The 129,892-nt window shown below is 46.1% G+C and overlaps 4 protein-coding genes and 2 pseudogenes across 6 annotated transcripts in view; 3 read left to right on the top strand and 3 right to left on the bottom strand.

The window, feature by feature from the left end:
• Positions 1-9,642: 9,642 nt before the first annotated feature.
• On the bottom strand, positions 9,643-31,161 carry LOC114681483 (annotated as a pseudogene).
• Positions 31,162-31,576: 415 nt separating this feature from the next.
• On the top strand, positions 31,577-61,571 carry Canx (calnexin). Of its 3 annotated transcripts, XM_028855030.2 has the most exons (16): positions 31,618-31,757; positions 39,428-39,452; positions 43,758-43,938; positions 44,529-44,602; positions 45,526-45,584; positions 47,358-47,499; positions 47,932-48,013; positions 49,069-49,261; positions 52,656-52,845; positions 53,966-54,079; positions 54,567-54,723; positions 55,875-56,090; positions 56,658-56,777; positions 57,944-58,067; positions 58,205-58,284; positions 59,222-61,424. In XM_028855030.2, the coding sequence occupies exons 3-16, from the start codon at positions 43,765-43,767 to the stop codon at positions 59,273-59,275; spliced, it is 1,779 nt and encodes a 592-aa protein (XP_028710863.1). In that variant the 5' UTR covers positions 31,618-31,757; positions 39,428-39,452; positions 43,758-43,764; the 3' UTR covers positions 59,276-61,424. The 3 variants fall into 3 exon arrangements, with proteins under 3 accessions (XP_028710862.1, XP_028710863.1, XP_037056999.1); XM_028855029.2 differs by lacking the exon at positions 39,428-39,452 and having other exon boundaries at positions 31,577-31,757; positions 59,222-61,571; XM_037201104.1 differs by lacking the exons at positions 31,618-31,757; positions 39,428-39,452 and adding an exon at positions 32,766-32,840.
• Positions 61,572-63,317: 1,746 nt separating this feature from the next.
• Positions 63,318-98,686, top strand: Maml1 (mastermind like transcriptional coactivator 1). The gene is given in 6 exon segments (XM_028855028.2): positions 63,318-63,769; positions 63,772-63,935; positions 85,115-86,533; positions 88,202-88,429; positions 92,143-92,239; positions 95,577-98,686. Coding segments are annotated over 6 exon segments (3,060 nt in total). The 5' UTR covers positions 63,318-63,600; the 3' UTR covers positions 96,560-98,686.
• A 16,115-nt stretch (positions 98,687-114,801) lies between these two features.
• On the bottom strand, positions 114,802-115,194 carry LOC114681507 (annotated as a pseudogene).
• Positions 115,195-124,878: 9,684 nt separating this feature from the next.
• Ltc4s (leukotriene C4 synthase) lies at positions 124,879-127,015 on the top strand. Its single transcript, XM_028855005.2, is given in 6 exon segments — positions 124,879-125,042; positions 126,066-126,124; positions 126,126-126,166; positions 126,245-126,315; positions 126,415-126,496; positions 126,768-127,015. Coding segments are annotated over 6 exon segments (453 nt in total). The 5' UTR covers positions 124,879-124,984; the 3' UTR covers positions 126,910-127,015.
• A 1,247-nt stretch (positions 127,016-128,262) lies between these two features.
• Mgat4b (alpha-1,3-mannosyl-glycoprotein 4-beta-N-acetylglucosaminyltransferase B) overlaps positions 128,263-129,892 on the bottom strand; it is a 9,714-nt gene continuing 8,084 nt past the window's right edge. The window contains exons 11-15 of the mRNA XM_028855004.2: positions 129,708-129,892; positions 129,232-129,310; positions 129,064-129,151; positions 128,871-128,983; positions 128,263-128,781 (exon numbers count right to left, since the gene is read on the bottom strand). The exon at positions 129,708-129,892 is cut by the window's right edge and continues 9 nt beyond it. Of these exons, the coding sequence (XP_028710837.1) occupies positions 128,758-128,781; positions 128,871-128,983; positions 129,064-129,151; positions 129,232-129,310; positions 129,708-129,892 (489 nt within the window). The 3' untranslated portion in view covers positions 128,263-128,757. The remainder of the gene's footprint in view (positions 128,782-128,870; positions 128,984-129,063; positions 129,152-129,231; positions 129,311-129,707) is intronic.

The following is a 129,892-nucleotide window of genomic DNA, read 5'->3' as shown; positions in this document are numbered from 1 at the left end:
GCTAGTCTGGTCTACAGAGTGAGTTCCCAGACAGTCAGGATTACACAGAGAAACCCTGTCTCGAAAAACCAAATAAATAAAATACATAATGAATGAATGAATGCTGGGGTGGTGGTAGCAATCGTCTTTAATCCTAGGACTCGGGAGGCAGAGGCAGGCCAGTCTCTTGAGTTCAAAACCAACCTGGTCTACAGCTCAAGTTGAGGACAGTCAGAGTCAGAGCTATACAGAAAAACCTGTCTCAACAAATAAATAAATGCAATGGAACCATGTACAGTGATACACACCTTTAGGTGGATTGTGAGTTCAAGGCCAGGCTAGTCTACAAAGCAAATTCCAAGCCAACCAGGGTTACCTAGATTCTGTCTCAGAAACCCGAAGTAAATAAATAAATGGAAAATGCTGGGGAAATCATTATATGGAGAAGAATTTCTGATTATGATACATGCAGTGAAGAAAATAAAACCAATCCAGAAAGTGGCTTTAAGACTGAGAGGTGAGAACTAATTTAGACATGGTATTCAGAGCGGGCACTTCATTACGCTTAAATCTGAACGATGACGGTGAGACAAAATTGGAGATCTGTGGTCTAGAGCTGGGAAGGAACTTGCCGTCCTTGGAAGCCATGTGTGCGACAAGGAAGGAAATGAGAAGGCCTCAAATGACTGTCTCTGCTTGGTCTCTAACCTCAGTGGCCTCTTCTAGGGCGTCCTGGTTCATTCACCCTGGGCATGGCCCTAGCCCTAGGAGGGGTTGGACCCAACCCCAAGGGGGTGCCCAAGGGCCAGCATAGCAGGTGGCAGCGCTGCCTTCTGGGAGTTTAACTCTTTCAGGACTGGGTGTCTCTATTGGCTGGCCTTGAACTCCTGGACTCGGCAGCCCTCGGGGACTGCAGAAGCACAGCACATCCACTCTCTCACAGTTTTATTGATGTGTAATTGACACAATAAGCTGCATTCATCACGGACAGTTTGATATGTTTGATAATTAATTTGACCTCATCTCCGAAAAGCAACATGGTAAAGGTTTACATTGCCTGCAGAAGTTACCTGTTCTCATTGCTGTGGTTAACAGCCTGTTGAATTTTATATACTAAAATTAGTATGTACCCCGATGCAAGGGGGAGGTAGCAGCTGGCTTCTTGTAGCGTATTTATTTTAAGGTATCTATGTTGTATTAACAATTCGTTTCATTTTATGGGTAAATAGTATTCCACTGTATGACTATACCACACAATTTGTTTTTTCTGTTGGTAGAAATTTGGGTGGTTTCTAGTTTGGAGACAAGTGCACATAAAACTTCATTGAACATGTCTAACATGTCTGTACACTGTAGACACACACACACACACACACACACACACACACACACACACCCGCCCCATTTCTCTCAAATTAATACAAGCGTTATGAATGGTAGGATCACATGGCAAATAAGTTAGTCTTTTCCCAACTTGCTTGTAGCACATCCTTAACACCAGTGATCTCAAGTTTCAGCTCCTCTAGGCCTGACCAAAGCTTGTTAAGATAAGACTTAATTTTAGCCATTGTCTTCCCATGTCTCTTACTGTCTAACCTGTGGTTTTAATTTGCATTTTCCTAATGCCTAGTTACACGTGTTTCTTAGCCATTTTGACAAGGTGATGGTTCAAGTCTTCTTCATTTTGTATCTTTCAATTTTGTTTTGTTTTTTTGAGACAGGGCCTCACAAGACAGTCCCTGCTGGCGTGGAATGTGCAGTATTCCAACTGTAGTGTGCAGTGTCCATCCAGCTCTTGCTCATTTTTGAATTTGGATTTGTTGTCTTTCTTTTAAACAGGGTCTCATACATACCAGGCTGTCCTCAAATTCACCGTGTAGCCAAGGATGTCTTACTGAATTGTAGGTTTTTTGTTTGTTTTTGTTTTTTCAAGATAGCATTTCTCTGTGTAGCCCTGGCCTGGAACTCACTTCTATTATAGACCCGGCTGGCCCTGAACTCTGCCTGCCTCTGCCTCCCCAGTGCTGGGATTAAAGGCACTAGCAACTACTGCCCGGCTTGAATTTCTTTGTTTTTTAATTCAAAACAAACAATTTTTGTCAAGCAAATTTTGCAAATATTTCCATGTAGTCTGTGATTTCTTGTTAGTATAAAAGTTTTAATTTTGGCAGGGCGGTCGTGGTGCACGCCTTTAATCCCAGCACTCTCGAGGCAGTGGCAGCCAGATCTCTGTGAGTTCGAGGCCAGCCTGGTCTACAGAGCGAGATCCAGTACAGGCTCCAAAGCTACACAGAGAAACCGTCTCGGGGGGAGGGGAGGAGTTGATCCAGGAGTCGTGTTATATGCCCTTGGTCCCAACACTTGGAAGGCTGGATCTCTGAGTTTGAGGCTAACCTGGTCTACAGAGAAAGTTCCAGGACAACCAGAAATACATAGAGAAATTGTCTGCAAAAAACAAACACCAAACAACCAAACAAAAAAGCAGTGTTTCCTCCACTAACTGTGGTAGTGTCTCTACTGGTCATCCTGAGGGTTCTGGGTCTGACCTCCCTCCCTCTCTCATGCTTTCCTTCCTTCCAGACTAGAGCTGTATTTATCTTCATTGTCAAACTGACTGGTTTAAAATCACCATGGAAACAGCTCTTAGGTGTGTCTATAAAGGTGTTTTCAGAAAGTTTTAATTTGGAGGGAAGACCCACATTGACCCAGGGTTAAGGTCCTAGACAGAATAAGAAAGCTGGCTGAGCATCGGAGAGATGATTTCACTGGTGAAGCTCCAGCCATGCAGACATGAAGACTGGAGTTTGATCCCAAACACCGTGTACAAAGCTGGGCTTTGTGCCCCTGCCTGTGGTCCCAGCACTGGGGAGGCCAAGACAGGAGGATGCTGGGGCCTTGCTGGCTGGCTGTCAGTGGGCTGAGCCAGTTTGCTCCAGGCCCCAGTGAGAGGCTCTGTCTCAAAAAGGTGGAGAGTAGTGGTTGAGGGAGACACCAGAAGTCAACCTCTGACCTCCATGCATACACACACACACACACACACACACACACACACACACACACACCTATACCTACACACAAACAGGTATACACCTCAGCCACTTTAATAAATAAAAGGAATGCTTTGACTTCTCCCATGTCCTTCCAATTTCCATACGAATTTAGGAGCAATTTCATTTTCACCAAACAGACCCTCATGCTGGATGCCCAGTGATCTTTCCTCACCTGGATACTTAGGGGCACTCAAAGGGTGTCTGGTGGGCATGAATCAGAGCTCAGGAAACCCACTGGTTTCACCATGCACATTGTCTCATGAAAGTTAATTTCCTCTATGAAGGACTGAAGTGTAACTCAGTGATGAGTATTGCCTAGCATGCACAGGAACCTGGGTTCCATCCTCAGCACTGAAGAAGCTGCACGAAATTAAAAACAGTGGAACAGGAGTTGGGGATTTAGCTCAGGGGTAGAGCGCTTGCCTAGCAAGCACAAGGCCCTGGGTTCAATCCGCAGCTCCAAAAAAACCCCAACCAACCAACCAAACAAACAAACAAACAAAAAAAAAACAACAGTAGAACAGGGCATAGTGCACATGCTTTAATCCCAATACTTGGAAGCCAGGGGTAGGCTGGTTTCTGAGTTGGAGGCTAGCCTGGTCTACATAGCAACCCAGCCATGCAGGGCTGCAGGGCAAGAGCCAAAAAATAAAACTAAACATGATATTTTGGGTATGTCGTGGATGACCACCAGAAGATATATGGTTTTAATTCCCATTATTTCATCTACTCCCATAAAGGAAAAGCGGCCAAACACAAGGACATTGTACTTGGTGACGGAAGCAGGAGGTAAAGAGGGATGTAGTTAACTCCCAGTTTGCCAGCTAATTCCTTTCACGAATACACTTTGGTTTTGAGGAAATTTCTCTTTAAGATTTTTTTTTTTAATTTATATGTATGGGGGCTGGAGAGATGGCTCAGCAGCTAAAGGTAATTGTTGCTCTTGCAGAGGACTGGGTTCAATTCCCAGCACCCACATGATGGCTCACAAATGCTTGTAACTTTAGTTCCAGGGACTCCCATGCCTTCCAGCCTCCCCTGGCACCAGGCACACATGTAGTGCACAAACATATATGCAGGTGAAACACTCATACACTAAGTTTAAAAAATATGTTTTAAAAAGTTAAGCTGGACAGTGGTTATGTACACCTTTAATCCCAGCACTTGGGAGGCAGAGACAGGCAGATATCTGTGAGTTTGAGGCCAGCCTGGTCTACAGAATGAGTTCCAGGAAGGACAGCCAGGGCTACCCAGAGAAATTATCTTGAAAAACAAAACAAAATTTATGTGTACCTATTTGTGCCAGTGTAAATTTGTGTGTGTGTGTGTGTGTGTGTGTGTGTGTGTGTGTGTGTGTTTGTGGTGTGTGTGTCAGTGGAAGCCAGAAGAGGGAGGAAGATCCCTTGGAGCTGGAATTAAGGTGGTTGTGAGCTGTCCATGTGAGTGTTAGGAAACAAACCCGGATCTTTTGGAAGAGAAGTAATAGCTCTTAATCCCTGACCCATCTCTCCAGCCCCAGGAGACTTGCATGTGATTATACCTGTGTGTGTGCCGTGTGGAGGACAGAAGAACATCTTAGGTGCCTCTCATCTCCACCTCTTCCTAAGTCAGACTCTCTCCCTGAACTTGGGGCTTGTGTTTCTTTGCTAGTCTGGAAACCTGCAAGCCACAGAAATCCTCATGTCTCTGCTCCTCTCAGAGCTAGGGTTACAAGTGTGTGCCAGATGCCCAGCTTGTTACATAATGCTATGATCTGAAATCTGGTCTTCATGCTTGGGCAACATGCTGAGCCGTCTCCTCAGCCCCTTGCAGAAATGTAATGTTAACTAAAGGATTTGTATTAATAATAATAATAATAATAATAATAATAATAAACCACAAAAAAAAAACCAGTCCACAGTAGGTTTTGACTATTTTAACAGCTTCCCCCTCAACACCATCTAACTCTGGTCTCTGTTAGGAGAGAGTACCAAGTCCCAGCAGATCTGAACATCAGAACATAAAGGTCATTGTCATGACATGAGGAAAGAAGAGAACAAGAAAGCCGGTGTGGGCCTGTAAGATGGCTGAGTGTGTACAGACGTTTGCTCTGCAGGCCTGACAACCTGAGTCTGATGTCTGGAATCCACACAAAGGTGGAAGGGAAGAACCGACCCCATAAAGGTGTCCTCTGCCCTGGACAGCATCCACATACAATGTACACACAATACATTTTGTCATTTTGAGACAATCTCGCTACGTGGCCTTGCCTGGCCTGGAGCTTGACATGTAGCTTGTACTGGCCTAAAATTCAGATCTGCCTGCCTCTGCCTCCCCAGTGCCAGCATCAAAGGTGTGTGCACCACCACACCTGGCGCTCGTGCTGAATTTAAAGCTTGATGTGGTGTCAAACACCTGTTAGCACTCTGAAGGCTGAGGCAGGAGAATTGGAGAAAGTTCCAGGCCAGCCTAGGATGAATAGTGTGTTTGAGTTTGAGGCCAGACCTTGTCTATCTGTTTCTGGAAGAAAAAAAAAAAAAAAGGAAGCAAAAATAAATTTTCAGATTTCCCTGTACTACAGGCATCTTGGTCAGTGGGCCCCTTCTGGCAGCTGAAGATAACACTCCTACAAGTGGAAAAGTGAATTCCTGTTTTACCCACGACAGCTTCATTCCGGCTTCTGAGATTGTTTGCTTCATTGTAGTTCTGGGGATCAAACCCACAGCCTTGAGTGTGCTGGGCAACTGCTCTACCACTGAGCTACACCGTTCACCAGGGCTTCTGAGGTGTTCTGCTAGTGACATCTGTCCTTCTCTGAGAAGATGAGCAGATCCTTTACAAAGAGTAAAATGGCTGGAGAGATGGTTCCAGGTTTAAAGTACTTGCTATGAAAGTCTCATGGCCTGAGTTCAATCCCCAGAAGCCAGGTCAAAATTGAGCTGTGGCGGTGCACATCTGTAATCCCAGCCCTCCTTCAGAGAAATGGGAGGCCTAGCTGTGGCAGTACACATCTGTAATCCCAGCCCTCCTCCAGTGAGATGGGAGGCCTAGCTGTGGCAGTGCACATCTGTAATCCCAGCCCTCCTCCAGTGAGATGGGAGACGGGACTGAATCACCAGGAAGCTATCGGGCCAGCTAGCCAAAGTACTATTGTATAGCAACAGAGACAAGGGACCCTGTCTCAACAAGATATAAGGGAGACTGATTCCTGAAAGTTATCCTCTGACGACCACCTGTGTGCCTTGGGATGCTTGAAACCACATGCATACAAAAATCAAGGTTTTTGTTTTCTTTTGTCTTAAGTAGGCATTGAAGTGACTGCTGTGGTTAAGAGCTATTGATGTTCCTCTTGAGTTTGATTCCCAGCACCCATGTCAAATGGCTCATACCCACCCATAACTCCAGTTTGGGGGAATTATATGCCCTCTTCTGGCCTCTACAGGCAACTATATACTTGTGTTGTACACACACACAGACACATACACACACAAATTTCCAAGTATGGTTGTGCGTGCCTTTAATCCCAGCACTCAGGGAGGCAGAAACAGTTGGATCTCTGTAAGTTTGAGACCAGTCTGGTCTGGGTCTGCCTAGTGAGTTCTAGGCCAGCCATAACTAAAAGTGAGACTATTTACATGCCAGTAATCCCAGCAGCAGGATGGTGGGCAGAAACAGAGCCCTGAGATCTTTCAGGGAAGATTTCAGTCATACAAGGAAAGACGTGAACTGAAAATAAGCAGCACACATGCAGCAGACTCCTAACATCTGCCTCAGACACCAGGTCATAAACCACAGCCCTTTTTTCCTTTTTTATTTGTTTTTTTTTGTTTGTTTGTTTGTTTTTTGTTTTTTTGTTTTTCGAGACAGGGTTTCTCTGTGTAGCTTTGCACCTTTCTGCTCACTCTGTATCCCGCAGCTGCCAAATCCAGCATTTTTTAATTTTTATTTATGTGTGTATGCATTTTTACCTGCATATATGTCTTTGCATATCACATACATGTATGTCTGCTGCCTACAGAGGTCAGAAGAGGGCATTGGACCCCTTGGAATTCTAGTTGCAGATGGTTGGTTGTGAGCCACCATATAGGTACTAGGAATCAGACCTAAGTCCTCCGGAAAAGCAGCCAGTTCTCTTAGCTACTGAGCCATCTCTCCAGCCCTGAACAGTGTTTCTTCTTGTTCTTCTTTAAGTGTTAATTAGGAAAAAATGTTAATTTGATTTTTATGTTTGCTTCATATCTAAGTTTAAGAATCCTTTGTGCTGGGCATGGTGGCACAAGCCTTTAATCCCAGCACTGGGGAAGAAGAGGCAGACAGATAGTTCCAGGCCAGTTTAATTATGTAGTGAGGCCCTATCTCAATTAAATGTAAAGAAGAATAATCTTTGATGAGAGCTGAGGATTTATACAATGTTAAAGTGTTGCCTTGTGATGCAAGAGGCCCCGAGTTCAGCACTGCAGAAATGGTTTATGGTTTATATTTATAGGACAGTTATAAATAAATAACATTTATTTATTTACTTATTTGTTTGTTTGCTGATTTATTTTTGCAGTGTTGAGCTGAGGTACACTGTCAGCCCAGATGAACGGTTCAGAGTGGGTTTCTGCTTGTACGCACTCAAATAAGACTGTGCGGGGTTAATCTTTAGCCCATGTGTGCTTGGCTTTTCTGGACTGATTGTCCTTTTTGCCTGGCTTCTTGTTATCACTTCAGTGAACACCTGAGGTATTCCGCACAAAACAGACTTCTGTTCTGAGCTTTGAGCTTCCAAAATAGACTGAGGGCAGTTGTCCTGAAAGATAAATCTTGCTCTCCCCCTGCCCCCGCTTTTTTTGAGAACTGGTTTTTTTGAAGTCCTGTTCTCTTACTTCAGCAGTACCTCTTACCTCACCCAATGCTGGTGTTACATAGTCTTGCACAATCTTGCCAGCTTACAAGTTATATGAAAAATACCTGTGTACCTATTACCCAAATTCGGTCAATATTTCAGTCTATTTGCCTTGTTTCTAAACATTTATATACATTATATACATTTTGTTTGTTTGTTTTTGTTTTTGTTTTTGAAGACAGGGTTTCTCTGTGTAGCCCTTGCTGTCCTGGAACTCAGAGATCCACCTGCCTCTCTCCTCTCAAGTTCTGGGACAAAAGGCATATACCCCATGCCAGGCTATATTCTATCACTTGAGAAAGGATCTCAAACAGCCAAGGCTGGCTTGGAAATCAGTACGTAGCTGAGGACGACCTTGGACTTCTGATTCTCCTATATTTACTCCCTGAGTGCAGAGATGCTGAGCATGTGCCCAGTGTATGAAATGCTGGGCCCAGGACCTCACATGCCAGCAGACTACTTTATCAACTGAACTTCATCCCCACCGCTCAGCCTGTATTCTCATAAATGATTCCAGTATAGCTACCAACTTTATATGGTGATTGATACTGACTATCTATGCTTCGATCCTGCAGGTTTATGAGTGGTGTCCACTCAAGATTGTTGATGTTAAAATATCCTGTTCATGCCTAGCAGTGGTGGCTACACAGAGAAACTCTGTCTTGAGATAAATAAATAAATATCCCATCCCTTATCAAGCTTCCCCAAAATTTAGCAACCATTGATAATTTTGCTTGACCTGAATTTTTAAAATAATTTTACTTTATGTGTATGGGTGTTTTGCCTGCATATATGTCTATGCACCTCTTGAGTGTCTGGTCCCCTCTGGGGCCAGAAAAGTTGAGTAGATCCCCTGAGACTGGAGTTACAGTTGTGAGCTATCATGTGGGTCCTAAGAACCGAACCCAGATCTTTTGGGGAGAATAGCTATCCTTCTAACCTTTGATCCAAATTTATTTAAAAATGACTTTTGTAGCCAGGCTTGGTGACAAATTTGGGACACAGAGGAAAGTTAATCTCTAGGTTTGAGACCAGCTTGGTCTACATAGCCAGTTCAAGGCCAGCTAGAACTATATAGAGAGGCTGTCTCAAAAAAAAAAAAATTCCTTTTGTTAGGCTGGGGATCAAACCTAAAGTCTTACACATGTGAGGCCCATGCTGTGCCACTGAGCTGTGTCCTCAGCTGCCTGATCTGAATGTTTCATGACGTGGAAGAATCACCTTTTCTAGAATCATCCTTTCTAAACTCATCTTTTCCTCAATTCATATCTGCCAGGGGACCCTCAGCAAGCTCCTGGAAGCAAGAGATCCACTCTCTTCACTCTTGATTGTATATTTTGTTTATTATTGATAGAACTCACTTTGGGTTTTGGTTGTGTGTGTGTGTTGTTTACAGTTATTTATGGTAGAGGCACATATGCCACAGAGCACATGTGGTGACCAGAAGATAGGTTGGAGGATCAGTTCTCTGCTTTCACCAAGTGGGTCTCAAAGACTGCCAGCAGGCTTGCTAGCAAGGATATTTACCTGCTGAGCCTGTCTGCTGATCCTGATTTGTTGTTGTTGTTGTTGTTTATTTTATTTTATTTTATTTTTGATTTTTCGAGACGGTTTCTCTGTGTAGCTTTGCGCCTTTCCTGGGACTCACTTGGTAGCCCAGGCTGGCCTCGAACTCACAGAGATCCGCCTGCCTCTGCCTCCCGAGTGCTGGGATTAAAGGCGTGCGCCACCACCGCCCAGCCATCTTTATTTCTTAAGTAGCTGGTGCCTTACTATAAAGAAGGTGCAACAAATCCAGATCCAAAGTACACAGTCTTCATAGTCAGTAACCACCTCATATTTTCCACTGAAAATGGCAAATTCTTCCTGGGTCCTCCTCCTAATGGCTGTGATGGACCATGGAGGTGAACCCTTGGATGCTCTGGCCCAATATGATGCTGCTAGAAGCTCTGCAGAGGGCACAGAGACAGAAAGCAGAAGAAATGGCCACACCACTCAAGTCTCCTTTCCTCACAGGCTTGCTAGCCAAACTTTTGTTTTATAGGACAGGGACTCCTTAGCTCGGGTTGGCTTCAAACTTGTTATATAGCCAGGAATGTCTGAGCTGCTGATCGTCTGGCCTCCACCTCCCCAGTGCTGGCATTACAGATATGTACCACCATGCCTGTTCTATGCATCTCTGGGAATGGAACCCAGGGCCTCTTGCATGCCAGGCAAGCACTGTGCCTATCACTGTACGATCTCAGCTGCATCCCTAGTCCATGGCCTCAAACTTTTCATTTTCCTACTTTGTCCTCCTGCATGCTGGGATTACTGTTGATTTGCAGTGGGATTTGAGAAGCTGTTCAGATGATGCTGACATTTAGGCAGGGAAAATGAGGTAGAACGGAGACCAAGAAGAGCAAGCAGAGAAGCAGTGTAGAGCAAACCGAGAATGTGGCTAGAGAGGGAAACTGTTCAGCGAAGGGTGAGAGAGGGCAGTGGTTTGGTAGAGTGAGGCTAACACATCCTATCTCTGGTTGGAGAGATGGCCAGCAATCAAGACCACTAGCTGCTCTTCCAGAGGACCCGGGTTCGATTCCCAGCACCCACATGACAGCTTACAATCTTCTGAAACTCCAGTTCTAGGGAACCCGACACCCTCACCCAGACATACATGCATGCAAAACACCAATGCACATAAGGGGGATGGGGTGGGCGGGACAAAAACCAACCAAACAAAACAAATCCTATCTCAGAAAACTACAAAACTAGAGAAAATGTAAAACCACTCAGGGTTCAGGAAGGCTATGTGTTTGTGAAGGGGCCCCAAAATAGCTTGACCACACAGCATCCATAACAGGCTTAGGGGCCTAGGCACAGCTTCTGTGACAGGCTTACTAGCTAGCCACACTCAGATCCAACCTTAAGCTGATACCACCCAGGGATCTACCCAGGGATGGGGGAAGTACCTGACATCCCAAACATTCCAACCTTTAGATAAAGTGGCCAGGTGTTCTTGAGTCTAGTACACACCTATTTTTTGTTTTACAGGTATCCCTAGATAATTGTCAGACAATCAGGGTCCTGGACCCTGGAAATCCCCTCACCCCAACCTCTGCTGTGATAAAAATCCCAGCCTGCCTGGGCTCTGGGCTCTCTGCTCTCATCGTTTCGTCAGACAGACAGAGGGACCAAGCCCTGGAGCTTGAATAAAGACTCTTTGCTTTTACATACAGGATTCGGTTTCCGTGGTGGTCTTTTGGGGGTATCCGTGATCTGGGCATAACATGTTGAAGACCCATTTCGACTACATAGTAAGTCCTAGACAGCTTTGACTGTGTGATGAGACCCTGTCTCAAAAAACAAAACAAGGACATGGAAATGGCTCACTGGGTAAAAGCACCTGCCACCCAAGTGTGTGGGACCTCAGAACCCACATAAAAGTGTGAGAATTCTCAGAACTCCCTAAAAACTGGATGTAACCCGGGCAGTGGTGGCACACACTTCTAATCCCAGAACTCAGGAGGCAGAGCCAGGTGGATCTCTGAGTTCAAGGCCAACCTGGGCTACAGAGTGAGTTCTAGGAAAGGTGCAAAGCCACACAGAGAAACCCTGTCTGGGGGCGGAGGGGGGAAACAATGTAAAGCACAAATGTCTGTGACCCCAAAACTCCTACAGGGAAGTGGGAGGCAGAGAGTCCCCAGAAGCTACAAAGAGACAATCTCAAAGTGGAAGATGGGATCCTACAGCCTAGGTTGTTATCTGATCTCCACACGTGAGCTGTGGCAAGTGTATGTATGCACTTATGTACACACACACACACACACACACACACACAGAGAGAGAGAGAGAGAGAGAGAGAGAGAGAGAGAGAGAGAGAGAGAGAGAGAGAGAGAAATGACGGACCTAGTTAGGGCTCTGGAAGCTGAATAACAGCTCTGGAACAATTGCGGAAGTGTTTATCCAGCAGAAGCCTTGGACCCGCAGGTAAGAACTGTAACATTCTTGCCTGGGGCTGTTAACTTTGCCCCACCCTGGTCAACAGGGTTAGTGTACCAAGAAAGATTAGGCAAAGTGTACAAAATAAAAGTTCTATTGCCAGAGGGGACTCCCCTGACCTAGAAGGACCCTCAGTGAGACAGCCCGTCACCCACTAGATGGCTTTCACAAGGACAGACGATGGTATATCTGCAATGACAGAGAAAGACTGGCACCTTCCACAGGGGAATATGAAATGGCACAACCACAGTGGAGGACAGTCTGGTCGTTTCTTTACAAAGTTAAACATAAACCCATAAGTCAGCAATTCTACTATGTGCTGCCCGAGAGAATTGGAAACATTCCCATACAAATACTTGTGTACAAATATTAATAGCAGCATTACTCATTATAGCTGGTAATTGGGAGCTATCCAGATGTCCTTCAAATGATCAGTGGATAAGATGTGGTATATCCATATACTGGAACATTATTAAGCCATAAAAAGGGATAAAGTACTCATATATGTTTCATCAGGAACAAGCTAAAAAAAAAAAAAATCCAAAGCAGAAGAAATCAGATACTGCAGGTCACCACATAGCGTATCCTTCCACTGCTAAAAGGGAAATTCCATAGTTAAATTAGTAGAGCCAACGCCAAACAAAACGTGATTTGAAAGTCAATCAGCTTCCGGAACAAAAGCAGCCAATACTTGATCAGACATCACAGAACACCAAGTGAGATAAAACAAAAGTTACTACATTGGCTAGAGTTTAATCAACCAGTCAACTGGTTACAGATTTTTGTTGTTGTTGTTTGTTTGTTTGGATTTGTTTTTTTTTTTTTTTTTTTTTTTTTCTAGACAGGGTTTCTCTGTGTAGCCCTGGCTGTCCTAGAATTCACTCTATAGACCAGGCTGGCCTTGAACTCACAGAGAGCTGCCTGCTTCTGCCTACCGAATGCTGAAATTAAAGGCCTGTGCCGCCACTGCATGTCAGTTGGTTTTTTTGTTTTTGTTTTTAATTTGTAGTGAGTGTTTATCTGTGTTATATTTATGTACATCATTTGTGTGTCTGGCACTCAAAGAGGCCAGACTAGGTGATGACCCTTAAAAGACTCAGGAACAGGTGTGAGCTGCCATGCGGGTGCTGGGAACGGAACCCAGGTTCTCTGCAAGAGAAGCCATTGAGTGCTCTTAACTACTGAGCCGTCTCTTCAACCCCTACTTACAGTTTTGACTAGCTAAACTATAGCTCAGTTCACTGGCCACAGGGCCCTTTGCAACCAGTCTGAACTCAGTTACTGTGATAACGTTGTCCGTTTGGTCTGCTGAGCCTCAAGCAGATGCCCACTCTAAATCCATGGCCTATTACAAAATATGATGTGAAGAGAGAGACACATTTCAGCTGTCTGGATGTTGACTGTCGGTGAGCACTAAGGAGTGTGTTGGTGGTGCATGTATTATATAAATTTAGTGAAAGTAATCACTCTTAAAATGGGTACCCTTTATAGCGTGTATTGTAGTCCTAGCTAGAGCTGATGGAGGCTGAGTTAAAGATCACTTGACATCAGGAGTTCAGAGGCAGCCTGGGCAACATAGTAAGACACCAAGCCTAAAATAAAACATCATCAAACCATGGAATGATGAGATGGGGGCATTCCATTCCACATGGGCATGTCTGGATTCTACACTGGGAAAAGGATTCTACAAGTGTGTTAATATCGCAACACAAGGTGGCTAATGGCCTCTTTGTTCCAGTTGATTCTGTTAGCCCAGATGATAGCTAGAGAAGCAGAGTGTTGATATTGGCAGATCATTGGAGCTGTCCGTCAGTCCAGAGACACAGTACTGAGAAGTACACGGAGTGATGAGAGGGACAGGGGGTCTCAGGAGGGCAGCCGACCACCCGATCAAGGTAACACCTAGCTCCTGAATGACTGACTAACTTCGACACCCCTCCTTTCACCCCACTATAAAACTGGCCGGCTATTGTAGTGTTGACATGGTCTATCCAGCGTGCTAAACTGGTAACCTTCTCAGATCATGACACGCTGAATAAAACACAACTTAATTCAGTCTCTGGGTTAGAGAGGTAGCTCCGTTGGTGGGGTGCTTGCCCAGCATGCATGAAGCGCTGGGTTCAATCCCCAGCACTGGTTAAAACTGGGAGAGGGGGGGCGTTGGTGGCGCACACCTTTAATCCCAGCACTTGGGAGGCAGAGGCAGGCGGATCTCTGTGAGTTCGAGGCCAGCCTGAGCTACCAAGTGAGCTCCAGGAAAGGCGCAAAACTACGCTGAGAAACCCTGTCTCGAAAAACCAAAAAAAAAAAACAAAAAAACTGGGAGAGGGGCACACACCTGCAATCCCAGCACTCAGATTTGAAGGCAGGAAGTCAGAAGTTTAAGATCATTCTTGGCTATATAGTGGGTTCAAGACCAGCCTGGGGTTACATGTAAACTAACCCTGTCTCAAATAAATACATACATACATACATACATACATACATACACAAATCAGTTCCTAGTTCTGCCCATTGGTCTTCTTGGTATTAATAATAACAGGAAACATGATGTCCAGTATTCTGGTTATAAATTTAGATTTTTTTTTAAAGTGTTTATTTTTGTGACAAGGTCTTGTCAGATTACTCAGGGCAGTCCTAAACTCCTAGGCTCAGGCAGTTTGCCTCAGCCTGCTGAGAAACTGAGGACACAGGTTCATGTTAGTCATAACTGGCTGAGAACATACATTTTGATTATTTTTTGGTGTCCTCTCCCAATTATTCATTATTTATTCAGTGTGTGTGTGTGTGTGTGTGTGTACCACTTCCCACGTGTCAAGGTCAGAGGTCAATGTGGTGAGACCCCAGAATGTGGGATCCCAGAGATTAAACTCAAGTCATCAGGATTGGCTACAGGTGCCCTTCCCTGCTGAGCCATTCCGTCAACCCCCCCCCCTCTTTTTTTTGTTGTTGTTTGGTATGTTTTGTTTTGTTTTGGTTTTTTTGGTTTTTCCAGACAGGGTTTCTCTATATAGTCCTGGCTGTCCTGGATCTTGCTCTGTAGACCAGGGTGGCCTCGAACTCATAGAGCTCCTCCTGCCTCTGCCTCCTAAGTGCTGGGATTAAAGGCGTGTGCCACTGCCCAGTATTGTTTGGTATTTTTGAGACAAGATCTTACTATGTAGCCCTGGTTGGTCTCTTTCTGTGGTAGTCTGACTCTGTCTCCCAAATCCTGGGATTCCAAGCCTGTGTCACAATAGCTGGCTTACATTTTCTCATTTATTTTAATATTGAGACAGGGTTTTCCTATACTGTGCAGGCTGGCTTCAAACTCTTGAACTGAAGTGACCCTTGAGTCTTCCAACCGCTGGGATTATAAGCATGTACCAGCTTACCCTGCAAGAACACACATTTTTTTTTTTTTTTTTTTTGAGCTGAGGATTGAACCCAGGGCCTTGTGCTTGCTAGGCAAGTGCTCTACCACTGAGCTAAATCCCCAACCCAGAGAACACACATTTTTAATGCTGGAGATAGTTCAGCAGTTAAGAGCACTGCTTGCCGGGCCATGGTGGTGCACGGAGGCAGGCAGATCTCTATGAGTTCAAGGCCAGCCTGGTCTACAGAGTGAGTTCCAGGGCAGCTGGGTCTACACAGAGAAACCCTGTCTTGAAAAAACAAAACAAGACAAAGAGCACTTGCTGCTCTTGCAGAGGTCATGGATTCAGTTCCCAACACTCACGTGGTGACTTACAATCATTCAACCCCAGTCCTAGGGTATCAGACACCCTCTTTTGACCTCCATGGGCCTTAGGCACTCATGTGGTGCCCATACATACATGCAGATAATAAATGAACAAACTAGTAAATAAATAAATAGAACACACATACACACATTTATTATTATTATTATTATTATTATTATTATTATTATTATTTATTATTATTATTATTGGTCAGCAGGTTGACTTGGTGGGTAAAGTGACTCCCGACCTGACAATGTGAGTTCAGTCCCTGGAACCCACATGGTGGGAGAAGAGAACTGACTCCTGTAAGTTGTCCTCTGGTCCCGCATGCCTCCATGGCAAGTGTATAATCTTCCACACACAAAATGTGAAAAGCGTTTTTTTAAAGAATGTATATTTTGGTGGTGGCGCACATCTTTAATCTCAGCACTTAGGAGGCAGAGCCAGGTGGATCTCTTTGAGTCTGAGGCCAGCCTGGGCTACAAAGCAAGCTCCAGGCTGGCTAGAGCTACATATTTCTTTGTTTTTCAAGATAGAGTTTCTTTGTAGCCCTGGCTCTTCTGGAACTCACTCTATAGACCAGGCATTCTCAAACTCATTGATCTGCCTGCCACTGCCTCCCAAGCGCCGGAATTAAAGTTCACCAGTATGCCCGGCTTGAGGCCCTGTCTTTAAAAAAAAAAAAAAAAAAAGAAAGAAAGAAAGAAAGAAAATGGAGAGCACCGGGTACTTCCCCTTTCTCCAGTCCTCACCCACTTTTACAGCACGTCTAATCAGGCCTGGGTCTGCATCCCTCCTGAGAAGGCAAGTGGCCAGTTCCTGACCAGGGTTGTCCCCTGGGACATTAACATTAAGTTGGTGCCTCTGGATCAGGGGCTGGCATTGAAACAGTGTGTGGCAGCTTGGCTATTGGCTATTTGAGGAACTGTGTCTCAAGCAGCAGCTCATTTCCTGTGCCATTCTGGGCTCTGCCTCTCTGAGGCCATGGGGTTCTTCTGTTTGATGGTAGTTTTCCTCATTCTGTTTTCCATGTGAGGCTCCATGGGGTCTCCTGATGGTGCCTGATGCATTAACTCCATGCCAGTCCTGGTGCTGCAGGTTAAACACAATGTCTTTCTTTCTTTTTGTTTTTTGGTTGTTGCTGTTTTTGTTTTTTTCCCCAAGGCAGGGTTTCTCTGTGTAGCTTTGGAGCCTAACGTGGAACTCCCTCTGTAGAGCAGGCTGGTCTCGATCTCACAGAGATCTGCCTGCCTCTACCTCCAGAGTGCTGGGATTAAAGGTGCGCACCACCATCACCTGGGTAGTGTTTCTTTTTCTTAGAAAGAAAGAAAGAGAGACAGAGAGGGGGGGAGGGGAGGGGAGGGGAGAGGAGGGGAGGAGAGGAGAGGAGAGGAGAAGAGAAAACCCTTCAAGGATTACAGTGTGAACCAAGAATCTGGAACAATATTTTGATTGAAAGCCTGCCCAGCACCACAAAATAAAATAAAAGAAGGGCTGGCAAGCTGGCTCACCAAGTAAGGAAGCTTGCTGCCAAGGCCGATGATCTAAGTTCAAGCTCCAGAACCCACATGGTACAAGGAGAGAACTGACTCCCACACAAGTGTCCTCTCATTTTCATACATGCTTTATGGCACACCAATGTATGCACACACACACACACACACACACACACACACAATGTGTTTTAAAAAAAACAAGTCTAAGAGCCAGACCCCAAATACTATAAAGTTTGTCTGCCATCTCTCTGGAGTATGTTCTAAGGTATTCCTCAGATGCCTGGAACCTAAGATACTGCTGAACCTTTTATATTCATTTTTGTTAAACTCATACACCCATACTCAATTTCATGGACATAATAAAAGCTTAACAGCAATAGCTAATAATAGGATAATTGTAACTATACTATAATAAAAGTTATTTAAAACTTGGTTATTTTTATTTCTGGAATTTTCCATTTACTAATTTTGGAGTGAGGTTAAGTGAGGTAGCTGAAATGGTAGCAGAACTTTGGGTAAGGGAAGGCTACTGAGGATTCCATGTTTATGAAGCTCTATGTAAGACAGACCTTACCTATAGGAGCAGGCCAGCTTTCCTGATCCTGGTGGGAGGGAGAGCCTTGGAATGGGTGAAGTATTGTAAAAACTGTTTGGTTCCTTCCTCAGAGTCCCAAAGCCTTTGACTTCCTGGGGCTGGGACTACCCACCGCCACCCACCCAAAGCCTTTGACTTCCCGGGGCTGAAACTACCCACTGCCACCCACCCAAAGCCACACTTACATGAAATTTTCTACAGGGCAGATGACTGATTGAAACTTCTGTGATTATGCAGAGCCAGTGTTTCCAGGTGGGAAACCAAGTTCTCCTGGGATAGCTTTAGCTCTTTATATAAGCCATGTATTGCCTGCCTCTCTGTGTAACCTAATGTCCTTATAACTATTGAGCAAATCCTTGTAGAATGTACCAGCAAGATCCCTATCTTTCCTAACAACGTCATCAGATAACATCTGAGGCCTAGAGCAGAGGCTTCCTCAAGCTGCTGTAATCTTCCTACCTGATGTTTCTACCCATCTATATTTTAATTAATGGGTTTTTGTTGTTGTTGTTTTTGTTCTAGTACTATAAAACCTTCAGTAAACAGTTAGGTTAGGGTAACCTAAATCTGTGTCCCTGGGCCATGGTCGCTCATATTTGTTCCCAGGATCACCTTATTTCCTTTAAGGTAAGAGATGAGCTGTTGAGTTTTGAGCCATCTTTTGTACTTCACAGAGCCCCTTTCAGCCATTCTAGAGTTTGCGTGCATGAGATGAGTCCTGGTAGACTGTAGACAGATTCGACATGAGGGCTGGTGGCCAAATGAACCGCCATGGAAGCACTGCCTTGGATGTTTCCACTCTTTAGCAGAGAAGAAAGGTCTTGGAGACTGAATTCCTATGGCTAGTCATTTAATCTGTGATTCCTATATAATGAAACCTCCCTACACCTCTCAAAAAAAAAAAAAAAACCCAAAACAACAACAACAACAACAAACCAAATAAATACAAAAACCTAGCAGATAGAATTAGGAGAATTTCCCACTCCATCAACAACTGAGGTACCAGGAGAGTGGCACATGTAGCTAGAGTTTTCCTGCCTTTACCCACAGTCAGAACAAATCTTTGTCACCCGCCGGTCCCACAGCCGCTCAGACCCAACCAAGTAAACACAGAGACTTATATTGCTTACAAACTGTATGGCCGTGGCAGGCTTCTTGCTAACTGTGCTTATAGCTTAAATTAGTCCATTTCCATAAATCTATACCTTGCCACGTGGCTGGTGGCTTACCGGCATCTTCACATGCTGCTGGTCATGGCGGCAGCTGCAGTGTCTCTCCGCCTCAGCCTTCTGCTTCCCAGAATTCTCCTCTCTCCTTGTCCCACCTACTTCCTGCCTGGCAACCTACTTCCTGCCTGGTCACTGGCCATCAGTGTTTTATTTATTGACCAATCAGAGCAACAGATTTGACATACAGGCCATCCCACAGCAGGCACACACAGAGAGAATGGAAGCTTCAAGCTCATGCCCTATCACCCACCTCCTGCTCTGTGCGTTTCTTCATTCTATGCTTTAGAATAAACCGGGAAATATAAGTAAAGTACTTCTCTGAGTTCTGGAGTTAGTCTATTTAGTCAGTTACGGAGCCTGAGCGGAGTGTGTCAGAATCTCCAAACTCGATGTCAGTCTAGAACTGCGGCTGGGCAATCTGGGCATCCTGTTTGCAGCTGGCATCTGAAGTGAGTGTGGTCTTTGAGACTAAGCATATGGAGTTGGGGTTGTAACGGGGTAGTGTCAGGACAGAATTGAACCGACAGAAGTGCTGTGCATAAGAAAGGTGTCACATTGGTCGTCAGGAGACAGTGCACAGAAGTCTGGCATCAGGAGAAGTGGAAACAGCATTGGGTAGTGAAATGGTCTGTCTTGACAATGGTAGTGGTCACATGGTACGTGTTGTTCATTTTTCAAAATCATGGAAATGTACAATAAAGGTGATGTTTTGAAAACACAGATCAAGGAGTTGGCAGAAAGGTCCATGGGTAAAAGGTGTTTGCACAAACCTGGCAAACTAGTTCAAACCCCTGGGACACACGGAAATGGTTGAAAGAGAGGACAGACTTCACAAAGTTGTCTTCTGACCTCCACACAACTCCATGTGCACCCCCCAACCCATGCATACAAAATAATTAACAAAACTACAGATCAAGAAGTTGGTGATTTACTCAGTTGATACTAGGCTTACTTAACATGCAGAAGGCCTAGGGTCTCATCCCCAGTACTGCGTAAACCATGTAGCATCTCATGCCAGCACTTAGGAGGTGAAGGTAGGAAGACCAGAAGTTTAAGGTCATCATCAAGTATAGATTGGTTCCAAGGCCAACCTGGTATAATTGAGAACCTATCTCTAAATAAGGAAATAGATAAATAAGTAAATAAATAAGGGCTAGAAAAGTGATTCAGCGAATAAAGGTGTCTCATGTCAAGCCTGAGGACCTAAGTTTGATCCTGTAAAAGAAGAGAACTGATCTCTGAGTTCCAGGTCAGCCTAGTCTACAGAGTGAGAGGACATCCAGAACAGCTGGTGGGGCAGAGAACAACACATTACAGAAACTGAAAATACAATGTTCATAGCAGCATTATTCATAATAGCCTGAACCTGGAAACAACCTAGATGCCCGTCAACTGAAGAATGGATTAAGAAAATGTGGTACATATACACAATGGAGTTCTACTCAGCAGAGAAAAACAATGACAGCATGAAATTTGCAGGCAAATGGATGGAACTAGAAAATATCATCCTGAGTGAGGTAACCCAGACTCAGAAGGACAAACATGGTATGTACTCACTCATAAGTGGATACTAGATATAAAGCAAAGAACAATCAGACTGTAACCCACAGATCCAGGGAGGCTACATGGCAGGAGGGACCCTAGGATGACTGTGGCTTATAATAAGTTTTGGTTTTACTCAATCACTGAGGCTTGCCCAAAACATTTCACTATTAGGACAAGAATTTGTACTGTATCAAGCTGATGATAAAAATAAAATAAAATTAAATAATAATTTTAAAAAAAGAAAATACAATGTTCAGAAAGTCCGAGGCATCAGAACTTTCCATTCTTTTTTTTTTTTTCAAGACAGGGTTTCTCTGTGTAGCTTTGCGCCTTTCCTGGGACTCACTTGGTAGTCCAGGCTGGCCTCGAACTCACAGAGATCTGCCTGCCTCTGCCTCCCGAGTGCTGGGATTAAAGGCATGTGCCACCACCGCCCAGCAGAACTTTCCATTCTAAATGAGATAAATGGGATGACTTCAACAAATCCTTCCCCTTAGGGCTTGGGGAACCTTGTGGAAGAGGAGGCAGAAAGACTGTAAGGGCCAGAGGTGACGGAAGATACCAAGGAAATAAGGCCTTCTAAAAACATTAGACACAACTTACGTAGGAACTTGTTATGCCTGTGTCATAAGCTCCCCCCTCCCCCGCCACCACCCAGACCACAAGGAGTCCAAGTTCATATGCAAAAGCAAAGAGCCTTTATTGCAAGCTCAAACTTGGGCTCTCTGTCCATTCCGACACAGACGTTGGGTCAGGGAGAGCTCTGAGCTCAGTTATGGCAAGGTTTTTAAGGAGTAAAGAATGGAGCATCTAGTATTTGTTTGTCTCAATTCTGATTGGTCTCCTGCAGGGTAAAGTTGTGCTGATATTTTCTTTGTGCACTCCAATAAAATTTATCTGAGGATCAGATGAAAAAGCCAGCCACTATAGTAAGCATAGAGGTCAGGCAATGGTAGCACACGCCTTTACTCCTATCACCCAGGAGGCAGGGATCCATCTGGATCTCTGTGAGTTCAAAGCCACACTGAGAACAAAGCCAGGTGTGGTGGCACATGCCTTAAATGCCAACACTAGTTAACCATAATGGTCTGGAGGTCTGTACAGATAGACAGGAAGTGATGTAGCTGGGAGAGAGAGGAAATGAGATAGCAGAACAGAAAGGCATATAGGCATGGGTATACAGGAAGTAGGTCTCTTTGGAGACTGAGGTGTCAGTGAGGTGAGGTTGTCTGTGGCTTGTCCTGTTTTTCTGGTCTCTCAGTTTTAAACTCCAATATCTGGCTTTGAGTTTTTATCTTTATTTATTTATTTTATTTTATTTTATTTTTTTGAAGATTTATTTATTTATTATGTATACAGCATGTATGACTGCAGGCCAGAAGAGGGCGCCAGATCTCATTACAGATGGCTGTGAGCCACCATGTGGTTGCTGGGAATTGAACTCAGGACCTCTGGAAGAGAAGTCACTGCTCTTAAGCCATCTCTCCAGCCCCCCGAGTTTTTTATTAATAAGATTGTTTAGCAATTCGTCTTACATACAGTTTGTGGCTTTTCCTGGTTATTGTAACGGCGAGGCCTAGTTCTAGTATTATTAGTTTGCAGCCTGTTATGGTTGCACTAATATTAAGTTAGGCCTCTTCAAACTCACTGAGACTATAGCAGGATGTACAGTGCCTGCACAGGTGTGCACTAGAACAATAGAAATGTACATGATTAATGCAAAGCATTTAACGCCTTTGTAATGAAATGTTTTTTCCCCACCAATTAATTTGACAGTGTCAGATTAGTATGCGTACCGAAAAATGACATTTTATTTTGTTTTTCCTTTGAGATAGGATCTCATGTAGCCCAGGATGGTCTTGAACTCACTTTGTAGCTGAGGACAACCTTGTATTTCTGAACTTGCCTCTACTTCCCAGTGGTAGGACTGCAGGTGTGTGTCAGCATGCCGGGGTTGTTTGTGGTGGGATCCAACCCACAGCGCTGTGTGTATCAAGCCACCGTTCTCCCAACTGAACTGCACCCCTCCCCTCATTACTTTGTTGTTTTGGGTTTTTTTGTGGTCCTGGGAATAAAACCGAGGGCCTCACATCTGTTAGGCAAGCACTCTGCTGAAATAGGATTTGTACGGCAGATGACGTGTATGCTTTAAAATGGACAGGATTTGTTTTGAAACCCATATCCTAGCCATCTTATATACCATGAAGTCCTATTTGATTCTGCATCTAAGAACTAAGACGAAACAACCAACCAAAAATTCCCCAGTCCCTCCCTCCCTTCTTCCTTCCTCCTCCTCTCCCTCCCTCTCTTCCTTCTAAAAGACTGGATCTCAATGTGCTGACCAAGTAATCCCCCCCTCAGTTTTCAGAGCGGCTGGCGCTCCAGGCTCATTCCATTGCACCTGGCTCTGCTTATTTATTTTACTAGTCTCTCACAGTTCTTTTTAGATTATCAAGAAAAGAATCTCATTATTAATATTCTGACCTGCCCCTTGGTATTGCCCTGCATCCTGACGTAAAAGCCTCATTTTAAGGAAAAACCCTCACCTTCCTCTCTCTCTTCTGCTTTTCCTCCCACGAGGTGTGCACCCTTGACCTTTCTCTCTCCCTCTCCCTCTTCCTCTCCCCCTCTCCCTCCCCCCTCTCCCTCCTCCCTCTCTCTCTCTCTCTCTCTCTCTCTCTCTCTCTCTCTCTCTCTCTCTCTCTCTCTCTCTCTCTCTCCTATCTTTCTCTTTGTGTCTCTATTATAATAAACCATTTCCACACAGATGCAGCACCTGGGTTGTGAATGACTGGCCACCGCCCCCCCCCATGCCCTCATGGGTCATCTGTCAGCCCACCCACTGCTGCATCTGCCCATCATGTCAGCATAGTTGCCTGCACATGTGGGATACCCTGGCCCAGCCAGCTGGGGATCACCCAGGTGTTCAGATTCATAACACTCATTCCTTGGGCTCCCTCTTTGAAGAGCAGTCTTTGGCTGAAGAATCCCGATCCATAGCTATGCCTTGGGCCCAGAGACAGGACTAGCCTCTCTTGACTTACGTTCTGCTCTGCATTCTCCAGTGCTCTGCCAGCCATCCAGGCTGAACCACCAGTGTTAGCTCTGGTGGTCATTCTCCAGCAACAACATCCACTGGTTTTGTTTTTATATCCCTGCTAATCCCACTCTTGTATTCAATATAAGAGAAGGCCTTCTCACCGCTGCCAGACTTGTCTGCAAAAGCATTAAAATAATTACTCCCTGAATATCTCAATCGCGACCACAATCTGTTATTTTTCTACAGACTCCCTGGCTACGGTAGGCTTTCAGAGCCTGGTCCCACCCCAGCTCTGGAGCTGACTTCTGTTCATTCCCTAATACCCTTCTCTAATCAAAATATTTCATTTATTTATTTTTGTTCCCCCCACATCCCATGACAGGGTTTCTCTGTGTAGCCTTAGCTGTTCTGGAACTCACTCTATAGGCCAGGCTGGCCTTGAACTCAGAGATCCACTTGCCTCAGCCTCCCTGGGATTAAAGGCATGTGCCACCACTGGCCTGCAAAATATTTTGTTTTTGTCAGGTCCCAAAGAAACCTGGGACAAATGGCTGAAGTGCCTATTAGCATACCAAAGCAGTTGCTGTCCTCTAGGTTCCTTGGTACCCGTGGCTCCCTCTGCTCTTCTCACCCCCACCCTCTACCCCAAACCTCTCCAGCCGGTGTTGGGGGGCTTCCCTTTCCTTCCCCAGCTTCTCTTGCCTATATAAACCTGCCATGTTGACGACGTTCCTGTTCGGTGCTCAGCTCTCTCTTGTCCCCTCTCTGTTTCCCCCTCTTCTCTTCCTCTCTCACCCCCCCCTCACCCCCCATGGCCTGGTTCAGTCTACTTCTTTCTTGTCCTGTTCTGGACTATTCAGATGCCTCTGGCTGAACTCTCATATCTACAATAAAATCCTTCTCAACCGTACCCTGGAGCAGTCATGTCCTTGTTGGTGTTCTGTTTTGCATGAGTCTGTGGAAGAAAAGGTCACTCCAAGATGAATTTAGGCTTAGCAAATGCTAAGGTGAATCAGCATCTGGCGAACTGACTGCCAGATGCTTCTCAAAAAGCTTCACAAAAAGCTTTTTTATTGTTACAGGATTTATACCTTTATCAAGTAACTTTTGAATATCAAAACCTCCTCTTATCTGGTGTTGTTTGAAGGAACCATCTACCTAAGCAATCCTCGGCCATAAGACCTCTTGGAGTGCCAGGTCCTCTCATTACTAAGTTTTGCAAAGGTTCTGGAGTCCTTCAGGAAGAACTCAGATAAGAATCAAACATTTCAAACAAAAGGTAACAATCACAAAAGGTAGCAATCACAAAAGGCAGTTCAAATCCTCGGTGCTGAGACTCCAGAATTCAAGCCAGATGTAATGTCTCTGTGGCATCTTTAGCTACATTTCTTTATTTGCATTTATCTGGTGTCTGAAACCTGGGAGGGGCATATATGTGCTCCCTTCCAAGGGACTCAGCTGCTACAACCCAGGCTGCTGATTTTGCTCTCCCAAGTAGATGGGGTTGTAGATGGGGTTTTCTGTCCAGCCAGTCAGCTCCCAAATAACCACACAGAGGCTTATTATTAATTATAAATGCTTGGTCAATCGCTTAGGCTTGTTACTAACTAGCTCTTACATCTTAAATTAACCTATATTTTATATCCACACTCTACCACATGGCGGCACCTTTTTTCAGCATGGCATGTTCATCTCCTGCTTCCTCTGCATCTATCTAGCGACTCTGACTTTTTTCATCCTGGGCTCTCCTTTTGTCCACAAGTCCTGCCTAAACTCTATCTGCCTAGCTATTGGCCATTTGACTCTTTATGAAACCAATGAGAGTAATATTCACAGTGTACAAAAGGATTATTCCACAGCAGTGGGTCATTTGTTTCTGCTGGCTTCTGCCACCCACCAAATTTCACTCCAAATTCTAGAGTCTGCATCCTCAGCCTTCTTCCCTCCACCTGCTCTAATATCCTCCTGGCCTACTCCATTAGTGTCCTCTCTGGCTCCTGAAGTCTGCCAGGCCCTCCTGGGGTGCCTGTCACCTGGGCATCTCTCCATCTTTCTGGCCTGCTATGCCCTCATGGGCATCTCTCTGCTTAGACACTTACCCCTCTTCCTCTATTGAAACCCTCCCTTTTCCCAAAAGCCTCTCCAGTCCACCTCTTCAACTGTTTTCTCAGCTACCTGCTCTAACCACTCATCTCTCCTCCTCTACTGGGTGTCACCGCAGAGCTGCCTGCTTTGTCTGCTGTTACTGGGCCTCTGTCTCATGGGAAGGGACATCTCCATTCTGTAGTTTGGGACATTTCTCTCTAACAAGTCTTTCAGTATGCTTGGGAACGCCCTGGATTGAAATTCTTATCACCAAGACACTTACCCCCTCTCTCTCCCACCCTTTCTCCCTCTCTGCCTGTTCGCCTGTTCGTAGCTCCCTCCTGGAGCTTCCTCAACTCCCCATAGGAGATGCCTGCTAAGCCCTGTAGCTTCCTTGTGCCCTCCTGAGCCTCATGATCTTGGAACCCTCCCTTGGGTGGTCTGCGACCCTGCCCCTTCTGTCTGTCAGCTCCTCCTGGAAGTTCCACGGCTCCTTTATGTCCTCCTGAGCCTCTAGCTTCCTTGCACCCTCCTGGGTCTTATACGACCCTTTCTGTCTTCCTCCTAGGACTCAGGGATTTCATTAAAGCTTCGCTGTCTTACTGCAAACAGCTTGGCTTCATTCCAGCTCAATGGCCAAAGACGGCGCACTAGATTTTCAAATTTTCTCCTAGGTAACAACTTCTGCCACTGCATAAACAAACGATCCCCCAATCTCCTGTATCTAAATTCTCTCTGCTCTACACTTCCAAATCTATTTCTAAGGTTTTTCTACTTTCCACTCTTAAAAATCTTTTTTTTTTTTTTTTTTTTCAGAGACAGGGTTTCTCTGTGTAACTTTGCGCCTTTCCTGGATCTGGCTCTGTAGACCAGGCTGGCCTCAAACTCACAGAGATCTGCCTGCCTTTGCCTCCCAAGTGCTGGGATTAAAGATGTGTGCCACCACTGCCCGGCTCTTAAAAATCTTTTATCGATACAATTCTTGGCTCACTGCTCTAAAAAAAAAAATCTCTTAGAACTATTGAGTAAACTCCTTTTCTCAGGATTTGTAAGTTTATTTGGTATGGTTAAAATATCTGTAAAATTTGTTATCAAAAATTTAACTTAAAACTTGTAACAAAAGGCATACAGTTAAAAAACTATACATAGGTACTCTTATATTGCTACAACAAATCATATATGTGATTCAACTCTTGTTTATAATATACTATTTATCTTAGGGTTTCTATTTCTGTGAAGAGACATCATGATCATGGCAACTTTTTTTTTTTTGAGACAGGGTTTCTCTGTATTAGCCTTGGCTGTCCTGTAATTTATTCTATAGACCATGATGGCCTCGAACTCACAGAGATTTGCCTGCTTCTGCCTCCTGAGTACTGAGATTAAAGGTGTGTGCCACCACAGACCAGCAGCCACAGCAATTTTTGTAAGAGAAAACATTTAATTGTGGTTCAGAGGTTTAGTTCATTACCATCATGGTGGGCAGCAAGGCAGCATGAAGGCAGACGTGGTGCTGGAAAAGGAGCTAAGAGTTCTTACATTTTGCCTCACAGGCAACAGGAAGTAGTCTGAGACACTGGGCATGGCTTGAGCATATATGAGACCTCAAAGCCCACCCCTACATACAGTAAAACACTTCCTCCAACAAATCATACCTACTCCAACAAAGCCACACCTCTGAATAGTGCCACTCCTTATGAGCTTATGGGGGCCCATTACATTCAAACTACCACATTCCACTCCCTGACCCCCAAAAGCTTGTAACAATGCCTTAATGCAAAATGCATTTATTCCCATTTTAAAAGTCCCCATAGTCTATCACAGTCTCAACAATGTTTAAAAGTCCAAAGTTCAAAGTCTCTTCTGAGATTCATGCAATCTCTTAACGGTAATTTCCTAAAATCAATATAAAAAAACCAGATCACATACTCCCAACATACAATGACACAGGATATATGTTACCATTCCAAAATGTAAGAAAGGGAGTATAGTGAGGCAATACTGGACCAAAGCAAGACTGAAAACCAGCTGGGTAAGTCCTAACTGCATCTCCGTGCCTGATGTCAAAATGCTCTTCAGATCTCCAACTCTGTTCAGCTTTGTTGACTGCAACACACTTTTTTCTCTTGGGCTGGTTCTCCTCCCTGTTAGCAGCTCTCCTAGGCAGGTATCCCACAGCTCTGGCATTGCCAACATCTTAGGGTCTCTAAGACAATCCAGGCTTCAACTTCACAGCTTCACACAATGGCTTCTCTAGGCCTCCATTCAGGGACAACCCTGCCACACGCTTGGCCTCAGTGGATTTCCTTAGGTGCAGAGGGAGAGAGATTCCATAATGTCTTTCTTCTATCCTTGATTCTAGAGCTAGAACCACGTGGCTGAAGCTGCCAAGTTCTGTTGCTTGCTGGGGCTGGAACATGCCCCCTGTTCAATTATATCTTCACCAGCTTTCTGTTTTCCAGGATTTCCTTCATTGCCTGAGCTTAGCTGCTTTGGAATTTGCTCTGTAGACCAGGCTGGCCTCAGAGATCTGCCATCCTCTACCTTTCAGGGGCTGGGATTAAAGGCATGCACCACCACACCTGGCTCTAAGCTTTTTTTAAATTCCTTTTCACAAGTTGGAAATTTAGCTGAGTGGGATCTTGCCCTGAGGTCACCACTCCCTTTATTTCATTTCTTAATCTGTTTATCTCCTTGAACACCGAATTTAACTTCATTCCACTTCCTGGTGCTCTTCTTCTCCTCAAATTGTTCTATATCTCATATTTTTTATTGTTCAGCTTGCTCTCCTTTCATTATAAACCTTCATTAGAGTTACCACCAAAAAACACAGGACAGTCTATATACCAGGCTATTTAGAGATTTCCTCTGCCAACAGAATTAATTCAAAACTCTTCACTATAGCCTCAGGCAGACTCTTCGGACAAGGATAAAAAGCAGCCACATTCTTCACCAAAATATCACAAGAATGATCTCTAGGCCACATATTAATATTCTTCTCCTCTGAAACCTTGAGTCATTCCCCACAGTTCAAATCAGGCTCAGTACCACTGTCTTCCATGTTCCTACTAGGATGGCCCATTAAGCAGCACTTAAAATATTCAACTGCTTTTCTATTCAATAGTCTCAAAGAAAAGGAAAACATGATCTGGCCCATTACAGCAATACTTCAGTCCCTGGTACCAACTTCTGTCTTAGGGTTTCTATTGCTGTAAAGAGACACCAAGACCATAGCAATTTTTTATGAGGAAAAACATTTAATTGGGGTGGCTCACTTACAGTTTATAAGTTCAGTCCATTATTGTCATGGTGGGCAGCAAGGCAGCATGAAGGCAGACATGGTGTTGGAGAAGGGGCTGAGAGTTCTTATATTTTGACTCACAGGCAACAGGAAGTAGACTGAGACACTGGGCATGGCTTGAGCATATATGAGACCTGAAAGCCCACCTCCACAGTGAAACACGGCCATACCCACTCCAACAAAGCCACACCTACGAATAATGCCACTCCCTATGAGCTTATGGGGGTCCATTACATTCAAACTACCACACTACATATGTAACTTGGATTTAATTCTTGTTTAAAAAATTGAAATACAGCCGGGAAGTTATTAATATTCTGACCCACCCCTTGGGGCTGCCCTGCATCCTAATGTAAAAGCCTGATTTAAGGAAAAAACCTTTCCTTCTTCTCTCTCCTCCTCTTCATTCCCATGAGGTGTGCATGCTCGACCCCCTCTCCCTCTCTTCCTCTCTCTTCTTTCTGTCTTTCCCTTTTTCCCTATCTTTCTCTTCATCTCTCTACTATAATAAACTCATTTCCGCAAGGATGCAGCACCTGAATGACATGGGGCTGCCCTCCACTACGTCTACCCAGCAGGTTTCCCTCACCTGTGGGACTCCCTGCTCTGGCCAGCTGGGGGTCCCCCACGTGCAGTACCGTGACAGCAGTGGTGGCACACGCCTTTAATCTCAGCACTCGGGAGGCAGAGGCAGGTGGATCTCTGTGAATTTGATGCCAGCCTGGTCTATGAAGTGAGTTCCAGGACAGTCAGGACTGTTTCACAGAGTCTCTGGGCGGGGGATGGATTCTATAATGGTGCACTATGAAAGGATCAGAAAAATGAGGTTCCCAGTTTCTCTGGACTGTATACTTTGGAGCAGTCATGTCTTTATTTTCATTTAATTTTTCACAATTACAATTGTGTGTATGTGAATGTGTGTGGAGATCAGAGTACAATTCAGTTCTCTTCTTCCACAATGTGAGTCCTGGTTATCAAATTCAGGTCATCAGACTTGGTGACCTGCAGAGTCTTTCTGATGGCCCCCAAGACATTTTTATAAATGGATCCTTCAAATACATGAGATTTGTTTCCTGCTTTCCCATACACCCTTTACGCATCTCAAGAACCCTCCTTCTAACTCTACCTTCAGAAATTGTGCGTATCTATGGGGTCCAGTTCAAGGCTCACCTCTTTGTCAGTTTCATACAGAAAGTTCCAGCTCCTTTACCCCTTCATTACTGACATAACACCTTTCTGCAGTAGTTGTTGTTGTTGTTTTTTTTTTTTTTTTTTGCTCTTTTAAGTTCAAGGCCATCTTGGGTAACATAAGCCAGAAGCTTATTTAAAATTAATTTTTAAAAATATTTTTAAATTTGTGTGTACTTATGTAATATCTGTAGTTTTTAAATTTATGTGTACTTATGTAATATCTCTATATTTTTTAAAATTATGTGTACTTATGTAGTATATGTATGTATGTATCTATCTATGTGTACCTCAGAGTGCAGGTGTCCTTGGAGTCCAGAAGAGTCATGAAATTCCCTGGAGCTGGAGTTATAGACAGGTGTGAGCACCTGTTGTAGATGTTGGGAACTGAACTTGAGTCCTATGCAAGAGCAAGCAAGTGCTCTTAATCGCTGAGCTATCTCTCCATACGCTTAAGGGGATCCTCCTGTCTCAGCCTCCTGAGTACAGGAGAACTGGGACTAAAACATGTGCTACCATACCTGGCTTCAAATTTTTGTTTTGAACATCTTTCCGAAGCAAATAAGGAAAGTGAATTCTGTGTTATAAAATTAGGGAATGAGAATTGGCGGTTACTAAATTGACTCCAACATTAAACCCTGACTGCCTTTCCCTTGGGATGACAGGAATAAAGCTGGTTTTATGTTAGTTACATAGATGATAAAATATGCTGATTCTTTCACCAGTCTTCAAAGCACTGGGTCACGAAACACAACCAGAGGCGATCAGGATGTTCAAAGCCAGTCTTACACGGTTTTCAGCATATTGAAAATGAAAAACGAGGTTACAGAAATGGGTATTTTAAATCTGCACATGGCATCACCCTTTTCCCCCTCAATCCTGTCGCTACGGTATGTATGATTTTAATGACCCAAATCGGGAAACAACATGGGAACACGGTAAGGTGACTTCATGTTGCATGACTGTGAATCTGGACCGTGTTTTGTTAGGTAGAGAGGTCTCAGACTCCAGGGCTCAGGGCAATGACTCCGCAGGATTGGTGGCGCCTGTGGCCCAGCGGGATCGCGCACTCTGCACAGGCATACCGGCCCGACCGACCTCCATTTCCATGGAGGCCACGTGTCCCTGCAACGAAGGGCAGCCAGGGCTGGAAAAGGGTTCCTAGCTCAACGGGTGGGAAAGGCGTCTTCTCGCAATGGCCGCTAACACGCCGCCCACTGAAGAACCAGGGCGACCCCATTCGAAAAAGCATGCCAAAATCTACTGGCTCTGGGAGAGCGCACCCGCCCGTCCGTCACGGCCCGCCTCCTTTCTTCCTGCCCAATCAATAACCACTTCCTGCCTCGCTCTTGACCAATCATCACGCTCCACGAAGAATAGCCCTAGGGGGCGTATGGGAAGGCGGTTTGAGCGATGGCTATTTCGACCAATGAACTCGCAGATGCTGCGCCAGGGGGCGGGACTTGGGGCTCGTTGTAGCCACTCAGGACCGAGGGGCGGACGCGGGGTTGGTCTTCGTGCGGTGGGGCTCGCTCGCGCGGCAGCGGCAGCGGAGGCCTCTTAGTTCTGCGGCACGTGACGGTCGGGCCGCCTCCGCCGCTGTCTCCACTGCAGCGCGGGGCCGGGTGTGCGGGTGGGAGAAGGTGCGGGAGCCGCCAGTGGTCCCCGGGAGGCTCGAGGTGAGACGGGAAGCGTGTGCGGGAGCCTTAAGCCTGCGACGAGCCTTGGGGGCCTGGGAGAGCGGCGCCGCGGCGGAGGGGTCGGGCGTGGCCGAAGTCTCGACGGCCGAGGGGTCGGGCGGGCGTTCGACCGGCGCAGGCCTTGGCGGACGCCCAGGGCAGCGGGGGGAGCGGCCCAGGGTGGGAGGCAGGCCTGAGAAGCGCGCCTAGGTCGGGAGGCGTGGCAGGTGACCCGGGGCTTCCCTTGACCTCCGAGAAAGCTAACAACTTTCTATGGCTTCGCTTCTAGAGTTTTCTTAGGCCCGGTCCTGGCCCACCTGGAGGTGGACTGAGTAATCCGGTCCAGGTGTGGAACTAGAATCGGGCCTAGTCGGTCCCGAATAGTAGGGAAAGGTGAAGTAGACCGAGAGAGATGAGCGTTACAGTTCCAGGATTAGAAAATAAGATGCCCAAAGCGAAGACTGGACCGTAGCACTCCGACGAGGGAGAAGAATGTACTAGAACGTGTAGCGCTTGAGAAACTTGAGGCTTAACTATTACAGCACCTGCTTATTCGGTGGGGCATAGTAATCCAGTGTGGGTATTCACTGGACCATAAAAGCAGGAAGACCAATCGAAAGTTCAACTAGCCAGCGGAAGAAACTGAGGCCTGGAAGTTTGAAATAACTGGCCCAAGGTCATGCGGGGAGTTTTAATGGTCACGTTGGGATTGTAACTTGAGGACTAGACAGTTTTGGATTCTTAGTTAAAGGTAAAAGACCCGATCCAAGCACTTTTTTTGGGGGATGGGAATTGGGGAAATTTTCTACATGAGTGCTCATTCCCCAGCAGTAGATAGAATGCCTGATGGCCTTGTATTAAATTAAGAGGTGTGGAAATGGGAAGGTGTGGAAATTGCAGTGGCTTCTTTTGTAGTCTGAATGCCTTGGTCCATTACACTGACACACTAATTTTTGAGTTAAGTCCTGTATGCCAGGACCTGAAGACACATTCATGGCACCTTATGTATTAACCGCTGCTCCTGGCACCAGAGATTGATTGTGAAGTTAAACTGAGCTGAATATTAAAAGCTTGAGGACAAAGGTGAGCTCCAGTTTCTTTACCCCGAGGAAAGGAAGATAATGCTTTTTTTTAAAAAAAAAAACAACAACATAATTTGCCCTTTTTTGTTTACTTTTTTTAAATGGGGGGAATTGGGTGATCTTAAAAATCTTTATATTTTCCTGTAATGTTTGGAAGGGCATAAACAGAATCAACTCCCGTGTTGTATTTGTGCTTTAATTAAACTTATGGACCAGGCAGAGTGTACAGGTGAGCCAGGCACCAAGGAACTGTGTATTGTCGTGAACCGTCCACAATAGAAGTTTACTGATCTGCCCGAAAATGGGTGTCAGCATCCTTTCTCCACCTTGCTATCTTAACTCAACAGTGCAATTAGCTCCTTATCTTTCAAGGGACACAAGGCATGTGCATATTGACAGACAGTCACACTGTTGCATCCTTGTCCTGCAGAGGTCACTTGCCCTGCAAAAGAGCTTTAAGGGAGTAGAGAAGCAGTTGGTAAGCGCAGCTGTAGAATTCTGTGTCCAGCATGGTAACTTTGGTTCCTGCATCTTTAAAATGGGAATGAGTCTCCTACTTGCCTCACTTTTGAGGGGGCAGACAATATCAAACTGCTTTGGAGAGTGTAAGGAACTGGGCAGATAGAATTGGCAGCTCATAGACAGTCCTAAGAAGTGAAGTGCCAAAGATAATTGTAGTCTGTAGAGCTTACTGAAAAACTCATTAGGAAAGTGCTTGCCTGTTAAATACTTTGTTGTGGCTACAAGTGCTAAGTGAGAAACTTTTTTAGGTTTATTTATTTTTATTTTATATGTATGTGTTTTGCCTGCATGTATGTCTGTGTATCATGTATGTGCCTGGTACCTGAGGACAGAAGAGGGCACTGGATCCCTTGGAACTGGAGTTACAGATGGTTTTGAGTTGTCTTGTTGGTTCTGGGGATCAAACCTGGTCCTCTGGAAAAGCAACCAGTGCTCTTAACCACTGAGCCATGTCTCCAGCCCAGAGGCTTCTTCTTCTTTTTTTTAAAGGGACTCTAGAGAATTTTTATATTGGGGTATTCAAGTCTTCAAAAAAAAAAAAAAGTCTCTTTAAGAGTTATTGTTGGCCAGGCGGTGGTGGCACACACCTTTAATCCCAGCACTCGGGAGGCAGAGGCAGGCGAATCTCTGAGTTTGAGGCCAGCCTGGTTACAAAGCGAGTTCCAGGAAAGGCACAAAGCTGCACCGAGAAACCCTGTCTCAATAAAACAAACAACAAAAAAGAGATATTGTTGAACAAATGTCTTATGTTTATGTCAGTATGAGCCTATATATTCATAGGTGTCCATGAGGCCAGAAGGGGGCATCATATTCTCTGGAGCTGGAATTATAGACAGTTATGAGCTGCTCAACAGGAAACTGAACTCAAACCACTGAGCCATCTCTCCATCCTGGGTATTCACATCTTAAAGTGAATTAGTAGGGGCATAAGTTACTAAACAATCACTTGTATGTCCTTTGCACACATTCACATCAGTAGTATGCCAGAATGAGTGCATAGCTTACATGGAAATCCCATTTAAAAATTTTGTGTGCCATTTCAAAAATTAATATTTATTTTAGAATAACTAAGAACATTAGATCATTTTACTATTCCTGTAATTTTCATAAATGAAAGAAATTAGATTTGAACTTTCTTTTGATTTTTTTTTTTTTGAAACAGTGTCATACTGACTGGCCTGGAATATAGACCAAACTGGCCTTGAACTCGAGATCATTCTGCTTCTGCCTCTGAGCCCTGGAGTTACAGGTCAGTAACACCATGCCCTGCTTGAATTTGTTTTTAAATTCTGATAAGTAAAGTCTTTGGGGGCTGGAGAGATGGCACAGTGGTTAGCAGCACTGACTGCCCTTACAGAGGACCTGACTTAAGTTCCTAACACCTCCTTGATGGCTAACAACCATGTGTAACTCCAGTTCCTTCTAGCCTTTTTGGCACCAGGCACATACATGATACATAGATGTACATACAGGCAAACGTTCAAACATAGGAAATAAAAAATAGTTTTTTAAAAGTACGGGCATTGGTCAGTAGTTGTAGTTTAAAGGTTATAGAATAGAGGGAGGAGGACTGGATGTAGATGAGCTGACCAAGACCGCACAGAAGCTTGAGAAAGTTTTCCCTGACAGGACAAATTACCCTTCCCCAGCACTGAACTGTCTTCAATAAGGAATTGAAGTTTCAGAATTGGGAGTCTGAAGGTGAGGGCAGGGAATGCAGAGCCTCAGCACTGCAAAACAAAATCTGAAGTTTCCTCCTCTAGGATTTAAGATACAAAATCTGAAGTTTCCTCCTCTAGGATTTAAGATAGTTCGCCATTCTAAAAGTTAAGTGGGTTACGGTGAAATGTGAGTGCATTAGGTAGGTGGTCTTGAAGATCCCTTTGGCCCTGAAACTAGGCCCTGTTTCTTTGTCTTTGCTAAGTGGGGAAGCATGCCAGAGTCTTAATGTTGTAAATAATGTATTTTCTTGGCTTTGTGTTTATATGTCCATGCTTTTTGTTTTATTGCAGGTCATTTGATTACTGGGGAGGAAATCTAGGGCTTTCACATGCTAGACAAAGGCTCCACCATTGATAACATACCCTAAACTTTTTGTGGGTCTTTGCAAGGATGTATACACATTCATACGGGTGGCCATGCATGTATGTTCACTGGCCACCTTGCTTTTTTTTTTTTTTCTGAGACAGGGTTTCTCTGTGTAGCTTTGCGCCTTTCCTGGATCTTCCTGGATCTCGCTCTGTAGGCCAGGCTGGCCTTGAACTCACAAAGATCTGCCTGCCTCTGCCTCCCAGTGCTGGGATTAAAGGCGTGTGCCACCACCGACCTGGCCTCCACCTTGTTTTTTAAGATAGGGTCTGTCATTGGCCTAAGGTTTTCTGTTAAACTAAGGCCAAGTGGTTAGTGATTCCTAGGAACCTGTCTCTTTCCCAGCCCTTCAAACCCTTCTAAATTCAGCAAGACTAAACTTCATTAAGCTCACATTTCTTCTTTTTAAGTTTAATATATTGGGGCTGGAGAGATGATTCAATACTCTTGTAGAGAACCTGAGTTCTGTACCCAGCATCCATACAGTAGCTTATAGCCATCATCTTCAGGGACTCAGACGTCACTTTCTGACTTTCACGGGCTCTGAGCATGCACATTGTGCACATACATGCATGCAGATACACATAAAAAATAAAATTTATGTTTTACTGTTGTGCGCGTAGGTATGCATGGTGTGTGTGGTGTGGGTGCACACGCCACATATGCATGTGTTTAGGTCAAGAACATAGTTTGGAGCTGTGCGGTGGTGGCACACACCTTTAATCCCAGAACTGGGGAGGCAGAGGTAGGTGGATCTCAGTGAGTTCAAGGCCAGCCTCTACAAGGTGAGATCCAGGACAGCCAGGACTGTTACTCTGCTTCGGGGGAAAGGGGGGAGAATATAGTTTGCAGTTTAATTCTGTCCATTGTGTGGGTTCCAGGGAATGAACTTAGATTGTCAGTCTTGGCAGTGAGTGCCTTTATCCACTGAGTTATCTTGCCAGCTTATCTTTTTCTTTTAGCCAGTCTTGCTGTGAATCCCTGGATAGCCTGAAACTTGCTGGCTTTGAGCTTGTGATGGTCTTAAAGCCACTGCCTCTCAAGTACAAAGCCATCTTCAATGGTTTTGTAATATATTAAAAAAGAATCTAAAGTCTTGAGGTAATTTTAGACTTAAAAGAACTGGCAGAAATAAACCAGATATGATGGTGCATACATTTAATCCTAGCCCCTGGAGGTGGAGGCAGGGAGATCATTAAGTTTGAGGCTGGCTTAGATTACATAGTAAAGATTCTATCTCAGAAAAACCAAGGACTAGGCATGAAGCTCAGCAGTAGAATGCTGAGTGCCAGGCTAACATGCAGAGGCCCTAGCACTTCAAAAGTGGCAAAAATATACAGAGCAATCTCTTATACCCAGCAGCCGCTGAGCATCCTTTTACAGACAGGTAACTAAGTGTAAGACCCAGACCAGGCCTTTTACATGGGCGTGCTTAGAGTATATTCAGACTACATGTGTAGTTCCTAGTTCTAAGAAGAATTTATTTTTGGAATTTTTTTTTTTTTGTTTTTTTTTTTTTTTTTTTTTCGAAATTTTTGTTTTTCTTTTGGAATTTTTTTCCTCTGCCTTCTGTGCTTTGGCGTGGCTTTTTTTTTTTTTAAAACATTAGGGGAGGGGCCAGGCAGTGGTGGCGCATGCCTTTAATCCCAGCACTCAGGAGGAAGAGGCAGGCGGATCTCTGTGAGTTCGAGGCCAGCCTGGTCTATAAAGTGAGTTCCAGGAAAGGCACAAAGCTACACAGAGAAACCCTGTCTCGAAAAAAAGGGGGAGGGAGCATGGGGGAATGTGTGGAAGTATGAGGGCGACTTGCAGGAGCCAGTTCTCAAAGTCATGTAGATTCTTGGGATCTTCACCCACTGAGCTATATTTTGCCAGGCTTTGTTTTATTTTTTTGAGAGAGAGCCTGTGTATCCCTGTTGGCCTTTTCATTCTGTAACTGCTCATCCTTCTTGCTTAGTCACCTAAGTGCTACCACAGGTATGCACCTCCAGCAACCCGTTTAAGTGTATCAAGTGCTCTGCTAGGCACCAGATGCTTCTTCTTGGTCCCCACAGAATTTGTGTGGTGTCCAGTTAAGTGACTACTGGGAAATAGTCTTGGATTTGACCAGCTCTTTTAAAGTTCTGGATCATAAATCGTGTCATGTGTATATGTTAGTCGTTCTCTTTCTACCATTGGTTTTATTATTTGCCTTAAAGGCTAAGCCATTTTTGAGAGAAGCTTTCCTTGCAGTAAGCTCAGATGTTAAGATTTTTCATGTCTGTGGATTTGATTTCTAGTCATTTGTCTCTTCTGAAGGTCTATGGCACTCACTAGTAATTTGTAATTTCACAAGACAAAGATTTAGGCTGCATAACAGGCACAGGTCTGGATTTGCTACTCAACACTACCTAAGGGGAAAGGAAAAGTGGGAAATAGATTTTATAAGGACATATACTGAGACAGTTGTGTTTGTATTTGTAACTGGTAGCCATGCAGCCTTGCATTTTCAGTCTAGCTCAAAGGGGCTCCGTGGCAACAAACTTAATGACAAAATCCTGTGTGCTTGCATAAGATTGTTAGGGTAAGCCTAAAGAAGATTAGAAGACAGGGCTGAGGTAGTAGTAGCTCATTGATAGAGCATGTGGCTAGTGTCTGCAAGCCACCGGGTTCAAGCACTATAGGAAGAAACAGTAAATGAAGAACTTCAAGAAAACCAGAAAGTGATGTATGTTGTAAGCAGAAAATAAAATTATGTTGGAAAGCTGGAAAAAATGGAATATATAGGAATGCCAGAAGCCTTACCTTAGAAATAGAAAAGAATTGTAGGGAATGTGTTTCTGTATAGGCGTTATATAATCTCTGCATTGACTTCCCTGAACCTTGCACTTCCAGGGAGTACTTGTTAACTGTGGCTTCAGAGCTCTCTGCTGACTGTTTTCCACATTGGTTGCAAAACCTAGACTTGTAGCATGCCAGGCAAGTACTCTATCATTGAGCTCTAATCTGTCCCCTGCTGCTTGATTTTTTTTTTTTTTCCTTAATGAAAAAAACTTCATTGCCTGGATGGTTTGGTGGATAAAGAGGCTTAATGCTGAGTCTGATATCCTGAGTCCAATTCCCAAGTCTCACATGGTGGAAAGTGGGAAAGAGAACAGACCCTAGGAAGTTGAAAGTAATTCTCTGAACTACCCACAATAAATAGATTAAAAACAAAGTCTTATTTCTTGCTTTTTTTCTTTTGAGACAGGGTCTCTAAATAACTCTGACTGTATTGGAACTCACTGTGTAGACCGAGCTGGCTTTGAACTCACAGCCTGCTTCTGCCTTAGGAGACTGTAGATGTAAATAGAAAAAATTTGGAGTGAACAAAAAAAAAAAAAAAAAGGAATCATTGTAGACATTAAGATATATGAATAAGGTGGTAGCAGCACACACCTTTAGTCGCAACACTGTGACGAGGGTGGGGGTGGGGTGGGTGGGAGGGCAGAGCCAGGCTGATTTCTATGAGTTTGAGGCCAGCCTGGTCTATAGAGATCCAGGACAGGAACTACACAGAGAAAACCTTCTCGAAGGAAAAAAAAAAAGATATATGAATGATAGCCAGGAATGGTAGCTTGTTAGTCTTGTGTAGTCATTAAAAGACTGCTCAAGCACAAAGAAGACACAGGTGTTACTCAAGTTCTTTAGGCATCTCATAGCTGTCACAGTTTCTTAGATTTCAGTTTTTCAAACATTTGTTTTTTGGTAGCTTTACTTTTTTTGGAGGGGGGAACGGAGGAGGTATTTTGTGGACTATGCTGCTTGGGATTTGCCTGTCCCTTCCTTATCTGACTGCAGACATGGGTTTTAGGGGAAGATCAAGGGTTCTGCTACCCCCTTTGTCACATGGTATCAAGGTTGTATGTTGTCAAGTGGCCCATCACTGATCTAAACTGGCTGAGGTAGTCTGCCAGCTTTCTACACTAAACTCCCTCTTCTCCTTTCTGTTCTCTTTAGAAAGCAGTGGCAGTGCAGCCTGAAGGTAAGGATTGCTCACAATGCATGAAGGGGCGGTGTCAGTGAGTTCTAGATTCCATGCAGGGACTTGGTAGGCGTGTATAATCTAGTATTCTAATTGTGTTGCTCAAACTGTTCATCTTTGACCCTTCAGCTTGTTCAGTAAACTATTCCTCTGATGTCCTTTTGTGATTGTTTCATTGATCACTTACTCTCTGGCACTAGATATTTAGATTCCTTCCCCACCCTCCCCACTCTGGAACTGCTCTGCATCACTTCGTTTCCTGAGTGCCAGGGTTCTAGGCATGTGCCACCACATCTAGCTTCCACCCTTGTCTTGCAGGTTATCCAGTTCTCTTAGAATTAGCTGTTTCAGCCGGGTGGTGGTGGTGCATGCCTTTAATCCCAGCACTCAGGAGGCAGAGCCAGGTGGGTCTCTGTGAGTTCGAGGCCAGCCTGGTCTACAAAGCGAGTTCCAGGAAAGGCGCAAAGCTACACAGAGAAACCCTGTCTCAAAAAACCAAAAAGAAAAAAGAATTAGCTGCTTCAAAGAGTGTTCTTTCCTTTTATGAGAAACTAAGAACTTATATTTGGTCCATTGATGGTTAGAGTAATGTATCTTTCATTTCTTTGGGCCTTCTGGTTGACAGCAAGGAAGTATGTATGCATTCCAACTGGTGTATATATGCAAATACATGCAAACATTTTTATGTAACTGTCTGTATTAAACTAAACATTCATACAGATGTCTCTAATTCTGTTTGCATTGCCATATAGATTCTTCCAGCCTCTATTTGCTTATCTGTAAATTTTTATTCCAACAGAAAAACTGGCTCCCATCTACCATCTACTTAATTGTTCAGTTACTATTGACATACCTTGCCATATCAGAATCATTGACCCATCTGCCATGGGAAACAGCTCTCAAAGCTAGTGTGGTACTTTGTTTTGTTTTGTTTTTTATTTTTGTTGTTTCTTGAGACAGAGTTTTTAGATGTGCAGTCCTGGATGTTCTAGAACTCACTCTGTAGACCAGGCTGGCCTCAAACTTTGCCTGCCTCTGCCTTCCAAGTGATTGGATTAAAGGTGTGTGTCACCACACCCAGCTCACACAGAGTTGATTTTTATGGTCCAGCCTCTTGTTCTGCCCCTTTCAGAATGTTAGTAATTGGGATTCTGCAGCAGTTTGGCCTCTTTTGCTTATTTAGCAACACACTGTAGATTCACCTGTCGCCTTCATATTTGAGCACTTCTCTCAGTGATTAAACAAGATTGCCTAGTGTGGACGAACTAGTTTATTTTCCATTCACCTGTTGGAAGTATATTTTGATTGCCTTTAGAATTTTGGGTACAGGTCATTGACTCATTCCAGGCCTCTAAACTGCTGAGCCATGCGTGGTCTTTACCGCTGAACTGTATGTACTCCCTGCTTTTGCTTAGATTCTAAATGGGTTCTCTTATGCTGAGGTTTCTTTCTTTGTATGTTTAAATCAAGTCCATGAGATGTGTGTTTTGTAAATATTTTCTCCCAGGTTGTAATTGTCCTTTACTATCTTACGTTTTTAAAAGAGCAGAAGTGTTTTTTTTTTTAAACCCATAACATACACCAAAGTATTCTTTAAAGATTTATTTCTACTTTTTATTATGTGTATGTGTCTGTAGGAGGTTATGTGCACATGAGTGCAGATGTCTGTAAAGACTAGAATTGTTGGATTCCATGGAACTTGGAGTTATAGATAGGTGTAATCCTCTTGACATGCTGGGAACTGAACTTGGGTCCTCTGGAAGAGCAGGAAGCACTTGAAAGTGCTGAGCCATCGCTCCCTCTCTTAAAGTCCTAAATCTACACATATGTGTATTATAGTTGATAAGGAATTTGTAGTTCATCATTAGAACAAAGTGGTTTACATTTATTTTAGAAACTTAATTGGTCAATAGAGTAGATTGGGCCCATTTCCTTTTTCTTTTTTGTTTTATACTTGCCTGCAAAGTAAAGATCTTCATTGTAAAGAAGAGAAAAAATAAGTTCAGCATTCTCTGTTCTTTCCTCCCTCCCCTCTCGTTCCTTTTTCTTGTTTAAAAAAGTTTGTTTTTTTTTTTTTTTTTTTTTTTTTCCTTTTCTGGAGCTGAGGACTGAACCCAGGGCCTTGTGGCAAGCGCTCTACCACTGAGCTAAATCCCCAACCCAAATATAGTTTAAAAAAGCACTCAGGAGGCAGAGCCAGGTGGATCTCTGTGAGTTTGAGGCCAGCCTGGGCTACCAAGTGAATTCCAGGAAAGGCGCAAAGCTACACAGAGAAACCCTGTCTTGAAAAACCAAAAAGAAAAAAGAAGTTTGTGGGGGCTGGGGATTTAGCTCAGTGGGCAAGCGCAAGGCCCTGGGTTCGGTCCTCAGCTCCAGGGCGGGGGGGGGGGGGGGGGGTAGTTTGTGAGGCTAGCAAGATGGCTCACTGGTTAAGAGCATTTGTTGCTCTTATAGAGGACCTGGGTTTATTTCTCAACACTCACATGGTGGTTCACAATCATCCATAACTCCAATTCCACAGAATCTGACCTTTGCAGGCAAAACATTCATACAGATAAATCTAAAAATTTATTTTGTTCTTGTATGCTTGTGAGTGTCACAGCATATCTATAGAGGTTAGGGGACAACTTTAGGGAATCAGTTTTTTAGGTTCACCATGTGAGTGAGGGGTTTTGGGAAAATACTATGCAGAGCAGCCTGAGAGAAAGAACTGATTGCTAGCCAGAGATTGTACAGGTGTCTGCAGATGTAGACTTCCATGACAGGGTTTTGGGGTAAGGAATCTTACCTGGGTGTAGGGTGGCCTCAGAGAGGAATAATTGAAGCCATGATGAGACAGGATGTCAGTAAGTATTCTGTTGGTAATGGAGTCTGAAAGATCAGGGTTGACTTGGTGACCATGTGGGAAAGAGAAAATTGTACCCTGTCAAAGGCATGTTTATGCTTGTACATCATTCACTTGTTCCTCCAGTCTCTTGGCTCTGCTTTCTTAGGCCCCATCTACTCTCAGCTCACTTTGTGTGCTTTTTTTTTATTTTTATTTCGAGACAGGGTTTCTCTGTGTAGCTTTGCGCCTTTCCTGGAACTCGCTTTGTAGACCAGGCTGGCCTCGAACTCACAGAGATCCGCCTGCCCTCTGCCTCCCGAGTGCTGGGATTAAAGGCGTGCGCCACCACTGCTTGGCTTTGTGTGCTCTTAATAGCTCGCTCAGCTTTTATTTCAGTAGAACTGTGATCCTTTTAAAAAGAAGGCCTACCTACCACCCATGACGGTCTAGTTTAAACCAGAGACCTAAGTGCTTAGGAGATCCATCACCGCTAGGCTCGTTTTAATGTTTTAATCAGTAACTGTAAATTAGATGTGAAAGATATTTTGAACGTTATGAAATGGATTAGGAGTTAAGGAGATGGCTTGTGGGTAAAGGTGCTTGCCACCAAGCTGGTGACCTAAGTTAGATCCCTAGACTCCAATGGTAGAAAGAAACACTCCTGAAAGTTGTCTTTTGATAGCTTCCAAGAAGAGGGCACATCGTAAATAAATGTAATAAACTGGTTAATTGAATACCCTTGGTATTGTTTGACATCGTGTGTGAGAGAAAGAGACAGGGTTTCATGTGGTTTAAGGTGGCCTTGAAGTTAGGGTTTTCCTGCCTGAGCCAACTGAATGTTGGTACAGGTATGTACCAGAACACCCAGTTTATATTGGTATAGTTAGATCTGCTTGAGTGTTGCTTTCAACTAACTGATTTTAGAAAAGCCCTTTCTCCCAGGGTTCACCACCCCCCCACACCCCCGCTCCTTAGCCCCCACTTTTTCCTGGTTTTTCGAGACAGGATCTCTGTTTAACTGCTCTGGCTGTCCTGGAACTTACTTTGTAGACCACGCTGTCCTCAAACTCACAGAGATCTGCTTGCCTCTGCCTCCCAAGCGCTGGAATTAAAGGTGTGCACCACCACACCCAGCTCACTTTTCCTTTTTGATAGGTTGAAATACAGTATTTCTTTCAGTTCCTTAATTTTTTCTTTTTCTTTTTTTTTTTTTTTAAGATTTATTATGTATTGTGTTTTTTCTGCCTGTATGTACACCTGCAGGCCAGAAGAGGGCACCAGATCTCATTACAGATGGTTGTGAGCCACCATGTGGTTGCTGGGAATTGAACTCAGGACCTCTGAAAGAACAACCTGTGCTCCTAACTTCTGAGCCATCTCTCCAGCTCTAGTTCTTTGATTTTAAGCAAGGAGCAGGTGAAGGTTTTATGGGATTTAAAATGGAAGACAACACATCTTGCATTCTATTCTTTTTGCAGGTAGATCATGGAAGGAAAGTGGTTACTGTGTTGGCTACTGGTCCTTGGCACTGTAGCTGTTCAGGCTCATGAAGGACACGATGATGACATGATTGATATTGAAGATGATCTTGATGATGTTATTGAAGAGGTAGAAGATTCAAAATCGAAATCAGATACCAGCACTCCTTCATCTCCAAAGGTTTGAAGTAGATCTTTTTTGTTGTTGTTTTTTTGAGTAGTGAGACAGTGTTTCTCTGTGTAGCTGTGGCTGTCCTGGTAGACCAGCCTGGCAAGGAACTCAAGACACTGTTCTGCCTCATGAGTGCTGGGGTTAAAGGGTTGGGCCACCATGCCCCACTTGATGTAGATCCTTTTAGCTCTTGGTTTAAAAATCAAAAAGTATGGAGCCACAGTCTAGCAATATATAGTTCAGTGGTAGAGTGCTTGCCTAGTATATGTAAGGTTCTGTATAACCCCCAGCAAACCGCCTCCCAAAAAAGATTGTTTTCAAAGGCAAAGCAATTTTTTTAAAAAGATATTTGCTAAGCCTTCTAGCAGCTTTTGGTTTTATATGGATTGAATTCAGGGACATTTGTGACAATTGAAATTAAACCAAGAGAGTAAATTCTAAGGAATGTTACAAAAATGCCCTTCACCTCCCAACACCACCCAGTCTTCTTATAGCTCTGGATGGCCTGGGATTTGTGATCTTCCTAAAGGACTGGGGCTGGGCCATTGCTGCCCGGCTTAAAATTTTACTTCTTAATTACATTTTCATGTTTAACACAGGTCACCTACAAAGCTCCAGTTCCAACAGGGGAAGTTTATTTTGCTGACTCCTTTGACAGAGGATCTCTGTCAGGGTAAGTGTTTTCATGGGGGTAAAAGTTTGAAAGGTGAATGTCTTATAAATAAGAAAATACTGGGAAAGTTCCTGCTCCTTTTTGAAGCAGTATTGGGGTTGAACCTAGTGTCACATGTGGGAGGTAAGTACTCTGCTGAGAGCTACAGCTTTAGAAAGTGGGCCCCTGGGAATCCTGCTGAATAGAGGGAGGAAGGATTGTAGGAGCCAGAGGGATCAGGGAGATCACAAGAAAACCCACAGAATCAACTAACCTGGGTTCATAGGAGGGAAACTGGTCACGAGATATATATATATATATATATATATATATATATAGAGAGAGAGAGAGAGAGAGAGAGAGAGAGAGAGGGGGAGAGAGAGAGGGAGAGAGTTTGTTTTTTTTTTTTTTTTTTGGCTATTTTTTCGGTGTTTTGTTTTGTTTTGTTTTGTTTTTTTGTTTTTTTGTTTTTGAGACAGGTTTTCTATGTAGCCCTGGCTGTCCTAGAACTTCACTATGTAGACCAGACTGCCCTTGAACTCACGGAGGTCTTCCTCCCTCTGTCTTCCAAGTGCTGGGATTAAAGTTGTGTGCTAACACCACACAGCTGGGATATAAACTTTTGAATGAAAGAATGAAATGAAAGGAAGGAAGGAAGGAAGGAGGCCCCAGAAAGGAAGGAAGAAAGAAAAGTAGGCCCCTGGGATTTCATTTTAACAGGCACGTGCAGTGGTACAGCTCCAGTGTTGCACATGAACGTTGTCTTGGAACTTTGCCTCTTGTTGCTTTCATTGTTGTTCTCCTCTACCCTACATTTCTTTCTTTGGGAATTTTTTGTTTTCTCTTGAGCTTATTAAGTAGGCTAGATGGACTAGGGAAAAGATGCTACTCGAGGCAGCATTTCCTGTCACATGAATTTTAACTCGGGTTTGTCTTAATTACAGGTGGATTTTATCTAAAGCCAAAAAAGATGACACTGATGATGAAATTGCCAAATATGATGGTGAGAATATGCTCTAGATACAGTATGATATCAAAGAGGCATCTTGTTTCCATGGCGTCTCTTTTAAAACATAACATGCTTTTTAATTTTTGAGAATTTCATATGTGTATATATTGTATTGATCACGCACGCACACACACACACACACACACACACACACACACACACACACACCTCCCCTGACTCCTCCCTAGTCTATTTCTCTTCGTTCCTCCCAGTTTAAAGCCCAGTGATTCCAGTTGCTCACGCTGGGGTTAACCTCTAGGTCCATGTCCTTAAGACTAAGTAAAAAGATGTTTGATGCTAAAGTGATGATTCAATCAGGAGCATGTGTTGCTTTTCCCAAGCCAAGTTTGGTTCTCAACACCCATGTCAGTGGCTTACAACCACCTGTAACTCAGGCACTAGGGATTAGAAACCTTCTGGCCTCCATGTGTAGCTAGAGTTTTCCTGCCTTGCCCAACCACAGTCAGGACAAATCTTTGTCACCCGCCAGTTCCACAGCCGCTCAGACCCAACCAAGTAAACACAGAGACTTATATTGCTTACAAACTGTATGGCCGTGACAGGCTTCTTGCTAACTGTTCTTATAGCTTAAATTAATCCATTTCCATAAATCTATACCTTGCCACATGGCTTGTGTGGCTTACCCGTGTCTTTACATGCTTGTCAGCTTGTCATGGTGGCGGCTGGCAGTGTCTCTTCACCTCACCCTTCCGCTTCTCAGAATTCTCCTCTCTCCTTGTCCCACCTACTTCCTGCCTGGCCACTGGCCAATCAGTGTTTTATTGACCAATCAGAGCAATTTGACATACAGACCATCCCACAGCATCCATGGGTATTCACATAAACAAACACAATCACAAACAGAAATAAAAACTATTTTGTTTTCCTTTTAAAACTTTTTATCTTTGAAATTAAAATACAATTACATTGTTTTCCCTCTTTCCTTTCCTCCCATGCACCCTATGCTCTCTTTCTACTTCATGGCCTCTATTTTTTTATTATATACCTTTTCCCCTAAGTATACGAATACAACTTGCTCACTTTGTATAGAAAGTTGTTTGCATGTATATGATTTTAAGACTGACCACTTGGTAACCAATTTGGGCCTCTTCCTAGGGAAGACTAATTCTTCTTCCACTCCTGTCCTGGAACTTGCTCTGTAAATCAGGTTGTCCTAAAACTCAGGGATCTTCCTGCCTCTGCCTCCAAAGTGCTAGGATTAAAGGCTTTTGTCACCTTGCTTGGCTGAAAAATAAATAGTGTAAAAAGATATTTTCAGATTTTTCCCCCTTAGGAATTATACCATATTTGTATATGGCTTTAGATGTAATAGAAATAGACCTATTTAATAACCATGTTAGAAATGGAAGTTCCAAGCTGGTTGGTGGTGGCACACGCCTTTAAATCTAGCACTGGGGAGGCTGAGGCAGGCTGATTTCTGTGAGTTCAAGGCCAGACTGGTCTACAGAGTGAGTTCTAGGATAGCCAAGGCTATACAGAGAAACCCTGTGTCGAAAAAAAAAAAAGGAAGTTCCTCTTTAGGTGTACTGAATATAAAGTTATATACCTACAGATATTTCCAAACCACGTTCTACCCTTTAACAGATAGACACGCACTCTACAGTACCTCATCTTACAGGTAAATGTAATGGTAAATAAACATTGATCATTGTGATACTTATACATCCTGGAATTTAGTTTATTACCATTCAAAAAACCTTCATTGGTACGGCTAACAGTGGAGAGCTTTTTTGTATTGTCTTGTAGGAAAGTGGGAGGTGGATGAGATGAAGGACACGAAGCTTCCAGGTGATAAAGGACTTATACTGATGTCTCGGGCCAAGCATCATGCCATCGCTGCTAAACTGAACAAGCCTTTCACGTTTGACACCAAGCCTCTCATTGTTCAGTAAGTTCAGTGCCTTCTTGATAGTGTGTAGAAAAGGTAATCTCGATACTTAACATGCAACAAAAAACCCATGAGATGTTGACAGTGGGAATTTTGTGTGAATTTGAACACGTTGAGTGGTTTGGTTTTTTTTTTTTTAACTGCTTAGCAAATTGCTTCAAAACGTTCTGGTTGTTTACTCTCTTGATAGCAAACAAATGTCTGAATTTTGCATTAAGGATTGATTTTTTTTGTTGTTGTTGTTGATTTTTGCGGTTGAGTGGCCCCATGAAAGCAATAGAGGATGGAACCCTTTGTGTGGAACTAATCATAGGACCTGTGATGAAATGTGACCAAACTGGGGAGAAATGAACTGGGAAGTGTGATCTTGCAAAGTGCCATAGCAATTATTATTATTATTATTTTTTTTTTGCTTTTTCTCTTTGAAACTAGGTATGAGGTTAATTTTCAGAATGGAATAGAATGTGGTGGAGCCTATGTGAAGCTGCTTTCCAAGACCTCAGAACTCAACTTGGTAGGTACTCTGTTTATGTACAATTTGTTTTAAAGATCTTAAGAGTTTGGAGTGTAGCTCAGTGGTAGAGTACATGCCTACCAATTCACAGGGCCCTGGGTTCAATCTCCATCCTTTAAAAAGAGAGAGAAGTTTACAAGACTTACGAAAATAAAGGCTGTTCTGCTGTCAAACAACGGAGGCTTGACACTGATGGGCTTGTGACTTGATAAGGTGACTGTTGAAGCTTTAGCTGTATTTTTTAAAAAATTTATTTATTTATTATGTATGCAGAAGAGGGCACCAGGTCTCATTACAGATGACTGTGAGCCACCATGTGGGGGCTGGAAATTGAACTCAGGACCTCTGGAAGAGCAGTCAGTGCTCTTAACCTCTGAGCCACCTCTCCAGCCCCGCTTTAGCTGTATTTTATCTCTGGTTTCTTAACTGGAATTTTTAGGGGTTTTTGTTTTGTGGTTTTATTTATTTTTTGACACAGAATCTGTGTCAGGCCTGGAACTTGCTCAGTAGACAAGGCAGGCCTTGAACTCCAAGAGATCCACCTGCCTCTTCCTCACAAGGGCAGGGATTAAAGGTGTGTACTGCCAATTTTCTGTTTTCTCAAGTTTATTTCTTGTTTTTGAAAGAAGCTTATATGCATGAAACTTTGTTTTCTTAAGCATTTTAATATTTCTGGTGAGTGCTAGTTATGTTTCATTGGTGTCTGAACAAGCACTATAAAGACATGAGATTTTCTTTAAAAGAAATAGGTTAATTTGTATTGAGTTTTTTAAATGATTATTTTATTTTATGTGCATTGGTGTTTGCTTGCATATATGTCTGTATGAAGGTGTCAAATCACTTTGAGCTGGATTACAGACAGTTGTGAGCTGCTATGTAGGTGCTGGGAATTGAACCTAGGTCCTCTGGAAGAGCAGCAAGTGCTCTTCACTGCTGAGCCATCTCTCCAACCCCTTGTATGGAGTTTTTTGAGGAAGTATTATATACTTTTCAAAGTTTGCTTTTTGAATTCTTTGACTAGAGTTAATTAAAGCACTTCACCTTTGTCTCTTAAGGATCAGTTCCACGACAAGACCCCATATACTATTATGTTTGGTCCAGATAAATGTGGAGAGGACTACAAACTGCACTTCATCTTTCGCCACAAAAACCCCAAGACAGGTGTATATGAAGAAAAACACGCTAAGAGGCCAGATGCAGATCTGAAGACCTATTTCACTGACAAGAAAACGCATCTTTACACATTAAGTAAGAAAACCCAGCTGCTTGGGGGTTTAAGACATTGCATACTTATCATCTGGTTAATGTTAAGTTTGCAGACTTGAATACTTATGCTTATCAGTAAATGCCTTTTCTTTATAATCTTTGGAAAGACCCTATGTACTATCTTCCAATGAAAATGGATAACAGACTATGCTCCAACCTCACCAGGAAACTAACTACTAAAATGCTTATGGGCTCAAAGTAGAAGTTGATGGAGAGGAGAAACTGTATGGTGACTGAGAAGGTCTCAATGCCATGTGTGTAAACTAACAACTTCCATGGTCACAGGTTTACTGCAGAAAGAAAACATGTGCTAATAGGAATGTGAAAGAGTGTTCTTACCGAATTCTCCACAGGTGCCCCTGCCCTGAAGACATTTCTACCAGGGTCCAGAACAGAAGCTACAAGCGGCTAGGATATGAATCTAAGCACACAGAGTTCTTTATAGTCCATTCGCTTTATTCTTCTCAGTCAATTCTATCTGCACAGTTTCTTTTCTGTTCTCATACTTAGCTCCTCTCAGTTCCTTCTGCTGTTCTCTCATATCTGTCTAGTTCTTTCCATCTTCCTTCTCATCTTTTTTCCCCTAAGTACACATTCGCGCACACACACTCACACATTTCCATTCATTAACAACTTGTTAGTAAAAACTACAAAGTAAACTCTCGGACAAGTATTCTGATAAGAGTCACACTTGGCAAAGACTTGGTCAGCTTAATTGGTGACTGACAACAGCTATAGGTTGTAAAAAGTTCTGGCTATCTCTTAAAAGGATAGCTACAAGGGTTACAAGGAAAGAAATGAAACCAATGAAAGATTTAAGGAAAAGGCAAAGAATATGTGTACTGTTTTATGTGACTAATAATATTCAGACATGGTTAATCAGTTAACAGCCTTTTTCTGTTAATCACCTGAATCTCAGGACCTATATATACATAATTAGTCTGCTGAGCCTAAAATCTTGCATTAAAAACTGGTGTAAAAAAGCCGGGAGGTGGTGACAGCAGTGCACGCCTTTAACCCCAGCACTCAGGAGGCAGAGCCAGGTGGATCTCTGAGTTCAAGGCCAGCCTGGTCTACAGAGCGAGATCGAGGACAGGCACCAAAAATTGCATAGAGAAACCCTGTCTCAAAAAACAAAACAAAAAGGCCTGGTGTAAAAATAAGTACAAAGTGTTCATTGTTTTCTGAATCAGTGGGAGGAGGTGTCAGTGGAGGAAGCTTAGGGCGGCATAGGTACTACTGATCTCTTGAAGGACTGAGATACACCAAGGACAGACACCTGCGCTATCACTTCTGGTTCACTATAATTCTTCTGAGGGTTTTGGTCCACAAGGCCAGGCACCTGCACCTCTGCTCTATGAAAGTTCGAGGACACTTAGTCCAGTCAACCCTGCTTGTCAGTGAAGAGTGTCCAGTCCACATGGAACAATAGCCTAGAATGAAGCGCATTTTTAGTATGTTTCTAATCATACAAATTGTACAGTTAAATAAGAAATCATCTTCTAGACTATCCACAATTGTGTATGCCCATAAAACTGAGATGCAATCATGAGATTACATGTACAGCTAACATGGAAATACACAGTAAATGGGGAGAATCATAGCTGTTATTGCACAAGAAGTTTGCAATAGGAAACTGCCAATTCATTCAAAAGGCAGTAATTCCATAATGCCTTGCATGATGTTTCCTCCTTGTTAAATAAAAAATTGTAATGAAATATTATTTTTTCATTATTGAATAGCTGTTGGTTAGCTAGTTCCTTTTTCATATGTGGTGTGTTGCATTTATCATTTGAATTACAAAGTTGTAGAGCAGATTGTCTTCTGTTCCTTTATATAGTAATAGGAGTTGAAGTTTGTTTTAATGCCATTTTCACAATCTGAGAAAAAAATTGTTTTTGTTTTTCAAGATAGGGTTTCCCTGTATAGCCCTGGCTGTCCAGAAATTCAGAGATCCTCCTACCTCTGCCTGCTGAGTACTGGGATTAAAGGCTTGTACCACCACACCTAGCAATCTGAGAAATTTTTAAAGTACATCTGTGGAGCAGGGCATGTGGTGCAGTTGTTGGATGTTTATCTAATGTGTTTAAGGCTCCAAACCTCTCAAATAAAACTTTAGTCCTTCCCTGGCTGCTGGCCCATGTCACAACTATCTGTGTCAGATCATTATATTAGTTTATATAGGTTTTTGGTGTTTTCCTGTGTTTATAAGTGAAGATTTTTTTTATTATTATTTCTGGGGGAGGGTGTTGTGCCTGCAATATGTTCACCACTTGCATGTCTGGTGCTGACATTACAGAAGAGTGTCTTGGTCCCCTGAAGCTGGAGTTAAAGACAGTTGTAAGCCACCATGTAGGTGCTGAGAATTGAACTGGCTCCTCTGGAAGAGCAGCTACTGCGCTTATTTAACCACTGAGTCATTTCTCCAGCCCCTATCAGTGAAGACCTTTGTGGTTTGTAGATGATTGTTGTGTGGAGATCAGAGGACAACTTGGTGAAGATGTTTCCTCTCCTATCCGAATGTGGGTTATTGGATCTAACTCAGAACATTGGGATTGTGTGGCAAGTGCCTTTATATGCTGCTGTGCATTTCACCATCCCATTCATTCATTCATTCATTCATTTTTGTGGTTGTTTTGAGACAGGTCTTACTGTGTAGCTCTCTGGCTGTCTGGGAACTCATTATGTAGCCAGGCTGGCCTCAAACTCACAGAGATCCAGCTGTCTCTGCCTCCCAAGTTCTGAGATTGAAGGCATGTGCCATTATACCTGGGTGTTTGTTGCTTAGGCTGGCTCAGACTCTATGTGTAGCTGAGAATTATTCTGATGGCCCTGCCTCTATCACCCAGATGCTAAGATCACAGGAGTGTGCTACCATGCCCAGCAAGTTTTAATTATTATTTATGTGATGGGTGTTTTTTCTCCATGCATGTCTATACACCATATGTGTGCTTGGTGCCCATAGCGGCCAGAAAAGGTTGTCATATCCTTTGCTGCTGAAGTTATAGAAGGTGTAAGCAGCCATGTAGATGTTGGGAATTGAACCCTAATGGAAAAGCAGTGAGAGCTTTCTTAACCACTGAGCTAGGAGATTAATCTGACCTAGGGTTAATCTCCAGATTGGAGGGGGAAAAAAACTTACTAAAATTTATCATTTGTAATTTCTAGGAACCTAAGGAAATGGCACTGGGGTCCTCAAGCTCTTCAGAACTAGGCTTTGTTGACTGACATTCTCACCCCATTGCCCTGAGCTCTTTGTTCCTTGACTACTCACTGGTTCTTTCTCTAGAACACATGATCTGTTGTGTTGGATTGATGGTAATGTTGGGATGAATGGTTAAGTCAGTATTTTTAATTGCTTTTAACTTCTTTTCAGTCTTGAACCCAGACAATAGTTTTGAAATATTAGTTGACCAGTCTGTTGTGAACAGTGGAAATCTGCTCAATGACATGACTCCTGCTGTAAACCCTTCACGTGAAATTGAGGACCCAGAAGACCGGAAGCCTGAGGATTGGGATGAAAGACCCAAAATACCAGATCCAGATGCTGTCAAACCAGATGACTGGTAAATCTTGGAGCTCCATCATTGAGTATTAGCAAATATTTTGTGTATTCCACACAGCTTGAACACCTAAATGGTGACTGAATGAGATCTGATTATTTAAATAATTTGTAATCGAACATTCAGGAGACTAAGGCAGAAAGATTGTGAGTGTGGAACCAGTTTGGGCTACATAGTAAGACCTTGCAAGAAAAGAAGGGGAGACTTATGTAATCTATTTTACAGGAGAAAAGTACCAATTAATGTGGCTGGAGAGAACCCAGTAGTGATATTATAAATTATCCCTCCTCCGCATTTTATAAACTACAGGATGCTAAAACTGTTGTGGTTTATTTGTACTGACAGAGTTGGCTTGTGGTAATCTCTTGGTCCAGTCATTCTAGGGCTCCTTTACTACTGGTTTTTACTGAGTTACAGTGCTAGGTATTGAACCCAGGGCCTCCAGCACACTAAACATGTGTTGTGTTACTAAGGAGTGATCTACTACCATCCACATTTAAAGCTAGCATTCTGAAATTCTTAATTGATATTTTTTTAACTTATTTTTATGTACATTGATGTTTTGCTTGTATACATGTCTGTGTGAGGGTGCCTTGTCCCTTAGAACTGGAGCTGTAGACAGTTGTGAGCTGCCATGTGGGTACTGAGAATTGAACCTGGGTCCTTTGGAAGAACAACCAATGCTTTTAACTGCTGAGCCATCTCTCCAGCCCTTATGTTTTTGTTGTTGTTTTTTTAATTAGAAAATATTTCTTGAAGTTTATTTTTGAGACAATCTCACTATATAGCCCTAGCTGACCTGGAACCACTGTATAGACCAGGATGGCCTACTAACAGAGATCTATCTGCCTGCCAAGTACTAGGATTATAGGTGTGCAACAACCACACCCAGCTAACTTTAAATTTGTGTTTGTATGTTGAGCATCTTTCCCTCTGCTTCTTGATTATTCCTGTAGTTCCATTAGAGAAATGTCTACTTGATCTTTGGCTGCTGTTTTCAGTTGAGCAGGCCTAGATAAATGATTTACAAATGATTTCTAGGATGAATTAATTGAGTTTTCTAAGAGGGTACATTGATTGATTCTCTGGCCAGTATTGTTATAGCTGGTGTTTTCTGTTTAAGGGATGAAGATGCCCCTGCTAAGATTCCAAATGAAGAGGCCACAAAGCCTGAAGGCTGGTTAGATGATGAGCCTGAGTATATCCCAGACCCTGATGCGGACAAGCCAGAGGATTGGTGAGAATTTGAGTTTGCTTTTAGAATTACCCATTGTTTTTTTTTTTTGGTTTTTTTTTTTTTTTTTTTTTTTTTTTTTTTTTTTTTTTTAAATCAAAAGCAATAGATCTGGGCATGGTGGTGCAAACCTTTGATCACAAAGAAGTCAGGCGTGTTGCTGCACACCTTTAATCTCACCACTCAGAGACAAGTAGATCTCTAAGTTCAAGGCCAGCCTGGTCTACAAAGAATTCCTGGACACAGAAAAATCCTATCTCAAAAATCCAAAAAGAAAAAAAAAGGCAGTAAGTACAGCCAAATGCCCAAGTTTAAGTAGAGAGCTCTATAAATTTCACTGTGTAAAAACAAAATTGATCTTTTATGAAAGATCATTGCTGCCAGGGATGAGAAATGAGATATTGTTCTGTAGTTTGCTGCTGATACAGCTTCAGCAGCATCTTGAGCACAGGGCTGGCTGTTCAATTGTAATTTGGCTGTACCTCCACAGGGATGAGGATATGGATGGAGAATGGGAGGCTCCTCAGATTGCCAACCCTAAATGTGAGTCAGCCCCTGGGTGTGGAGTCTGGCAGCGACCTATGATTGACAACCCCAAGTATAAGGGCAAATGGAAGCCTCCCATGATTGACAATCCTAACTACCAGGTTTGTGCCTCCTGATGGTTTACTTGTTTTCATTAATCTGTTTACTGTTAATGGTTTACTATTTTCATTATCTGGGTAGAAGTTTGACAAATAATGAGGTAGTAGGTTTGATGACTGTATTGAAGCTGTTCGATCAAGAAGAGAAAGTAATCTTAAGAGACAGTTGAATAATAAGCTAAACATAAAACCTAAAAAAACAGGAGAAAAGTGTTCACAATTGCTATGTGACCTTTGTTTGAAACTAAAAGTAGAGCCAGAGAACCTATATACCCTCTTGTCAAGTGTCAGGGTTTCTTCAGCCGCAGGATTCCGGAGTTACATTGGCCATAAGGGAACTGTGATGATAGTTGGATCTTGCCATGTCAAGTCAGCTTATTGCTTGGTCTCATTGGTTTTCTTCAATTGCCAAAAGACCGGGTGCACATGAAGTGGTAGGAATATGTATAATGAAGTTGTAAAGCCCCAGTTGTATTCTGGGAATGTATCTATTCAGATTTTTACCTGGCTTCAGTTTCCAAGCCAAGAAAATTACAGTCATTTCCATTTAGACTTTAAGATGTAAAGTATAGGTACATCTGTATGCATATACTGTGTATGCTTCTCTGTTGTAAAATTTTTTAGTTGTACATTTAGATAAGTAAAATGAAATAAAAATTATACTTTGGCTTGCCGTTGAACTATCTGGATATGTTGATACATGCCTATAATTCTAACACTTAGTTATCAGCATGAGGACCAGGAGTTGAAAGTCGACTTTAGCTATAATTAGGAGAATCAGGAGTAATTTAAGGCTATCCTGGACTATATGAAACCTTGATTAACAAAATAAAACTAAAATCACCACTGGGAAATGGCTTTACTGACTACATTCCACCAGCACTTAATAAGAGTGGAGTGGACTGCTCAGATCCAGGGGTTGGTTCCGAACAAGATCCTGGAGATTGGAAATTGAATTAGGTGGAATCCAGAAAACAGTATAAAAACATCATTAGCATTTATTGTTCTGCTGTTTGTTTAAATTTGACAAAGTTAATGCTTATCTCTGTTGATCATGCAAAATGAGTCTTATAGGTTTTCTTTTATTATTATCTGAAATGATGTTTTGAAACTTCTTTCCTTCCTCTACCCTGCCCACCCCCCATAAAACCTAGGGAGTCTGGAAACCAAGGAAAATACCAAATCCAGATTTCTTTGAAGACCTGGAACCTTTTAAGATGACTCCTTTCAGTGCTATTGGTTTGGAGCTCTGGTCCATGACTTCCGACATTTTTTTTGACAACTTTATCATTGGTAGTGACCCTAGAGTAGTTGACGATTGGGCCAATGATGGGTGGGGCCTGAAGAAAGCTGCTGATGGGGCTGCCGAGGTTAGTGATTGTTCAGTACTCTGCATTTATATCTGCTTTGGGGGAAACTGATTGCTTTGTGAAAAGCAGTTTTTTTTTAGTGTTAAGACCTGATTCTATTAGTCTCGTATTCTGGCTTTAGAGCCTGTATGTATGTACTGTTGTGTGTATGTGTATGTGCGTGCGTGCGTGCGTGCGTGCGCGCGCAGGTATTTACAATTTAAGTATATTTAATGCACTAAAAATGCTGAATCTTAGTTTACTCCTTGTATGGAATTTTCAAATAACTAATGATGTGGCTGAGCTGGGATTTGAAGGGTCAGAGTCTTGCTGGGATGAAGACATTACATTCTTCATCTGTTTCTTGAGTAAGGGACCTTTTGCAGTTGTTACAAGCCACCTTTTCCTGTACCTGTATAGGTGAAACCTCACGGTGGTGAGAGCAGGAAAGTGAGGACTCTTTCCTGTTTTTCTTATGCACATCTTAGTTTGACTCCTTTGAAAAAGAAGGAACCTAGTTGTGCCCATTCCTTGAGTAACATGGGACAATTAGAAGCCAGTTCTCTGAATTATTGTTTGGTTTTTCAGCCAGGTGTCGTGGGGCAGATGCTGGAGGCAGCTGAAGAGCGTCCATGGCTCTGGGTAGTCTACATTCTGACTGTAGCCTTGCCAGTGTTCCTTGTGATCCTCTTCTGCTGTTCTGGAAAGGTAGGAGTAAAGAGCTCTCTTGATGTCACGGAAAAATAACCAATTTACACTGTATTGACTGCGATTTTCTCTAGTAGTAGTGTTGATAAATACTTTGTCATATTTTGCATTGGCTTTTTTTTCTTTTCTTTTCCTTTTTTTAAACAAGATTCCCTGGGTTTGAGCCAGGGGAGATGATGTTTCTATCTCTGCCAGACTTTAAAAGGAGGCTGCTCTAGCACAGGTTACCTGACCGCCTTAAACAGCAATAAAAAAGTAAAATAGAAATCTTTATTTAGAATTAAAGCCAACACTTGAGTGTGACAAACACACCTTTCAGCTCAAAGTAGCGCCTCACTAATGGAGCAAGTGTTTTATTCTGCATAATCAGGCCGTGGTCAAACCTGGGAGAGGGTGCAGGGATACCGCAGGACTGGCAACTAGTCCTCTTTGCCCGGGTCCCTTCTCTAGTGTGTAGACCATGATTGCATTGACTTGTAAAACATTAGTCACCATTTCTCAGTGGGCTGTTGTGCCCAGATGACAGGATTTAGAGTCCTTTGTTTGTCATTCCACTCTATTACTAGTCGTAATATTTGGTGGCAGCTTTTAAAGAAAAAAGAACAACTTAGATACAAGATCAGCTATTTAGGAACAAATCATTTTCTCTCCTGATGTTATTTTTATTCTTATATTTTGTTATTTGGTCTTTAATTATTTATCCATTTCTCCCTCCTTGCCTTCACTCTGTCCAAACAATACTTCTCAAAACTATGCATGCCGGTTTTACAGCCTCAACGTTTTTCTTATTTGGCCCTTGTTGCATGTTGTCTCATAACTTAGGATTTGACTTCTGTGGATGACATTGTCAGATTCAAAGGTCTCTTTGCAGCCTTACCCTCACCACTGTTTGAAGTATCTGTCTCAGTCAGCTTGACAAGCTAGGCCTGTACTTCCTGCCTGAGCCTTTGTTCTTACTGTGTATTCTATTTTGGTACCTCTCTCCCTATGCTCCCCTCTCACTTTCCCTCCCAGGGGGAAAAATGAGTAAGAATATCTTTTTCACATGTCTGCATTTCTGCCCTGTACACAACCTTGGACACACTTTGCCCACAGACATTCAGGAGTTGAGGGGTAGTATATTTGTGACAACATAAACATGGTTCTCGCATTTGTTAATATTTCAGAAACAGTCCAATGCTATGGAGTACAAGAAGACGGATGCTCCCCAGCCAGATGTGAAGGAGGAAGAAGGGAAGGAAGACGAGAAGAGCAAGGGAGATGAAGACGATGAAGGGGAAGAGAAGCTTGGTGAGTGGTACCTAGAAATCTGTCCTAAATCCTGATTAACAAAACAAGTCACAGGAAAAGATTGTTTTTAAGTGATGCTCTAATTATTGTCAAGCCAGATGTGAAGTTTTGTTCAGTTGTTTTATTTTCTGTCTTAGAAGAGAAACAGAAGAGTGATGCTGAAGAAGACGGTGGCACTGGCAGTCAGGATGAGGAAGAGAGAAAACCCACAGCAGAGGTGAGGGGGCTCGCTCATCAGTCCCTCAGTCATCTCAGCTCAGTGGATGTGTATTGAATGGGTTGTTAAATTAGTGTATGTGGGGCGGGGCGGGGTGGATATGTGAGTGCAGATGCTTGAAGATATCCCCAAGGCACTGGAGTTACAGGTGGTGTGGGTCATCTAAAAGAGCAGTATGTGCTCTTATCCACTGAGCCCTCTCTCCAGCACAAAGGGAATGTTGTCACAGGTTAATTAATGATCAGCATTTTATTTGAATCTCAAGTTTTTCTGTGCACAAATTTTTTATTTTGTTTATTTACATTTTTGTATTAAGTAGAAGTTGGAAAAGAAAAATATGGTTTCTGAGATGGGGAGTGTCGAGTTTCTTAACAGTCCTGTGACATTTATTTAGGTCTCCTCACTGTGCCCTCAAAGTATTTCATGCATACCACTGTATTTTAAACTTTTTAGATAGGGTTTCATCTAACCCACACTGACATTGAACTCTGTGTCAGTAATAATATTGAACTGCTCGTCTTCTGCCTGGTATTACAGTTCCATGCTCCACCCTACTCTACTCTATGTGCTCTTCAGGGCACCCATATGGTGGCTCACAACTCTCTGTAACTCTAGTCCCAGGGGAATCTGATGCCCTCTTCTGGCTTCAAGGGTACCAGGCATGCACAGGGTGCACAGATACACATCCAGGCAAACACTCATAAAAATAAATGAAATCCCCCTCCCAAATTAAAATATTGGTAGGTTTGAGGAAAGTGCATGCTTTTGGAAAAGATTGAAATTAGATACCTATTATAATCCCACTACATATAACAGTATACTTTTTCTCCTGTTTTTCCCCAGTTGAGTTACTTAGTTTAAATGGTTATGGAAATTCAGCAAAATTTGGTTTTTAAATATGCTAATTATATGGTGATCTCTCCTTTTCATCTAATAGGAGGATGAAATTTTGAACAGATCACCAAGAAACAGAAAGCCACGAAGAGAGTGAAACAATCTTAAGAACTTGATCTGTGATTTCCTATCCCTCCCCTTCCCCTGCAAGTGTGGTCCTAGGAGAGGGCCTGGTATACCTTAGGTGGGAACTCAGAAAACCTCAAGACGTCACCATCTACAGGTTCCAGTGAATACTAGTCTGTAATTTTAAACATCTAGCAGTAAATAATTGCAATTGTAATGTAAAGGACCCTGTTTCTGTAGAAAAGAACATTTAACATAATGGTTGTGAAATGTAACATGAAGCAACTAACTTGTGTTTTTATTTTGATGTTTTTAAAATCTTTGGGTTCCCCCTTTTCTTTCTTTCTTTTTTTTTTTTTCCTTTTTTAGATAGAATTTTTGCCAGTTTAAAATCTTGGCTTAATTTAATATATTAATCTGTTTGTGCAGAAATAACACCAACATTAGGAATGCTAGGGGGAATGAATTGCAGTTTTTATAACATTTTTTTTAAGTTTGGTATTAAAACATTCATGTGTCTCTGTCCCTAAAGTTGTAATCACGTTCGAGTACAGTCATTTGTGGTTATAATCTTGTTTTGTGTGCTTCCATTACTTAATTCCTCCTAAAGATATAAGAGGAATTGGGCGGAAGCCCGAATTCATATCAAAGTTCTCTGAGTTATATTGAATAGACCCAAAAAGAACTAAAAGGAGACTTTGACTTGGTGTTGGTCAGCTCATAACGTGCAGTGTTGTGTTGTCCTTGGGACTGCTCCATTCACAGACAGCTTTGCAGAGGCCAAGAGCTGGCTTAATGCGGCAGTTGACACTGTACTCTCCATAAGGAGGTGGACAGCTCGCGTCCTCTGGAGCACAGGCTTTTGAAGGAGTGTGGTGGTGCCTAGGTAGACAGTCTCATCACTTGTTCCTCTGTGTTGACACTGCTTCCTCACGTCTCCTCAGTCCCCAGCGCTCTCTGCTATGCATTTCTTCACAGCGCAGCTTGCCGTCCGTGCTGAAATTATAAGCTCTGCATAGTGTTGGCTTTACTGTGATTTCATCTGTTTCTTATTTTAAGCAGGCCCCCACCTTTCCAGGGTCCAACTACAGGATAGATTACAGACTTCGTTAGTGTCTATTTCTTTTACTCTGTGTAGACTTTAGAAAGTCTAATTCAGAGGTGGGCCAATTCAGAATTGACTGTAATTGAACATAGGCTAAAAGTGTTTATGGGAGGATTGACACATAGCATGAGTTATTTGACTTTTGTAGGATATTTAAAATCTTCATTTGCAGTTCATGTAAAAGTTGTGTCTTAAAAATCACACAATAAAGCAGTCCTGTTCAAAATTTTTTTTTATTGTGGCTTGAAAAATTTTTTAAAGTGAATTTATAGTTTTTTTTTGTTTTGTTTTTCATGTGGAATGCAGATGGGTGCTAGAAGAGCCTCTCCCGCATCACTATAGTGTAATATCATCACACCACATTGAAATGTATTCAGAAACAGATGTTTCAACTTCATTCTTTCTCTAGAGGCGTTACAATTGTACCGATGATACTGTTCCTTGCACTGAATATATATAAACACTCCACAGTGTTTATATTGGGGAGATACTGGGAAAGAAATATATTTGTAAAGGGTGAAGGCTGTGTTACTTGTTGTCTTTTTAAACACTGGTTCATTTCATTTCTTTTGAGGGTGGAATGCATTTTTCTTGCTGTTCAGTGCTTTATCCCCATCTGTTGTTTGTGGTCACAGTGACCATAGCTATGTAGCGGATGTTCCCAAATTGTATAGAGTGAAATAAAGAGTTAATAGCAAGAAACAATACATGTCTGCAGGTTTCTCCTTGAAGCAAACATGGGGATGATTGCTGTTTTAGAAATCTGTTTATCTGTTTAATCATTCCACATTGACATATTTCATGCCTACTTTATTTCACCCAGGCTGTAAAATGACAGATTTATTTATATGATTGGTGGTGGTCATTGTCTTTCTGGGTCCTTCTTTCTCCCTCAAGGTGTTGAAGCTACAGCCTCCTTAAATGTCTGACACATTAATGACCAGCAGTCATCTTATAAAAAGCTTACCGGGCTGGTGTTATATAGCTCAGTAGGTAGAACTGTCAAGCATGCGCAAAGCGCCATAGGTTTGACTCCCTGGCACTGAATGAAAAAATAAAGATTCTTAAATTCTGATATTATGTGCTGGATTTCTTGTCGAATTGTTGTAAAATACCCACTCTTTCAGCTTGTGGTCTTCCATTTTCTTGTCCATAAAGTACTCTTCACTTCAGATTGTCATGTTACTAAACGGTGTTATATTAAAGCCCTGTGTTAAGTGTCTGCTTTTGACTGGACTTCATGATAACCTAGGATGCATTTTACTGTTTGAATAATGGTTTGATCTTTTCGTTGGCTACTATAGAAGAGTTTGATTCAGTCGTGTATTTAACTTCCTCTGTCCAGTAGTGGGTTAGTCATTTCTGTTGTGTAAAATGGACAGCAGCTCAGAAACAAGTTTTTTGCATGTTTTTTGTTTTTCAGTGCTGCGATTTGAACCAGCGCGTTACCACTGAGCTACACCCTCTCCTATATAATACTTTTTAAGATGTGTGGAAACTTTTAACGTTTTTTATTAGAAAGTAATCTTTGGGGTGTGGTAGCACATGCCTTTAATCCCAGCTCTTGGGAGGCAGAGGCAGGAGGATCTCTCTGAGTTCAAGACCAGCCTCGTCTGCAAAATGAGTTTCAGGACAGCTAAGGCAGAGAACCTGTCTTGGGGCCAGGGGATGATCTTTGCTCAGGCATATATGAGGTTATTATTGAAAGTCGTGCCCAAGATATTTTGTGATTATTGCAATTTTAGATTGTTTCCTGAATTGAAACACTACAGTATGAATAGTGCTAGTTCTGAAGAACGTGTACTTCCATAATGGTGTACCCTGTAACCCCAGCACTCAGGATGCAGAAGCAAGTATGGCCAGCAGCCTCAGCCAGACAATGCTTTTGATGCCAATCGGGTACCTGACACGTCTTAAAAACAAAGTTTCATGGCTGGGTGTGTAGTAAGTGGTAATGGCACTGTATGCATGAGGCCCTGGATTTAACCCCCTCAGCACTGTGCACAAAAATTAAAAAAGTTGCTTGTTTAACTTGAATGTTACTGGAACATTTAAAAAATTTTACCTTTGCAGCCCACTTCCTCTACCAAAAAAACCCGAGTTCCTTTTTTCTACTGCATTTGTATAAAAACATTTGGCTGTTAGCTTTTTTTCCTTGTGATTTTTAAAATAAAACTTTCATGAACTCTAGTATGGGGTTAAGAGTAACATGTTTGAGTGGCTGGTGGTGTCTTCTAGTGTGCAGCCTCGCATCATCTCCAGCTGTCAGCTGGGTTGTCAATATCCATTTAGAATTTCTTTTTTTGGTCCTTTTTCGGCTTTTTTTTTCCTTCGCCCATTTGCTTGCCAGTTTTATCAGTGGAGCCCAGCGTCTTCGGGTTGGATTTTGAGTGACTCAGTTTTATATACCAATCGGTTTTAAGTGCAAATCCCTGGAGATCAAAGTAACTCCAGTTTTCCACTAGTGAGGCTGAAGACTGCTTTTCCCTCCTCCAAAAACTGACAGTAACAGTGATTCCTAATAGATCCGTCAACCATAATGAGAAAACCACTATTAGCTCAATTATGAAGCTACATGTAAGGAATTAGGTCAGAAATGGATGACCTCAAATTAGTGTGGGCAGACAGAAAAGGTAGACCGCATCGGGTGTCCTGGTTTGGCGGCTTCCACCACATTCCGATTTACCCCGCGTTCCTCGCGAACCCGGAAGGGACTGCCTTCAAGGGGCGGTGTTGAGAAAACGTGGCTCCTCTTGGATAGGCTCCTGTCAGTCACAAGTCCGCTCTCCAGCACTGAGCCCGCCTCGGGGCTTCCCTTCCCTTCTTGCCCGAGTGTTCAGTTTAAATACCCGAGCAGTCCTAACGTGCTCTTCCCCACGCCCTCGGGCAGCGGGTTTCGTCTGGTTGGCCAGAGCTCCTGCCTATCAGCAGTGACGCAGGGTTCGCCGGCCCAGGCCCCGCCCTCTTCCGAAAGCCCCGAAAACAATTTTAAGATGGCGGCGGCAGCGGCGCGGAAAACAATGGGGCAGGGGTGCAGGGGACAGGCCGAGGCCTGAGGCGGGCGGCGTGCGCTGGCCTGGAGTCGGGCCGAGCGGGGCCGGAGGAAGACCCGCCGCCGCGCCCGAACCCGCTCCACCGCCCGCCGGGACATGGCGCGGCCGTGAGGCGGACCGGGGCCGCCAGAAGCGGAGGAGCCCTAAGTGCCAGCCGGCGCCGAGAGGCCCGGTCCCGGCCCGCGCCGCCCGCGGCCCATGGTGCTGCCCACCTGCCCCATGGCGGAGTTCGCGCTGCCGCGGCACAGCGCGGTCATGGAGCGCCTCCGCCGGCGCATCGAGCTGTGCCGGCGCCACCACAGCACCTGTGAGGCCCGCTACGAGGCCGTGTCTCCCGAGCGCCTGGAGCTCGAACGCCAGCACACCTTCGCCTGCACCAGCGTTGTATCCAGGCCAAGGCCAAGCGCGCCGGCAAACACCGGCAGCCGCCCGCCGCCGTCCCGGCCCCGGCATCCGCTCCGGCCCCCGCCCCGGCCCCATCGGCCGCGCGCCTGGACGCAGCCGACGGCCCGGAGCACGGGCGCCCGGTCGCGGTGAGTAAGGCAGCTACTGCCGCAGCAGCCCTTTCTCCCGATGACGCCTCCCCGACGCCGATCGGGCCTCGGAGAAACTTCCCCGGGCGTCCCCACTTCTGGGTCTGGGTCCTGCGAGGAGGCTAACATGGCAGGGAGCTGGGCGCTTGTCACCTTCGGGAAGTGGCACTGCCTTGTACTTTGGGGAAAAGTTACCGTGAGGACTTTGAGTAAAGTCAGTGCTGGAAAAGCAGGAGAAAATTAGCTGCTGATAGGCTTTCCTCCCAAACTTGATTGCCAACTGTTGAGAACTTCATCTTGTAATAGACCCGCGTTGGAGTTGCCTACGACTTAGGGCGTTCTTGCACAGTAGGCCTGGCCTCGTTTAGTCTTCAGATGTTGATTGGATCCTTGCTCCGTGGAAGGTCCGGAGCTGTAGGCAGGGTTAGGGCTTTAATATGGAAATAAGTCGCCCTTCAGTTGACAATATCCTACGGCTTTCGAATGGAAAATTGAAAAGCCTTTGGAAGCTTCAGTAAACTGTATGGTCTGCTCATTGAATTGCATAAAAAGTATTTCTTTTTTAGGGAACCCTGGAATTTTGTGAACACGAGATACGATACGAGGTGCTATACCATTGACAGTTCCAATTTTAACCTGCTAAGCCCGTTTAAAATCTCTGATAATATTAATAGTTGTTGAACGGGGGAAATGACGTTAGTTGTTGGTCAGCTGTGGCCTTTGGTTTTTTTAGTAACTAATCCTGAGATTTATTGGTTAGAAGTGTTGCCTCCCTGAAACTAATTTATAAAAGGGAAACGTGTGTGTGTGTGTGTGTGTGTGTGTGTGTGTGTGTGTGTAGGGGAGATTACTAAATTCTTGGTAATTTAAAAGTAAAAATTTACAATATTTAAATTATTCACTAATTCTAATTCATGTCTTTATTGCCTTTCACTTGGTCCATTATAATACTCTTCCCTGGGTGATTGTAAAACTCATCCCTAACTAGTGGTTAAACTTTCAGTCACTTAATACCCTTCCTCTTGAAATGTTAGAAGCCTTTCTGTTGCTGAAGGGATGAAGTTTAATCTTTGGTTGGCTTTTGGGACCAGTCTGACCTAACCTATCTTTCCATGTCCCCCACAGAATTATTGTTTTCCTTCTTTCTCACATTATCTTTGCTGCCGGACTAGAAGACAGAATACCTGGGTTCTGACCCAGCTGGTCAAGTCTTTTCGTCCCTACTTTTCTCACCTGTAAACCAAGGGTATGTTGGGCTTCTTACAAGGTTGCTTGAAGGAATCAAATGAGTATGAGGTCAGGTGTGGTAGTTCATGCCCAGGGGCAGGCAGAAAAGAAATGAGTGTGGATGTGAGTGGATTTCACAAGCTGAAAGGCTGCTTGCAGGATCTTCCTCAGCACTCTTCTGAGCCCTGTCATCCTTCAGCTACAGCCCACCTTCCTTTGCAGTGAGTTTCTGAAAACCCAGCCCACAGCAGAACCTCCTCTATCAACTCAGTTATGAAATAGACCTATGCTGTTTGTTTTTAGCACATAGTTACCTTGCAAGTTAGACTGTAAGCTTTTGGAGTCCATACATATTTTAGGCTGTCCGTATATTTGTTGAGTGATTGATAATGAACTCGGTTGTGCTTTACCAAATGATTTAACCAAAATGTAAAAGTAACAACAACAAAAATCTTTCTTTTTTTTTTTTTTGGTTTTTCGAGACAGGGTTTCTCTGTGTAGCTTTGCGCCTTTCCTGGAGCTCACTTGGTAGCCCAGGCTGGCCTCGAACTCACAGAGATCCGCCTGGCTCTGCCTCCCGAGTGCTGGGATTAAAGGCGTGCGCCACCAACGCCCGGCAACAAAAATCTTTCTAAGCACACAGAAACTACTGCACAGTGATCATGAGGGGGTAGGGTGGGGCACAGTCTTTTGTTTTTCAAGATGACTGATTTTTCCCCTAAGTAATTCCACGGATTCTTTTCTGACATTGTATGTTGTCTGTAATCATAATTTTCAAATTTCCAGGCAAGATCAATCTTTCTGCCAGTCTACTGGCCATTCCCACATTTATTTCCCATTTTCCCCCTGAGGCCTCCCACCCTCCCCCGTGGTACTCATCATTTCCTTTCTCACCGGGCCTTTCCCTTAGTTTACAAACAGTCTTTTCTCTTGTCTTTCTCACTCTCCAACTCCTGTGTTCTCCCTTCCCTGGGCCCTTTCCACCTGACCGCCCATTGTTATCTGTTGTTTACCCTCCTACTTTTCTGAAATTGCCCCCTTAAAGGACACCAAAGATGGTATTGCCAAATTCAGTGGCTTCTTAGTCATCGCACTGACTTCCTCCTCTGAAAGACTCTTAGCTCTGTCTCTTCTGATTTTCTTTACAGCTTTCACTCCGTGTGTGTGTGTGTGTGTGTGTGTGTGTGTGTGTGTGTGTATGTGTGTGTGTTTCTCAGTCTCCTTCCTATTTTTCTATAGTTCATGTAACAAATACTTGAGCTCCTACTGTGTGGGCTAGAGTGCTCTAGGTACTAGAAGTATACCAGTGAAAAGACAAATTAAAACTTGGCTGCCATGGAGAAAAAGGACCAGTAATTTTAAAAGTTAGTTCTACTCAGCTGTGTTGATGTGCACTTATGAGCCCAGCTACTCAGAAGGTTGAAAGGAGGGTCTCCAGTTTGAGACCAGCCTGGATAACTTAGTGAGATCCTATTTCAAAATAAATAAATGTATTTATTTATAAGATAGGGTCTCACTGCGTAGCCCTGGCTAGCCTGGAACTCAAGGGATCCACCGGCCCCTGCCTCCTGAGTGCTGGGGTTACAAGTGTGCATCACCACACTATCAAAGATGCTGTTCTTATTTGGATTTAAAGGAGGCCATTGGCTGGCTGAAAGTCTTAGGAAAGAACATTCCAGATAGTCCCACCTGCACAAATTTTCTGAGTGTGACGAAAGGTCAGTGTCAGGCAGGTAGGTGGCTGGCAGGTTATGGTAGGCAGGGATAGAAGTCAGGTTCATTGGAAAGCAGTAAGCAGAGGGGTTGAAACAGAAATACAATCTGGCTTTTCTTCAGGCTTTTATTTTCAATTTTTATTACATTTATTTATTTACTGTATGGGGGAGGGTACATGGAGTTAATGGAGATGTAATTCTCTCCTCCTACCGTGCTGGACACAGGGGGACTCAGGTCATCAGGCTTGGTGACAGTGTCTTTACCTCCTGAGCCATCTTACTGGCCTCTGGCTTAGCTGCTGCTGCTTTTTTTTTTTTTTTTTTTTTTAAAGATAATTTTGGTGCCAGGTGGAAGATATTTGTGGTTGATGAACAGTTCCTGAAGGTAAAGATGCAGGTCTGGATTGCTAGACTAGGTAGTTTGGCCATGCTGAGAAATGGACTTATGAAAAACGGTTGGGGGAGGGGGTGGGCTGGAGATGGCCCAGTGATTTAGAACACTTACTGCTATTGCAGAGGACCCAGGTTTGAGTCCCAGCGCTCACAGTAGCTCACAACTATCATAAAGAAACTAATTCCAGAGGTTCTGAGGCCCTCTTCTGACGTCTGTGGGCAGTGCATGAATGCATGCACACGAGCTCACGCGCTCTCTCTCTCTCTCTCTCTCTCTCTCTCTCTCTCTCTCTCTCACACACACACACACACACACACACACACACACACACACACACAAAAGCAAAACAGTCATACACATAAAATAAAAATAGAAAACTTGGGACTGAAAGTATAAGTCAATGGTAGAACATTAGCACAAGCATGACCCTGAGTTCGGTTTCCAGCTCTTAAACAGAAATGAAAGAAAAGCAAAACAGTTTTCCTTTGCTTTTTTGTTTGTTTGTTTTAGGGAGAACAGAGACTCATGTAGTCCAGTCTGGCCATGTAGCTAACCTTGGCTCTAAATTCCATACCCTTGGCCTCACCTCCCAGTCTCTGGTATTACAGGCACCACTCCTGGCTTTCTTCCTCTCAGATTTCTTTTCTTTTATGGGTGTGCATATGCACACATGCATGCAGGTACCAGAAGAGAGTGTCAGACCCCCTGACATGGGACTAGGAGTGGAACTCTGCTCCTCCACAAGGGAGTAAGTAATTGCTCTTCATCACTGAACATCTCTTCAGCAAACTCGACACAAGATCTCACTGTGTTACCCAGGCTGGTCTTGAACTTGTGATCTTCCTGCCTTAGGCTGTAAAGTGCTGGTATTACAGGAATACAGTATTATACCTGGTTCTTTTTTACACATTTGGAAAAATATTAATGTTCCTAGGCAACTATCTCCTACTTTTTTTTTTTAATAGGTGATTTTTTTTCCCTAAGTAATTCCACGGATTCTTTTCTGACATTGTATGTTGTCTGTAATCATAATTTTCAAATTTCCAGGCAAGATCAATCTTTCTGCCAGTCTACTGGCCATTCCCACATTTATTTCCAACATATCTAAAATGGCCTTCTTTCCTATCACATCTCACATGTCTTCTTTTAGCCCACTTAAGCTACCTGTATTGCTTTCCAGTGCCTCCAGCTTTCAGGTCCTTGTTCGTTCAACACCGGTATTAGCAGCTTGATGGGAAGGGCTGACAAAGCTGTGTGCAGGGCGCCAAAGCCTGTGGGACTAGTGGGGGAAGGGATGCCTCTTGAGTGCAGTTTGGAACACTTGAACTGGCTTGTCAGATGAGTCTTGATTTAGCCGAGATTTTTCAAGGGTTCAATGGAGCACCAATTTTGTTGGCTATTTCACAAGTTCTAGGAGCTGGTGGGATGTCTTGGTGGCTCAGTGATGGAACACTTGCCTAGAGGCTCTGGGTTTGATCTTCAGCACCACACACACACATACAGAAACTGAAGGGAAATATTTGGGAGACACTGGGCTAAACAAATGTAATCAGCTTTCATAATTTAGGGCATTACAAGCTGTAACAGGCCGATACCCATGAAGACTTGCACACTTACCAAAAGGCATCTAAGGACTTTGATTCCTTTAGGAAACTAAGATTTATTTCATTTTATTTGTGTATATGTATCTAAGACTGAGCATATGCCACATGTGGGGGTGCCTGTGGAGCGAGAAGAAGGTGTTGGATAGTCTGGAACTGGATTTAACACGTGGAAATTTGGGTCATGTGGAGGAGCAGCAAGCTCTTAGCCACTGAGCCATTGCGCTAGCCCCTGGACTGTGTCGTTTTGAGCACTCTGAACCCCAACTCTGACATACTAGGCCAGTGTTCTACTACCGAGCTACATCCCTAGCCTTCTCACAGAATTTTAAGTTGACCCCTCAGACTTCTTTTCTTTTTTGAGTTAGGGTCTCACTGTGTAGCCATGGCTGGTCTGGAACTTAGAGATCCATCTGCCTCTGCCTCCTAAGTGCTGGGATTAAAGACGTGCCACCAGGCTTGGCCAGACCTCTAAAACTTTTCATCTTAAGCTTTTAAACGTATTAAAAACCAAATGCAAGGTTAGAACAATGGTTTAGTATTATGAGCACTGGCAACTCTTCCTGAGGACCAGGTTTGGTTCCCAGCGCCCACGTGGTGACTTCAGACCGTCTATACTGCCAGGTGCTGGGGACCCAGTGCCCTATCTTGGCCTCTTCCAGCACCAGGCATACATGGTGTACATAGACAGACATGCAGGCAAAGCACCCGTTCACATACTTTTTGGGTTTTGTTTTGTTTTGTTTTTTGTTTTTTCCAGACAGGGTTTCTCTCTATAACAGCCCTGGCTGTTCTGTAACTCACTCTGAAGGCCAGGCTGGCCTCGAACTCACAAAGATCCTCCTGCCTCTGCCTCCCAAGTGTTGGGATTAAAGGCGTGCGCCGCCGCTGCCACCACCCAGCTCACATACTTTTTTTTAAATTAAATATTAATGCATTTATTTAAGCCAGTTATATACTGAATTACTATAATTCACCTTTAAGTGAAAAATGAAATAAAATTATATGTAACAGCCTTATACATGCTACATGCTTAATATAAATCAGCTGTTTTAGAAAGTGAAATGGTTAAAAATGCTATTTATAGTTGCAAGGAATTTAACTTCCAGAGAATTATAAATATTAACATTTAAAAATAAAATGGTTACATCACTTTATAAACGGAGCCAGTAGATGTCTTAGCAGCATCAGCATACTATCTTTTAATAACCATTTGGAGAATGCTTTTCTTTAAACAAAATTCTGAAGCTGGCACTGGTGACACACTCCTTTAGTCCTAGCACCTGGGAGGCAGAGGCAGGTGGATCTCTGAGTTGGAGGCCAGCTTGGTCTACACAGTGAGTTCCAGGACAGCCAGAGCTACACAGAGAAACCCTGTCTCAAAAAAAACAAAAACAAAACAACAACAACAAAAACTTTGAATCGTTACTTTTTCTCTTAGAACTTACATTCTTTTACATTTTACACTGACTCCACATATGTATTTTGATTTTTAACATAATGTCTATGAAAATCTTTTTATTGATCACTCTTCCATATTTCTCTGTGACAAAAATAAATGTATAAATTGAGCTTCAGACTTTCATTGTTTCCCTTCATCGTGTGTATGGTACAGGGGATTGAACCCAGAGCTTCTTGTGGATTCTACTTCTAAACCTATACACGTGCTTTTTTGTTTTTGTTTTGTTTTGAGACAGGGTTTCTCTCTATAACAGCTCTGACTGTCCTGGAACTCTTTGTAGACCAGGCTGGCCTTGAAATCATTGAGATCCTCCTGCCTCTGCCTCCCAAGTCCTGAAATTAAAGCGCCGCCAACCACCTGGCTAGCCTGTTTGTTTGTTTGTTTGGTTGGTTTTAACAATAAATTAAAATGAAGTTGGTTCCTAGAAAAGAATACATGTGCAGAATATAGGTTTCTTTGTTTTTTTTTTTATGATTTATTCACTTGTACTCCATGCACATTGGGTTTTGCCTGCATGTATGTATGTATGTATGTATGTATGAAGGATCCCCTGGAACTGGAGCCACAAACAGCTGTGAACTGCCATGTGGGTGCTGGGAACTGAACCCAGGTCCTTCAGAAGAGCAGCCAGCACTCCTAGTCTCCAGCCCCAGAATTTGATTTTAAATAAAACGGCCTCTGGAAGGAACAGTGAGAGGGAGAGAAGCGAGAGGTAAAGGGGCAGTGACTATGGTAAGAAGAGATTGTAGGCATACATGACTGTCACGATAACGGATTATTTTGTACAAATGATGAATACTAATTATGGAGGAATAAAAGTGTGGACATGTGTGTCTGTGTACCACATCTGTTTCTTGAGTTGCATTATAATGATTTAGTATGCAATGAATAACCAGTGTATCATATATTTGTTTTAGACAGGTTTCTCTATGTAGACCTAGCTGTCCTGGATCTCCCTATGTAGTCCAGCCTGGTTCAAAATTCAGAGAGATGCACCTGCTTCTGCCTCCCGAGTGTTGGGATCAAAGGTGTGCACCACCACCTGGCTAAAACAGAAGATGTTTTTTGTTTTCTTTTTTTTTTAACCAAGACAGGGTTTCACTGTGTTACACATACTGTAATAGCATCAGAAAATAGCTCACTGTTTCTGCTGTTCTGCATACTCAGTGCAATTCCGTCCATGCCTCCCATGTCATGAAAGAAGTGCTGGGATTACGATGCATGCCACCACGTCCGTTTGTCTTACCTAGGTTCTGGAGACCGCACTTGGTGATGAGGCTGGCACAGCCAGCACCTTTACCTACCGTGTCTTCTTGCCACCCTGGAATATTGTTTTTATAAAAATTCAGATTATTATTATTATTATTATTTTGGTGTACCATGTGTGTAGCTGGTGTCAAAAAATGTCAGAAAAGGGTGTCAGACCCCTAGGACTAGAGTTACAGATGGTTGTGACCCACCATGTGGGTGCTGGGGAAAAAATTGGGGTCCACTGAAAGAACAACCTGTGCTTTTAACCATTGAGCCATCTTTCCAGCCCCTGGACTATTATTTTACTTTTGTTTTGTTTTGTTTTGTGACAGGGTTTCTTTGTGTAGCCTTGACTGTCCTAGAACTAGTTCTGTACACCAAGCTGGCCTGGAACTCAGAGATCTACCTGCCTCTGCCTCCCAGAGTGCCCAGGGGAATATTACTTTTAAAAGAAGGAAATCCTGTCTCTTTTTTAAGTGTGTGTATATGTGCAGACCAGAGGTCTGGCACCAAATGCCTTTCTGGGTCACTTTTCACTGGTTTTGTTTGTTTGTTTTGTTTTTTGTTTTTCGAGACAGGGTTTCTCTGTGTAGCTTTGGTGCCCGTCCTGGATCTCACTTGGTAGCCCAGGCTGGCCTAGAACTCACAGAGATTTGCCCACCTCTGCCTCCCGAGTGCTGGGATTAAAGACGTGCGCCACCACCGCCCAGGTCCACTGTATTTTTTTGTCAGAGTCTCAGAGTGATTCCCGCACTCACCAGTTGGCTAGCCCGGCTGTCTGGCAAGCTCTTGGGGTCCACCTATCTTTGTTTCCATTCCTCACTCTTAATCCCACGCCCAGGTGTGTGTGCGTGTGTGTAGTTGCTGGTAATCCAAACTCAGCTTCTCAAGCTAGCCTTTGACTGAGCCATCTCCTAGCCCCAGTCTTTTCATTTTGAACACGATGAACCCAGAGGCTAGTCTAAATGAAACCAGTCACAAAAAGACAAACACTACACCATTCCACTTGTATGAGATACTAAAAAGAATTCAAGTGGAGGTTGGCTCCTGGGGTCTGAGGGAATGTACAGAAGAGAATGTCCAGTGGATGTTGAGTTAGGGCTTTGTGGTTGCTTTGTTCTTAGTGTTGAAGGTTGAGCCCAGGCCTCATCACGCTAAGCAGATGCTCCACCATTGAACATCCTCAGCCTCTAAGGTTTCAGTTACATGGAAGACAAAGACATTCTAGTGATGTTTTATACAACAGTGTCTATACATGTATGTGTGTTAGTCTCCCTGCTGGGCTTCTTACATGGGTTTTGAGACTGGAACTCAAACGGGCAGGCTTGCACAGCTAACTTTTACCCAGTGAGCCACCTCTTGCCTTGGATGAAGTTATGTTACAAATCATATATCCTGAACATTTGTCTAATTTGTATGGAATTCTGTTTTTTTCCAGTTTATGTGTTTATGTGTGCCTATATGTGTAAGCATGTTTGTTTTGTAGGCACTCTTATATAGGGGTGTGTATGCATTGTAGGTGGAAGTCCCTCAGTAGCTCTTCCACCTTATTCTTTAAGGTTTCTCAGTCAAACCCTGAGCTCACTGATATGGCTAGCTTTGCTAGCCAGCTTGCTCTGAGGAGCCCCTGTATACTTTCTGAAGCAGGAATTAGAGGCAGGCTCCCATGCCTACCTGGCATTTATATGGGATCCAATGATCCAGACTGTAGTCCTCAGATGAACCACTGAACCATCATCACCCCATGCCCTGTTTGGGATTAATAAAAGTGTAGGACATTGTTTTTTTGTTTTGTTTTGTTTTTCCCCTAGACGGGGTTTCTCTGTGTAGCCTTGGCTGTCCTGAACTCACTCTGTAGATCAGGCTGTCCTCGAACTCACAGAGATCCACCTGCCTCTGCCTCCCCAATGCTGGGATTAAAGGTGTGTGCACCACCACCACCACCACCGCCGCCGCCACCACCACCACCACCACCGCCACCACCGCCACCACCACCACCTCCTGGCCAAGGATATTGTCATTTTAAAGGCAATTCAAAGAAAGATGTCCATAATTTTCTTCCTTCATGTGAGACAAGGAAAATTTTTGTTTATCTCTTATTTTCCAGCCTCACATAGTAGACGTTATTTGTTCAATTTGCATGTAACTAAACTGAGACTGACATTGTAGGCTAATTTGACAAAGTTGCCAGCTAAGTGTTAGAACCAGAATCAAACTAAAGGCCTGGTCGTGGCTCTGTATCCTCTCACTGGGCTCCTCTGTTTCTGCAGGTGGATCATATATGTGAAAGCACGCTAAGAATTATAGTTTTAGCCAGGCGGCGGTGGGGCATATCTTTAATCCCAGCACTGGGGAGGCAGAGTAGGTGGATCTCTGGTTCGAGGCCAGCCTGGTCTACAGAGCGAGATCCAGGACAGGCACCAAAACTACACAGAGAAACCCTGTCTTGAAAAACAAAAACAAACAAATGAAAAAATTACAGTTTTAGCAAATAAATTGCTGGTTTGTATTTTATTCAGTAGAGAACCGTTGTTTTTATCAAAGACTTTGTGGCAGAGAGCCATAAGGTCCCTCCTAGCAGCACATTTAACTGTTTACCTCCTTGCTTAACCGCACTGTCCCTACTTCTCACTTTCCTTCCTTCTTTTCATTGTTGTATGCCCAGTCTGGCCTCAACTCTGTGGCTGAGGCTGGCCTTGAACTCCTGTCCTCTTGCCTTTACCTTTCCTGTGCTGAAATTACAGCTGTTCACCATGGATCCGGGGCTCTTTCTGTTGTTATGAGCCTCAGTGATGTGGATGGATATCCTAGCCCTTGGTGGTGTGGGAGTAGGTAAGTGATTAGTTCCAGGTCAGGTCATTCATGCATCCACATGCACCCTTGCATGGCCTCACAGAGCAGGATACACTCTCTCATCATGTTAGTTTGAGTTTAACCATATGATTTTCTTTGGCCACTAAGATTTGTTTTGGAAGCTGGGAAAATACATATTATGCATTCACAGACAGGAAGAGCAGAGTCTTAGAAAATGTTACAATATTAAGTGTATCTGTGGAATTCATACACATGTAATTCTCCCAAACAGTAGAGAACAGGGGCAGCAAAAAGGATGTGGGCGATGCAGGGCTGTGAGACACTGGCCTCGTCGCTGCTGTCAGCGGTGCCGAGACCAGGGACTGTGAAGGGTGTGCGCTCTTTCTCGTTTGTCCTTCTGTTTGGTTTGGCGATTGGGAATTGAACTGCAGGCACTGTGCTTGGGATGCAGGCACTGTACTACTGTGCTGTGCCCTCAGCTTGTTTTAGTTTGTGGAGACAAGGTCTAGCTGTGCCTTCAGCTGGACTTCAACTTGTGATTCCCCTCTTTCCTCACAGATCTGGGGATGTATGGGTGAGCATCCCCTCTAGCTGCTGAAGCTTATATTTTTATCTAGGCATAGATTTACCAGGTAAATGGAAATTTACATTTATCAGGATCTCAGACAGGAACGAGACAGAAATATTTCACCAGACACAGTTGAAAGGGAATTTTCAGAAGAGAGAATTGGTTGTGCTGCTGCATCAGGGTCGGGATACAGCTACCCAGCTCCTTAGGGACCCAGGCCCCTGGCTCACCACCTCCTTGTAGAGAGAGGGTCTGTGAGAGACTGAAAGACAGCTAGATCTGTGCACCAAAGTCTGATGGGTAGATCAGCTTGGCATAGTGGACCTGAAGATCCTGGGTAACAGGGGTGGGGAGGGGGATGTACAAAGGCTCCGCAGAACAGGCTGCCTTCATCCCGGAGACAGATGAGCTGATCTGTTCCCAAGGCAGCCTGTACTCACAGGGACTTTTAGACTGCTTAACCCCACTGTACTTGAGGAGTGATGAACAGCTCAGTCCTCTATTGTTTGAGATGGGGTAGCTTTGTAGCCTAGGTTAGCCTCAAACTCCTGCCTTTATGCTAAGAATTCTAAGATGACAGTGTGTGCCACCGTGCCTGGGGCTTCTCTCTCTCTCTCTCTCTCTCTCTCTCTCTCTCTCTCTCTCTCTCTCTCTCTCTCTCTCTCTCCTCCCTCCCTCCTCCCTCTCTCCCTCCTCCCTCCTCCCTCCTCTCTCTCCCTCCCTCCTCTCTCCATCTCTCTCTCTCTCTCTCTCTCTCTCTCTCTCTCTCTCTCTCTCTCTCTCTCTAAGAATGTCTCACTGTCACCTAGTATGGTCTTAAACTCCCAGACTCAAGCAGTCACCCCCCTTAGCCTTTCAAGCACCTCAGCACTGTGGGGTGCCTAGTTGTTTGTTTGTTTGTTTTATAGTGTTGCCCGGGGCCTTGTTTTGCTAGGCAAGGACTCCACACTCAGCTGTATCATCAATTATCAGCCCTGTAATCTATTTTTTAATCAGGTTCCCAACAATATCAGAGGTGAGGCCTGGAGGCTGGAGAGATGGCTCAGCAGTTAAGAGCGTTGGCTGCTCTTCCATAGGATCCAGGTTCGATTCCTAGCACCTACATGGCTCCTCACAGCTGTTTATTATAGCTGGAAGTTTTCCTGTGTCCCGCAGCCGCTTGGTCCCAAATAAACACAGAGGCTTAATATTAGTTACAAACCGTTTGGCCTATGGCTCAGGCTTATCATCATTAACTAGCTTTTACAACCTACTTCAACCCATTTCTATTAATCTTAAGTGTTGCCGTGTGCCTTCGTGGCCTACCTGTGTCCCGTTACATCTTGCTCTTCTAGCCGTGCTCAGCATCTCCTCGCACTCCCCTTTTCTTCTCTTTGTCTCTCCCTTGGATTCCCCTCCTGGCTCTATTCTGCCTTGCCATAGGCCATAACAGCTTCTTCATTAACCAGTGGTAGCAGCACATATTCCTAGGTACAGAAAGACATCCCACAGCAATCTGTACTCCAGGTCCAGGTGATCTGACATTCTCTTCTGGCCTCTACAGGCACTGCGTGCACGCGATGCACAGACTTACATGCAGACTAAACATCCATACTCATAAGATTAAAAAAAAAAATGAAGCCTGGAGCTTTGCTGCTGACACTGACACCTGTGGGAAGTCACTTCTGGGTGAGTTGACACGAGGACTTCAGAGTGTGTGTGGGATTGGGTTTGGTTTTCAGACAGGCTCTTCCCATGTAACCCAGTCTCAGACCCTCTGAGTTCCGGGATTACAGTGTGGACTGTCACCTCTAACTTGTTTTTCTGTTCTGTTTTGTTTTGGAACAGGGTTTCTCTGTGTAGCCCTGGCTGTTCTGGACCTTGCTCTGTAGACCAGGCTGGCCTAGAACTCACAGAGACCCACCTGCCTCTGCCTCCCAAATGCTGGGACTGAAGACATGTGCCACCACTGCCTGGCTTTTTTTTTTTTAATTGAAAAAATAAAACGAAGAAGAACTATACATCAGGTAGAAAAGGGATAAAGTCAGGCGTTGTGGCTTACATCCATCATCCTAGCACTTAGGAGGCAAAGGCAGGAGTGAGGCCAACCTGGGCTACAGAGCAAGACCCTCCATCAAAAACAGAGAAAGGGCCGGGCGGTGGTGGCGCACACCTTTAATCCCAGCACTCGGGAGGCAGAGCCAGGTGGAACTCTGTGAGTTCGAGGCCAGCCTGGTCTACAGAGCAAGATCCAGGACAGGAACCAAAACTACAGAGAAACCCTGTCTTGGAAAACAAAACAAAAAAAGAAGAATTTGGAGGACAGCTCAGTAGTCCAAATATCAGAATAATAGAAATGATAGTAAAAGAACAGTAGCAGGAAATGACGTACATAATTTAGTTTGATAGCTGAGGGAGTGAGCAGCCACATTAAAGGGTATGCTTGTGCCCAGCACTAGGTTAGTTCCACACCTCCTTCAGTCATAGCATCTCACACTTCAGGAAGGACGGTCCTCTGACAGGGTAAGACCCACAGCAGCAGTAGGAAGCAGGAAGGGAGCTGAACAGTCCTTCAAAGTCCTCAGGGAGGCTCTGGGGAAATGGCGAAGGAAGGCGGGAGGAGTCGAGCTTGCTGGGTTGCTGTGCTGCTCACCTGTACCCCAGCCCTCGGGAGGATGGGCAGGTGTGCGTGGACTTAGCCAGACGTGTCCAAGTGGTGGACTCTGGGGTCAGTGGGTAAGGTGGACAGTGATTGAGGAGAGTACCTGATTTCAGCTCGGGACTCTGCACGCACACACACACACACACACACACACACACACACACACACACACACACACACTGTGGGTCAGAGGACAACTTGCAGAGGTCTGGGGAACAAACTCAGGGTGTTAGTCTTGGCAGCAGGCATCTTTACTCACTGAATCATCCAGCTGGCCCTCCCTCAGTTTTAAATAAGGGCCTTATTGAGATAACATTCACATGCCGTCTCCGCCTCCCATTTCAGATACCCAGTAGGCATTTTAGTCTGTTCATGGGGTTGTAGAGCCAATGTACTGTCAGTTATAGATTGTTTTCATTGGAATAGTAAGAAATCCTCCATAGTAGGAAAGCCAACCCCTCCTCCCCCATCATGCCCTCCCCCCCCATCATTCCCTCCTCCTCCCCCATCATTCCCTCCTCTCCGTTTCAGTCCCTCCTCCTTCCCCTTTCACCTCCCTCTTTCAGTCTCTCCTTCTCCTCGGCCCCTCCCCCTCCCCTTTAGTTCCAGGCAACCACTTACTGTGTCTACTCTTCAAACTGAGCTTGAGAAAGAATAACTCCCTATGCTCACCCTCCAGGCCCTCCTACTCTGTAAGGTCTGAAACTGCTCAGGAATCTCATCAGTGACGCTGCTCTAATGGCGGGTCCCCTGCACGTGTACAGGGTTACCTTTCTGTTCTGTTTGGCCAGCCGATCTCCTTCATGCTCTGTTTGCTTCCCCTTCCCTGAGCGATACGGTCTGCTGCTCATGCTCCAGCCACGTGTCCGGCTGAGCTCTCTCCACAGAGCGCATAGATACTCACTACTCTTAGATATGACTGAGATGAAGTTCACCTTGTTCCTCTTCAACCAGGAGGGTACAGAGGCATTCAAACTAGCTAGAAAGCCTTTCTCAAACTCCCTGCAAGTAAACTATAACTTCCTGAATTGTCTCCAGCCTGACTCTGACATACTTCCTTTCCTCTCATGAGGCCCTCTCATCTTTCAGAGACAACTCACACTGCTTCAGGGGCTCAACTGGTGGAGTCACCAGCTAAAGAACTTCAAGGCCAGCCTGAGCTACGTGAGCTAGTTTAAGAGAGAAACGGGGAGACTGGTGGACAGAGTGACCTTTCCAGACTACCTCGGTAGTTTCCTCATGATCTAATTGTCTCACAGTAAACACTTAAGGACGGTGGTGGCAAGCAGCTCTCTGGGTGCTGCCAGGGCACTGCCCTTTACCAGTGTACTCCGTGAACCTGTTTTCTTCCTGGAAGGAAGCAGTACTGTGTGCATGCTGCAGTGTGCCTGTAGTCCCAGTATTAGGGAAGGCAAGGCAGCAAGACCCTGACTCATAATAACCCTCCAGAAAGTACTTAGACACCAAACTGTGAAGTCTTCTGAAGTGAACTTGCCATCTTGAGGATGTCCCTGGCAAGTGGAAGGAACCTCTGTAAATGGAGGCAGAGTTTTTCTGTCCCCACTGCCTTGATCCCAAATAAACACACAAAAGTTTATATTAATTACAAAATGCTTGGTCAATAGCTCGGGCTTATTAACTAGTTCTTACTTTTAAATTAATCCATTTCTATTTATATATTGTCACGTGGCCCGTGGATTTACCTGTCCTCTGGCATCTTGCTTCTTGGGCAGCTTGCTCACGGCTCTCTTGACTCTGCCTTTCTTCATCCTCAGTTTGATTGTCCCACCTAACTTTATCCTGCCTTGCTATAGGCCAAACAGCTTTACTATTAACCAATGAGAATAATACATATTCACAGCTTACAGAAGGACCATCCCAAAACAACCCTCCAGAGGCCTATGTCTTCCCCATGCTGGGTTGTTTGCATTCTAAATGGTGACTATTCTAAACTAGAGGCAAATGTATAAAAGCGGCCGTTTTTAATAACAGGGTCTGTAGAAGCAGTTCTGTTGTACTCCTTTTCCTTTAAGTATCTTTTGGTTTCGGGTTTTCCCAGACAGGGTTTCTCTGTGTAGCCCTGGTTGTCCTGGAACTAGCTCTGTAGATCAGACGGGCCTTGAACTCAGAGATCCCACCTGCCTCTGCCTCCTGAGTGCTGGGATTAAAGGTATTCATCACCACCGCCCGGCTCCTTTAAGTATCTTAAAAAGAATTGCTGTGGGCCTCTGTGCTCTTCTTTTTCTAGGGATATGTGAATGGGGCTCTTCATTCTTTGCTGAGGGGAACATTTGTATGATCTGAAACTCTGATGCATGCCATTTGCCCACTGGTATTTCATCTGCAAGATTGGATTGAGGGATCTGCAGAAGACTCCAACAGGATCCTTCCCAAGATAGCCAGATAGCTGAACACTGAAAGCCTTAGAAAACCTATGGGATTTACTGAGTTTTATTGGATATACAGTAACAGTGGGCCTTGTGTTCTAGGATTGTTTGAATATTGAGCGGGATCCTAGACTAAGAAACTAAAACTGAAAACTGTGGTTCCTACACGCCTTTAATCCCAGCACTTGGGAGGCAGAGGGAGGCAGATCTCTGAGTTCAAGGCCAGCCTGGTCTACAGAGTGTGTTCCAAGATAGTCAAGCTATGCAAAGAAACCGTGCTTATAGAAACCAAAACCACACACACACAAAGGATTGTGAGTCCAGGCCAGCCTGGGCTATATAAGATGAAGTGGCGGGGGGAGAAACATGAGGTTTTTCTTTTGGTTTTAACCTGTGTTCTAGAGGAGTCCCAGGGAGCCACAGCCTTGGTGTGGCCTGAGAGAAGGTGCTCAAGGATAGCAAAGCCAAAGCTTGAGGCTGTGAAGACCCAGGAGCAACCAGGAGCCACAGACGAGCATAAAGAAAGAAGTGACCACACATTTGCTAGTCACTGCCATCATCTGACCCTGGAGTCAAAAATGGTGGGAGCTAGGTTGCATTAAGACTGGTTTTAGAAATGGTTAAAATAGTTCAAATAAGAGAAGCTGCTAGTGTTAGTGGATGCAGCAAGTGAATGAGACGTAGAAAGGCTATGGGGGTGTACCTCAGTGGTAAAGTGCTTGCTTGGTGTGTAGTCCTGTCGACTCCCCACCGTTAAGAAAAAAGCTAGGCATAGTGGCGCATGCCTCTAGTTCCGGCACTTGGGAGACGGAGGCAGGAGGATCTTTGAATTCCAGGCCATCCTGATCTACATGTATAACTTGGGGTGGATGGATGGATGGATGGATGGATGGATGGATGGGTGGGTGGATGGGTGGGTGGATGGGTGGATGGATGGGTGGATGGATGGGTGGATGGATGGATAAAAGAGAAAGTTAATGAGGTACATGACGGGAAGACGGAGGAGACCGCTATGATGTAAGGGGTAAAGGGACTCTGGCTTCTGTTTGTGTAACTGGCTGGCTAGTCGTGACATCCTCTAAGATAAGAGCGAGGAGGAGGGGGACAGTGTAGGACTAGATTTCATCTGAAGGTGTCTGTGTGCCCGGGGGGCAGGCGTGCAGGTGTGTAGAGGGGGAAACAGGAGTCTATAGAGGTGGGTGGGCTGGAGACGGTATTTCTTTTTTTTTTTTTTTTTTTTTTTGGTTTTTCGAGACAGGGTTTCTCTGTGTAGCTTTGCGCCTTTCCTGGGACTCACTTGGTAGTCCAGGCTGGCCTCGAACTCACAGAGATCCACCTGGCTGGGATTAAAGGCGTGCGCCACCATCGCCCGGCTGGAGACGGTATTTCTATCACCTGTGGTTACTAAGTGCTCCTCACCATCCCAGGGATAGGTGTGGGAGAGTGTTTGCTCATCATTCTCTTGGTGCTGATCTACGCAACGTCAACAAGGAACTAGGAGAGCCCGATTGTGAGGAGGTGCAGATGAGTCACTTTGAAAGGATCAGAGGAAGAGCTGTTCTAGGTAAAAAGAAGAAAGTGTGCCAGAGCCCTGTGGCAGGAATGAGCCTGAACACTTAAGGACTTGGAAGGCTGATGGGGTGCACTGTGGGAGCAGGAAAGGTGATGGAGAGGCAGCTGCCAACTCAGCATCCCAGCCCCTGGGCAAGTGGACTTGTTCCAGGTGTGATGGTCAGCCCTGGAGCGTAAGGTCAGGGGAATGAATGGCTGTGATCTGTTGGATGACAGTGTTGTGGGAACAGAGGAGAGCACTACACTGCCTCATCAAAGGACAGGAATCACATAGCTCAGAGGAAACCAAGAAGAAGCAACTGGGAAGGTTGGGTGGTAGTGGCACAGACCTTTAACCTCAGTTGAGTTCCAGGACAGCCAGGGCTACACAGAAAAACCCTGTCTAAAACAAACAAACAAACAAAAAAGGCCAGTCAGTGGTGGTTTCTCTGTAGCTTTGGAGCCTTTCCTGGAACTCACTCTGTCGCACAGGCTGGCCTCGAACTCACAGCGATTGATCCACCTGCCTCTGCCTCTTGAGTGCTGGGATTAAAGGCGTGCACCAGCTGTCCACAAGGTGTGACTGACTCCAGCTACTAATATTCTGGAGACTGCCTAGAATGGAAAGTGGTGGGCAGTGCCTGGAATCTGAGGCCTTTCAGTGGGAGTGCTGGCCCACAGGAAGGTGGGAGTCAGGACTGGGTATGTCTTGATAGAGGCACTCGATATTCTGCAGATCACAGCCACCCAATTACACCATCCCATCGAACTAGATCATTCCAGAACTCTGTGCACCTAACTCTGCATCTCCAGGCTGAGCCTATACAGGCTCATGTCCAAGATGGAGGGTGGGCTTGTGTTACTGTACAACAACCACATAACTTTATTGTAGTAGTGATGGGGATGGAACATAGAATATCACCTTGTTGCTATGTCCCATCTCCATCCTAGTCTGTGACCTTTAACCTGTTCAGATTGTTTCTTAACTCCCATATGATTGTCTGGAGAATGGGCTCCAAGGCTTCCCCGCCTCTCCTTCCCCCACGGAGACTTTGCACATGTTGGGCACTCCCCAAAGTGCCTGAGGCTTACGAATCTGCCAGGGCTACCACAGTACCCCCACCCCGCCTACAGCACTCCAGTTACATTTTTGCCCAGTTGAAGATGTGGCTCAGCACTTCCGTTGGCTAACAGCAGTGGGTGTTAGAGAAATGAGCTGTTCTTTTCAAACTCATCTGCAGCTGTCTGCCTGTGGCTGCTGAAAGAGCACGGCAGGTTTTCTACTTGGTAGAGTCGAGGAGGATTCTGTGCTAATCCAAGGCAGCTGACCGACTCAGATGACTTGACCCCTTTGGCGTCCACCTTCCCTAGAATGATGGGAAACTGACCAGCCCAGACATGGCTCTGTGGAGCAAAAGATAAAGGTAGGAAAGACGGAAACAAACGAATTGTTAGAGCCCAGTGTGGTTCCTTATGCCCTTCCTTAATCCAGCACTTGAGAAGCAGAGGTAGGATTGACAGTTCAAGGCCAGCCTGGGCTAAACAGCAAGACCCTATCTCTAAAAACAAAGATAGGAGGAGAAATACTGTCAACTATATTTCCTCTGACCAATAAAGGGGGAATGGATGATACATTCACATTCTCCAAATAAAACTTCAAACTGAATTTTATGAAGAATGCGTTTTTTCTTTTTAGGAGGGCGGCTCTCTTATCCCCAGCTACCCCTAGGTGGCAGTAGGAAGCAAAATAACCTCCATGGAAGCAAAGCAACACCTTTGGTTCCAAGGGCTTGTTCTTAAAAAAGAAAAGATTTAATTTATATGTGTACACAGGGGCAAAACATCCATAAAATGGAAGAGAGAAAATGTTGATGAGGTGGAAAGAAGGATGGCACCTCTCAGTAGACTGAGAGGTGGAGGAAACTGTCCTCAGTGACCAGAGCACAGCCTGCTGCTGAGAGCTGCCGCCCTGTTGTAGGCTCGGGTAGCAGACTCAGGTCAGAGCATGCCTGCACTCTGACTTCAGGGCAGTGGTCCTCCAGCAGCAGAGGGATAGTGTGGACTCTGAAACTTAGCAGCTGTTAGGAACTTGTGTTTTAAAGAGAGTCTCACTGTGGCCCAGATTGGCTTTGAACTTTTGAGATTTCACTCAGCCTCCTCAGTACTGGGATTACTAGTATATAACACCACACACACTGCCAGGCTGGAGCGTTTTTTTAGTAGCACACTTCATGTGCTCAGGAGTAGTGGGAGGCAGGCGTGGTACTGGGGGTGAGGGGTAGAGGACAAGATATAACTTAATAAAAGTAAGTATAGGAAGGGAGGGCTGAGAGCTGGAGCCCAGGCTGGGGAAGGAAGGAGTGAGTCACAGACCTCCTCCATGCTCTGTCAGTTCTCCTCATGCAGTTCCCACCCTCAACTCTAAGGCACTGATTTTACAGCGTGCATAGGGCCTTTGCCTTATTCTACAGCCATGTGTGTGTGTGAGGAAGTGTGCACCATGGAGGGAAAGGTGGCTGTGAGAAGGGTACAGGAATGGGCAGTTGGGTGGGTGTGGGATTATTGTGGTAACACTGCCACTACCTGAGACACAAACCACACCAGTCAGGGCTCCTGCCTTAGGTGCTGTTCTGTCGCTGCTGTGAGGAGACACCAGGGCAAGGCAACCTTTTTTTTTTTCAAGACAGGGTTTCTCTGTGTAGCTTTGCGCCTTTCCTGGGACTCACTTGGTAGCCCAGGCTGGCCTCGAACTCACAGAGATCCACCTGCCTCTGCCTCCCGAGTGCTGGGATTAAAAGCGTGCGCCACCACCGCCCGACACAAGGCAACTTTTAAAGGAAAGTAGTTAGCTGGGGACTTGGTTACCAATTTAGAGGGTTAGTCTGTGAGCATCATGACAAGTAGTATGGTGGCAGATAGGCAGGCATGGCTCACATGGCAGGAGCTCATCTCTGACCCACAAGTTGCAGGTAGAGAAAGAGCAAGACTGGGCCTGGGGATGGACTTTTGAAACCTCAGAGGCCATCTCCAGTGACTCACCTCCTTCAGCAAGGCCACACCTCCTATTCCTTCCCCAATAGTTCCACTAACTGTGGACCAAGCCTTCTAATATATAAGTCTGTGGGGGCCATTCTAACTCAAACCACACAGCTCCTTGGGTTGGAAGTAACAGAATCCATGTTACATCAGTCTAGGCCCAAGGGGAGAAAATGTGTTGGTTCAGATGAGTAGGAAGTGGGGATTGGCACTGGCTGCTCTTGGGTGTGATGGTACACAGGATTCCAGTGTTAGGGTCTTCTGCAGACCCTCCAACTAGATGGCAGTGGCCATCGGCAAGCTGTGCCCTATCAAAGTCCAGAGTCTGATGCTCGCTTTCCCAAGCTAGATTGGCCAGTCACAGATCTGGTGATAGAGGCAGTACTGTGAGGGGAAGCCGAAGTGCGGGGAGGTGTGAACCCCCAGAAGAGTGCTGCAAGCATGGCAGTCTCTGATTGAAGTCACTGTTGGAAGCAAGGGAACCTAAGACAAGGTATCCGTGTTCCTAAGTCTATTGTTCCATGTTTTCCAGCATCTTCATGATACAGTGAAGAGGAATCTTGACAGCGCTGCCTCCCCTCAGAATGGTGATCAGCAGAATGGCTATGGAGACTTATTTTCTGGGCATAAGAAGACCCGCCGAGAGGCCCCTCTGGGCATCAGTGTGTCTGCCAATGGGCTTCCTCCTGCCTCACCCCTTGGTCAACCTGACAAGCCTCCTGGGGGAGATGCCCTGCAGTCTGGTGGGAAGCACTCCCTGGGGCTAGAGCCCATCAACAAGAAGTGTATGGCAGACTCAAGCATCCACCTGAATGGAAGCAGCAACCCGAATGAGCCATTTCCTCTAAGCCTGAGTAAGGAACTCAAGCAAGAGCCAGTAGACGACCTGCCATGCATGATAGCGGGTGCTGGAGGCTCCGTATCCCAGAGCAATCTCATGCCCGATCTCAACCTTAATGAGCAGGAATGGAAGGAGCTCATTGAAGAGCTGAACAGGTCGGTGCCTGACGAAGACATGAAGGACCTGTTTACTGAAGATTTTGAGGAGAAGAAGGATCCAGAGCCCTCTGGTTCTGCCACACAAACCCCCTTGGCCCAGGACATTAATATTAAGACTGAGTTCTCTCCGGCAGCCTTTGAGCAAGAGCAGTTAGGTTCTCCACAAGTGAGGGCTGGGTCTGCAGGACAGACCTTTCTGGGACCTTCATCTGCCCCTGTGGGCACAGATTCTCCAAGCCTTGGGAGCTCTCAGACTCTGTTTCATACCACTGGTCAACCTGGGGCAGACAATCCCAGTCCAAACCTGATGCCGGCATCAGCCCAGGCCCAGAATGCACAGAGAGCCCTCACAAGTGTGGTATTGCCTGGCCAGGGCCCAGGAGGGGCCTCGGAGCTGTCCTCTGCTCACCAGCTCCAGCAGATAGCTGCCAAGCAGAAGCGTGAGCAGATGCTGCAGAATCCACAGCAAGCTGCTCCGGCACCTGCCCCGGGCCAGCTGTCCACATGGCAGCAGGCAGGGCCCTCCCACAGTCCCTTAGATGTCCCTTATCCCATGGAGAAGCCTGCCAGCCCTCCTGGCTATAAGCAAGACTTTACCAACTCCAAACTGCTCATGATGCCTAGTGTGAACAAGAGTTCTCCTCGGCCAGGAGGTCCCTACCTCCAGCCCAGCCACTCGAACCTGCTGAGTCACCAGTCACCACCAAGTAACTTGACTCAGAGCTCCGTGAACAACCAAGGGTCTGTGCTAGACTATGGCAATACAAAACCTCTTTCTCACTACAAAGCAGACTGTGGGCAAGGTGGCCCTGGGTCTGGCCAGAATAAACCAGCTTTGATGGCGTATCTTCCCCAGCAGCTGCCCCATCTGAGTAATGAGCAGAGCTCCTTGTTTCTGATGAAACCAAAGCCAGGAACCATGCCCTTCCGGTCACTGGTTCCACCTGGGCAGGTGAGTCGGAGCCTTCTCTCCATCACTCTGCTGTGGGCACTAGTGAATGAAGTCCCGTAGGAAATAGAGTCAGTGTTGGAGAGACCGTGGTGGGAGCATCTGCTGCTGTCATCCTTTGCAGTGGAAAATGTACAGGCTGAGGCAGGATTGATCCTTGTGCTTTTGAGGGACAGTCCATTTAGCCCTGGCTGGTTGTGGAGCCAAGCTGCTCTTGAACAACAGATTCCCCTGCCTCTGCCTCCCAAGTGTGGAGATTACAGGTGACAAGACTTGATCCTTAGGATAGCCGGGCGGTGGTGGCACAGGGCTTTAATCCCAGCACTAGGGAGGCAGAGATAGGTGGATCTCTTGAGTTTGAGGACAGCCAGGACTGTTACACAGAGAAACTCTTGTCTCGAGAAAAAAAAAATCCTCAATATAACTTGATTTGAACTACACAGACACTTGAGAAATCACCTAATTTAGTTCAGTTGTCTCATGCCAAACAAGTGTATAAGGCCCTGTGTCAAAGAATGAAGATAAAGCCGGGTGTGGTGGCACATGCCTTACATCCCTCAGTCTCTCTCTCTGAGTTCAAGGCCAGCCTGGTCTACATGGTGAGACTGCCACAAAACAACAAACCAGTGTGCTTCACAGCAGTCTGAGCACAGGGACGGTGAGGCAGGAGGGTTGCCACAATTTTGAGACCAGCCTGAGTTGCAGTATGAGGCCTTGCTTGTTTTGTAGGAAAAAAGAGGGGGAGGGGAGTGTATAACACTTACATAGCCTTTAAGCATGAACTTGAAGGCCGAGTGTACAGTTGGTGGGTGGTGCGGTCAGAAAGGGCTTTGGAGACAGGACCCTGCCAACCTAGCCCCATTGGGAAGCTCTCAGGTCAGTGAGAGACCCTGTCTCAGAAAATGAAACAACTGATGTTAACCTCGGGTGCACACAGAAACACTAGACAAATTTTAAAATCTAAAGATATAAAGGATCTGACAAAGCTATCCAGTGCCTTGCCAGGAAAATATGTGTATACAAGTGGGCATTAAAAAATGATTTCATGGAGGCTGGAGAGATGGCTCAGAGGTTAAGAGCACTGGCTGCTCTTCCAGAGGTCCTGAATTCAATTCCTAGCAACCACATGGTGGCTCACAACCATCTATAGTGAGATCTGGTGCCCTCTTCTGGCTTGTAGGGATATGTGCAAGCAGAATACTGTATACATAATAAATTAAATAAATAAATAAATCTTTTTTAAAAAAGGAAAAAAATGATTTCATGCTTTTTGGGGATAGCCATAAACCAAAGGTGGGATATTTGTAAGGCATTACTTTTTTTTTTTAATGTGGATTTTTGTTTAGGGTTGGTTGGTTGGTTGATTTGGTTTGGGGGGGGGAGTGTTTGTTGTTGTATTGAGTTAGGGTCTCACTATGTATCCCTGACTGATCTGGAACTCACAAGAGTTCCAGTTGGCCTCTGCCACCCAAGCACTAGGACTCAAAGATGCTGCCACCACACACATAAGGGACATTTCATGTCCAAAGTACATCAGGGAAGCAGAGGCTTGGAGTTAAGAAAGATGAACAGTGAACACGACTATCATGGATGCAGCTTACCTGGCCCTGATGAGGACTGGGACAGATCATCCATCTCATCTGACTTGGATCCCTTCATCTCTGTTGACAGGAGCAGAACCCTTCCAGTGTCCCTGTACCAGCCCAGACTGCCAGCGTGGGGACCCAGCCTCCTAGTGCCTCTGTGGCCAGCACTCACAGCAGCTCCCCGTATCTCAGCAGCCAGCAGCAGGCAGCCGTGATGAAGCAGCACCAGCTGCTCCTGGACCAGCAGAAGCAGAGGGAGCATCAGCAGCTGCAGCAGCAGTTCCTGCAGAGGCAGCACCTTCTGGCTGAGCAGGTAACAGGCACTTCGTGAGTGTGCTTGCAGCCAAACTCAATGCTGTGTCCTTTAAAATCCCCTTTTTAGCCCAGCAAGAATCCAAAGTAGGTTAAGTGCTTGTCAGCCTGATGACCCAAGTTCAATCCCTGTAACCCACATGCACATGAAAGATGAGAATCACTCCACAAGTGACCCTCTGACCTCCCCCACCCCACCAACACACAATTAAGATAGATTTTCTTTTTAGAAATTAGGACCAAGCCAGGTGGTGCACACCTTTGATCTCAGCACTCAGGAGGCAGAGGCAGGCGGATCTCTGGATTTGAGGCCAGTCTGGTCTACAGAGTGAGTTCCAGGACAGCCAGGACTGTTACATAGAGAAACTTTGTCTCAAAAAACAAAAAACAAAAAAAGAAAGAAATTAGGACCAGCTGGGCTAGAGGTCATACTGCTCTTGCAGAGGACCTGGGTTCTGTTCCCAGCACCCACATCATGTGGTTCGAAATTGCCTGTACCTCCAGTTCCCAGGGATCCAACTACCTCTCTCACCTCTGTGGGCACTGCATGTATGTGGTACACATAAACTCACACAAGCAAACACACATACAAATGTTTGTTGTTGTTGTATTATTTTATATACCAGCCACTTTCCCCTCCTTCCTTTCCTCCTGTTCCCTCCCTCCATCTCTCTACCCCTCCCCAGCCACTCTTCAGAAAGGGTAAGGCCTCCCATGGGAGTCAACAAAGCTTGGACCAAGCTCCTCCCCACTGCATCAAGGCTGAGGCATCCCACCATAGGGAGTAGATTCCAAGACGCCAGCTCATGCGCCAGGGACACATCCTGGCTCCACAAACAGACCAAGCTACTCAACTCACCCACATGCAGAGGGCCTAGGTCAGTCCCATGCAGGCTCCCTAACTGTCAGTCTAGAGTCCATGAGCTCAGGCCAGCTGTCTCTGTGGGTTTCTCCATCATGATCTTGACCCACCCCCTGGTTCCTACAATCCTTCCTCCCTCTCTTCAACTGGACTCTCAGAGCTTGGCCCAGTGCTTGGCTGTGGGTCTCTGCCTCAGCTTCTGTCAATTACTGGATGAAGGTTCTATGATGACAGTTAGGGTAGTTACTAATCTGATTACAGGAGATGGCCAGTTCAGGCACCCTCTCCACTATTGCTAGGAATCTTAGCTGGAGTCATCCTTGTGGATTCCTGGGAATTTCCCTGGCACCAGGTTTCTCCCTACCCCCATGATGGCTCCCTTTATCAAGATAGCTCTTTCGTTGCTCTCTGTCTCCATCCCTCTCCTAACTCTACCTTTCCGATCCCTCATGTTCCCATCCCCTCTAACACCCGTGCTGTCCCCAGTTTACCCAGGAGATCTCATCTATTTCCCCTTCCCAGTATGATCCATATGTGTCCCTCTTAGGGTCCTCCTTGTTAGCTAGCTTCTCTGGAGTTGTGGGTTGTAGTCTGGTTATCCTTTGCTTTACATCTAGTATCCACTTATGAGTGAGTACATACCATGTTTGTCTTTCTGAGTCTGGGTTACCTCACTCAGGATGATATTTTCTAGTTCCATCCATTTGCCTGCAAATTTCAAGATGTCATTGTTTTTTCACCACTGAGTAATACTCCATTGTGTAAATATACCATATTTTCTTTATCCATTCCTCAGTTGAGGGGCATCTAGGTTGTTTCCAGGTTCTGGCTATTACGAATAATGCTGCTAATGAACATATTTGAGCAAATGTCCTTGTGGTATGATTGAGCATTTGGCTATATGCCCAAGAGTGGTATCACTAGGTCTTGAGGTAAATTTCTGAGAAACTGCCATGTTGATTTCCAAAGTCGCTGTACAAGTTTGCACTCCCACCAGCAGTGGAGGAGTGTTCTGCTTCCTCCACATCCTCTCCAGCATAAGCTGTCATCAGGGTTTTTGATCTTAGCCATTCTGACAGGTGTAAGATGGTATCTCAGAGATATTTAGATTTCCCTTATGACAAAGGATGTTGAGCAATTCCTTATATGTCTTTCAGCCATTTGGGATTCTTTCTTCTGTTGAGAATTCTCTGTTTAGATGGCTTTTAAAAGTCTGTGCCAGGCATAGTGGATGCACTCCTTTAATCCCAGCACTCGGGAGGCAGGGACAGGTGGATCTCTGAGTTCAAAGCCAACCTGGTCTACAGAGTGAGTTCCAGGACAGCCAGAGCTACATAGTGAGACACTATGTCAAACAACAATAAAAGTCTTTAATAATTTTTTTTTATTTTATTTTATTTTTTAAATAAGGCCAGTGAGGTAGCTCAGTGGATAGAAGTCCCTGTATGCAGGTCTGCCGAGCTAAGTCTGACCCAGGGTCCCACAAGGTGGCAGGAGAGGACCAACTCCAGCAGGTGGTTCTCTGATCTTCACACTATGGCACACATTCATACAAATAAATAAAAATGTGCTTCAAACTTTTCCTTTTTTAAAAGAGTGCCAAGAAATGTTTTTAATATTTAAAATAAGTAAATAGAACCTTCCTTCCCAAGGCTAGCATTTCTTAGGCTTGTGTCTGTGGGGACTAATGCAGGCATCTTCATCTGTGAGGGGCACACAGGCCATCAGTCACTGTGGACGCCTCTTTGCTATGAGCGTGAGGTGGGAGGAGCATGAGCACGAAGAAGGAAGGAAAGATGCCCCTGAAGTCCTGAGATCGTGCATGGTTCCCTCACGCTGGGTTACCAGAGGTCGAGTGCCATGTCTTCTAACTAAGACAGGAGCCAGCTGGGCATAGCTCTTAGGAAGCTGATGCAGGAGAATGTCCTCATGCTGAGCTACATAGTAAGTTCAAGGCCAGCCTTGAAGAAAAGAGACCAGGAAGTGGCTAACCAGCCTGAGGCCCCGAGTTGAGACCCCTGGGACCCATGTAAAGCAGGAGCACAGGTCTGTAACCCCAGGGCTCAGTGATGGAGATGGGAAGCAGAGACATATCCCCTTGATGTACGTGGGCCAGCAGGTCTGGCTTCAGTACAGAACGGAAAGAAACCCTGTCACAGCACAAGGAAAAGGGCAGGTCTCACATCCAGAGCTGTCCTCTGATACACACCATGGCCCATGCTTGCCCACACACGAACACACAAAGAAACCACACTTGGCTGAGGTTGGTCATTGCTACAGTTCCACCATCTCCCTCCCTCCCTCCCTCCCTCCCTCCCTCCCTCTCTCTCTCTCTCTCTCTCTCTCTCTCTCTCTCTCTCTCTCTCTCTCACACACACACACACACACACACACACACACACACACACACACACACACACGTGCGCCCTGTTTTTTTGAGAGGGGGTTTCTCTGTGTAGCCCTGACTGTCCTGGAACTTGCTCTGTAGCCCAGATCCTCCTGCCTCTGCCTCCCGAGTGCTGGGATTAAAGGTGTACGCCGCCGCCGCCACCCCCCCCACCCCCACCCCCCGGCTGCCATCATCTTTTTTAAACTACTTGCTTATTCGGATGTAATTCGTGTCACATATGGTTTGTTTCAACTACATGCTTGAGTGGTTTCCATTGTAGTTAGAGTTGTTCGGTCGTGGCCAGAACCCGTGTTTGTCACCTGGACACTGCACCGTGAGCAGTCGCTGGCCTTCCCTGCACCCCAGGAGCCTGCCCCTGAGCCTCCGCTTGCTTGTGCACCTTGCTTTCCTGCACGTTGGTTTTTCTCTCAAGTTTTACTGTTTTGTTCTTGGCACTTTCTAGGAGAAGCAACAGTTTCAGCGTCATCTGACCCGCCCACCCCCCCAGTACCAAGACCCAACGCAAAGCACCTTTCCCCAACCGGTTGGACAGTTCCCAGGTAAGAGGAGATGAAGGAGGGTGTGGGGAAGGCGGCTCTGGGCATGAAGGTGGGTGGAGCTCATGATGTGTGGTGCTGAGGAGTTCCCGAGTTGACTTGCTCATGGAGGCTGTGGTTTGGAAGAGAGGGAGGCGTGGATTTTCAGTTCCTTTGTGGGACAAGAAGAGGGTCTCCAAGGTTGACTGAGGATGCTCACAGTTAAACAGGCCTTCGAAGGAAAATGATTACTAGTTAGAGGGCATCTTATGTGTAAGCCCTAATGAAGATAGTTCTTTGTATCTTCAGAAGAATCCCAAAGCTGGGGTAGTGGTGCATGCCTGTAAGCCCAGTACTTGGAAGGTGGAGGAGGAGGATCAGGAGTTTAAGGTCATCTTAGTTTGAGGGCGCTTGCCTCAAACAAAACCTACAAAAATGTCTGATTTTCCAGAGGAAAGTTCCTTCTAATGCACTTGTGTGGCTTTTGCTTGGCTTCTCCTCACTATGGTGTCATAGGGAAGGCAGAAACACCTGAGCCTCAGCCGTCACCTCCGATGGATTGAGCAACTTGTTTGGGTAGAGATTGCAAGTGTCATGTCAGTCAGGTGTGCTCTGGTCTGGCTTTCTTTCGTGACCTTCATTGTGAAGTGTCTCAGAGAAACTGACTTCAGTCATGTAAGAGTGAGTCTAGGTGGGTTTCCCGGTGTGAGGCTGGGATACGGAGTTCAAGTGTACAGGTGCCACGGGAGCCTGGGTCTGACCTGGGCTGCCCAACTCCATCCCATGCCACATTGGTAAGAGCTGTTCAATAGGAGTGAAGTCGTCCAGTTCAGCTCTCCCCTTTTCCTCACACCCTTTTTTTTTTTTTTTTGCTTTTCTGAGACAGGGTTTCTCTGTATACTCTTGGCTGTTCTGGAACTCCCTCTGTAGACCAAGCTGGCCTCGAACTCACAGAGATCCTCCTGCCTCTGCCTCCTGAGTGGTGGGATTAAAGGCATATGCCACCACTGCCCACCCTTTACACCTATTTTTTAAGTTATTTCCATTATGTCTACATTGCGGTGGTGGGGATGGGGGTGGTGTTAGCGAATGTGATGCAGATCTCCATGGAGGCCAGAGCGCTGGATCCCTGTGGAGCTAGGATTATGGGCAGATGGTGGAGACTAAACTTGGGTCCTCTGCAAAGCTCAGGCCAGATATGGTGATAATCCCAGCACCTGGGAGGTGGAGGCAGGGGGATCAGGAGTTCCAGGTCAGCACACAGGTCTCTCTAAGAAAGGAGAGGGCTGCAGAGGCCTTAGTTGGTAAAGTGCTGGGAAGGATGATGATCTGAGTTGCTCCTCAGCACCCATGTGAAAGCCAGGTGCTGTAGCATCTGTGTGTCATTCAGGTACCACACAAAGTCTGACAGCTCCCTGGAGCTTTCTAGCAGGCAGTCCAGCCTACTTAGTGATCTTCAAGCTAATGAGACACTGTCCCAAAGAACAAGGTGGACAGTTTCTGAGGAACTGTGCTTCAGGTCAACCTTTAGCCTACACATGCGCGCGCGCGCGCGCACACACACACACACACAGGAAGAGCAGACAGCAAGTTTCCTGAGGACAAGCTTGTGCTCAGTAAATACCTGGTCATTCCATGCTAGATTTCTGCCTGCCTCAACCACCTTGTCACCTTGTGTCCTAAGGAACAGTGTCTCCAGCCATGTCTTCAGCTATGAAGAGCCCTTCCCAGACAGCCACTGCCCCATTCAAGAGCCAACAGCCACCAACAGCCACCCCCAGCAGAACTAAACTCCAGCCTCACTTTACTGTCCTTTTCTTGATACATCCCAGCCATGGCTGCTCCTTAGTGTTCCACAGCTTGTCACAGTTCTGTCCCTTCACAGCCTTTTCTCCGTTTCGAATGCCCCTCTCCTCTAGACTGTCACGTCACACCTGCATGTGGGTGCACATCTGTGTATGTGTGCATTTGTTTATCCATGAGTTTGTGCTTACATGTGTGCATGTGCGTTTGCATGGGTGCATGCACATGGGTATGCATGCTTTGTGCACGTGTGTGCTGCTTTGCTGCTGGTGATAGTATGCTCTTGTGCATACTAAAGTGTTCTACCTACTGAGCTACACCCCCAGCCCTAAATTCAATTCTAAGCCCCCTTCTTTCTGAAGACTTTCCCACATCTTAAGCACAAAGCCTTCAGACCCCTGCTTCCTACAGCCTGCTGCTCAGACTTTGACCCTGTCACACATTGTGGTGGCCTTGCCTTCCACAGACTATCCTGGGGTGTCTGTCTTGAAATCTCTAGTGTCTAACTAGGTCCCGGCTGAAGAAAACTTTGTTGGATGCTTAATAAGGAAATGGACAAGACAGCTGACTTTGCCGCTTTGGAGCTTCGCTCTGTCCTCTGTCCCTGAGTACTGTCATTGCCCCACTGCCTGTGAGGAGGAAGGGCTCTGACTTCATGCCCATGGAAGAAGAGCTGCAGCTTAGGTCTATATATCTCCACCACAACAGTCAGGAATACCAACAGGGGCTGGCAAGGTGGCTCACCAAGACGAGACATTTGCCACCAAGTCGGATGACCTGAGTTTGACCCCTAAGGACCTTCATGGTGAGGGGAGGAAACTGTACTGACTAGTTTTATGTCATCTTGACACAAGCCAGAGGCGTTTGGAAAGAGGGAGGAAGCAAGCCAGCAAGCAGCACTCCTCCACTGTCTCGGCTTCAGTGCCTGCCTCGAGTTTCTGCCCCTGACCTCCCTAATGATGACTACAAACTATGAAATAAACTGCCAGCTGTGGTGGCCCACGCCTTTAATCCCGGCACTTGAGAGGCAGAGGCAGGCGGATCTCTGTGAGTGTGAGGCCAGCCTGGTCTACACAGTGAGTTCCAGAACAGCCAGAGCTACCCAGAGGAACCCTGTCTCAGGGAGGGGGTGGGGGGAGGATGAAATAAACCTTTTGCTCCCCAAGTTGCTTTTGGTCAGGGTGTTTATCACAACAATAGAAACCCTAACTAAGGGGTTGGGGATTTAGCTCAGTGGTAGAGCGCTTGCTAGGCAAGCACAAGGCCCTGGGTTCAGTCCTCAGCTCTGAAAAAAAAAGAAACCCTAAGACAGGAACCAACTCCTGCCTGTTGTCCTCTGACTTCCACACACTGTTGGCACATATGCACCTACACACACACACACACACACACACACACACACACACTCACACACCACACACAGACACACACACACACAAACACACACACACACACACACACACACACACACACACACACACACGCACACGCACACATACACACAAATGTAAAGAAAAAATGAATGCCAACTTGATTGCTAGAATTTTCTGTCTTCTAGGACCTTCTGCTGCTGTGCCTGGCATGAACAACTTGGGTCCATCCAGTTCCAGCTGTCCTCGAGTGTTTCCGCCACAGCCTGGGACTCTGATGTCAATGGGTCCTGGACATGCTCCTGTTTCTTCTCTCCCCTCCAGCTCAGGCCAGCAGGACCGAGGAGTGGCCCAGTTTACTGGGTCTCAGAGCTTGCCTCAGAGCAGCCTTTATGGCATGGCCTCTGGCCTACCCCAGATAGTTGCCCAGCCCCCACCACAGGCTACCAGTGCACATGCCCACATTCCACGGCAGACCAATGTGGGCCAAAATGCCTCCACTCCAGCTGCCTATGGACAGAACTCTCTGGGGAGTGCTGGCCTCTCCCAGCAGCACAGTAAGGGAACCCTGCCTCCTGGTTTAACAAAGCCACAAGTCCCAAGGGTGTCAGCAGCCATGGGAGGCCAGAATGCCTCATGGCAACATCAGGGAATGCCAAACCTGAGCAGCCAGACGCCAGGGAACAGCAGCGTGAGCCCCTTCACTGCAGCTTCCGGTTTCCACATGCAGCAGGCTCACCTGAAAATCCCTGGCCAGCAGTTCTCCCAAGCCATGCCCAGCAGGCCCATGGCCCCCATGAGTTCAGCAGGTGCAGCAGGCTCATTGCTGCCCCCAGGGAGCACCCAGCAGAGGAACGGTGCCCCTGCACCTACCCCTCCCCAAGCAGCCCCTCAGCAGGGCTTGCCCGGCCTAAGCCCCGCAGGGCCTGAGCTGGGGGCCTTTAGCCAGAGCCCCACTTCACAGATGAACAGCAGGGCGGGGCTGCACTGCACTCAGGCCTACCCTGGGAGGACCATGGGCCAAGAGCTGCCCTTCGCCTTCAGCGGGCAGCCAGGGAGCAGTGGGCTGTCCAGTGTGGCTGGACACACTGACCTGATCGACTCACTGTTGAAGAACAGGACTTCTGAAGAGTGGATCAATGAGCTGGACGATCTTCTAGGGTCACAGTAACAGGAAGTTGTGTGTTTTCCGTGTTAGATATCTTATATTTTTGTTCTCAGACTCAAGAAAGAGCAACTACTTTGGACCAAAAGCCCAGGGCCCAGAGAGCTAGGCCAGTAGAACTTAAGGCACAGCTGAAGCCGGCTCTGGTCAGTGTCTGCTGGTCCACTGGGCTGGCCCAGCCCATTGGCATCACTACCTGAGGGTGGGATCGCAGGAGAGGGGTTTGAAAGGTGGCTTCCTACCCACATGACCAAAAAGCCAGTGGAAACAATTAAGCCCCACCATGTCAGGCTTATCAAAAACAATGTGCTGTGTTTTTACCCAGATTTCTTCACTTGCCTCAAGGCTGGGAACAAATTTCTGTTGAAATTTTAAATAGAATAACTTGCATTTTGTAGCATAGCAGTAACTTTTTTAATTTAAGATTTTTAAGCAGATTAGGATAGGTGGTGGTTGTACTCGTAAGCGGCACTGGAGACCTGGGGTTTCCTTTTGAGTCGGAGCTTTCTATTCCTGCTCTGTCAGCTTTCATGGTCACTGGAAATCATTGCCACAAGTCTAGGCTGTGGCTGCAGATGCCAAAATGATCAGGATGCCACAAGATGGTAGATCGAGTGGTCCAGATCGGGTCCTTCCTTAAGCTCCTACTTCCTAGCTGCCACTCACTCTGGGATACTGGGCCCCCGAGGGTCCAGCCTCTGCATCTCTGACAACCCGTATTTACCACGGCAGCAGTGCCGTTCAGTGTGCACACCTCTTTCCTCCTCCACATCGCCCCATGACCCTTCTTCCTGCCTCCTCATCCTCTTCCAGCCAAACTGGGAAATGGTGATTCACTTTACTACATTAGAGGAGGAAAAGTCAAACTCCTTAGGGAGCCTGAAGGCTGCAGGCAGCCCGCCGCCCAGGAGTCACTCTGCCCTTTCCCGCCATGCTTGCGCTTCTCCCGCGGCTGGCGATTTGCACTTTGAAAGTGGCTTTATAACACTAACCCATCCTTGCTAAAGATGCGAGTGCATTCTCTCTGAGGTCTGTTGATGACCACAGACTGGAGCGTGGCGAGGGGGCTGCCGACAGCGCTTGTCCTTACCACAAGCAAGATGGCGAGACCTTTAGCAGGATGGCGGAGGGAAAGGTGTTTGCTGGAGTGACTTGCGTGCCGAGTGGTCTGTAGAGGAACCACAGCTCTGCCCATTGTCCTGGGTCCCAGAACTCTTGATCCAGAGTAAAGAACTGAGCCAAGGGAATGACGAGGGCAGCCAGCACACTTGGAGGTCAGGGGTGTACACACTGCTCACTAGTTTGCACCGGCAGTGCCTTTCCCACTGAGGGCACCAGTGCTCTCAGTCCTTGTCTCATAGCCATTTCTCCTACCGCCTGCCCTCCCCAGAAACTCAGTTCAGCTCTAAAGCAGGTGAATCCTAAAGCCAGTGAAGATGCCACCCTCTGCTCATCCCCCAGTTGTAGGGGGAAGAGGGTGACTTCAGCAGGTTCTCTACCAAAAACGTGGCCGAGGGCTGGCGCCGGGTCCTGGTTCCTCTTCCAGCCTCCCGTGACAGCTGCCCCCCTCCTGCCCCCATCGCCCAGGGCACGCCAGCCAGCCAGCCCCCACTCTACCTGAGGCCCAGGCTGGCCACACGGGCAGTGGGCGGCTCACTTGCTGCAGTGTCATAGCAATAAAATGTGATTCTTGGGGTCCCCCCAGAGCTGCCCATGGCTTTATTTATGAGTCTGGCTTTGAGGAGTTGGGAAGAGGTGACCCCACTTCCTCGCACATCCCATCTTCTCAGAGCCATGCCTCAGGCAGAAAAGGGTGCTCGGACTTTGTTCTACACATGTGCTTTGTGTAAATAAATGTTTACAATTTTATATTGAAGATGAGATAAGTGTTAGAGCGTCCAACTGTATATTTTTTACTTTTATAGATTTTAAAACTGATCCTTTATATGTGTTTGGAGCTATGATAAGTTTTATGGCAAGCAGTTGGTATTGTTAACTTTTTGGTCATCAAAAGTGCATAAAAGTCCTATTAATCCCCTTATTCTGCTTCCCTTAGCTCTGGTATACACCAAAAAGAAGTCTTTACTTTCCTTGTGTTATAAAAATAATAAAAATATTTTACTAGTATGGAAACCACCGGTGTGTTGGACTTCCGTGGGGTGGACTAGCAAGGGACATTTGACAGTGCCAATCTCCCTGATGGAACTTTGCTCTCTTCCTCTGTCTGTTGGAGGCTCCCTAGATGGTGGCAGTGAAGATAGGTAGAGCCACTGGCATGCTGCTAAAGAAGAGTCCTTTCACTGTGGTCAGACCAAGACCTGGAAAAGAACACATTCCAGGTAGTCAGTGGAAGTGGGCACGAAAAGTGGGGCTGCTGGCTAGCAATGGCACCCTGGAAAAGATGAATCTCCAAAGGCCTTCCTGATAGCCCGTAAGAATGATCCTCCTACTTCAGCCCCCTGGGTGCTGAAATTAGACACACCACTGTGCCCAGACAATAAACTCAGCCACTAGTATTTTTTTAAAGGAACAGAAAATGAACTAAGGATGCCAGTGCATGTTAAACAGGAAGGGGCAGCATGCTAAGGCACTGCGGGGCACTGCCTGTAGGAGCCAGTCCAGAGGACCGTCAGTGCTGGATTGGGGGCAGGGAGAGCTCAGTGGCAGCCCTCTGCTGCGATACAGGACTTCCACCTTGGCGGAACTCCAGCAAGCAGTATAACAGGCTTGGCTCTTGGAAGCTTTGAGGAGGCCACCATCCTCACTAAGGGAAGTCACAATGCAGAAGTGACTTTCAGATGGTTGGGGAGAGGGAGCAGACATCTATAGGCACAATTATTCTGGGATGGAGTGCTCTGTGATTGGTGGGCCTCAGCTCACCAGCCAGATACATCTAGTAGGTCTCAGAGCACATTCCATTTACCAGAAAGAAAAAGCATTCGTGGGAAGCCAGCCCAGGCCTCTCTGTGAAGCTGTGGGTTCCTCCTAGGGCCAGCCTGCCAGTAGAAGAGGTGCCCTGATAGCAATGAAGATTAAGGATCTTGAAGAAATAGGGTCAGGAGGCAGCTCAGGACCTCCCAGAAGCCAGACCGGGTCAGTTATCATAAGCCCATGGGAGGTGGAGACAGAAGAATCACCTCAAGTTCCAGGTCAGCCGGGCTATAGAACAAGAAGCAAACTCAAGTACATCGGTGTGCTCCTAAGTGTCCAGGCTGGAGGGGCAGCCAGCAGTTCCTCACCTCTGGAGGGCTGGGGAGAGGTCAGTGGATAGGAGCACAGCCCAGGCTACCTACAGCCAGCCTCCGTCAAAGATGCTCAGTTTGTGATCGCTCCACCTCTGCACAGTGGGAACTGGAGGTGTGGTCAGGAGAAACTGCTTTAGAGTCTGAGTCTGGGTGTTTTCCCAGGCCACCCACACCCAGCACTGCCTTCTCACGAGGCTTGGTGCTGACGCAAGTGCAACTCATAGGTGTCACCGCAGCCTGAAGGAAAGCATGGAGGCTCTGCGTTTGCCGTTGCTGAGCTGGCCAAGTGTACAATAGTAAATGTCATAAAGTTAAAAGAAATCGTGGAGTATGAGCAGTGTGTCGTATGTCTAGACTCTAGCACTCAAAAGGCTGAGGGAAAGGCTCGTGTGAGCCCAGTATTTCAAGGCCAGTTTGAGAGAGCATGAAGGAATGAGAGGGAGGGAGGGAGGGAAGAAAAGAAGGAAGAAAAGGAAGAGTTGGAAGGGATGGATTTACAAAGAAAAGATGGGAAGTGGGTGGTCGGCTCGGTGGTTAAAGGCACTGGCTGCTCTTCCAGAGAACCTGGTTTCAGTTCCCAGCACCAACATGGCAGCTCACAACCACCTGTGACTCCAGCTCTAGGGGCCCAACACTCCTGATTCTGGGGGCATCTGGCATGGACATGCTGAACATACATGGAAGGCTAAGCAAATCTGCAGACAGAAAGATGGCATTGGATCAATAACAGGAATGGAGAGAATCCCAGAGAGCCTGGAGCAGCTGGAGTGCTGCTGACCCGGTTACCATGGCAACCCTAGAAAAGCGGCAGCTACCACCGCACTATCATCACCTCCATGAGTGGCAAAACTGACACCCAGTAGCCACCGGCTAACACCAGCTCCAATCCGAAGCCTAGTACCGCAAGCAGCCCTGGCCCAGGCGGCCTGAAGACTGCAGTGGCCCCGTGACAGGAACAAAAAGGTTATCTCAGTCAAGGTTTTGTGAACAGTAGAACGGTTTGATGTAAGCAGTAGATAGGGAGGCCACACATGAAGGCACTCCCCTTTAATCCTAGAACTCAGGAGGCATGGGCAGGTGGATCTCAGCAAGTTTCAGGCCAGCCCCTGGAAGGACTCCAAAGTTTGGAGTCACTGTGGTGGTCAATGCCGAGGTAGAAATGGATTCAGAGGCAGCCAGCGTTACCAGGCCTGGTGGAGGGACAGTCCACAACAGTAAATACACAGCAAAGGGAACCACTGTTGACACTATCTGCTTCCTAGGGGTTCTTCATGCAGTAACCAGCAGGATTACCCCAATGGTGTAGGGGTGGGGGTGGCAGAGCACTCCTGAAGGCCAGACCCAACAAGGCCGGCCCTGCTGCAGGGGGAAGTTCCCACCTTAATCTACAGAAGACTGAGCAGACCAGTTCCCAGCTTTCTGTGCTGGGAAGAGTGATGGAGGCCGCAAACAGCCACCGTGCAGGACAGAAGGGTAGGCCAGGGAGAGAGACCATGTGGAGATGGTGATAGACCAGCTCCACATAGCCTTCCTGGCCAAAGAGCCTAAAAAGGATGGCAAGGAAAGTCAGAGCCCAAGGTCAACAGCCACCTCAGCATCAGTATTAACAACTTCAGCTGCCTACACAGATGCCCAGGGCACCCTAAACCAAAAGATGGCAGAGACAACTAGCTGAGAATCTGACCCCTCCCGAGGCTGAGCAGGGCAAGGCTGAGCAAAAGCTGGCTCAGCATCTCAGCCATCATTTGGTTTAGCCATCCGTGTAGAAATGCGTGTGCAATCACAGCTGTAGGAAATGAGAGATCGGGCAGAAAGCCTCCGGGCTTGCCCATTGACCAGGTACACTAGAACTATCCACACCGTCACACAGCGTGGGGTTTTTATTATTTTTACGCAAAGACATGTCTGTTTGGTAATGATGTTCTGTTTGCTTTCCTGTGGCTGTGATAAACACCATGGCCAAGGGCACCTTGGAGAGGAAAGGGTTTATTTCACCGTACAACTCTCAAGTCCCACTCCACCAAACAGAGAAATCAGGGAAGAAGCTCAAGGCAGGAAGTGGGGCAGATGTCATAGAGGAACTCTGCTTCCTCCACCGTGGCTTACCCACCTTCTTTACTTATTCACCCCAGGACCACCTGCCCAGGGGTGGCATGCTACACAGTAGGCTGGGCCCTCTGGTGTCAATCTTTAACAAGAAAATGCTCCACCACGCACATCCACTAGTTAGTCTGACGGAGTCTACTACTTCCCAGGTGACTCTAGTTTATTAAGTTGACAAAATTGGGCTGGAGAGATGGCTCAGAGGTTAAGAGCACTGACTGCTCTTCCAGAGGTCCTGAGTTCAATTCCCAGCACCCACATGGTGGCTCACAACCATCTGTAATGAAAGCTGGTGCCCTCTTCTGGCCTGCAGACATACATGCAGGCAGAACATTGTATACACAATAAGTAAAAATAAATCTTTAAAAAATATATAAAAAAACAAAAAACAAAAAAAAAAAAAATTAACCAAGTTTACCCCTTGTTAACATCACGTACAAAGCATCACTGTTAGCCCATATGTTTCTCTTCTTGCTTGTACCAAGATCATGTTAATGTTACCAAGATTAATGTTAACAATAAACATAGTACAACTTTTAAAAAGTCCAAACACTCCAGAGGCAGGGGCAGGAGAATCTGTGGGTTCGAGGCCAGCCTGGTCTACAGAAGGATAGCCAGGGCTACATAGAGAGACACTGTCTCAAAAAAATTAAAACAAAAATAGAAAAGTAGCTAAGACAACCTGTTAGAATTCTGCCCTCACTCCAGCTACATGCACCTTACATCATTGGTGTGCACTGGTGACTACCCACATGGCGTGGTCACGCAATCAGCGCATGCGTGGTGTAGGTCTGTACCAGGAGCCCTTAAGAGCTGGACACAGACCCTGCCCTCCCTCTCTGCTCTGCTCTCTCTCCTCCCACCCCACCATCTTTCTCTCTCTTTCCTCCCCAGGCCTGGTCCTTTTGTCCCTCCTCCCCTTCCTCCTAATAAAGCTCTGTGCTACTAAGCAACCGGGTTCAGCAACCAGGTTCTGTCGTGACCATGACCTTTCTGCCGGTAACCAGTGTCACTTATCATTCATTTCATTGGTGCCACCGAGACTCGGATAGGACATTCTGCCCGCTCTGCCTTCGGAGCTGAGTGTTGGAAACCTATACTGAGGTTCATTGGACTTGCGACTGCCCACTCCACTTTTTTCATCTGCCTAGCCGCCAGACCCGCGCACCACACCTGCCAACCAGATTGGTGAGTTTTTCCCCTTTCCAACCCCTGCTATTTCCCGAGACTATAGCCTGAGATATATTCCTTGCACCAGACCCCCCCCGGGGGGGGAGGGGTAGTCCTCAGGCTGCACAGACACCGACTCATTCTCTTTCTTGACGAAGAGGTCAAGGCTGTCGGACTCTGGGGGAGGGGGTGTCCTTGTGCTGCGTACGCTCCCAGCCCTTACTCCTCTCTTGATGAAGCGGGGTGTGTGTGTGTGTGTGTGTGTGTGTGTGTGTGTGTGTGCGTGTAACCTGTGCTGATTCACAGATCCTTCTCCAACCTCGGGGACGCCTGGGACTGGAGTCTGATCCTGTTTCTTTATTTTAATTTTTTATTTTTCTCTCTTGGCGCTACAACTACGGGACATAGGGGCTTCCTTCTCGTGGTTCCATTCCTCCTCTGATAAATGCCTCAGATATCCCTAGATACCAGTAAATTTGGCCACATAATGGCTGCTTGAACTCTGATATTTCAAGGGAATTATCTACCTTCTGCCAGCAAATGGGCAAATGAAAAGAATTACCTTATCCCCATGCTTTTTTTTTTTTTTTTTTGGTTTTTCGAGACAGGGTTTCTCTGTGTAGCTCTGCGCCTTTCCTGGAACTCACTTGGTAGTCCAGGCTGGCCTCGAACTCACAGAGATCCGCCTGGCTCTGCCTCCCGAGTGCTGGGATTAAAGGCGTGCACCACCACCGCCCGGCGCTTATCCCCATGCTTTTACCCAAGATCCTCTCCCTTTCTGACTCTCCTGACCATGTGCATTCCTATACCTAAGGAATCTCTGACTCCACAGAACCTTGTCTTATCTGTTCTCCGCTCTGTGCTCTGCTCTCCACTCTCCAATACGGGGCAGGCCGCTTCTGGCCAACCCTGGCTCTCACCTCAACTCAACCTTAACTCCTCCCACTCATTCTCAAGCTGCCCTGAGGAGCACAGACCGGTCTGAAAGCAGGCTAGGATGCATGCAAATAAGTTTACGATCAGGACCCACATGGGGATCACAGTAGTAAGGATGGCTCTCTAGCCAAAGATCAGTTCACACCCTGCCTCCTGGTGGGTCTTCCTAAAGCTGTCCTCAAGCCAGCAGACATAAAAAAAAAAAAAATTTTTTTTTCAAGACACGGAATAAAATCTGTCTCTTGTCTCCCAGACCTCCCCAACATAAGGGCTAAAACTTAAGCATCTGGAGAGCAAGGCTCCTGACCCAACAGGCAGAAGTTTCAGCTGTGGCATTTAAGGTACGCCAGGAGAGATGAAAAAGCCCCAGAACAGAATTGCCAAGTGCTGGCACACTGTCCGAACTGACTTCCGAAAGCTGCTGGGTCCCTGTTTTAAGTGGGGGCGGGGGAGGCCACACAAGCTAGTGCTCGCCCTGCCGGGCCATCAATTGAGCCTTGTTCAAAGTGCCACCTAGAAAGACAACCAGTCAGCTGACTGCACCCAGGCACCAAGGGGCATGGGAGCATCAAGCTGAGACCTCCAGCAGACCTGGGCTTGGCCACAGGCTTGCTTGCAGCAAACCTAGAACACAGCATGGAAGTGATCTGTTTCTTTCCTTCTGAACTCCAGAGCCACTCACCCAGTCCTGAGGGTTTTGGGGTCTCTCCCCTCCTCATTTCCCTATTGTCAGGGTAGGGAGGACAGCCTTACCCACCTCACCAGACTTAATTGTACTTTCAGTTACTTAATGGGAAAAGATTTCCAGCTAAGGTAGGAGCTTTCATTTCATTTGCTCCCTCCTTGTGCCTCACTCCAGACCAGTCAGCAGGGCTTCCCATGCAGACACACAGACAGGGCCCTGCTCTCTGCCTTGTGCCTAATTCCAAAGAAATAAGTTCTCATGTACTGCAAGCTTTTCTCTTCCCAGTTCCTCTCCTAACTCACTGCTCAGCTAATGGTGAAGGACCACCACAGAACTGGAGTCCAGGGATCATCAAGTAAGAAACTGTAACAGCTAAAAGGTATTTACACCCCCAGACCCAAAAGTGTCTGGGCTCTGCAAAAACAGACTCTAATGTAACAGTCTATCACTGTTAAATGCTCTCAACAATTGATCACCTGTGTCTCCTGGATGCTAAACTAGTAAAGCAAACAGGTGCCTCAAAATAATCTGTCTCTGATAAGACTTAACATGTTCCAATCTCTGTCTCTCCCATTAACACCCTAACCAATACAGTACTAAACACTACAATGGTCACTAATCTTCTCATGGCTGCTTCTTAACATGTTCAAAATTTTTCCAAAGCTCCAGAAACCAGGTTAAATCCCTCTGGACAGGTCAGATCTACTTCAGATAAGTGCCAAACACAAACTCCCTGGTCTGAGAACAGTCCAAAGAAAATAAAAATAATAATGATTCTTTTTTCCTAAGCTTTCTCTGTCTCACAGCGTCCTGTCAGACACAAAGGTGGCCAGATTGCCAAGCCGAGAGGGATGGACATCTCCGAAGCAGCAGGACAGCCCACCATCCAGGACGCCCCAAGTCAGCTGGAAGCAGTTTTTCTGGGAGAAATGACGCCCCTATTCCTGTTCACTTGCTTTTTTATAATAAGCAATGAGTCTGGAATGTTAGAATTCTGCCCTCACTCCAGCTACATGTGTCTTACATCACCAGTGTGCACTGGCGACTACATGCATGCAGCATGGTCACGCAATCTGCGCATGCGTGGTGTAGCTCCAAACCGGGATCCCTTAAAAGCCGGTTGCAGACCCCGCCCTCTCTCTCTGCTCTGCTCTCTCTCCTCCCACCCCACCATCTTTCTCTCTCTTTCCTCCCCAGGCCTGGTCCTTTTGTCCCTCCTCCCCTTCCTCCTAATAAAGCTCTGTGCTACTAAGCAACTGGGTTCTGTCGTGACTGTGACCTTTCTGCCGGTAACCAGCACCATTTATCATTCATTCACAACCCCTTTGTGCCCTCAAAACCAGTAGCATGAGGGAGACTCTTACACATTCCTAATTCTGCTTCCGGCTTGAGATGCAGCCTTGCCCTCCCTTATCTCAACTGGGCCACAACCGACCCTCAGGAAATACTCCTCAGATGATTTTGCCTCAATGATGCTGCTCTTTTCTTAATTCCAGCTGATTAATGCAGTATCCATTGTCCCAGTGAGGCAAAGGTTTCATTTCCACAGACTCTTAGTCCCAAATATCACACAAATAGGAACAGTTCTGTAGAGCGCTGCTTGATCCAAAACAGAGGTTCTCAACTTGTGGGTCGCAACCCCTTTATAAACCTCTATCTCCAAAAAAGGTATTTACATTAAATTTATAACAGTAGCAAACTGACAGTTAGGAAGTAGCAATGAGAATAATTTTATGGTTGGGGTCACCTCAACATAAGGAACTGTATTAAAGGGTCGCATCATTAGGAGGGTTGAGGACCACTGGTCTAAAGCCTCACAAACCGGGCCCCACAGCACACTGCTCTCAGCATTACCTTCCAAGTTCCCACAACAGCTCTTCCGGCTCTGAGCATTCAGTGGCTTTTCCAGTTCAAAGCTCCAAAAGCCTCCACCTTCGCCCAGTGAACAGTCCAAGGTTTAAGAGGGCAGGTCCCTTACAGCATCATCCCATGTTCCTTTGACCAAGTTCCTGTTACTGTGATGAACACTGTGACCAAACGCAATACAGAGAGGAAAGGGTTAATCTCAACGTACAAGTCCCAGGTCGTAAGGCCACCACAAGGACATCAGGGCAGGCACCCGGAGACAGGAACCTTGTTTACTGGCTTGGTCAGTTTGCTTGTTTATACAACCCAGGACCACCTGTGTAGTGGTGGCACAGCCCACAGTGGGCTGGGCCCTCCCACATCAGTCATTAATCACGAAGATCTCCCACAGGCTTGCCTATAGATCAGCTTTTCAATTGAGGTTCCTTTTCCCCATGTGACTCTAGTTGGTGTCAAACTGGCAAAAAGTAGCCAGCATAAATGATAAACATTTTGTTTTGTTTTGAGACAGGGTGTGTACCCCTGGCTGGCCTTGAACTCACAGACATCTTTCTCTGCCTCCTGAGTGCTGGCCTTAAAGCAGGTGCCACCATGCCCAGCCAATAAACATTTTTTTTTTTAAGATTTATTTATATAGTGTTCTGCCTACATGTATGCCTACTCACCAGAAGAGGGCACCAGATCTCATTATAGATGGTTGTGAGCCACAGTGTGGTTGCTGGGAATTGAACTCAAGACCTCTGGAAGAGCAGTAAGTGCTCTTAACCTCTGAGCCATCTCTCCAGCCCAATAAACATATTTTTTAAGGCACAACTTTTCTCAAAACATTTTTAAAGGTTTTTTAAAATCAGTTCATATCTGGTCAAGATATGATTTTTTTGTTTTTTTTTTTAAAGAACTCAAGTTTTAATTTTTAGCAAAACTTTACAACTTGACCTTCTTTAAAAAATCACTTTTAATAAAGGTCTTAAAAATGACTTTATAAAAAAACCAAAACTAAGGCCGAGTTTGCTCCTTTGGTCACACACGTGCCAAGCTGCAGGAAGGTGGGTGCTGGGGACACTAGGGGCAGAGGTGTCATTCAAAGAGATGTCCACCGAAAGAGCCACGATGTTACCCATCGTGTTCTTGACATTGGTGCGGACAAGTCAATTCTGTTTTGTTTTGTTTTTTCTTTATTTTTCTTTTATGTGCATTGGTGTTTTACTGGCATATTTGTCTGTGTGAGGAGATCTCTGGAACTGGAGTTACAGACAATTGTGAGCTGCCATGTGGGTACTGGGACTAGAACTTGGATCCTCAGGAAGAGCAGCCAGTGCTCTTAATGACTGAGTCATCTCTCCAGCCCCTTGTTTTGGTTTTCTAGACAGGGTTTCTCTGTGTATCCCTGGCTGTCCTGGAACTCACTCTGTAAACCAAGCTGGCTTCAAACTCAGAGAGCCGCCTGCCTCTGCCTCCTGAGTGCTGGGACTAGAAGTATAAGCCACCACTGCCCAGCTGGTACATTCACCCGTTTTAGATGCCCAGTTCAGTGGGTGTTTTGGTATACTCATAGAGCTGTGGAGCCATCGTCCAGTCACACAACATTTTCATTAGATCACCCGGCATCAAGTCAGTTCTTACCAAGAGAATACATGTGTGCCAAGCATATGTCAAACATTCTAAGAGAGCAACATGATGGATGACACAGGCTGTGATCTCTCAACATCCAGGAAGCAGGGGCAGGAGTGTGGCTGTAACTTCAAGTTACATGTCAAGTTCCAGGCCAGCCAAGGCTACATAGCAAGATTCTGTCTCAAAAACAGAAGTAGGGACCAGTGGGACAGCCTATCCGGTAAAGATACTTGCCAGCAAACCTGACAATCCATCCCCAGAACCCATGTAAAGGTAGGAGAGAACTGGTCTCTCAAAGCTGTCCTCTGAGCTCCATAAGCACCCACGTTATAACTGCATGCACACAACAACAACATTCTTAGAGCCCAGACAGCTTCCTGAAACGGTCAGAGAAGTAGGAAACCAAAGAGAAGGATGTCTGTCCAGCTTCAGCCAGCCTGCTCCATCTGGAGCAGCACACAGGCTGCTCCATTCGCCGGGTTGACGGCATGATGGCATAAACAATAATAAAGGACACTGGGTTGTAAAAAGTAAAAGTAACTTTAGGTGACAGTTTCACCTGGTCCTTTGAGTTTCTCATGCCAAGAAAAGAGCCCAGTGGGAGAAGCTGAGCCTGAGCCTCAGGAGCGGAAGTAGACAGACAGGCGAAAGAGCACCAAATGTGAGCCAGGCACAACTCCACCTCTGTCCTCTTCGGGACGCAGCATAGGAGAGGCTGAGGCAGGAGGATTCCAGCAACTCTGAGGCTGACTGGGGCCATGTGAGACCCTGACTCAGGAAACAATCAAATAAAAGGTGAAAGACGGGGCAGTCACGAGGCCCCGTGTTCAGATGCCGTGGGGGCATGCAGACATCAGCTTTAGTGGAGTAGGTCATCCCAGGAACAGAGGTCAGAACCTGCTAGGGCAGTGCTGCAGTTTGGGCAGTTCCCTTTCTGCCGTTGGTGCATGGCTCACTTCACAGCAGGCGCCATGCCAGCGCCACACTTGGTACCACCACCTGCAGGACAGACCGACATCATGTGCTTCCTGTGATAAGACACCGAGAACCCTCGACAGCGCTACCCTTGTCGAGGGGGCATTAATCAGCTTCCGCCCTGCAGAAACCTCAGACTCTGAATCAGCAGACTGCCCAGCAGCCAGCGTGAAAGACTCGTGAACCCAGAGACTTCTCCAGACTACAGGACACAAAGATGCCAGGAAACTTGGAGTGTAGCTCAGTGGTAGAACACTTGTGGGGACCTGGGCTGGACACCCCGCTGTCCTCATACAACACAAAGAAAGGGGATAGAGAGATGGCCCTGTGTTTAAGAGTTCTTCCCACTCTTGCAGATGACCCAAGTTGGGCTTCAAGCATCCATCCTGAAAGGCTCACAACCAGCTCTAACGCCAGCCCCAGGGAGATCTCACACCTCTGGCCTCTGCAGGCGTGTGCACCCATGTTCACATACCTACATGCACACACACACACACACACACACACACACACACACACACACACACACGTCAAAATAAATCTAAAGAGAGAAAAGAAAGAGAGCCAGGCATGGTAGTCCAAGCCTTTAATCCCAGCACTCTGGAGGAAGAGGCAGGTGGATCTCTGAATTCAGGGCCAAACTCACTACACTGGGAGTTCCAGGCTTGCCAGGACTACACGGTGACACCCGGTCTTGTTTTTTTTGTTTTTTTGTTTTTTTTTTCTCCCAAGATGGGATTTCTCTGTGTGACCCTGGCTATCCTGAAACTTGCTCTGTAGACCACACTGGCCTCTGCCTCCTGAGTGCTGGGATTAAAGGTGTGTCCCACCACTGCCTGGCTCTGTCCCATTCTCTTTATGTCTAGGTACAAGACCAGAAAGGCCTATCTGGCCTGAACTAGTTTTGGGTGCACATAGGGCAAAACTATATCCTTAAGTGATCTTTTTAAGGAGACGCTCCTATTTACCATCTTATGCCTATGCATGAGTGGGCATGCATATAATTAAAATCAGATGCATTATGGGAAGGGACATGCATTGTAGACAAAAACAACTATATGGGCTGGGAGGTGGTGGTCTACAGAGCGAGTTCGAGGCCAGCCTGGTCTACAGAGCGAGTTCCAGGACAGCCAGGGCTACACAGAGAAACCCTGTCTTGAAAAACAAAACATTTAAGGATAGCATCATGTTGCCCAGGCTGGCCTCAGACTCTATGTTAGTGCTGAGGATTCCCTTAACCTTCTGACCCTTCGGTCTCCGCCTCCGGATGACTAGAATTACAGGCATGTGCCGTCAGGATTGGTCTGTGAAGTGTTAGGTGTCAAACCCAGGGCTTCAAACATGCTAGGCAAGCACTCACAGCTAAGCTGTATTTCCCGGTTTCTAAGATGACTTTCTCGAGCAGTTTGTCAGGGCGACAGAAAGCTAACCCAGTTACAGAGCTTTATAAGATAACGTGGGAGACTGTCGTGATGATCTGAGAGGTAGAAAAAAATCACTTAGCTCAGATACAAAAATTAACTTGTTAAGATTAAATTAAGAGTTTGTGTGCACCCTTTAATCCCAGCACTCAGGAGACAGAGGTAACTTCAGAGTTCCGGGCTAGCTGGGGCTACACAGTGAAAAGGGGGCGGGGGTTGGTTTGGGGCTGGTGGTTAAGGGCACCAGCTGCTCTTCCAGAGGAACCAGGCTCACTTCCCAGCACCCACATGGCAGCTCACAACTTTCAATAACTCCAGTTCCACAGGATCCAGGGCCCTCTTCTGGTCTCCATAGGCACTGCATGCACATGGGGCATAGAAACACATGCAGACAAAACATCCATGTGCATAAAAATAATTTTTAAAAAGTCCACCTGCCTCTGCCTCCCAAATGCCGGAATTAAAGTGTCCACCATCACACCCAGCACAAAGCCCCTTGTCCTCTGAGCCCCAGGCACAGCTGGCTGCCTTTCCTCCTGTCTAACTGGGTCACTATAGGATTCCCAAATGTGAAATCTGCTGCCTTCAGAACCCAAAGAGGCCACGTCTTATGCTCCGTTTTCAGTGGTAGGCAGTCCAAAGCCCAGTCACTTGCACTTCCTTTAAGGAGGCATCTGGCACGGTGGTGGTGATCACTGCCAGGTGGTGAGCCTCGCTGCGAGAGCAAGCCTGGGACCCTGAGTGTGTGCAGCGTTTCTCACCTTCTGCGGTGCCTTGTTCTTATCAAGGCCTCCAGCGCCCTCCTTGCCCATCACGTCAGTTAACATGATGTTGTCAATGCAACGGCCCAAATAGTTGCTATAGAGAGTCTATTTCCTCTGAACCAGAATGAATTAAAATAATCTTGGAGTCATGTGTAATGCCGCACACTTATAATCCAGCACTCAGAAGCAGGAAGATTGCCATAAATTGGACACCAGCTTGGTCTTATACTGAGCTCCAAGGCAGTCAGGGCTATGCAGATAAACTTTGTTAACAAAACAAAACAAAACCCCACACCCAAACAAACTAAAGAGGGGTTGCAGGATAGGGTGTAACTTAGCTGGTAGTGTGCTTGCCTAGCATGCATGAATGGATGGGTTTGATCATTACATCACATAAACCCGATGGACAGAAGAACCCGAAGTTCAAAGGCATCCTCAGCTACATAGAAAGTTCAAGGATAAACCCAGTCCTCAAACAAACACACAACATCAACACGAACAAACAGCTGTCAGGCAAGACTGTAAACATGGAAGGCTGTTCATTCCACAGGCAGGTGCATTGTCTGAGGAGAGGTGGTTTCCCATGAGAAGGGATGGGAACTTACCAATAGCTGAACATCACACTCTGGACCCACACACAGCCCTGCAGCTGGCACCCAGCACCTACCTGGCTGAGTCTGCAGTAACCCACTGCTCGTTAGGGCCTGCTTGCTTCTTACAGGGGCCAGATGGCGAAGGAACTGAGGTCATAATGGGAACCACCCATCCTCTGCATCCTTCAAGGGTGATGCTGAGTCTTCCTTCCTGGATACAATAATGTTTTAGGGTTATTTATTTATTTATTATTTGAGACAGGGTTTCTCTGTGTAGTTTTGGTTTTTGTCCTGGCTCTCGCTCTGTAGACCAGGCTGGCCTTGAATTTACAGAGATCCACCTGGCTCTGCCTGCCGAGTGCTGGGATTAAAGGCATGTGCCACCACCGGCTGGCCGGGGGTTTTGTTTTGTTAATTTTTTTATGGTGCTGAAGATCAAAAACAGGACCTGGTGGTGCTAAACAAGAGTTCTGCCATTGACAAAGTCTCACCATGCAGCCCAGGCCTTGTACCTATGATCCTCTTGCCTTCATCCACACCCAACTCTCAATATATTTTTGAAACTAAATAGAGACTTTCTGTATACACAGGTTCCAGATGTGAGGATCCAACCAACCTTGAATGACAGCTATTCAGAAAACAAAAACTTGTATGTGTACCAGACATATGCATAGCCCTTTCCCTAGTCCTTATTCCCCCAAACAGTAAAAGTATTTGCATAATGTTGATGTATTAAGAATTATAGGGGTCCCTAGGACGACTGTGACATATAATAAATTTCAGTTTTACTCAATTATTGAAAAAAAATAGCCAAATGAATGGAAACACATAAACTATGAACCAAAGGCTGAGGGGCCCCCAGCTGGATCAGGCCCTCTGAATAGGTGAGACAGTTGATTGACTTGATCAGTTTGGGAGGCAACTAGGCAGCGGAACCAAGTCCTGTGCTCATTGCATGAGTTGGCTGTTTGAAACCTGGAGCTTATGCAGGGACACTTGGCTCAGTCTGGGAGGAAGGGACTGGACCTCCCTGGACTGAGTCTACCAGGTTGATCGCAGTCCTCAGGGGAGGATTTGTCCTGGAAGAGGTGGGAATGGGGGGTAGGCTGGGGGTAAGGGAAGGGGGTGGAGGGGGAGAATAGGGGAACCATGACTGATATGTAAACTGAATGTATTGTAAAATTAATATATATATATATATATATATATATATATATATATATATAAGAATTATAGGGGCTGAAGAGATGGCTCAGTGGTTAAGAGCACTGGCTGCTCTTCCAGAGGACCCAGGTTCAATTCCCAGACCCCACATGGCAGCTCACAACTGTCTGTAACTTCAGTTCCAGGAGATCTGACACCCTCATACCAATGCACATAAAATAAAATTAAATAAATTATTTTTTAAAAAGGAATTATAAACCAGCCAGGAAAGCTAGGTGGTGGTGGCACATGCCTTTAATCCCAGCACTCTGGAGGCAGGCTGATCTCTGTGAGTTCGAGGCCAGTCTGGCCTACCAAGTGAGTTCCAGGAAAGGCACAAAGCTACACAGAGAAACCCTGTCTGAAAAAAACCAAAATAAATAAATAAATAAATAAATAAATAAATAAATAAATAAAAATAAACCAGCCAGGAGGTAGTGGCACATGCCTTTAATCCAGCACTTAGGAGGCAGAGGCAGGTCGATCTCCAGCCTGGTCTATAGAGCGAGCTCCAGGACGGCCAAGGCTATACAGAGAAACCCTGTCTTGAAAAACCAAAAGGGGAAAAAAGGACTATAAGCCATCTAGACATGGTTTAAAGTCCACAGGACATTGTGTGTAGCTTATATGTAAACAGTACCCCATTTTACACAAGACTTAAATGTTTGCAGATTTTGGCAACCAAGAGGGGGCTCTGGACCAGTCCCTGGTGGAAAATCAGGGATGATCCAATTCTTTCCACAGTGGGTAGCAGTTCAGATTCTTCTTACTCTGATACCTCTTAGTCTGCACGTCAAGGAACCAAAGTGGGATTCAGCCTGTTTCAGGGAGGATCCCTTGCCCACTAACTGGTGGGGTGACTTGTTGGGAGGATGCTCACCTCGAGTTATGATTCATTATGGCGAGTGGACACAGACTGGGCTGGAGATGTAGCTCATTTGGTAGCATGTTTGCATGAAGCTCTGGGTTCAATCCCCAGCATCAAATAGAAACCAGGCATCGTGGGGACACCGGTAATTCCAACACTTAGGAGGTAGAGGTGAAAAGACCAGGAGTGCCGAGTCATCCCTGGTTGTGAAGCGAATTCCAACCTGGACTATGTAAGACCGCATTCCCCCCTCCCAAAAAAAAGCACAAGTAAACCCATGGTTGGGTCCCTACAAAGGAGACCAGAGAAGACGATGAAGACAAAGTGTTGCCATGACAACAGCACACACTACCAAAAGTCAGATTTTGCAGCTGAGGGCCAGAAAAGGGAAGTTTGTATCCAGGACCACAGGGACAGGAACCCCAGGGTGAGAGACTTCCTTCAGAGCTTGTCAACTGTGAACACCATGTCTAGACATGTGATGTCATCACAGATTACAAAACTCCGGGTTTGGTTCTGTTTGGCACCAGTAAATGACCTTTCACTAGATGTCAGTTCTCAGTTGGGATTTGAACGGATTCAGCCATGACTGAGTTCCTCCAGAGGGAGGCGGGCCAAGGTGGCTCACAAAAGTGCGACCTCCTCTTCCTCCCACTGTGCGTACCAGGCAAGCATTCAACCTCTGACCTCTGACCTCTGAGCTCCAACCCCAGGCTTCTCACTTTTCTGAAACAGGATCTATTGGGTTTTGTTTGTTTACTTGATTTATTTATTTATTTATTTATTTATTTATTTATTTATTTACGGGTTCATCCTTTTATTGGGTATGTTAACAAAAGAGGTTTAGTCAAAAAGACCAAAGCCCATGTCGTCATCAGACTCCTCAGATTCTTCCTTCTTTGCTTCCACTTTCTTCTCCTCAGCTGGGGCAGCAGCAGTCGAGGGGGCAGGACCACCTGCTGGCGGGGCTCCAGCTGCAGATGAGGCTCCCAATGTTGACATTGGCCAGGGCCTTTGCAAACAGGCCAGGCCAGAAGGGTTCAACATTGACACCAGCTGCTTTAATGAGGGCATTGATCTTGTCCTCCGTGACCGTCACCTCGTCGTCGTCGTCGTGCAGGATGAGGGCGGAGTAGATGCAGGCGAGCTCGGAGACGGAGGCCATGTTGCGGACTGCCGGCACGGTGCTAGTCACCAGATGAAGTGAGGGCCTCACCCCAATGCGGCCTTAGCTCCCTCGGAAGAACCGAGCACCTTGGCAGCAGCTGAGGAAAGTACTTGATTTATTTTTATTTTATGTGCACTGGTGTTTTGCCTGCATGTATGCCTGTGTGAGGAGGCCAAATCTCCTGGAACTGGAGTTACAGACAGTTGTGAGCTGCCATGTGGGCTCTGGGAATTGAACTCAGGTCCTCTGGAAGGGCAGTCAGTGTTCTTAACCACTGAGCCATCTGTCCAGTCCCTATAAGTTGGAATTTTTGAACTTGTGGTCCTCCTGCCTCTGCCTACCAAGTGTCAGGATAACAGGTGTACACTCCAAGCCCAATTCAATACGGCTTTATTTTAATGATGGTGACATAAAGTTTATTTCAAAGATTTAAATTAAAATGTTGATAATTCTCAACAAAGACTAATAACTGGAGTCTGGAAATATATAAAATCATTATATATGATCAAATAGAAACTATAGCAAGAAAGGAATGTTGGTTTAACATTAAAAATAAAAATAAAAACAAAACAAAACTGAAGCTAGGTGGTGGCGGCAGCCGCACACGCCTTTAATCCTAGAGCTCAGAGAAGCAGAGGCAGGCAGATCTCTCTGAGTTCGAGGCCAGCCTGGTCTACAGAGAGAGTTCCAGGATGTAGGCCAGGGCTACACAGAGAAATTCTATGTCAAAAACAAAAACAAAAACAGCTGAGCGGTAGTGGCACACCTTTAATCCCAGCACTTGGGAGGCAGAGGCAGGTGGATCTCTGTGAGTTCGAGGCCAGCCTGGTCTATAAACAGAGATCCAGGACAGGCACCAAAACTACACAAAGAAACCCTGTCTCAAAAAAAAAAAAAAAAAAAAAAAAAAAAAGCCCAAACACCACCACCAACAATGTATGCAGCCAGACATGGTAGCAAATGCCTATAGCCCCAATATTTGGGAGGGGGAAGCAGGAAGGTCAGGAGTTTAAGTAATACTGTGAGTTTGGGGCCAGCCTGGGCTCCATTGGTGCATGAAACTTTGCTTCATACCACCCCACCCCAAAACTACTGAACGCCGCACTCAATATACAATATTGATTACAAAGACACTAGACAGTGTCAAGATCATGAAAAACAAAGGCCAGGTGTTGTAGCACACAGCTGTAGTCCCAGCACTTGAGAGGTAGGCAGACCTCTATGAGTTCCAGGCCGGCCCGGCTACAAAGAGAGACTCTGTCCCACACCCCTCCGAAAAACAAACAAAAACCAGACAGAGGACTTGTGTCTCACTTTGGACATAAGGACACATTTCAGCAAAATACAGTGGACCGGAAAGAGGACACTCTGAGATAATTGTGGAACTTTGAACATGATCTATGCTGTGATCATTTGTCCCCTCCAAATTCACGCAGGAGTTCGATCCTCAGAGTCCTGGGTTCATGGTGTTAGAGGGTAAGATACTAACCCAGTTATTGTCCCTGAGGTGAGGCCTCAGGACATGATCAGGTTAGATCTGTTCATGGGAGTGGATCCCTTAGGATTGAACCCTCGAAGCTTCATAAAGAAAGGTAGTGTGACTACACAGAGATGCACATGGACTTTAAACATACAGATACGGACGCACCCATGCTATAGTGAGACACACAGAGCTCTCACTCAGCAGCCCCCAACCCCCAGAAGCCTGTACCATGCCATTTGGACTTCGTGTCCCTAACAAAACCTTCTCTCTCTATAAAAAAATAGCTTGCCTCTAGTAATGAAAACTAACAATGTACCCATTAGTGAATAGGCTCGCATCAGTGTTAATTTACTGGAGTTGATAACTATATTGTTAATTTTTAAAAAGTTGCCATCTGGGGAAGAAGGCATGGGTGAAAAGAATAGATTCTTTGGAGTACTTTCATTTATTTGCTTTTATGTGTGTGTTTAATTTCTTGAGAACGATTCTCATCCTGTAACTGGTTACAGTCCTGGGACTCACGTGGGGCTCTCAAACTGTCAGCAATCTTGTCTCAGCCTCCCGAGTCCTGGGATTATAGGCCTGACCCACCGGAAATGGCTTGTACTGCTTTTGTTGTGCTCTGTTTCTCCGGGAGCAGCTTAGTCCAATCAGTGTTAGTGGGTTCTGTCTCAGGGAGCAGCTGTTCCCGATGGATGCAGGACAGGCTTATGGCTCCAGTGCTTGTTGGGTTCTCAGGGGCTAGTTTTTTTTGGTGAGGGGGCAGGGAAAGGTAGCTATCTGGTCCCTGGGACTCCGATGGGTAGGGCCTCGGGGCTAGAGACTTGGTTTGCCGGACTGGAGATGGGCCTTACCTGTTCCCAGACGTAGGGTGGGCTTATGATTCTGGTGATCTGGTTCAGTGGCCGGGCAGCTTCTGCTCTTGCGTTCTCAGGTTGCGTTTTGCTTGCTCGTCAACTCCTCAGCTGATCTTGTTTCCTCAGACTGCAGACTGTAGGCTTCTGAAACCTCTCCCGAATGGATCTCAGCTGAGCAGGTTGATCAGTCCCTTGCCAATTCCTCAGCTGATCTCGTTTCTTCAAACTGGAAACCTCTGTGTCCTCATCTGAATGGATCTCAGCTGAAGTGCTGCTCAAAAGCCTGAAAGCTTAACTGGCTTGTACTGCTTTTAAAAACAACTTTAAACCAACAAATTATTTTTAGAGTGTTTACCTAAATGTGCAAACAATACCATAAGTCACTTTTACACTTGACCTTAGCCAAAGGCCAGGAACTGATCATAAACTTACACTTTTGAAACATTTTGGGAACTGGAGAAATGGCTCAGAGTTAAGCGTGATTGTGTGATACAGACTCCACCAGCTCCGACTGGACCAAGAGAGCTCATCCAGTAACTGATGGAAGCAGATGCAGAGATCCACAGCCAAGCACCTGGCCGAGCTCCAGGAGTCCAGTCGAAGAGAGAGAAAAGGGAATCTTTGAGCAAGGGGCATCAAGATCATGATGGGGAAATGTCAGAGACAACCAAACCAAACTAGTGAGAACTCATGAACTTTAGATCAACAGCTGTGGAGCCTGCGTGGGACTGGATTAGGCCCTCTGTACAGGCAAGACAGTTGTGTAGCTTGATCAGTTTAAGGGGCCCCCTGGCAGTGGGACCAGGATCTGTCCCTAGTGCATGAGCTGGCTTTTTGGAGCCCACTACCTATGATGGGACACCTTGCACAGCCTTGGTGCAGGGGTAGGGGCTTGGACCTGCCTCAACTGAGTGTACCAGGCTCTGCTGATTCCCCATGGGAAGCCTTGCCTTGGAGGAGGTGGGAATGGGGGAAGAGTTAGGGAGGAGAGGCGATCTGTGGTTGGTATGTAAAATTAATAGAAAATTTCTTTCTTTTTTTTTTTTTGGTTTTTCGAGACAGGGTTTCTCTGTGTAGCTTTGCGCCTTTCCTGGAACTCGCTTTGGAGACCAGGCTGAGAAAATTTCTTAATGATAAAAAAAGGGGAGAAAAGTGATTGCGAAATCATGAGGGCTGGAGTTTGGATGCCAGCACTCATGTTACAAACTAGGAGTTCAGGGCATGCTTGTAACCCCAGTTCCAAGCCAGGGCTTACTGACTTTCAGCCTGAGAAAATGTGAGCTCTGGGTTCAGGAAGAGACCCTGACTCACAGAGTGACCAAGAACACAGATACCTTCTTGCAGCCTGAATATGTGCATGCCCACACATATGTGTCTACACACATACACAAATAAGTAAGTAAATACTCTGAAGTTTTTTTGAGGAAGTAATGGAGACTTTTTAGCTGGCCTGGAATTCACTATGCAGATCAGGCTGGCCTGGAACTCAGAGAGACCTGCCTGCCTGCCTCTGTATCCCCCCGAGTGCTGGATTAAGGGAGTGTGCTGCCACATCTTCCTTGGTCTTTTAAAATGGTCATGGGCCTTTTGGTGCAGGCTGAGGGGAAGAGCACACAGTTCCAGGTCCTGCCTGAGCCAGTGAGCTTAAGGCCAACCTGGGTAACTTAGTGAGATCCTGTCAAAAATGTAAGGTAAAAATGGCCTGGGGACATAGCTGAATGGTAAAACACCTAAGGACGTGTAAAGCCCTAAACTCAACCTCCAGTATCGCACATACACCCAAACTATAGCCACCCAATGCTCTCAGCCCTAGGCAATCCCAGAATGTTTTCTTCACTGTCTATACTATGATTTGCCTTTTCTGGCCACTTCATGTTTATAGAACTAATCACTATGTGGCTTTGTGTGTCTGACAGAACTTAGCATCTTTTGAGGCCTTGGTACTATTTGTGGGACAATTGATGAAACATGAATGAGACCTGTAAGACGGCCTGGCGGCATTCTATCCACGCTGCGTGTTGGTCTGCAGGCTTGTAGTCTGGTTGCACAATACAATACTTTAATATTGGAGGAAGTGGGGAATGGTATGCGGGAATTCCTACCTGCATTTTTTTTTAAATATATAACTCTAAAATAGAAGCAGGTCTCTTATGTAGCCCAGGCTTGCCTGAGACTCTCCATCCTCTTGCCCCAGCCTCCCCAGTGCAGGTATCATGGACCCTATATGCAACTTTCACTTACAGTTTAGAGTCAAGGGTCTGACTGTGCACCACTGCTGATGTCCAGTGCAGAAACAGTGACTTCTTTCCATCCTCGTGGTCCATCCGCTGACCTTCCCACCTGTCAGAGGTCATTCACGAACGCAGCATCCAGAAGATTCCGCAGGGCCTTGTAAGGGCTGAGTCAAGAAGGGCATATCTTCTGGGGTTCAAGAGGAGGCTGTTGGTGCCTGCAGGGCTGGCTCTCTGGTCAGAGGGTGGGCAGGCCCAGTGGAGCGCTCAGGAGCTGGGCAAACTCAGAGGACAAGACAGAAGAATCAAAGGAGGCCGAGAGGGAGTCAGAGACTGAGACCCTTGTCTCTACCTTGAGCATCTGCTCAGACTTGCGGATGTCAAGCCTCTATTTCCTGTGGCCAGGCCAGAGAGAGTGAACTTGGATGGGTGGACATGTGAGCCGGAAATGCCAGCTCGGCAGAGCAGAACCTGAAGCGACATAAAACACAGACCTGCTTGCAGCCTGCACCCATGATCACCCAAACTCACAGGTGGAGACCCACAGATATGTTCGTTTGCTGATGGGCTTTCAGACAGGCACAGCATTCACGTGGGCATATGGGAGCACAGCCTCCCAGTGCCGTGCCAATGCCTTGGCTCCAAGCTTCAGGATATCCAGTTGGCACTGGAGTGGAGACCGATAAGGAGGCTGCAATCAGGGCAGCTTCAGGGAGGGAGGGAGGGGGTTAAAAGGTAAGACAGAGCATGGAATGCCTGTGTCCCCGCCCATTCCTCTGTCACTGAACACCAGCTACTGCTATTATACCTTGGTGGAGAGCGGGGACCAGCATGAGACCCAACTCTGTCCTTGAGAAGCCTGCAGAGCCCCAGCTGGGAGTCATCAGGTTTCCTGGGCACAATGATGAACAGAGTGGACAGAAGGGCTTCTGGGGGAGCCCACAGGGACCAAGGCCTCAGGCTGGCCCTTGGCCTTGAGGGCAGCAAGGGAGGAGGCTGGCTCTGTGGCAGCGGTACAGCTCCCAAGGACCACCCTGATGTCTTAAGGCTCCCATGATGTGACCAGGCTGGCTGCAGGGGCCTTAGGAGGGGAGGAGCTTGTATAGGAGGTGTAGCCTGGGTAACCAGGCAGTTAGTTCCTCAGCACCAGCCCTCTCCTGCCCTGGGCTGGCTTGTTCCCTCCACCTGTGGCTCTTCTAGACCAATCTGGAACCCGCCACTGCTGACCAGATTCACCTCAGACCAACTTCATCAGAAAAGAGAAGCGACTGTTTTACAAGACCACACAGTGCAGGGGCACACACCAGAGGAGGTGGTCCCAGGGCCCCAAGGGCTCCACAACGTCAACCCTCAGCTCCCATACCCTCAGCTTCCCTTCCCAAACTGCGGATGAAGTGTCAAGGACCGGGTCTCTCTTCCATCAGCCTTGGCACACATGTCCGTCCCACAAGCTTGGCAGTGGGGGAATTTTCAGCTCTATCTGGTGTGGGAAGGGCTGGGCTAAGGAAGGGAAGGATCAGTGCCTCGAGTCAAGTGGGATGCTGGGCAAAGAGACTGGCAAAAATACACCGGCCTAGAGACAAGTGTTCTCCCACAGCCCAAGCAAGGATGGAAGCTGATATTCCTGAGCTGTGAGGTTCTGAGGGTGGTGGGCCAAAGGAGGCTTAGAAGGAGCAAGAACATGGGTGGGTAGGTCCGTTGTGGCTGAGGACCCCTGGACAGTATTATGAAGCCCAAGGGAGTTGGGAAGGGTGTGCCAACAATATCCATTACAGAATAGCCTTAGATGGGGGTGCAGATACAGGTTATACAGGTTAAATAATTGTAGCGGTGGGAGAGGTCAGGGCCGGGAGCCTGACCCTGAACCCAGGATTAAGGGGAGGTCTGAAAGGCCAATGGGAAACTACCGAGGGTGCAGGGCCTGGGTGACGTGATAGCTGGAAGCACTCGAGGCTAGGGTGGGCCTGGGTGAGCAGCTTGGGCGATGCCATCACTGGACTAAATGCAGAAGGGTCAAGAACTGTAATTAGATGTTTCCTGTCCCAATCGCCCAGTCCCAAATAAACACACAGAGGCTTATATGAACTATAAATACTCAGCTAATAGCTCAATCTTATTACTGCCTAGCTCTTACATTTTAAGTTAACCCATATTCCTTATTTACACTCTGCCACATGGCAGTACATTTATTAGCATGGCACATTCATCTCCTGCTCCCTCTGTGTCTGGCTGGTGACCCCTTCTGACTTCTCCTTCCCATCATTCTTAGTGTGCTCGCCCTGCCTATACTTCCTGCCGGATATTGGCCAATCAGCGTTTTTATTAAACCAATTCAAGTGACCAATCTTTACAGCGTACAAGAGGATTATTCCACAGCATTTCTCCCTTTTTGTCTAATTAAAAAGGAAGGTTTTAAACTTTAACATAGTAAGATTATATACAGCAAAGACAGTTATCAAGTAAGAATTGCAGTTACAATATCCAGTCTATTTATATTTGACAAAATCAGAGAAAATATTTAACTATCTATCCTATCTTGGTGAGTCCAAAGTTTTATATCTAATTTACTCTTTCATCATAACTAAGAAAAATTATGACTATCTAGTCTTCAACTCCATCAAAGACACCAGAAGGATGAAATGTTACCTAATGACAGGGACATCAGGCTGCGTGGACAGTCACCCAAGGTTTCTCTGCAATGTTGGGGCATCCATCTTTGGCCTACAGGCCTAGCATACCTGACAGATTATCTGTGAAGGATTTTTGAAGGACTGTCTCACCTTGTCTTGGTAAAATTCGGCACTTTCTTTTGTGTCCTGCTTATCCAATTTGAATAGCATACTGTCAGCAGGGCACTTTCTTGCCCAGTGGCTAATTTTTGCCACAAAGAAAGTAAACTCCATTTGTCATTTCTTTGATGCCCATTATATTCTCTGAAGTAGACTGGTGCTGCCAGCAGCAGATATGTCTCACTGTCATAAAAAAACAACAACAACAAAAAACCCATGTTATTAAAACATCTTTTTTTTTTTTTTGGTTTTTCGAGACAGGGTTTCTCTGTGTAGCTTTGCGCCTTTCCTGGAGCTCACTTGGCAGCCCAGGCTGGCCTCGAACTCATAGAGATCTGCCTGGCTCTGCCTCCCGAGTGCTGGGATTAAAGGCGTGCGCTACCACCCCCTGGCTTTTTTTTTTTTTTTTGTATTAAAACATCTTAAATGCCATATTCCATAGATCTCTGAAGTGTCTGAAGACTACCTGTCTATCTAAAATATATCTGTTTGACCTTGAAAACATACCTAACATGACTACAAGTTTTATTGTAATAGGTGACTAACTACTAACCTGCATTTCTTTATTATCCTAAGTAGTTTGTAATAATAACTTTCAAGGACTAGAAATTGACATTACATTGTTAAATGAGCTGTATAGGTACAATACCTTGAATAAGAGTAGAAATGTATGCACAGTACATTCTAATAAAAATAACCTTAAATTTGTATTAATATACAAAAATATTTTAAACAAGAGTAGAAACATATATACAGTATAACAAAAATAATCTAAAATTTGTATCAATATACAAAATTCATATCAATGTAAAATATTTAAGACTAGTAGTTGCTTTTTTGGTTTAAAAGTAAATTCAATAATCTACGCTTTCATCTTATTTCTATATATCCCCTTTTTCTTTTTAGAACAAGATCCCTGAATTTAATCTCTTTGTTCAGCTTTTTTCCTGACCATTACCAATAACAATTTGTAAACAACCCCCCTTAAATGATAGTAAATATCCATAATCCATTTTTTGGGAATGTGGGCATAGTTCTCTAGACTACTTCCTGTTGACTGGGGGCACTGGTAATCTTTCAGGGACTCTGAGAAAATTTAGGATTATGGTGAAATCTTGTCTGGAGTAGTTTGTAAGGCTGGACCCACTCAGCCAGTAGCCTTGAAGCTGTTCTGGATGAAGAATTGCAAGGAAATTGCAACAGAGGCATTTTGAGATGCTGGATCACCTGGGCCATTTGTTTTCATTGGTGTCTGGTCCCCTCGTTCTGAAAGCACATAAACTTTTTTTTTTTTTTAAGATTTATTTATGAGGCTAGAGATGGCTCAGAGGTTAAGAGCACTGGCTGCTCTTGCAGAGGTCCTGAGTTCAATTCCCAGCAACCACATGGTGGCTCACAACCATCTGTAATGAGATCTGGTGTCCAGGTACATGCATGCAAGCAGAACACTGTATATATAATAAATAAGTAAATCTTTAAAAAAAATATTATTTATTTATTTATTTATTTACTTATTTATTTATGTATACAGTGTTCTGCCTGCATGACAGAAGAGGGCACCAGATCTCATTACAGACGGTTGTGAGCCACCATGTGGTTGCTGGGAATTGAACTCAGGACCTCTGGAAAAGCAGCCAGTTGCTCTTAACCTCTGAGCCATTTCTCTAGCCTAAAAATAAATAAATAAATGCATAAACTTTTAAAAGTAATATATATGTATATTTATTTATATATATATGTATTAATAGAAGTATAGACTGTGCATTGTACACAAGTTAGCCAAAGATGATTTTTGTTTTATGTTTGAGCAGGTAAAATATATACCATGTGTCTTGTAGTTCTTCTGGGTCTATTTCTTTATGTCTGTAGCCAGGATTTCTGGGGGTCTTCCTCAATCAAACCTGATTATTATTTTTTTTCCCTTTTTTTTAGTTTTTTGAGACAGGGTTTCTCTGTGTAGTTTTGGATCTCCCTCTGTAGACCAGGCTGGCCTCAAAATCACAGAGATCCTCCTGGCTCTGCCCCCGAGTGCTGGGATTAAAGGCGTGCGCCACCACTGCCCAGCAAACCTGATCATCTTTAACTTTGAACGAATCCAGTCTTTCATCTTCTTTATTGTAACTTAAAGTGTAAGAGCTAGTTAGTAATAAGCCTGAGCTGCTGGCTGAGCATTTATAATCCATATAAGCCTCTTGTGTGTTTATTTGGGACTGGGTGGACAGGAAACGTCCAATTACAAAGAACAATTGGAGGGAAGTGGCCAAGCTGTCCACAGCCCTGGTTTCTACCTTCCCAGCCTGGCCAGGCTTCCTGCCTCTGTGGATACAGTCATGTCCCCACCCTTCCCCGCCTCCACTGAGAAGGGGTGGAGAGGGCGCTCTCTTCCTCTCCTGGGTCAGCATCTGAGTAGCACACTGGCTGATAAGAACTACGCAGCTAACTCTGCCTGTGGCTGGTACCATGAAGGAAGACGTGGCTCTTCTGGCTACCGTTACCCTCTTGGGAGTTCTGTTGCAAGGTGGGTTGGCTCCTGTCTGGGAGGTGGGTGGATGTTATACTCATAGGCCTGCTTTCTGTCCTCCAGGCACTTAGGGTAGGGAATGGGGGTGCTGGCAGCCCTGAGCCCAGGCCTGGGTGAAAGACAGGAGACTTCTGTGTGCCGAAGTCCAAACTCTCCAAGAGCTACTGGAGTCTTGGGTGTCTAGGGGCCTGAGTCCCGGCTAAGGGGCCAACACCTCCTGTTGTGGGGAAGAAGTCCCGAAGGAGTGTCTGTCAGGGAGCAGTGGAAAATGTGCATGAGTCAAGGTCTAGAGTGTCCAATCAAGGGGGATTGTGCACAATCAAGGGACCAGCTGAAGGATGGTAAAGACTGCTGAGGGGTCACTGAGGAAAGCTTGCCTTGTGGTGGGGGCTGGGCTGGCGTCTGCTTGGAAGTATGATGAATAGTAGGATAGCTATTTAGATTGGGAGAGTCCTTATTACAACCATCTGGAGCAGGGTATCTGCCAGAGTTAGGGCTGGGTCCATGATGTCTAAACAGAGAAACTGAGACAAGAGTTTATGCCATTATTTGGTGGCACTGAGACCCAGGCATGAGTGACTCTGGCCTGAGGCAGGGTCCCTTCTGGCTGACTCTGTAGGAGAGAAACCAGGGTCCCTTAGCCACAGGATGTGTGCTTTCTGTTCCTTGTGCCAATTTTGTCCTAGGACACTGGCTACTCAGGGATTTTTTTTTAATGGGTGGGGGGGTCCAGACCTGCAGAACGGGAGGTGAGCATTTGCCTGTGCTTTGCAAGTCAAATAGTTCAGAAGTCAAGTCTCCTGGGGCGCCTCCCACCGACAGGTGTTACTGGAGCGTGCATCACCCAGTCAACCCTCAGGCGGGCTGGGCCTCTCCTGTGAAGATCGCTAATGGGCCAGGTCGGAGGAGGGAGTCAGAAGGGAGTCGCTCGGCGAGAGGCAGGGAAAAGGAAACTGGGGGACCGGGCCTGCCCTTGGTATGGGGGCGCCACACCTAACCGCCACATCCCCACGGCCGTAGCCTACTTCTCCCTACAGGTGATCTCTGCGCGCAGGGCTTTCCATGTGTCGCCGCCACTCAACTTCTGGACCTCCGGAGTTCGAGCGCGTCTTCCGAGCCCAGTGAGTGGGGCTGGTCCGGGAGGGTTCGGGTGTGTCAGCCCAGCCCGACCGCGCGCTCACCCAGCCCGTCCCACGCAGGGTGAACTGCAGCGAGTACTTCCCGCTGTTCCTCGCCACGCTCTGGGTCGCCGGCATCTTCTTCCATGAAGGTGCGGGACAGCGCGGGGACGCGCTGGGGGGGGGGGAGGAGGTGGCCCCCGGGTGGCGGGCGGGCGCGCGTGTTCACCGCGCTGCTTCGCCTTGCGCAGGCGCCGCAGCCCTGTGCGGACTGTTCTACCTGTTCGCGCGCCTCCGCTACTTCCAGGGATACGCGCGCTCGGCGCAGCTCAGGTAACTCGGGCCGGACTTCCGGGGAAGCGCGGCCAGGGAGGGTCACTCCCGGACGCGGCTCCATGGGTGGGAGGCGGCGATCGGCCGCAGAGGACCGGTGGAAAGAGATGACCTTTGGGGACCGCAGGTGGGCGGACCTAATCCAAGGGAGCCGGTCTAGTCCGGCGGAGGAGGGGCCTGAGCCTGCGGGGCGGGGGCGGGGTCTGTGGGGGCGGGGCCTAGCTCTGGGGGGCGGGGCCTTGGCTCAACTCCCGCTGAGCTCTGCCCGCAGGCTGCCTCCTCTGTACGCAAGCGCGCGCGCGCTCTGGCTGTTAGTGGCGATGGCGGCGCTGGGTTTGCTGGTCCATTTCCTCCCCGGCACGCTGCGGGCAGCGCTCTTCAGACGGCTCCAGGCGCTCCTGTACATGGCCTGAGGCGAAGTACCTCCGAGTCAGCGCAACTGGAGAAGAGCAAAACGCAGGGGTGCCGGCCTCCGAATCCCAGTTTCTAATTAAAGTTCCCACGATGGTCCCGCCTACATTCTCTGGGTCAGAGAAGGTTGCTTAACCAAGGGCTGTAAGCCCTGGGGGCCCCAGCCACCGACAGATGCAGCCAGGCTTTGGGAAGCGGCGTGGGCCGGCTTGGATTCGAGTTTCTCTCACTATACCCTCCTCTAGACAGCGACTTGCCTGCGCGGCTACCTCTGCCGTGACATTTATTTCCAAAGATAGCCACCCTTCACCCTCCTTTCTGTGCTCGGGGCTCTGCCCTCTCTCAGGCTGAGCCTCTGCTGCCGAATCATGTGTGCCTTCTTGTCCTCTACACCCCAACTTCACAACTAGAACCAGTTGATCTTTCCCCAGATGAGAACTGGGTCCTGTTATCTCCAACACCAGTTGGGTGTAGGTGTTCAGGACACCCCTGAAGAGGCCCACAGAGCAGTGAGCACCAGGAATGCAGTCAGTGAGACAGTCTCTCAAGGAGACCTCAGGGTGCTTGAGGGTCAGACTTGGGGAAGGCCTACTGACCAAACCTCTCTAAATGACTTTATCCTAGCTGGCCAGCGAAAATGCTTCTCAAACAGGTCCAACAGTGTGGGCAGGGGCCCTGAGGTGGGTGGAGGTGGCCCATTTATGTTAGAGAAGGCCATAGTACGAGCCAGGTGGTTCAGGGTTGGAATCCCAGTACTTGGGAAGCTGCGGCAATGTCTCAACCCCTCTACTACCCCCAACCCCTGCCCCTGCCACACACACATACCACACACCTATTATTTGAGACCAGAGGAGGGGCAGGGAGAAAGATACTGGGGAACATGTGTGTAGGTGTGTGTGTGGGGGGGGGAACCAACAGACAAGTTGGCAACACCTCCCCCAACTGAGGCACTCAGGGATTCAGGTCTTTACAATAGTTGGGGTGGGTAATGTGACGCCAGCCCAAGATGACATGAGAACTTTGGAAGGGGATTCCTATAGAATAGGTAGGCACAACTCTGGGTGCATGAAACCCCCAGTTACTGACTGAGTGGCCAAGACCTTCCTGCTCAGTGGGAAGGAATGAGGCCGTGTTGAGGTACGCCAGCACTGCACTGGGACACTTCAGGGTTTGGGACTCCCTGGCACGACAGAGGTCAAAGTCACCTTCACCAAGTAGCCAGCCAGCACTGGATGAGAGTCTCCCAGCATAGGTGAGCTCTCCCAGTCCCCCGCCATCAGCAAGTTTGGGGAACCCATGGGGATACAGACAGGCAGACATGCAAGTGCCTGGCCAGAACATGCACCTATGAGGCATACACTTCATTAACCCTTTATTACAAGTCACGCTCTTATATAAGTATATGCGAACTTACGTGAAAAAATCAAATGTATCCAAGAATAAAAAACACAGCACATAAAGTAGTGTATGCATTCCAGTGTTCGCGCCCCACACAGCGGGCACCCAAGAAAAAGCTCTTCTAAAATGGCCTGGCTCAAGCCGACTGGCCAGGGGCAAACGGTACGGTTCGTTCGGTTCTTTTTGGGCGGCAGCAGGCCGGCCCTCAGGCACAGTGTGGGGGCCGCTTGCCTCCTCCAGCGGCCCGGCGCAGCACCAGCTTCTGGGGCCTCCGGGCCAGCGGTGGACCCCAGGCCAGCCCGAGCCGCCTTCCAGGCAGAACCCTTCGGGTGCGGTGGATATGCCTGGTCCTTTGGGGCGGCGGCGGCGGCGGCGGCAGCAGCAGCAGCAGCAACACCCTTGGAACCGTGGGCTCCAGAGCCGGCCACGGAGCACCCTTGGAAGCCTTCCATTTAGTCGGCCTTTTTCAGAAAGATCTGCAAGAGTCAGGCTCAGGATGAGCAGGTGCCTTGGGGCTTCTGATGGCCTCGAGGCTCGTCCCATCCCTGTGCCCAGCCGATCTCACCTCACTCAAGATGACCCACACTGGGGAGTCCGTCTGGATGGAGAGGCGCAGTGCTTCCAGGGGCCCAAAGGCAGGATCCACTTCCCCTTCGGCTACACCCTTATAGAAGGAGCCTGTGGGAGGGCAGTACCTAGAGGTAAAAATCAAAAGCCACACCCAAAGGCCCAGCCCACACAGGCCCTGCCCTACTCACCGATCTGGAGGTAACCATCAGGGCTCCTAGGGTACCGGAGAGTGGCTGAGCGGCCCTCCTGAAGGGCCTCCTTCTCTGACTGGGGGTTCTGGGGGCAAAGCGGCAGGGTTGGAGTGTCTGGCCAGAAGGGGGCAGCCTCGGCTCTCACCCCGTACCCGCCATACTCACGTCAAAGGGCAACACCTCCACAGAAGTGTTGAAGAGCTTATCTTCTGGGTGCTCGATGTTCCCGCTGCGGAAGAAGAACCTACAGGCGCCAAGCAGGCTGGTGAGCTGTGGTAAAGGTGAGGTACTGCCCAGGCCCAGCAGAGAGGCCATGCCTGGGCCAGAAACTATCAGGGGCCTCCAGGTGCTGGGGGAGGTTTGGCACCATCCTGGACAGCCCATGGGCCTTACCCTGAGGCCGTGGTGATGGCTATCACTGAGTCTTTAAAGGTCCGCCTGCCTTGGTCCTCACAAGGTAGTCAGAACTATTATGGGTAGTGCTTTTCAATAAGGAAACTGAGCCAGGGTGGGGCTAGTTGGTGATGGGGGCAGATAATGCCCTCAGGGATGGTAGAAGGGGTCCCTAAAGACCCAGAGACACACGCCGTCAAGGCCTCTAGCTGGTGTTCACCCTGTCCCCTTTCCCAGGGAGCACTGACCGCTCAAGGCGCAGCGGCTGGAAGAAGCGGAAGCGGATGAAGTCTCCTGCGGCAGGTGTGAAGGCCCAGAAGAAATCCTCTCGCAGGTAGGCCTTCTCCAGGGTGAAATGCTGGTACGTCTTGAGGCTTGTGCTCACCTCCGCTGGAGGGTTGACATGCTCCTTCCGTAGGGCGTGCTTTCCAAA

Source organism: Peromyscus leucopus, chromosome 8b (assembly GCF_004664715.2).
Source record: "Peromyscus leucopus breed LL Stock chromosome 8b, UCI_PerLeu_2.1, whole genome shotgun sequence".
NCBI lineage: Eukaryota > Metazoa > Chordata > Mammalia > Rodentia > Cricetidae > Peromyscus > Peromyscus leucopus.
This window is presented reverse-complemented; position numbering and strand designations above follow the sequence as displayed.

Bases quoted from the DNA above. Each gene is read 5' to 3' on its own strand.
- Canx (XM_028855029.2), top strand. From the start codon at position 43,765: ATGGAAGGAAAGTGGTTACTGTGTTGGCTACTGGTCCTTGGCACTGTA. The intron at 47,500-47,931 runs GTAAGTTCAGTG...CTTTGAAACTAG, and splicing joins ACCAAGCCTCTCATTGTTCA to GTATGAGGTTAATTTTCAGA. The intron at 54,080-54,566 runs GTGAGAATTTGA...GTACCTCCACAG, and splicing joins GCGGACAAGCCAGAGGATTG to GGATGAGGATATGGATGGAG.